At 38.3% G+C, this 113278-nt stretch overlaps 1 protein-coding gene across 3 annotated transcripts; it reads left to right on the top strand.

The window, feature by feature from the left end:
- The first annotated feature begins 828 nt into the window (after positions 1-828).
- On the top strand, positions 829-93513 carry LOC124777303 (succinate dehydrogenase cytochrome b560 subunit, mitochondrial). 3 transcript variants are annotated; one of them, XM_047252656.1, is made up of 6 exons: positions 846-889; positions 966-1022; positions 55950-56003; positions 68077-68273; positions 91526-91668; positions 93207-93513. In XM_047252656.1, exons 3-6 carry the CDS (start codon positions 55981-55983, stop codon positions 93309-93311), a joined length of 468 nt encoding a protein of 155 aa, XP_047108612.1. In that variant the 5' UTR covers positions 846-889; positions 966-1022; positions 55950-55980; the 3' UTR covers positions 93312-93513. The 3 variants fall into 3 exon arrangements, with proteins under 3 accessions (XP_047108610.1, XP_047108612.1, XP_047108613.1); XM_047252654.1 differs by lacking the exon at positions 55950-56003 and having other exon boundaries at positions 829-889; XM_047252657.1 differs by lacking the exons at positions 846-889; positions 966-1022 and adding an exon at positions 17465-17855.
- Positions 93514-113278: the final 19765 nt, after the last annotated feature.

Below are 113278 nucleotides of genomic sequence, written 5' to 3'. Positions count from 1 at the left end.
GTCAGGACTGCCCAACCTTTTCGATTGCTTGGATCTTATTGGAAGAAGACAAATGTTCTTGGGCCTCAACAATGTATTTCACGCTAAAAACAAAGAAAGATAGAGAGAGAGAGAGAAGAAATACGAGATGGACCAATGATGGAATAATATGTGGTGGGAATTTCATATCGAAGGTATTCAATTTATCATAACTTCACATTAACGGATTTTCCTTTTTCTGTTCGTGTAATAGTACACCCTTGTACTAGTGGTCTATGACTGTATAAACAAATAAAATAAATATGTGGCAAACGGAAGTTCCAGCATTTTGAACAACAGATCGGGCTGTTATGGTATATACGGCGGTATTACGACCTTGCTACGAGGCGCGGAATTCTGATTCAGTCTTTCGAGTTTTTGTGCCAGAAGTATCGTATCCTCATTTTTACCGTCCGTTAACTGTGCCAAAAGAGGTGGCATTGTGTTGAATTTGTCAGTTAGAACACACTTCGATCTTCCATTATCCCTGCTGCACGCCCGAATGGGATATACTACACAGTGGGAAAACAGACAAATTTCTATTTGAAAGTGACGCTACTTTCAGCTCTGTTCCGATGACATTAAGTGTGAACCACCGTCTGTCAATATTATGTCACATTTGAATTACATGTCTCGTAATGTTTCGCAGTTTTTATACATGAATTATGAAAGAGACGTGGTCAAGCTCAGTCACGGTTGTTCAGAATATTCTAATAACTTGAATTTTGGCGTACAATTGCTTAAACACGCCGAAGATCATTAGTAAAAAAAAAAATAAATAAATAAAATAAAAAAAAGACGCCAAACGTGTGTCACATCTTTGATAGCGCTCAAGACAAAAACACAACAGGGCTATGGCATTGTGTTACAGGTGAATATTGACTAACGCTTATATATATATCCAGGTTATGTAGTGTTCCATCTGATTTGATATATGTATGTCACAGATTACTGGGAGGCAAGCAATTGTGTCGGAGCCTGGTACGCAATTTATACTCGCAGCCGTAAGTATTTCCGTTGTAATGTTGACGCAACAATACTCACTTCTGAAAATACGCGACGGAGAGAGAGAGGGAGAGAGAGAGAGAGAGAGAGATATTTACATGTACTGTACTTTATAGTAAAAGGATTTGTTTACTGATTAAAAGTAGTGTTTGTCAGTAATGACAGAAGTTTATGTGTAAAGGGATTTTTATTCCACTGCTGTGAATAACTGGTAAGAAATATATAGTCCCCACCCTTCGCCACACATACACATAAACACACACACACCCACACACACACACACACACACACACATACTCTGGCTACGTAGGGAGACTATTGCAAAGTTTTGAAAGCCTTGTTTCATAAGCTTTCATATGGGAGCTTTTCCGCAGCTGGCCTCAACAATGTATTTTCAAGCTTAGGATTGTGTCACATTCCTGTGGAACTGTAGAAGAGTGGGTATTAAGGAACACAGAGACATTGAAGTATCTACTGCTCATACCACAGACAGCAGAAAATAATAATCTGTTCTGTACATCCGATTAAGAACAGGAACCTTGGGGCATGCAACAGGTTAACTAAAGAAATACAGGTCATAGAACCTTAATATATGTGCTTTATTAACCATATACTGCCAGGGTGCTATTCATATTCGCGACAGATAAATTTACTCAAGTAAATGGAAAGAAAGCTGCTACTTGGGAAACACTGGTTTCTTCTTAGTTGAAGATAGCTTCAGCAACAATACATATTGGGCATGTGTCTGTTCTAAAGCACCATAACTGGCCTCATTTAAACTCATCTGTTGGGAGAATAAATTTTGAGTTCGGAGACAGATTGAAAATAACTTTCACTTCGCTAAAACAGGCAGCCAGAAAGCAAATCTTAGTATACAGGTGCCAAGCAAACAGCCCCCAATTGAAACTGGAGGTGTTCTGAAATTTACAGAAAAATTGGGTGTATAAAGTTGTAATTCAGCCACTTCACAAAGTAGGTTATCCTTGTTGCATTAGAATTTCAGAGGACTTAGGTGTAAGCTTAACGATTTGCTTATTTGTGCTGATGAATTAGCGTTGAGCAAACCAGTTATATAATCTACCTCTCTGGACATGAAGTGACCACTGTTACAGGTATGTCAAATGTTACTGTATTTAAATTAGCACACACACACACACACACACACACACACACACACACACACACACACACACACACACACATCCATCTGCATATACACACACAGGTAGACATGTCTGCTTGTGTCTGTATATGTGCGGATTGATGTGTGTGTGTGCAAGTGTATACCTGTCCTTTTTTCCGCCTAAGGTAAGTCTTTCCGCTCCTGGGATTCGGATGACTCCTTACCCTCTCCCTTAAAACCCACATCCTTTCATCTTTCCCTCTCCTTCCCTCTTTCCTGATGAAGCAACCATAGGTTGCGAAAGCTTGAATATTTGTGTGTGTGTTTGTGTCTTTTTTTATTTTATTGTGTCTATCAACATACCAGCACTTTCTCATTTGGTAAGTTAAAGCATCTTTGTTTGTTGTATATACAATACTATATTATATTAGATTATATTATAGTATAGCTTATTACATTAACTTTTAGAAGCTATCCTGGTGTAATATGGTACACTGCCATGCTTAAAATGTATTCTATAATGTACTGACACTAGTTTATTTTATTATTGTATAATGATTTATGGTGAATAAAATTCTTGATTATTGACTATAATATTGCTGTCATCAGCAAAGATAATTTTTTCATCATAAGTAACACTACTGGGAAAGTCATTGAGGTATAGAAATAGTACTGGTCCTAATATGCTACCTTGCAGAACCCTTATAGTAATGTGTGTTGGTTCTGATAAGTGTTTTACTAAATGTTTGGATCTATTTGAAGTATGTGTTATCTCTACTCTTTGTACCCTATCTGCCAGGTATGATCGAAACCAGTCATTAGCTACCCATTTTATCTCTAATGCTTCTAATTTATTTAATAGAATCTTGTGGTTGACTGTATCAAAGGCCTTAGAAAGATCCAAAAATATGCCTGTGACAGACTCATCTTTATCAAGAGCATCAAGTACAACTTTGTGAATTCTACTATGGCTGACTCTGTATTTTTGCCATTTCGGAAACCAAACTGTGATCCACTTAAAAGTGTATTTATTCAGGTAATTCATTAATCTGTCTTTCACAATTGCTTCTATTATTTTCGAGAATTGTGACAGCAGGAACATGGGCCAGTAATTTTCTATGTCTTCTGCATTACCTTTCTTAAACAAAGGTACAACTCTTGCCTGTTTTAACTGCTCTGGAAATGTCCCTGATGTGAACAGTTTTATTGACTTCATTCACTGTGGTTGGAAGTAACATCATTGTATTTAGTGCAACATTATTTACAAGTGTTATATTTGTTTTGGGGAATTTTTGCTATAACTTCTCTGCAATACTTGAAAAATGCTCTTTTACATAGTTTGCTAAGTGTTGTGGATCATTTATTACCTTATCCCCCTCCCTTTGCAATATGTTATTCTGCATTTGTTTGCCTCTCCCCATTTCCTTTGTTATAACATCCCACACGGTTTTTCCGTTATTCTCTGCATTATATATTATTTTATCGTTAAATGACTTTTTCGCAGCAATCAGCACTTTCCTATAGATCTTTTTGTATCTGTGACAGAAATTTAAGAATTATGGATTGTTGCGCATCTTTTTCATGGGACTGAGGTGTTTAAGTGTTTGGGAGAACTTCTTAATACATGCTGTTATCCATCAGTTTTTGTGAGATGTTGATACAGACATGCATAATTTTGGAAATGCCTTTTCAAAGTTCAGTTTAAATAATGTGGAGAATTTAGAGAATTTCATATTCACATTTGTTTCCTTATACTTCATCCCAGCTTTGTTTTGCTAGTTCTTTTGAAAAATCTTTTATTTTGATTTCTGATAGATTTCGTTTGTAGGCTAGTAGTTTAGGGAATGATTTGGCGCCTGATTTTACTGTTGTTATTTGACAGAGATGGTCTGATAGTCCAAGATCTTTTACAGCTACATCACATTTTTCACTGTCCATATTTGTGGCCACATGGTCAATTACTGATGCAATCATTGTAGTAACCCTTGTTGCACTACTTACAAATAGGGACATGCCAAAACTTTGAAGGATACTTACGAAGGTGCTGCTGGATTCATTTATGATATTGGTGTTGATGTTAATGTCCCCATACAGAATTATGTTGACCTTTGTACTTGAGACTTTATCTAGAACTTCTGTTAATTTATTGAAAAAATTGTCCACACTGCCACTGGGAGATATCTACACACACAAAACGATTAATTTCTTCATGATATCAAGTTAATTCAATAGCTGATATTTCAAAGTGTTTGTCTTCACTTACTGTACTGAGGTCATGTCTTGATTTGAACTGTGTTCCTTTTCTGATATAAATGCATGATTCTCCACCCCTTGAATCAGTTCTGCAGTAAGTGTTTGCCCTTTCATACAATGATGATACTACATGTTGGATTTCTGTGTCTCTACAACAGTGTTCAGCAACACAAACTACTGTGCATTTCAAAGATTCGAGCTCAACTTTTGATAGTTGTATTTTTGTTTTTTATTGATTGCATGTTTTGATGGAGGATTGTTAGTCTGTGAAATGCCCAATGTTACTCTTTCCAATGGTTTGTTTTTCTTTGTGACATCTGGTATGTGTGATATTTGAAGTATTAACTGCTGGAGATACGCTTTAGCCAGGGGAACCTGTTGTCTGGACTTATCCTACCTATGACAACAGCTATTTGAATATGTGTGACCTGAGATCCACCCTCTATACTTTCATGAATCAGCTGTACCAACCTTCCCTTCCCATTTCTGTTTAGGTGTAGGCCATGCCCAGTGAAACCCCATCTGTTGATAATCCATACGGGCACCAGAGAAACATCAGCAAAGTTGGCTGTCCTAGGAGCCATCCCTAACCCCACATTGATTCGCATCACAGCTCCATCGAGGTGTTGTCAATCATGATGCCGATCATAGCTGATTGATTTGGGGGAGGGGACCAAACAGCGAGGTTGTTGGTCCCATGGGATTAGGGAAGGAAGTTGGCTGTGCCCTCTCAAAGGAACCATCCCAGCATTTGCCTGAAGTTATTTAAGAACATCACGGAAAACTTAATCAGGATGGCTGGATGCAGGTTTGAACCGTTGTCCTCCCTAATGCAGGCCCAATGTGCTAACCACTGCACCAACTTGCTCAGTTTGTAATGAAGCAAGCTGGGATAATTTTACTTCCCCTCGTGTTTTGCCATCTGCCTACTTAAAATCGTTTCCCTTTTTTTTTTTTTTTTTTTTTTTTTTTTTTTTTTTTTTTTTTTTTTTTTTTTTTTTTTTTTTTTAACTAATTGCCTTTAACATACGTGAAAATAATCTGCATTTTCATATAAGAGAAAGGTTGGCCCTCAGGTTTAAAGAATTTAACACCAGATCTAATTTTATGCTTAGTTTTATGTATGTAATTAATTATCTAATTTATTTTGACTATTCCTAGTTAATACTTTCATTATAGGGTGAAATCAGTAATTGTTTCGTAACTTAAATTCTATTGTTGATGCATAAACAAATATAAATTCTCTACTAATTATAAACATTTGGAAGATGAAATACTAGTAATCTTAAAGTATCTATTTGGCACTATTCGAAAACATGTTAGCAAAACCAGCCCATCGTTAATTCCAAAGTAATTAACAGTTTTGTCAAAAGTATTGTTTGCATAATGATATTTGTTAATTTCATGTTTTAAACAAATAATTTAGCCTAACTCTTGCAGTAGAAGAAACTGTTAAAAAGACGCAATTTTTCGAGGTATTCAGTTAATTTAATGAGATAAGTTTGAATTGTAATTTCTGTAAATTAAACAATGAACAATGTGTAGTTTCAGGGCCTATTGTTGTGATGATATATAAGGGCGTAATTTTTGGTCACGAGACAGTCAGTCCACGTCAGAGTTTCAGACAAGGAATCTGTGTTGATTAGAATGATAACAATGCATCAACTTAAATGTGGAATAAGTGTTACACAATTAGGCCATGTGTAAAAACAATGACAGTGTCTGCTCCATACGTGCCTGATTATTCTTCAAGAACTGTGAACTTTGTGGTTAGGGTTTACTGCTCGTAGATGTTCAACAGTAAACTATTGTAGCAGCATGTGGATGTTCGACTGCTACCTATTAATGAGGCTTATCAAAAGTTATACAAGCGTGCACTGCCCATATAACTGTGCATTATTAGGGGGTTGTGAACAGTGAAATTAAAGTACTTTGAAACGCAACTGTGCACGTGTTGACTACATTAATTACAGTAGTCAGTGTTGGAATCCACAACCCATTTTTCAGGCAGTGTAGCAACGCAGTACGTCAACACCGAGGATAACAAACGAAGAAAGAAACAAAGCAGGTGGAACCGCTACAAGTGTACTGAGGTGAGGTAGTGGTGTGGGATGATGTGGTGCGAGGGGCGGAGAGAGTCAGGAAGGGGGTTGGGGGGTAAGCGGCTCGTGGGAGAGTAGGGAGCCATCTGTGAGCTGGCTGAGGAGGGGGCAGGTGGCAGATACATGGACACGCGATTTCGTAGACTAGGGCATGAGGTAACAAACAGCATGCAACAGAATTTGTATGCCGCCTGCACCCTCTCACTGCAACCCTAGTAGGCCACAAATGGCTCGCCACTCTCCCAAGAGCTGCTAGATGCTTCCTCCCCTCCAATCCCCTCCCTGCCTCCCGCCTCTCTCCATCCCTCACCCTACTCCACACCCTCAAACTACCCCAGTACGCTCACTGTGGGCCAGGAAACAGCTGACAACTTTATTATGTAAATGCTCTGAGACTGCTGTTGATAATACCTTTGTAGACAAATCTAGAGAAAAAAGTCATATCACAAAACAAATAGTAAATGGGCTATCTGCTCATGATATGCACCATCTTATGTTAAATGTTGAAGCATGTCAGGATATAAAATATATTAAATCTGAGTACAGGAGGGTAATAAGTCAGTAAACAATTGAAAATTTTAGGAGACTGCTCAAAAACATGAACTTGATAGATGTTTACAATACTTCTGACTCAAATGGGAAATTCAGAGCATTCATTAGTAATTTTACTTTCTGATTTAAAATTCCCCTCCCTTCCCCCCCCCCCCCCTCTCCTCCCCCCCCCCTAATCCCCACCCTCAACACAAGCAGGTAACTCGAGTCAAACAGAAGTCTAAAAATATACCATGAATTATACAACTAATAAAGTATCATGTTGGACAAAAAGGAAGCTGTATTTACTATCTAAGAACAGCTCTGGTGTTAGCAGTGTAGTGCAATACAAAGAATAGTGCAGAATATTGAAGCAAGTAACCTAGAAATCTAAGCAGCTTCATTATGACAAAAAGATAATTACACTGGGCGATAAAATAAAAGCTATATGGGATATAGTGGAGACAGAGACATGTGGGGCCAGTAAAGAAGAGGAACCGATGGCTCTAAGAATGAATGAGACATTGGTGACAAGTGCACATAGTGTTGCAAACCTCTTATATAAGTATTTTGTTTCTGCTTCTTAAACCAGTACTTTGTTTCTGTTACTGGCAGCTTTTAGTTATCAGATGCAGTAAACAGTGCAGTGGAATGACACTTCTCCCAAAGAAGTAGAATTCGTCATAAAATCCTTAAAATCAAAATATTATTGTGATTATGGTAACATATCAATGAAGTTAATCAAAGAATGTTCAAGTGAGTTCAGTTCTATCTTAAGTTATTTGTGTAATCAATGTCTTATCAGTGGAGCATTTCCAGACTGGCTAAAATATGCTGAAGTTAAGCCTCTTTACAAGAAGGGGGGTAAAGAAACACCATCAAACTATCGATCAATTTCACTTTTGTGAGCTTTCTCAATAATATTTTAAAACGTTGTGTTCGAGCGTCTTCTTAAGCATCTGATTGCGAATAATATAGTGTCGAAGTCACAGTTTGTATTCCTTAAGGGTTCCAATAGAGAGAAGGCCATTTACACGTACAATGGGACTGTACTTAATTCATTGGATAGCAAATGAGAGGGTATTAGGATTTCCTGTGACCCGTCAAAAGCCTCTGATTGTATGAACCACAGTATTCTCTTAAGTGGGTCCTTCCAGATCAAAGGGACCAATATTAAAAAAGAGTCCCCACTCAACCACCTCAAAATGTAATGAAATTTAGTGTTGAAGGTTCTATATGGTCTTTCATAGTTATATAGTAAATTTCAGTCCAGTATCTTCAGTGGTTAAATTTTTAGGGTTTTTTTAAAGAGAGGTTACTAACCTTCACATCACATTCAAAGGTGCAAATGTGCCAAGTTTGCTAGGCTTTTTTAAAAGTTCTAGCACACATTTGGTCATTTGCTTAACCATACATAGACAACTTTTTGTGCTGAATCGCACCATGGCAAAAATTTGTGATTTTGCCTCACCTATGTATAGATACAAGCTTCTAAAGTGGTTGAAAAATTCATCTGCTATTCTGTGAGCCATGGTTTGACCAACCACTGCTACTTTTCATATGAACACTTCACACCAAAGCTTCAGAGAGTTATTCCTACCTGTGATGTCTATATATGGATCAAATTTAATGAACACTGGATGCCTGGAAGGAAAGATATGCATCTGCAAAGTGGGCCAAAATTTTTTATGTGCACAGATGGAAAGAGCATGCTTTACGCTTTCAAAGCTATATTATTTAACTTCTGGATCTTGCATATTGATGAGTAAGAATACCTATTCAAAAGTAGGGAAAATGGATTATTGATAAATACAAAAAATTAATACAATTTGAAATTGTAAATAAAAAATGTGTAATTGTAATGTCTTTAAATATAGGATTTGCCTGTGGTTTAGGGAATGTGAATAAGAAGTGTTTTCACATTATTTTACAGTATAGAATATAAAATAATAAAACCTGAGAAAATGCTCGTAAGATTGTAAAATCTAGAAGATCATACTGGAATGCTATGTTGCTTTGGAATGTTTTATCCCTACAAAGCATGGTGGTGCATATATGCCCTGTCATTTAGTTTCTATCAGCATTATAAAGCATCAATAGTTTTTAAGGCTCTATCCTTGCAGCAGTGATACATTGCTGAATCACCAATTTCACTTGTTGCTTTCATTATTGGCAGTTTTCATTGTGTCAGTCTTCTGTGTGGTGTAATCTTTGGCATTGACATTGTACAATCTTAGTGTTGATTATTGAGTGCTTGAATAATCAATCATCATTGTTGTTGCTGAAGGTAAGCACTAAAACAATATGTTTTGATAGCCCAAATTCTATATTTTGGCCCAGTTTCTAAATTTCATATACAAACAAGACTGAGTCTTCTATGCTTCAAACATGAATATTTATGAGCTTTATAAATTGCTTGTTATAGCTTAATAAACTATTGTATAAAATGAACCAAGAGACCCCTTCACCCAACTACTTTGGTGGATCAGATGGAACTGATTGATGTAAGTCATCAGCATTCTATTACAATGAAAGTCAACTACAATAAGTTAAGGAAATGTTACCAATGGACAAGGAGCTTCTGCGACTTAGGTCTGGGCTTGATTTAACTGAAGATGTCCAGATGTGTTAATATCAGAACGCCTTGTTGATGACAAAATTTTAGTGCCTGCAGAAGACTTGCCGCAACCCATTTGATAAAGAAAAACATGTAGCCGAGAAGGCTTTAACAGCAGTAACCATTTGCAATGTCTGATAGGTTGAAGTTACTGACTAATTTAGTTTTTGAACCTGGTCAGAAAATTTGTACCAAATGTAGAAATGAAGTGGCCCAAAAAGGATCATCCACCAGGGTAAGCAAGAATCACCATCCACTGAAGACATGGATGTTGTTGATGCTTGCTTCATTGCTAATACTTCATTATCATCACTTGGAGAGTCACCATTAAAGCTTCGTTGGATCAGCAAAAGGGATTCAATAGGATACATAAAGCACAAAGTTCTGAATGCCCAAGGCAGCATTACTAAGGTAATTGCCACAGCTGCTGCTGTGAGCCAAGCAGATATACAAGACAAATGGAAGACTGCCAGAAATATAAAGATATGGATATATTAATTGAAGAAGTTAAGCTTAAGCTTCAGGCTTCAAGAAATTGCAATAAAGTTCAAATTTTGACCCTGCCCCCAAATAGCTGGACTATTGAAAAAATGACTAAAGAATTTGCTGTTTTGACTAAAATGGAAAATAAGTGTAGGAAACTAAAGGTGGAAGATGGGATTTTAGCAACCCTCTCAAACCGAAAAGGGAAAAAGCTCAGTGGTGAACTAAACCAAAATGTCCTCACTTTTTTTAGAGATGATGAGTTTTCTTGTTTACACCCAGACTAAAAGGATTATGTTGCAGTGAGAGTAAAGGGGAAAAAGATTCACAAGCAGAAACAGCTGCTCCTTTGAAACCTGAAAGAAATGTTCAGCTCTTATTGTAAGCAGTATGGAAATCAACTGAGCTCCTCAAAATTTTGTGTGCTCAGGCCAAAAGGTTGCACTACATTGGTGCTTCTGGATCACATTTAATATGTATATGTGCAATTCATCAAAATGTCAAATCAATGTTGGCTTGAGAAACATCCCTCCAACATGATTACAGGGTTTTGAGGAAAAAAATTGATGCAGTTTGGAATCAAAAGATTGTATGCTGCAATGTTTTGAGGAATGTCCAGGAAAAATACAACTAGAGACTTTTCTTGAAGACACTTTTAAAGACTATGACCCTGAAGAAACAATGTAATATCAGTAATGGGTCCACATTGACAGACACACATTGGAGACATGTCAGAGAACTGCTGAAGATTTCATTGAGGCAGTGATTTTTGAAATTACTGGGTTAAGAAGCCATCACTTTGTGACAAAGCACTAAAATTTACACCTTAAGCAGCTAAAAAGAAATCTTGCAGAAAATGAATTAATTATGTTGATGGCTTTTGCTGACACTTACTCATTTGTTGTTCAAGATGCTGCACAAGAATTTCATTGGGTGAATAGTCAGGCCACATTACGTCCATTTGTTATCTATTTTGGTGAAAAAGAATGTCAAGAGTATTAGCATCTGTATGATGAGCAACTGTCTCCATCATGATACCATTGCTATCCATGCCTTTCAAATAAAGTAAATAGCATATTTAAAGACAAAGATTGAAATCATTGTGAACATTTATTACTGTAGTGATGGCTCAGTTGCTCAATATAACAATTTCCAAAATTTCACCACTTTATGTCTGCACAAAAAGGATATTGGCATCATTGCTGAAGGGAATTTTTTTGTGCAAGCCAAAGCAAATCACCTTGTTATGACATTGTGGGAACAGCAAAAAGACTAGCAGTCTGTGCTAGTTTGCAGAGGCCCTTGGATAACCAGATATTGACTCCACATGATTTATTCAAATTCTGTGATGATAGTATTCCAGGCATAAAGTTTTTTAATGTACCAAAAGAAGATGTTGAAAAAATTCAGCCTGATTAAGAAACAAGGTTTGTCACAGGACATACAATATCTGGAACAACAGAAAAACACCAGTTTAAGCCAATTAATTGTAATCAGCTCAGAGTACATGGAGTTTCAAATGATGCTACAGCATTCACAGTTAATGCCTCTGAAGCAGATGAAGAAATTGCAGCAACCTCAATTGCGAGTTTAAAACCAGAACACGATGTTGCATGTATGTACAACAATTTTTGGTGGGTTGGAAAAGTGTGTGAATTTTCACATGAACAACAAGATGTCCTTACCAGCTTTATGCACCCACATGGTTTTGCTCATTCCTTCCACTGGCCAACTGCTAAAGACACCTGTGGGATTCCTGAGCAATGTATTTTCATGACTTCAAAAGCACCACCACCACCACCACCATCATCAGGAAGACAATAGTTTCCCTCAATCTGTCCTTGTCAAAATTGTAGAAGTATTTAACCAAAAATGGAACTGACTCTTTAGTGTTTTTGTTTTGCAAGTTTGCTGTGTTGTGTATTACGCTTGTTTTATGGTATATGTTAAAATAATGTTTGAAACTGATTTACATACTAAAAAAATTAACTGTGGGTCATAATGAGCAAAATATTGCACCTTTCAATCTTCTTGAAGTGCTAAAATAATAACTTTTGAAATGTATTCTTACCCATCAATATGCGAGATCCAGAAATTAAACAATATAGCTTTGATAGCTTAAAGCATGCTCTTTCCAGCTGTGGCAAGAAAAAGAGGATTGAACAAGACACAGTTGAGATATTGCCCCCCCCCCCCCCCCCCCAAAAAAAGCCATAAAATTTGCACATAGAAAATTTTGGCCGACTTTGAATACACATATCTCTTCTTCTAGGTGTTCAATGTTAATTAAATTTGATCCATATATAGACATTATAGGTAGGAATAACCCTCTGAAGTTTTGTTGTGATTGGTTCATACGAAAAGCAGCAGTGGTCGGTCAAACCTCGGCTCACAGACTAGCACGACAAATTTTTTAACCACTTTAGAGGCTTGTATCTATATATAGTTGTGGCTGAATCACAAATTTTTGCCATAGTGTGATTCAGTATAAAAAGTTGTCTATGTATGGTAAAGCAAATGACCAAATGTTGCTAGAACTTTTAAAAAAACCTAGCAAACTTGGCACATTTGCACCTTTGTATGTGATGCAAAGATGAGTAGCCTCTCTTTAAAAGCCCCTATAAATTCAACCATTAAAGATACTGAATTGAAATTTGGTATATGACCATCAAAGATCATACAGAACCTTCACACCAAATTTCATTAGATTTTGAAATGGTCGAGTGGATGGAATAACCCAAGTATCAATAGTGTATTCTTAGTATATTATGATGTCTCTTCACTGACAGTGCTGCAAAATGGTTTGAGTCTTACCTAACTTACAGGAAACAAAGGGTGCCATTGTGAAATACCTGTGGAGTAAGCAGTCATCTTCTTCTGATTTGGTATTAATTATGCATGGTATTCCTCAAGATTTAATCTTGGGTCTGTTGCTTTTCTGGTGTACATTAATGACCTCTTGTCTAAGTTTGACTGCAGATGTTACAAACATTGAAATAAAAAGCAAGTCATGTAAAGATTTAGAAATGGCTGCTAATCAAATTTTCATTGACATTAATAAATAGTTTAAAGCTAAGTTGTTGCCATAAGACTTTGAAAGAGACCCACTATATGCAATTCAGAACCTGTAAGAGATTTCCTTCCAGCATGTGTGTAACACTTAAGACATGCAAGTGGAAGAGGTTGACAGTGCTAAATTTATGGGATTACAGCTTGATAATAAATTCAGGTGGGAAAGGCATACCACAGAATTGCTGAAGTACCTAAACATGTCTGTGTTTGCAATGTGAATGATGTCACATGTAGGAGATATAAATATGAAAAAACTTGCATACTTTGCTTACTTTTATTCAATTATGTCATACTGGTCCCCCCCCCCCCCCCATGAACCATGGACCTTACTGTAGGTGGGAAGGCTTGCGCGCCTCAGCGATACAGATAGCCATATCGTAGATGCAACCACAACGGAGGGGTATCTGTTGAGAGGCCAGACAAACGTGTGGTTCCTCAAGAGGGGCAGCAGCCTTTTCAGTAGTGTCAGGGGCAACAGTGTGCATGATTGGCTGATCTGGCCTTGTAACACTAACCAAAATGGCCTTGCTGTGCTGGTACTGCGAACGGCTGAAAGCAAGGTGAAACTACAGCTGTCACTTTTCCTGAGGGCATGCAACTTTACTGTATGGTTAAATGATGATGGCATCGTCTTGGGTAAAATATTCCAGAGGTAAAATAGTCCCTCATTTGGATCTCCGTGAGGGGACTACTCAAGAGGATGTCGTTATCAGGAGAAAGAAAACTGGCATTCTACGGATCGGAATGTGGAATGTCAGATCCCTTAATTGAGCAGGTAGGTTAGAAAATTTAAAAAGGGAAGTGAATAGGTTACAGTTAGATATAGTGGGAATTAGTGAAGTTTGGTGGCAGGAGGAATAAGACTTTTGGTCAGGCGAATACAGGGTTATAAATACAAAATCAAATAGTGGTAATGCAGGAGTAGGTTTAATAATGACTAAAGAAATAGGAGTGTGGGTAAGCTACTACAAACAGCATAGTGAACACATTATTGTGGCCAAGATAGACACGAAGCCCATGCCTACTACAGTAGTACAAGTTTATATGCCAATGAGCTCTGCATATGATGAAGAAATTGATGAAATGTATGATATAATAAAAGAAATTATTCAGATAGTGAACGGAGATGAAAATTTAATAGTCATGGATGACTGGAATTCAAGAGTAGGAAAAGGGAGAGAAGGAAACATAGTAGGTGAATATGGATTGGGGGTAAGAAATGAAAGAGGAAGCCCCTGGTAAAATTTTGCACAGAGCATAACTTAGTCATAGCTAACACTTGGTTCAAGAATCATAAAACAAGGTTGTATACATGGAAGAATCCTGGAGATACTAAAAGGTATCAGATAGATTATATAATGGTAAGACAGAGATTTAGGAACCAGATTTTAAATTGTAGGACATTTCCAGGGGCAGATGTGGACTCTGACCACAATCTATTGGTTATGAACTGTAGATTAAAACTGAAGAAACTGCAAAGAGGTGGGAATTTAAGGAGATGGGACCTGGATAAACTGACTAAACCTGAGGTTGTACAGAGTTTCAGGGAGAGCATAAGGGAACTATTGACAGGAATGGGGGAAATAAATACAGTAGAAGAAGAATGGGTAGCTTTGAGGGATGAAGTAGTGAAGGCAGCAGAGGATCAAGTAGGTAAAAAGACGAGGGCTAGTAGAAATCCTTGGGTAACAGAAGAAATATTGAATTTAATTGATGAAAGGAGAAAATATAAAAATACCGTAAATGAAGCAGGCAAAAAGGAATACAAACGTCTCAAAAATGAGATCGACAGGAACTACAAAATGGCTAAGCAGGGATGGCTAGAGGACAAATGTAAGGATGTAGAGGCTTATCTCACTAGGTGTAAGATAGATACTGCCTACAGGAAAATTAGAGATCTTTGGAGAAAAGAGAACCACTTGTATGAATATCAAGAGCTCAGATGGAAACCCAGTTCTAAGCAAAGAAGGGAAAGCAGAAAGGTGGAAGGAGTATGTAGAGGGCCTATACAAGGGCAATGTACTTGAGGACAATATTATGGAAATGGAAGAGATGTAGATGAAGATGAAATGGGAGATATGATACTGTGTGAAGAGTTTGACAGAGCACTGAAAGACCTAAGTCGAAACAAGGCCCCGGGAGTAGACAACATTCCATTAGAACTTCTGACAGCATTGGGAGAGCCGGTACTGACAAAATTATACCATTTGGTGAGCAAGATGTATGTGACAGGCGAAATACCCTCAGACTTCAAGAGAACATTTTGCCTTAGCAGCAGACTTCTGTTCAAAGATCAATGGTGTTATGCCATTCACTGTACAGAACTGTGTATAGGGCCTAATGTTTTTTCTTGAAATTTGGTGAGAGTCTATTTGTAGAGAACCAATTAATAATTTTCAGGAAGACATTATTTACAATTTCCTCAGCTGATTCCCATTTGTTGGGTGTGATTACTATACTTGTATCGTCAGCAAAAAGAACTAGCTTTGCATCTTCACGAATATAGAGTGGCAAGTCATTAATATATATTAAAAACAATAAGGGATCCAAGACTGAACCCTGTGGAACATCATTCTTGATACCTCACAAGTTATAGTCTTCTGCTGATTTTTGCAGACTATCTGTACTGTTAATTTCAACCTTCTTCATGCTTCCAGTTAAATATGAATTAAACCATTTGTGCACTGTCCTATTTGTACCACAATACTTAAGCTTATCTAGAAGACTTTTATGATTCACAGACACAAAAGCTTTGGAGTGATCACAAAATACCCCAATGGTTGTTGTTCAGTTATTCAAAGCATTTAATAGTTGATCAATCAAAGCATATATAACATTTCCTGTTGAAAAGCATTTCTGTATACCAAACTGACATTTTGTTAGTACTTCATTTTTACAAATATGTGATGCTACTCTTGAATACATTACTTTTTCAAGAATTTTGGATAAAGCTGTCAGAAGTGAAATTGGGCGGTAGTTGTTAGCATTTTATGCAATTATTTAACAAGAGTGTATTTCAGTCTGTCTGGAAAAATGCCCTATTTCAGTGAGCTACTACATATGTAGCTGAGAATCCTATGTATCTGTTAGGATCAAGCTTTTAGTACTCTGTTGGACATGGCATCAGTTCCATGTGAGCTCTTACTTTTGAGTGAATTAATTATTTTCCTAATTTCAACAGGAGAGGTGGGTTGAATTTCAATTTGATTGAACTGCATAGGTATTGCCTCTTCCATATATTGTCTGGCATTTTCTAATGAAAGCTGGATCCTATTTTCTCTACAACATTTAAAAATGATTATTAAAAATGTTTGCTGCTTCTGACTTCATTGAGTTTGATAGAAATACAGCCCTCCTGTGCCCTTGGTTGCCCTGTTTCCCTTTGAACAATGTTCCAAATTGTTTTAATTTTATGATCAGATGTGCTAATCTCAGACATAAAGCACGTACTTTTGGACTTTACTTAATACAGTGCAGTAGTTTTTATAATGTTTCATTGTTTCTGGATCATTGCTCCTTCTAGCTGTAAGATAGCTGCTGGCCGCTAGTGACAAGAATAAATCGTGTCTTAAGTGCAATAAATTAATAAAAACCACGGAAATATTCGTGATCTGTGGATTATGGTGTAGAAAACAGTTTCACAGTGATTGTGTTGGTCTAAGCAACAGTGAAATACGTCTCGTGAGAAATTCGAAAGAGCGAATTAAGTTTTGTTGTGAAGCATGCGAGTCTGCCTTACATGTTCAGCTGACGAAAGAGGTAGGAACTACAAAGGATTGGGAAGCTGTACAATAATTAAGGGAAAACGCGTCAAGTGCAGAAGTGAGTAATATTAACGAGACAAAAAGCTACAGCCACGTTGTAAAAAATAGTGTTTGTAATTATGGTAAAGGAGAAATCGAAAAGTTAAATGAACGATTAAAAAGTCTTCAGCTAGTTGCTGATATACTGAGACGAGATATCACTAAACTTGAGAACGAAAACCGTGAGTTAAAAACATTGGTTGCGAGCAGTAAACGCCAAAAGAGCATAAACAACTTAAACACGCATTCCAGTGAAAGTAATGGTCAAAATTGCGTAAATAGGCTGAACTCAACTGCCAGCGAAAGTAACGGTCAAAACTGCGTAAATAGGCCTAACTCAAATGCCCTTCAAAGTGAAAACAGTGGCCTAAAGTGTGTAAACAATTCAAAAACTATTTCTCGTGTAATGCCAAACAAAGTGACTAAAAAAGTGCCTTGCTCACAACGAAATACATGGAATAAACCTAATCTCGTGTGCACAAACAAGTTCAGTGTGTTATCAGAAAACAGCAGCAGCTCCATAAACATTGAAAGTGAACAAGCCACTTAACGTGAAGAGAAAAACGTTGTAAGGAGCTGCTAAAACATCGCCAACAGCCAGAAACGGCGAACAAAGAAACACAATGTGCTTTTTCTAGCGGACAGCCATGGAAGAAAGCGAGCAAATATTCTACAGGATGTGAATACGGATCTTCGTGCAACTGGCATCGTAAAACCTGGTGCGAGGACAGAAAATATTGTTGATGGCATATCAGAACACAAGAATACAACAAGGGACAGTGACTTTGTTGTTTGTGTGACTGGTGCAAATGATGTAGCACAAAATGAAGCCAAAAAGTGTATAACAGGTTTGAAATTTTTTTTATATGTAAGTAAGGTGAAAAACACTATTGTTGTGACGATACCTCATAGACATGACTTGAACTATAATTCATGTGTTAACAAAGAGATTCGTAAAACAAATATTAAAATCAAACTACTATGTTCCATTTATGCTAAATGCAATGTAGTGGATATTAGCAGACTTGAAAGAAATTTGCACACTGAACGTGGTGAGCATCTAAATTACCATGGGAAAACATTTTTGTGTCAGGAGATAAACCAAGTTGTAAATGAAATACGAGCACGCAGCAGCCTTGTCTTAAAAGACAGTCCCACAGAGCATGACTGTACACCTCCTTTTTTTTAGAGAAAACGACATTACAGACGAAGGAAAGTTAGAAACCACGTAAGTAGAAACTAGAGCAGTCTAATTCATTCAGATAATTGTGAAACCCTAGATCTTGTAGCGAAAGTAAATGAATACAGAAGATTCTGTGAAAGTAGAATACCATTATGTAGCAGTGACAGTTTCCTCCTCCTTCATATAAATGTACAATCTCTTAGGTGTAAAATCAATGAATTACAATATTGGCTCGATAAAATCAACTGCATTGTTCTATGCATCAATGAACACTGGATGAAAGACACTGAAATAGACTTGTGTGTTCCTCTTGGATATTCGTTAGTTACAAGCTACTGCAGAAAAAGTATTACACATGGTGGGGTCTCAATATATGTCAAAAGTGACCTTGAATTGCATTACTCAGTTATAGACCTTAGTAGAATATGCCTTGAAGCTACAATAGAAGTAGCCAGTGTGGTAATGCATGAACAGAAAACTGTAATTGTCTCAGTCTATCGAATCCCAGGCTCTGATGAGATAGTATTTATAGAAAAAATTAATACTTTAATATTGTTGTTGTCAAAATATAAACAGCATAGAATTGTAATTGTAGGTGATATTAACATAGATATAAGGGCAAAGAGAAAAAATGTAATTCATATGATTAACACTCTGAAGTCATTAAACTATTACTGTCTCAATGAAAAATCCACTAGACTGAACGCATGCCTTGATAACATAATTAGCAATGTACAAAGAGACTCCATACAATGTGATGTGATAGAATTAGGAATATCAGATCATGCAGGGCTACGGCTTCAAATAGAAAAGTCAGCCTTCAGTTCTACAGAGAGAGAAGTGACATATAGAATTCTAGGTGAATCCAATGTAAACAATATGATAAACCAGTTAAAAGAAATGGATTGGACTCATGTAATGGATAACAAGAAAATGATTAATAAATGTTTTTCCATTTTCCTGACAGAGATCAAGCATATAGTAGAAATGACATGCCCCTTGGTAACCAAAAGGTACCAGAGTAATATTACTCATCAGCAACAAAATACTAACAAGTGGTACACCCCACAACTAAACAAACTCAGAATACTGCTGATGATTATAAAAAGACAAATCTCATAACAGTGATAGGGACAAGGAAAATTACACTAAAATGAGAAACCTTTACAGATTAGAAATAAAAAATGCTAAGTGCTGTGCAAATGATGAATATATTTTAAATTCTAAAAGTAAATGTAAAGCTGCCTGGACTGTCATTAAAAGGGAAATAAATAATACCAATAAAGAAAGGAGTATCCCTATTGACTGCAATATTCTCAATGAATATTTTGTAAATTGCGTCACCACCCCACCCATCAATTCTGCCTCTGATGCAGAAGCATTGCTCACTTGTGCAAAACAGACAAGAAGTGAGAAGTTCACTTGGACCCGAATCACATTAAATGATATTCATAAGTCAATAAACAAATTAAGTAATTCCAAAACAGAAGATTATTATGGTCTCAGTAATCTCATCATTAAATGTATAGCAAAAGAAATTGAAATGCCACTTCTCTCACTATCAAACAGAGTACTTGATGAAGGAATATTCCCCGGCTGTCTTAAGCTCACAGTTACATTGCCTGTGTATAAAAAAGGTGAAAGAAACCTCCCAAATAACTACAGACCCATTTCAATAGTACCAATCATATCCAAGTTAGTAAAAAATTGTGTGCATAAGCAGATATACAGGTATTTTGAAACCAACAAAATTTTAAATGAACAACAGTTTGGCTTCAGGTCACACCTATCAACTGTAAAAGCAGTAGAAGCTTTGGTAAGCAATGTTTATGAAGGGTATGAAAAAAGGGTATTAATGTCTAGAACACTTATTGGCCTAAGTAAAGCTTTTGACTCGGTGTCACATGACATACTCATCAAAAAGTTAAAATACTATGGCATTGAAGATGACACACTCCGACTATTCAGATCTTATCTAAGCAATAGGTTACAACTTGTATATGCAAATAAGCAGAGGTCAGAAATGCTCCCTATAGAAAGAGGAATACCCCAAGGCTCTGTTCTTGGACCTTTTCTGTTCATTGTCTATGTTAATGACTTCTCGAATTACATACCGTGTAAGAACATACTATATGCTGACGATATGACATTAATAAGTACAGGAGATAACTTACAGAGTGTACTGGACAAAAATAGAGAAATGATGCAAATGGCTAATTACTGGTGTCAGGCTAACCAGCTGTGCATAAATCAAACAAAAACAGAAGAAATAATATTTAATCTCAAAGTAACTAAAAATGAAAACAAAACAGTGAGATTACTTGGACTAATCATAGACCAGAAGCTCTCATGGGAAGGACACACCAATTATATATGTAGTAAACTAGCACGAGTCTTTTCTTATTGTATAAATTAAGAAACAGTGTGAGCAAGCAATTGCTACTCCACTCATACTATGCTTTTTTTCATTCCCAACTGCAATATGGAATATTGCTTTGGGGTAACTCCCCAGGGGCTGAATGTATTTTCAGATAGCAGAAGAGAGCAATCAGGTCCATGGAGGGGTTAGCACCCAGAGAGTCCTGCAGAAATTATTTTAAATCTCTTGGCGTAATGACAGTGTCAAGCATGTACATATATAACTGTCTAATATATGCCAGAGAAAATCTGAAAAAATTGAACATCAGATGTGATGTGCATGCACACAGTACAAGAAACAGTCACCTGCTGGACTTGCCTTCCGCAAGACTTGCTGTAGTCCATAATAACTTTGAGTATTTAAGCATAAAATTTTTCAATAAGTTACCATGCTCAGCTCGTACAGTACCACTAAATAAATATAAGAATACATTGCAAACCTGGCTAAAAAACAACGAATTCTATACAACTGAATTCTTAGAAACTAATCATAAAAATATATGTTTTACCTAAATATAATAGAAGGAAACATTCCACGTGGGAAAAATTATATATAAAAACAAAGATGAGGTGACTTACCGAACGAAAGCGCTGGCAGGTCGATAGACACACAAACACACACAAACATACACACAAAATTCAAACTTTCGCAACAAACTGTTGCCTTATCAGGAAAGAGGGAAGGAGAGGGGAAGACGAAAGGAAGTGGGTTTTAAGGGAGAGGGTAAGGAGTCATTCCAATCCCGGGAGCGGAAAGACTTACCTTAGGGGGAAAAAAGGACAGGTATACACTCGCACACACGCACATATCCATCCACACATACAGACACAAGCTTGTGTTTGTTTGTGTGTCTATCGACCTGCCAGCGCTTTCGTTCGGTAAGTCACCTCATCTTTGTTTTTATATATTTGTTTTACCTAAGTTAGAAGAAAATGTTGTGATATTATATAAGCTAGTTATTTACTGTGATTCTTTTCTTATGTGTGTATTTAATTACTGTCTAAAACATTGTTTTACATAATGCTGAAGAAAAGGTCTTTAGTTCCTTTTCTCCCCTTTCTGTAACTATTTGAATGTCGTGCTGAAACTAAAACCCTCTGTAAACTTTGACGAAGTCAATTGTATGAAAAATACTGAAAGGCTAATAAAAATATCCTATTCTATTCTATACCTTTCCCTTTCTTGTTTACAAGATTTTTTATTCTTTTAGTAAGCCATGGCTGTTTAGACAGTTTCTTACAATTAAGTCCTCACCGGTTTACTGATGGACTTAAGTGAAATAAAATAGCTCTCGTGGACCAAACACTTCCTCTGCGGTTGACAACCGTAGTTGTAAATCGGAGCTTGCTCCAACCAAGATTGACAACCTTTGAAAATCAAAAAGGGAAAGGTCTTTTAGGAAAATAATTCCACCATCCTGCTCAAAAAGGCAGGAGAAGGCTACATCGGATTCGGTGGGTAGTCAACTAGAAAACAGCAATGAATCGGAGCGTTTGCCACCATCAAAATGCACACTAAAACGCAAAGATTAAACATGAGCAAATAAATTATATAGCAACACACAACATAAACTCACTACTTCAGACCGAAAAACTCAAGGAGCTCACAGATGAACTAAATAAGAAAAAAATTTTAATAACAGGGATCCAAGAAATGAGAAACACCACAGAGGACCCATTTGAATCACAAGGATACAGAATTTATAGTGGGAAACTAGGACTGAGGGCAATGAAACAATGTCCCCAGTTTGGAACAGGGTTTTTAGTAAACATAAAAATAATAGATTCAGTAATGGATTTCCAAGCGGTATCACCAGGAATTGTGACTCTAACCTTTAAAACAATGAATAAAACCTATACAATAATAAATGCTCATGCCCCCACAAATGAAAGAAATTGTCTAACAGAAACAAAGGAAGAGGTAGATAAATTTTGGGACCCTCTAAAACAAACTGTGAACAGTGTAAATAAAAAGAATGTAAAAATTTATTGGGAGATTTCAATGCTCAGTTGGGAAAAGAAAGGAAATATAAAGATATAATTGGAAAATGGAGTCCACATAAATTGATGAACAAAATCGCTCAAAGATTTGTAGAACTCTGCAGAGAACACAACCTTATATCTAAATCAACATACTTTAAGAGGAAGCCAAGTAAACTTAAAACATGGAAACATCCAGACTGGAGGAAGGGGGAATGGCAGCTAGACCATGTCTGTATGGACAAAAATTTTCATAAGGAGATCCACAATGTTAAAATACTGAGAGGAGTAGACACAGGCTCAGACCATTATATATTTAAAATTAAAATCAAATTCACTCCGTTAAAGAAGAAGATCGGAAAAACTAATAAAATAAAAAGGAGGTTTTACCCACATCAGCTAATTAAAAATAATAAATACCAACAAATAACATAAACCATCAAATTAACAGATGATATAGAACAACTAGTGCCTAATCTTAAAAAAGAAGCAGAGAATCTAGCTCCCTTGAACCCATGAAGGAAACATGCATGGTGGACATCAGAATGTGACAAATTCCATGAAGACAGACACCAAGTATGGTTAAAGTTTCAAACAAATAAAACTGAAGAAAATCCCATCAACCTAAAAAATGAAAGGAAAAAATTCACACAAAATATTAGAAGAATCAAGAGAGGATTCCATAAAGATATTATAAACTCTATAGAAGCTAATTATCATAAAACCAACTCCAGGAACTACTATAAAATCTTTGGGAAACAACTACAACAATATGAGGCCCCTACACTAATACTGAAAGATGAAGATGGAAGAATGACACACAGTAACAAGGAAAATGCAGAAATCATGGCAAAAGGATTTAACAAACTTCTGAATTGCGAGGAACCCAAAGAACCCTTACAAATCAACATAAATACCCCAATAAAAACCAAACCTAACAAACTAGATCCTCCAACTTTCCAAGAAATAGAAAAAATTCTTAAAGAACAAAAAAATTATAAGGCATGTGGAGAAGATCAGGTTTTTGTTGAAATATGGAAATATGCAAGTGACACAGTCAAGACCTCCTTACACATGGCTCTAACAAAAATTTGGGTAACAGAACGATTCCCCGAACATTGGATCACAGCTATCATCCACCCACTACACGAAAAGGGAGATAAGAGTAACTCATACAATTTCAGAGGAATCTCTCTCCTAGATTGCACATACAAAATTCTATCAAAGATCCTATATGAAAGAATCAAGGAGCAATTAGAACAGGAGTTAGGGGAATATCAGGGAGTTTTCAGACCATGGAGAAGCTGTGCAGAGCGGATAATTAGTTTAAAATTGATTATGGCATACTACAAGAAATGGAACAAACCTCTGGCAATAACATTTGTAGATTTTAAGAAGGCATATGACTGCCTCCACACCTTCAGTATTAAAAATTGTAAGAAATCAAGGTTCCTGTAGTCATGTCCTAGTTCATGAACCACGGCCAACGTATGGGTGACCAAGTAAGTGGTCCCGACAGTCGGGATACCAGTTACTTTGGAATAAGGCTGGGCATCTCGGACATATTCTGAGTCGTGGTCGCCTTTGTGCTCATACGGCAAAGATTACCAAATCCACCGGTTAGCCCTCAGCCGTTAGGGGTAAACCCCAATGGGACTCGGGGCAAGTAAGGCTAGCAACCTGCTTCCCTGGTACTTTAAATATGATGCTGGCAACATTCAGAGCAAAATGCCTCGGCCCTTTGGAGGTGATGGAGTCCCACCTCTAACTGCCAAACCAGGGACTCCTAAGATACGACTTGGCAAACAAATGGTAATGAGATGGGGAGCTATTAATATCAATGGGGGCTACTCTGGGAAGAAGGTAGAGCTGGCAGAGGCTGCAAGTAAGATGGGGCTGGACGTTTTAGCTGTTAGTGACATTCGGGTAAGGGGTGAGAAAGAAGAGGAAGTGGGAGAAAACAAGGTCTACCTGTCAGGAGTCAAAGCAGGAATAGCACAATGGGGTGTAGGGCTTTACATCAGGAAAGAAATGGAACCCAGCGTAGTTGCAATAAGGTATGTAAACGAATGACTGATGTGGATAGATTTGACAGTGTCTAGCAAGAAAATTAGGATTGTGTCAGTATATTCGCATTGTGAAGGGACAGATCAAGATAAGATGGATAGTTTTTATGAAGCACTCAGTGATGTAGTTGTTAGAGTAAAGGACAAGGACAGTGTTCTGCTCATGGGTGATTTTAACGCCAGGATTGGTAATCGAACAGAAGGGTATGAAAAGGTTATGGGTAAATTTGGAGAGGATATGGAGGCCAACAGGAATGGGAAACAACTCTTGGATTTCTGTGCCAGTATGGGCTTAGTAATCACAAAATCCTTTTTTAAACATAAGAACATTCACCGGTATACTTGGGAAGGCAGGGGAACCAGATCTGTCATTGACTATATAATAACAGATCAGGAATTCAGGAAGGCTGTAAGGGACACACGTGTATTCAGGGGATTCTTTGATGACACTGATCATTATTTAATCTGCAGTGAAATTGGGATTGTGAGGCCGAAAGTGCAGGAGGTCAGGTCCATATGTAGGAGGATAAGAGTGGAGAAACTTCAGGATAAGGAAACCAGGCACAAGTACATAACAGCGATCTCAGAAAGGTACCAGTTAGTTGAATGTAGTCAATTACAGTCATTGGAAAAGGAATGGACAAGGTACAGGGACACAGTACTAGAAGTGGCTAAAGAATGTCTTGGAACAGTAGTGTGTAAAAGTAGGATGAAGCAAACAGCTTGGTGGAATGATACAGTCAAGGCAGCCTGTAAAAGGAAAAAGAAGGCATATCAAAAATGGCTACGTACCAGAACCCAAGTAGACAGAGAAAGTTATGTTGAAGAAAGAAACAAAGCCAAACAGATAATTGCAGCATCCAAGAAGAAATCGTGGGAAGACTTTGGAAACAGGTTGGAGACTATGGGTCAAGCTGCTGGAAAACCATTCTGGAGTGTAATTAGCAGTCTTCGAAAGGGAGGTAAGAAGGAAATGACAAGTATTTTGGACAGGTCAGGAAAACTGCTGGTGAATCCTGTGGATGCCTTGGGCAGATGGAGGGAATATTTTGAAGAGTTGCTCAATGTAGGTGGAAATGCGATCAGTAATGTTTCAGATTTCGAGGTAGAATGGGATAGGAATGATGATGGAAATAGCATCACATTTGAGGAAGTGGAAAAAATGGTCAATAGATTGCAGTGCAATAAAGTGGCTGGGGTGGATGAAATTAAGTCGGAACTCATCAAATACAGTGGAATGTCAGGTCTTAAATGGCTACACAGGATAATTGAAATGGCCTGGGAGTCGGGACAGGTTCCATCAGACTGGACAAAAGCAGTAATCACACCAATCTTTAAACATGGTAAGAGAAAAGATTGTAACAACTACAGAGGTATCTCTTTAATCAGCGTTGTGGGTAAAATCTTGTCAGGTATTGTTGAAAGGAAAGTGTGAGTATTAGTTGAGGACCAATTGGATGAAAATCAGTGTGGGTTTAGGCCTCTTAGAGGTTGTCAGGACCAGATCTTTAGCTTACGGCAAATAATGGAGAAGTGTTATGAGTGGAACAGGGAATTGTATCTATGCTTTATAGATCTAGAAAAGGCATATGACCGGGTTCCTAGGAGGAAGTTATTGTCTGTTCTACAAAATTATGGAATAGGAGGCAAACTTTTGCAAGCAATTAAAGGTCTTTACATGGATAGTCAGGCAGCAGTTAGAGTTGACGGTAAATTGAGTTCATGGTTCAGAGTAGTTTCAGGGGTAAGACAAGGCTGCAACCTGTCTCCACTGTTGTTCATATTATTTATGGATCATATGTTGCAAACAATAGACTGGCTGGGTGAGATTAAGATATGTGAACACAAAATAAGCAGTCTTGCATATGCTGATGACTTAGTTGTGATGGCAGATTCGATTGAAAGTTTGCAAAGTAATATTTCAGAGCTAGATCAGAAATGTAAGGACTATGGCATGAAGATTAGCATCTCCAAAACGAAAGTAATGTCAGTGGGAAAGAAATATAAACTGATTGAGTGCCAAATAGGAGGAACAAAGTTAGAACAGGTGGACGGTTTCAAGTACTTAGGATGCATATTCTCACAGGATGGCAACATAGTGAAAGAACTGGAAGCGAGGTGTAGCAGACCTAATGCAGTGAGCGCTCAGCTACGATCTACTCTCTTCTGCAAGAAGGAAATCAGTACCAAGACTAAGTTATCTGTGCACCGTTCAATCTTTCGACCAACTTTGTTGTACGGGAGCGAAAGCTGGGTGGATTCAGGTTACCTTATCAACAAGGTTGAGGTTACGGATATGAAAGTAGCTAGGATGTGTGCAGGTACTAGTAGATGGGAACAATGGCAGGAGGGTGTCCACAATGAGGAAATCAAAGAAAAACTGGGAATGAACTCTATAGATGTAGCAGTCAGGGTGAACAGGCTTAGATGGTGGGGTCATGTTACACGCATGGGAGAAGCAAGGTTACCCAAGAGACTCATGGATTCAGCAGTAGAGTGTAGGAGGAGTCGGGGCAGACTGAGGAGAAGGTACCTGGATTCGGTTAAGAATGATTTTGAAGTAATCGGTTTAACATCAGAAGAGGCACCAATGTTAGCACTGAATAGGGGATCATGGAGGAACTGTATAAGGGGGGCTATGCTCCAGACTGAACGCTGAAAGGCATAATCAGTCTTAAATGATGATGATGATGATGATGATGATGAAGGACTCCATCCAAAACTAATTAAAATAATGCAACTCACTCTAACCAACACCAAATCAAAAGGGAAGTTTAGAGGAGAAATTGCGGAACAATTCCTCATAAAAACAGGCTTAAGACAAGGTGACTGCCTATCACCATTATTGTTCAACTGTGCACTGGAATACATAATGAGAGAATGGTACAAGGGCAATCCAAAGATGATAAGAATTGGAAGTGCAAAAGATGACATTAGCTTAGACTGCTTGGGATTCCCTGATGATCTTGCTCTCCTAGCCAAAACAGTTCAAGAAGCCAGGCAAGTGAAATCACTACAAGAAATAGCAGAGAAAGTAGGCCTTAGAATATCATTTGAAAAAACGGAGATAGTGCTAACTGATCCACCACTTACAAACAAAATTACAACAGGAGAACATGAAATCAAAATTGTTGATAAATTTAAATATTTAGGTGAAATAATAACATACAATCTAAATGAGAAACCATCATGGCAGAATAGAATAAAAAAAATTGAACTACGCAAATTACATTACCAAAACTACATACAACAAAAAAAGCCTATCTATAGATGCAAAATTAAAACACTATAAAACAGTTACACAACCAGAAATAACGTATGCAGCTGAAACTATCTTCAAAACAACTAATACAGCAGAAATTGACAGAATACTAAAAATAGAAAGAAGAATAATTAGAACATGTATAAATAAACAGTATAAAACTAAATGGACATTGGAGAATAGCATCAAATGAAACAGTACATAAGAAAATAGAACCAGTTATGAGCACGATCAGGAAGAAACGCATCTCATTCTTTGGACATCTGATGAGAACTCCAGAAAACAGAATTAGTAAAAAAATCATACCAAAATTGTGGAATAGCAAGAGCGACATTAAATGGATCACAAAAATTAAGGAAGATATAAAGAACTCCAAATTACAGTAGATGACCTAAAAAACAAGACAGAGAAAACCAGAATACTGCAAGACCTGCAAACCAGACTACAAATGAAAATCAATAAAAGGAGTACAGGAAGAGTGGTCTCAGATGAAGAAAGAAAGAAAATATCTGAAAGAATGAAGAAATATTGGGCAGACAGAAGAGCAAAACACCTTTCATATAAGAATAGACTCTAATAATTATATTACCTAAGTATCATATTAAGTTATTGTTGAGCCAAATTGTATCCCTGTATAACAACTTGTTTACAACTTTGTATTTTTGACTAGAGTGGCCCAATGAAGGCCATAAAATAAATAATAATAATAATCACTGTTTTCTGAGGAAATCTGTTTTCAAATATACTTACAAAGGTATCATGAAATAGATTAAATTTTAAATTAGCATCAGGTTCTCTGTAGACCCCATCCCAGCCTAACTGTTGCAAGCTTTCCCTAAAATTTTCAGTAGTTAAATCGTTAATTGAACGCACTACTTTGGAGTACTGTTTTTGCGTTACTGTATGGAACTATGTCATATACTGTAACTAGATGTGCATCATGATCAGACAGACCATTCTTAACAGGAAAAGTAGTTATTTGATTAAAGTTATCTTGGTTTTTAAAAATATTTTCTATCAGTGTGCTTCTTTCCTGTACCACTTGAGTAGGAAAATCAATAACTAATGTCAAATTGGGAGAATCAAGTAATACTGCAAGGTCAAGCTTTCTATCGGACTCTTTCAGAAAATCTACTTTGAAATCCCCACAAACAATAATTTGCTTCCGTCTGTCCGACAGATAGCACAACAAATAATACAAGTTTTTAAAAAATAGCTGAAAATTTCCCAATGGGGACCTGTTTATGCCTACCGTTATGAAAGTACCATTATTTAGTTTAAGCTCATATGCAGGTGCTTCTACATGTTGCTCTACACAACATTTTTTAGTTTCTAAATTTTTCACACTATGACAGATCTTAACGTATATGTAACTCTTCCTCTCTCCATAGTATCTCTACTTACATGTGCTGAAAGCTTATATCCACCTACATTTGCCTTTTCCATATCTGTGACCCTGTGATGTTCAGACAGGCATAGTACATCTATTTCACCCTCAGTTTCTAAATCTTCTAAACAAACAAGGTGCTCATTTGCTTTATTTTTTAATCCCGATATTCTGATGCAGTATACTAACATTATTTTTCACTGTGCTTTTATGAAAATCTTGTGATATACTAACATTGTACAGGGTGCAGCAGCATTCATAGTGTAATTGGACTTGCATAGTACAATGATGTACTGCAGGAATGCGCACCTGCTCATGCCTTATTCGTGTACTAATGAGCTGCCATTTCAAGTGTGACAGTGATATGGAGCGGTGGAGTGCACAGCATCGTGCCTTTGCTGTTGAAAGTTATTTCAAGAATAAAGACTCTGTTATTGCTACCCAACGTCTATTTTGGCAACATTTTAACTTGGGATGTCATGGGAAAGTTCCAGATGGATGGACAATTATGAGGTGGGTATGCGCATTTTGAACAGCAGGTACTGTTTGCAGTGGCAAACTGGGAAGAAGTGAAAGAACTGTGTGGACACCAGAAACCGTGGAAAATGTTCATGCTGCACTATTGCGTAGCCCAAAAGATCTGCTCGTCGTCGTGCCAAAACTGTGCATATGTCGATCGCTCATTCAGGAGAATATTGCATGAAAATCTCCATTTTCACCCATATAAGCTGCAGATTGTTCAGGAAATTAGGCCTCACAATTGGGTTTCACGTGATCTCCTTCGCCAAAATCCATAAAATGTTGCACATCATCTTGATGTCAGATGAAGCTCATTTCGAGTTATGTGGTTCAGTGAAAAACAGAATATGCCTTATTTGAGTGATGTAAACCCGCATGAACTTCACATCAAGCCCTTGCACAGTTCTCATGTCACAGTGTGGTGTGGAGTTGCTTCCTTTGGGATTATTGGCCCTTACTTCTTTGAGGATGACAGTGGTGTGGCTGTAACTGTCACCAGTGAACGCTGCCTAAAGATGCTGCAAGGCTTCGTTCTTCCCCAGTTAGGTATGGTTGATGTGGATGTGGAACAATTATGGTTTCAACAAGATGGAGCAACCTCACATATGGTCAGAATTTGCATGGATTTCTTGTGACAGACATTTCCCGATAGAGTAATTTCCAGATTTGGTGACATTTCCTGGCCGCCTCGCTCGCCTGACCTTTCATGTGCAGACTTTTGCCTTTGGGCTACCTGAAGCAAGAATTGTTCCGAACACATTGTGCCACCATTCCTGAGTTGATGGATCGCATCAGAAGTGCCGTTTGCAATGTCCCAAGGAATACATTGCGCTGAGTTATGGAAAGCTTCCAACACCGCCTAGATGAATGTGTTGTGCAGAGGGGGCATCATTTGACAGGAGTCATATTCAAAAAGTAATCCACGCAATGGACAATGACTTACACATTAGTAAATGGCATACCTTTAACTATTAATTGACATAAGAGGTTATAAATAAATTACAGTTGGTGGCTGATGGTGTTTTTTTTAAATATCCTACTATGAACGCTGCCACACTCTTCATTTCACTGTGCTTTTATAAGAATCTTGTGATATTTTAACATCTCTAGTACCTGCCTGTCTGAGCTTCTCATTAAGCTTAATTTCATTCTATGTTGAATCACTGGACACTGATCTTAGCCTTAAAAAAAGGTACTCCCATGTGTTTCAATGCCCTCCCCCTTAAAGATTTTGCTATCATCCCAGCCAAATTACCCTTCTCTTTCTTATTGACATACAGGCCATTTTTTGTGAAGTCCCACCTACCAACACCCTCAATAGGAACCAAACCTATGCTTGACAAAGTAGCGGACCGAAGCAGCTGATCTAGCTCCATATTGATCCTGTAATGTATTCACATATCTCAACAATCTCCTGACAAATGACCAGGGAAGCAAGTATTACATTCAAATTTTCTATGTTGTTTTTGAGAGGGATTTTTTTTTTGGAGGGGGGGGGGGGGGGGGGCTGTTGTATGTTATACTGTCTGATATGTTCCACGTCCGCCAGATTCATCTCATTTTTGGGTCTGTGGAATAAAATCTGAATCTAATCTAATCTGACAAAGTAGCTGCTGATTGTCTCACATTGGTAGCTTAATATTAATCTGATTACTTTAGTAGTATTTTCCAAGGGAAGTAGTCACTTACATCTTTAAATATTGAGCCCTATTTGCAGTACATTAGTGCTTGTCATACAGCTGTGAACACTGGTACTTCCCATAAAGCTAGAATCTAGGTGTTCATGTATTCAGATAATTTATGGAAAGAGTAGCTAATGAGGTGAGTCTTCAAATTTTTTTATTCAACTGGTTGCGATTCTCAGGTATATGCTGTATGTTAGGTGGGAGCTAGCCGAATAATGTTCCACCAGAGTACATATCCCCATTGTGACCCCCACAGAAGACAGTTCAACTAAAACTGAATTTTATTGTCAACTATTAAAACCAGTAAGGAGTAAATATATTGAGAAGTGAGTACAAAAAGATTGTTAACAACATTTCTACAAGATGTTATCTACTTTATACAACATTCTTGCTGCACACTCCTACTGTATAAAAGCTGTGTTTACTTTAGGTGCACTGCTCCAGGAGACAATTCCATAAGACAACAAGGAATAAAAATATGAAAAATAAGCAGTCACTGTTGTCTTTGGGTCAGCAGAGTGAGAGATGCTTCTGAGAGCAAAATACAAACTGAGTTTTTAATTGTTTTATCCTTGTTTACACTCCTCAATAAAATTGTAACTGAAGAATAGGGAACAGCACACCAAAATCAGACACTTGTGGGGATAAATATAGGGTGTTTCAAAAAGAATGTACAGGTTTTAAAGAATATGTAGCATTTATTACATTCAGCTTACAATTATAAACACATAATACATCCAATAATTATAAAAACATAATACATCCAATAAAAGAGCAACTCATAAATGGTTTTGTGTGATTTTGTTGTGTGCAAAGGGAAGAGTATGGAATGACCAAGAGTGGCTGAAGAAGCGTTGACAAGTGAGAGTATTTCACCTGTAGACTCAGGAAATCAGTTTGGAAGGCTAGTTGTGAATTAGCATTTCCAGTGACATCTATGTGGAGACTTTTTAAGGAGACACTTACAGCTACATCCTTATCGTTTCCAGTTGTTACAAGCTCTAAATCCTACAGATTATTACTGAAATGCCAATTTTCAGACAAAATGTTGCTGCATGATGATGATTTTCTGGATCGTGTTGCCTTTCAGTGCCCTTAATGTCCAGAAATGTAAAATTTTGCACTTCACAAAGGAAAAAGGCAGTATCCTATGACTGTTAATATCAATGAGTCATGTTGGAGACGCTAACCTGGGTGTACCGCTTTGTAGGAATATGCAATGGAACGATCACATAGGTTCAGTCGTGGCTAAAGCAGGTGATAGACTTCATTTTTTTGGTAGTGTACTCGGGAAGTGCACTCAGTCTATGAAAGAGATTGCTTACAAATGATCTGTGTGACCAGTTGTAGACCATTGCTCAAGTGCGTGGGACCTGTACCGGATAGGACTAACAGGGGATACTGAACATATACAGAGAAGGGCAGCATGAATGTTCACAGTTTTGTATAATCCAAGGGAGAGTGTCACAGATATTGAAGGAACTGAACTAGAGGACTCTTGAAGGCAGATGTCAATTATCTCGATAAAGTCTATTAACAAAGTTTTAAGAACTGACTTTAAATAATTACTCTAAGTATGTATTACAACCCCCTGCACATTGCTCATGTAGGAATCATGAGGATAAGTTAGAATAATTACTACACACACAGAGGCATTCAAACAACCATTCTTCCTGTGCTCCATGTATGAATGGAACAGGAAGCAATCCTGATATCTGATACAATAGGCCTTCCCTCTGCCATGCACCTCACAGTCATTTGCAGAATATAGATACAGATGTAGAGATAAATGTAGATGTAGACATAGACATAGCTGTAAATGTAGAATTGACATTTCATCTAAGTGTGTATGTTAATACACATAATGCTTACATCAGGGGGTCAGAAAATCACAGCAGATGGTACAGTTACAGCAAGACTCTTCTAAATTGAATGCTTTTTATGCCATATATCAGTGGAAAGTTTCTGGGCCTTTCTTTTTTGGTGAAGCAATGGCAGCTGGTGCTTCTTATCTTGATGCACTACAACTATGGCTTATTCCTCAGCTGGAAGAAGCTGGACCACAGATATTTATTTGGCAAGTTGTTGTGCTGCCTCAGTGGCATAACACAGTAGATGATTGGTTGAATGACGCTGAACCCAGCTGTTGGACTGGTTGCAAGGGCTGAATGAAAGAGCTTGTTTCTCATGGTCTGTACACATCTACATCAATACTCCACAATCTATCTTTACGGCATGTGGCAGAGGGTATCCCATACTACTACTAGTCATTTCCTTTGCTGTTCCACTCCCAAATAGAATGAGGGAAAAACAACTGCCCAAATGCCTCTGTAAGAGCCCTAATTTCTCATATCTTATCTTCGTGGTCCTTAAGTGCAATGTATGTTGGAGGCAACAGAATGGTTCTGCATTCAGATTCAAATGACGGTTCTCTTAAATTTTTTCAATAGTGTTCTGCAAAAAGAATGTGCCTTCCTGCAAGGGATTCCTATTTGAGTTTCTGAAGCATCTGTGTAACACTTGCATGTTGTTTTAACCTAGCAGCTTGCCTCTGAATTGCTTCGATGCCTTCCTTTAACCTGGCCTGGTATGGATCCCAAACATTCGAGCAGTACTCAAGAATGGATCACACTAGTGTCATATATATGGTCTCCTTTACTGATGAACCACACTTTCCTAGAATTCTCCCAATAAACCAAAGTCAACCATTTGCCTTTCCTACCACAATCCTCACATGCTCATCCCATTTCATATTGCTTTGCAACATTATGCTGTGTCAAGCAGGACACTACTAACACTGTATCCGAACATAACAGGTTTGTTTTCCCTACTCATCCACATTAACTTAAAATTTTCTAGATTTAGAGCCAGCTGCCATTTGTCTCACAACTAGAAATTTTGTCTAAATCACCTTGTATTGTTCTACAGTCACTGAACTTTGAGATCTTACTGTACACCACAGCATCATCAGCAAACAATTGCAGATTGCCGTCCACTCTTACCGCCAAATCATTTATTCATATAGAGAATAATAGTGGCCCTATCACAATAATCATTTTTTTTATGTGGAGAATAATAGTGGCCCTATCACATTTTTCTGGAGCACTCCTGACAATACCCTGGTCTCTGGTAAACACTCACCATCGAGGACAACATGCTGCATTCTATAACTCCACTCACTGCAATGAGAAACTATGTCAAATGCTTTCCAGAAATCTAGAAATATGGTGTTGCCTATTGCCCCTCATCCATAGTTCACAGCATATCATGTGAGAAAAGGCAAGCTGAGTTTTGTACGTGCAATGCTTTCTAAAACTGCGCTGATTTGTGGACACAAGCTTCTCGGTCTCAAGAAAATTTGTTATATTTGAACTGAGAATTTTGTTCAAGGATTCTGTAGCAAACTGATGTACGGGATATTAGTCTGTAATTTTGCTGGCCCTTTCTTTTGCCCTTCTTATACACAGGAGTCACCTGCACTTGGTTTCCACTCACTTGTGCTAGGTGAGAGATTCGTGATCAATGCAAGCTAAGTAAGGGGCTGGTGCCTTTGAGTACTCTTTGAAAAAACTGAATTGGGACTCCATCTGGGCCTGCTGACTTATTTATTTTCAACTGCTTCACTTGTTTCTCTAGGCCAGGGATGCTTATTACTTTATCATCCATACGGAAGTCTGTTCAATGGTCAAATGGTGGTATGTTTATACAATTCTCCTTCATGAACGATTTCTTGAACGTGAAATTTAAAACTTAGGCTTTCGTTGTGCTATCTTCAACTGCGCCAGACTGCATAGATGGAAGCCTTAGAGCCACTTAGTGATTTTACATACTACCAGAATTTTCTTGGATCTTCTGCAAGATATTTACAGATATTTTGCTAAAGTATGACGGTGGTAGTAGGTGTATACAGTCTGATGCCATGTGATTTTTGCCTTTGGGGGAGCATAAAGGATCATATGTATGTGTCTCCACTACCAGATGATCCATCTGGCTTCAGAAACAGCATTGTTACAACAATTTCTCTAGACACACTGGTCTAGGTTCGGGAAGAACTCGTCTGTCGAATTGTGTGACAAATGGTACACACGTTGAACACCTGTAAGAAAAACTGTTGGAGCTGCTCTTTCATTTGAGGTATTATTTATAACTGCAAGTTGAATGTAACAAATGGTACAAAGCCTTAGAACACATATATTCATTTTGAAACATCGTATATATTGGATTCCAAATCTGAGCTACAACTTGTCAAACATGATGGCTCCAAGTTCTGTACTCAGACTGACACTATTTATTCCCTACACTAATTTTTTTGCAGATGATATAAATGGCAAACTTACTATTTATGCTGATGACACAACAATTATCGGTGCAGTTCAGTTGGAGGAGAAACTTGAAAAGGAAGCAGTTGTGAATATTGTCTACTACAAAATAATCTTTTTAGATATCATAGTGGAAAATTTCTGACAGAATATGCAGTAAATACTTTAACAGTAAAGGAGACTACTCACTGGAAAGCGGACACTTCGAGTTGTCGACAGGCATGCATAAAAGTAAAAGAAAATTTCCTAGCGTTTGGAATAAATCCTTTTTTATCTGTACCTGTTGATGACTCAACTCTTCTGCTTTTTATAAATCAGTGGAAAATGATCTATGTAATGTTTCAAATCAGATGAAATGTATAACAAAATATTAAAATAAATAGAGAGGCACTTAAAGAAGTATGCATCACAAAATTTATAGATAAGCATTTGACACAGGGAGAGCACACAGATTCATTGTATGGAAATATAAGCACTCAATGACTGCCTCACTTCACTAGCCACCTGCCCCCTATCCATCCTACCCCAGGATTCAAACTTAACTTGTTCTGCACTCACACCATCTTCCCCACAGTCAACCTTCCCCCTATTCAATATCCCCCTCCCAATCCTCTCCTCCATATCATTGTGATTGTGCAATGCCGAACTCACCAGTTACCGTGTCCACACTGCATTGCTATACTTTCAGTTAGAAATTATCAGCTAGATTCCATGGGCAAAGAATAAATAAATAACTAAATGGAAAAACTTTTTTTCTTGTTTCACAGAGCTTTATTATTTTTGTACAATGTTGGTTTTGGATTGTAAGTGTATTTTAAATGACACAATTGATTCCAAAGATGACAACCAGGCAGAGGTAAACAATTGTAATTTCTTACTTTATCACTTCTCTACTTACATTATAATAGTTATCTCCTGTTGACTATTTCAACAGAGTTACAGATGTGTTGTACAATCTTACAAAACCCATTAGTATAACATTTATTGTATGACTAAACATACACTGGAATAAAGCTCTGTGCATGGGAATGGGTTTTTGTATGATTACTATTTATAAATGAAGGCATTAAGTTCCACTGCTATGTAGAAGCTGGCTGAAAGGGGTGAATAACTGAATTGAGTCTGCTTGCTCAGTAGTAAATATGGGGATACACCCCTCTGTTTTTTAATTTGTAATATTTCTAATTCAATGAGCTTTACATCCTTACTCTCTATTTGATGTCGATAGTTATTATAACGTAGAATGTTTCACCAAGACCTCAATAGTTGAATCAATTAAAATACATAAATTTTAACTTGTTGTCCCACTGAAACCCAAGGAATTTTACGTAGGATGTTTCATTTAGTGTATGACCATTTATGTCTACTTCCGGTGGTAGCAGATTACTTTTGCTCGTTTGAAATTGTGTATTATGAGTCTGTGAGTAAGATCTTCAAGTACCTCATTTGTGAAATCTGTTATGCCCCAGAATGGGATTTTCACTCTGCAGCGGAATGTGCGCTGATATGAAACTTCCTGGCAGATTAACACTGTGTGCCGATCGAGACTCGAACTCGGGACCTTTGCCTTTTGCGGGCAAGTGCTCCACCAACTGAGTTACCCAAACACAACTCACAACCTGTCCTCACAGCTTCAATTCTGCCAGTACCTCGTCTCCTACCTTCCAAACTTCACAGAAGCTCTTCTGTGAACCTTGCAGAACTAGCACTCCTGGCTGTGGCTAAGCCATGTCTCTGCAATGTCCTTTCTTCCAGGAGTGCTAGTTCTGCAAGGTTCGCAGAAGAGCTTCTGTGAAGTTTGGAAGGTAGGAGACGAGATACTGACAGAACTGAAGCTGTGAGGATGGGTCGTGAGTCATGCTTGGGTAGCTCAGTTGGTGGAGCATGTGCCCGGGAAAGGCAAAGGTCCCGAGTTCGAATCTCGGTCCAGCACACAGTTTAAATCTGCCAGGAAGTTTCTGTTATGGCAGTTATTCTGTTTTTCTCGCTTCAGAAACCAAACTGCACTTTGTTAAAACGGTTGTAGTTATTCATGTAAATATTAGTGTATCTGTCATGATTGATTCAATTCATTTTTGAGAATTTAGATGTAGTTTTCAATACTCCTCATGTTATTTACCTCTTTTTAGTAAAGGTGTAACTTGGGCTTGACTTAGCTACTGTGGAAAAATTTCTGAGGTTAAAGGTTCATAATGTCTGTTTAATGGGTCTCTATGTACATGTTCAGAACAGAGGATGGTACCTCATCTATACCTGCTGATTTATTGTTTTTTAATTTTTGCATTATTCTCCTTAACTTGAAGCTCTTTTGTAGGAAAGAACTTCATTGTTCTTGCTTTGTAGCTCATTGTTGGTGCTACATGTGTTTTTTAAGTAAGATTTTGCTGCAACTTCTCTGCAATAACAGAGAAATAGTCATTCACAAAATTGCCAGTTCCTAAGGATTTTGTATTATACTACCCCCATCTTTGATTTATGTGCTATTGTATTTGTGTCTGTTTTTTCCAGTTTCTGGTTTTGTATCATACAACACTACTATACTTCACCTTACTTTAAGCATTACATATGTTTTGTTTTTTCAGCAAGCAGTACCCTCATGTATATTTTTTTATACTTGTGTTAGTAATCTAGGAGCTGTGGATTAGAGTAGTGCTTTGATAAAGAACTGAGAAATTTGAGTGTCTGGAAGGACTTTCTAATGCCTGCAGTTATCTATTTTCCTTAAATGATACTTTTGGAATTGTCTCCTCAGAAAGTAATTTAAACGATGTGCAGAACTTAGAGAATTTAGCACCCACATTGTTTTCCATATTCACTTCATCCTAGGTTTGATTTACCACTGCCTTAGAAAAAACACGTATTACATTCTGAGAAGATCCTTTTGTAGTCCTGCAGTAATGCCAAGCCTGTCTTTAGCTTTATTATCTGACAGTGATGAGCAGAAGGGCCAATATCTCCGATAACTACTTCACAGTTTTACCCGTTGATATCTGTAGGTACAGGATCTAAGTCTGATGCTGAACTTTTGGTACCCAGATAGCAGTATTCACTATCTGAGCCATGCCAAAGGTACTCAACTTGTAGTCTTCAGGTTTACAATTGCGCATTTCTGTTCTAAAGTAAATTTTTTTGCAACAAACATTTAGGATGACAGGGTTGGATAATATACTTATGAGAAAGTGGGTTTACTGAGCCTTTGTAAATTTAAATTGTTTGCTGGAGCAGCAATTGAAATTTGACATTTGTGTTTCATGGGGCAGCTTGTATTTGTTGGCGATGTATACTTAAACAATTCAACAGCAAGGTGATAGATCCACATTTAAATATGTTCTGGTGGACAGTTTTAATCTGCCATGAAAGTTCATGCCAGTGAACATTTCTCGTCAAAATGTTTTTGAAAGTTTCACATTGAATTCTTTGTAGATGAATCAGTACCGTCTTGAGATACCAAAGTTGGCAGACTGTAAGAGCAAATTTAGATAGCGTTTCCTACCATTATGTGCTCTTGAACATATCCTCTCATCCTGGTACCCACCTGGAGTTTAACCACTGTTAACAAAGCTCACCTCTTTTACTATGTTGTAGAATTTCACTATTTACTAGGTTATTTACTTTTTTAGGCTGCGGTCATAGTGGCAGTGACGTGTATTCAGCTGATGAGTGACATCGGTTGAAAACAGCTGATTTTTTCAAAAGAGGTTGCCACTATGTGCACAGCCTCAGTGCAGTGGAATCTCAATGCCTGACTGTACAGACTTCAGATGACGGGCAATGGAATTCAGATCAGTTTGTTTTCTTTGGTTGAATTGGGCACTGTTCCGAAACACAGAACATGGATTTTGAGAAACTTATTAGTTTAAAACAAGAAAGAAGGTATTTGTGGCATCCTGAGGTTGAGAAATATGACAAGCAATGGAAAATCCAGGATGGAATGTAACAATATTCTGAGAAGGAAAGTTGCCACTCATTATATAGCTGAGAAGGAGAGTTGCCACTCATTATATATCGGAGAGGCTGAGTTGCAGATAGGCACAAAAAAAGATTTCGGACTTAAAGCTTTCAGCCAATGGTCTTTGTCAATAATAGACACACACACACACACACACACACACACACACACACACACACACACACACACAACTGCAGTCTCAGGCAACTGAAACCACACTGCGAGCAGCAGCACCAGTGCATGATGGCAGTGGCGACTGGTTAGGGGAAAGGAGGAGGCTGGGGCAGGGAGGGGGAGGGGGAGGGATAGTATGGTGAGGATGGCGAACAGTGAAGTGCTACAGGTTGGGCGGTGGGCAGGAGAGAGATGGGGAGGGGGGGGGGGAAGTAGCGGAAAAGGAGAGAAAAAGAGAGAAATAAATTTAAAGAATATAAAATAAAATAAAACCTGGGTGTGGTGGTGGAATGATGGCTGTGTAGTGCTGGAATGGGAGCAGGGAAGGGGACAGATGGGTGAGGACAGTGCCTAAGGAAGGTTGAGGCCAGGAGAGTTACGGGAACGTAGGATGTATTGCAGGGAAAGTTCCCACCTGTGCAATCCAAAAAAATGCTGGTGCTAGTGGGAAGGATCCATATGGTACAGGCTGGAATTAATACAAAAATGGTGCAAATATGCACTTGTAAATTAGCACCACAGTGAAACTTAATGGATGTTAAGGGTGGTTTATGAAATGTTATGGACTTAACATATGAACAAAAACCAAGGTATCTCAGAAAATGCCACAAGAGTATGAAGAGGAAATATTATCTTTCCATTTCTTCGTTATTCAGCATCAAAAGAAAACCAGTGTGTAAATAAGCCAAATAGCGAATATGCACAAAACTCCTCTGACATTTGATGTGCTGAGTAAAAGAGCTGTTCCTGTGAAATGTGCTGAAACTGAAACTATAAAAACAAGTGGACATGAAAAAATGCACTACACTGTTGTCCTTTCATGCTGTGCTGGTGGTACTAAACTTAATCCAGTGATCATTTTCAAGAGCAAAACAATGCCAAAATCTTCTGAAATACCACCAGGTGTTGTTTACATACATGACAAGGGTTGAATGGATGAGGCTGTTATGAAATTATGGATTGACAGGGTGTGGGAGAGAAGGAAAGGCACTTTATTGAAGAAGAGTTGCCTTCTTGTGCTAGGTCAGTTTAGAAGTCATTTGGAAAATTCTGTGAAAGAGAAATTGAGTCAGGGAAATATAGAGCTTGCTGTTTTTCTGGGAGGACTTACTTCACAATGGCAACATCTTGATGTCTCAATAAATAACCCATTTAAAGTGTATATGAGAGAGAAAAGGAACAAATGGATGATGGATGAAACCCAAAATGTACGCACAGCGAAGGGAGCTATAATATGCCTACAACGAAACAAGTGTGTCAGTGGATGAAAATTTGTGGTCTAGAGTCAGAGAAGAAGTGCGGCATAAGTAACACTCTCAGTGGCACTGAAGGACACCATATATGTGAAGAGGACAATGATGAAGAAAGTTCAGATGACAATTTTTAGGAATCTTAAAGGTCAGTTTGGTTTTATAAACTAAGTTTTTTTGCAGTCTAATAACAAAAATTGTAAAGATGTTTTTTTTTTTAATTGCTCAAAAATATTCGAGCATCTTATATTCCATAAAATATGATTAATGTAGTGATGATGAATGCAAATGAGTGACTGACTCACTAGGGAACTTACATTTCAATAGCTAACCATTAACTTACCTAAAGCAACTGTACATTTTAATAGCTAAACAAGGACTGACTCAATCATTGTCTTACACGACTACTAATAGATGCACATAATATAAAAAATCAATTTGGTATTTCATTTTAAATATAAGTTAGTAAAATTAGGGAGCACAAAATAATTTCAGCAAAAGACCAAATATATTTAAATATGAGCTGTATAAACCAGAATAAATGCCAAATTATAGGTACTTTTTTTTCTTCTCTCAAAACCTCTTCCAATCTTTTCTTTCCCACAGAGTATTGTTCAGCATTTCCCCTCACCCTACTGGTTTACATCATATTTCACGTGGTCTCTTTGTCTTCTTGTGGTCTTCCAATTGGTTTTCTCCCAGATTCAGTCCATTCCAGCCTACTTCACTCCTTAGTTTCTTTTAGGTGAATTGATGTGAAGTGTATTTTGTATTGTTTCATATCTTATCCTGTCCCTTCTCGCCTTACTCAGGAAACCTCATAGTAAGTGCATCTCTGTCACTTACAAGTGACAAGTTCTGTCCAGGTCCAACATTCTGATCCATAGGTAAAAATTGGTAGATAATACAGTTTGTACTTCATGATCTTTGCTTTCACAAGTATTTTCCAATTTCGGGGCCTGCTTTATGGGGTAGAGAATTGTGAGACTTCCATCAGTAGGTCAGAGATGCTCTATATGTAGTAAGGAGCTACTCGGGTAACAGAGTAAAAATTTTAACAGTTAGTTGCCGAAGTATTTGTAACAAAGTTCCCAAATTCACTGCCGTCCACTAAAGCTACAGTGCTCATCTTATTCCTGTAATCGAGTACTGTATGAAATCTGATGTAGAAAACTCTGTAATACTTAATGAGGCATGGAACCTTTATTGAAAATACAGATTAGACATTATAAGAAGATGAGTGTTCTTTGCAGTCAACAAAAATATTGTGCCTATCTAGATTGAAATTGAGTCTGGCTTTAAAGTTATCTGGACACGGGTAACTGTTGGATGTTTTTAGTGGCCACCTGACTCAACTGTAACAGTCGTAGAATCATTAAAAGAAAGTCTATGCTTAGTAATGCATAAGTACCTTCATCATATTGTTTGGAGATGAATTTACTCTACTGAGTATAAACAGGGACATCTTGTGAAGAAAATCTGAACATCTTTTCGAAAACTGTCTTGGACAGCTAGTTCGACAACTCACAGACATTCCAGTTACAAACAGCATGACCTTATTGAAGGTATCGGTATAGAGACAGGGATTAGTGATCGTAATGTCATCCTAGCAACTATGAATACAAAATTTCATAAATCGGTCAAGAAGGTTATAATAGTGTTTCTGCTAGAAAGAGCAGATAAGCAGTTCATAGCACTCCACTTAGACAATGAATTGACTTCATTAGTTATAGTTAGTATAATGTACATAGAGGAATTATGGTCAAAGTTTTAATATACTGCAAATTGTGTTCTGGAGAGGTAGGTGCCAAATAAGTGGATTAAGTTGGGAGAGACCCTTTGTGATCTAATAATAAAATTTGCAAAATATTGAGGAAGCAGAGACTATTGGACACTTGGTTCATAAAATAATGCACAAATGTCAGCAGGGAAAGATTAGAAATTTGTATGTGTGTAAGAAGATTGATGCATGAAACATACAACAACTGCCATTGTCATACCTTCGTGAAAGATCTTGCGAGAATCTGAGAAAATTTTGGTCCTATGTAAAATTACTGAGTGAGTCAAAGGCTTGAATCCAGTCACTTGTTGACGAGTCTGGTGTGGCAATAGAAGACAGCAAAAGGAGAGCTGAAGTTTTAAATTTTGCATTTAAGAAATCATTCATGGAGGAGGATCATACACACGTACCATTGTTTGACAGTTGCACAGACTCCTGTATCTAGGACATAATAATAGGCTTTTCTGGTGTAGAGAACCAACTGAAACAGTTGAAAACAAGTTGCCAGGTCTGGATGGGATACCAGCTCGGTTTTACAGAGACTCTGCTGTGGCATTGGCCCCTTTCTGAATCTCTCACCCAGTGCAAACTCCCAAGCAACTGGAAAAATGTGCAGGTGCTTCTATATGTATCCTTGGATTGATTGCAGTACTAGTGTCATCTGCAGAAAGAACTAATTCCGCTTCTTTCATATTAGACAGAAGATCATTTACTTATATGAGGACTAATAGTGGACCTAATGGCTCAAATGGCTCTGAGCACTATGGGACTTAACATCTGTGTTCATCAGTCCCCTAGAAATTAGAACTACTTAAACCTAACTAACCTAAGGACATCATGCACATCCATGCCCGAGGCAGGATTCGAACCTGCGACTGTAGCGGTCACGCGGTTCCAGACTGAAGTGCCTAGAACCGCACGGCCACAATAGTGGTCCTAGATTGAGCCTTAGGAACCTAGTACATGATTTTCCCCCACTCAGAATTACCTCTGCGGACTATATTGGTTGAATTAATAAATTCAGCTGTCTTCTTCAATCTCTGTGTTTAACCAACAGTGTGGGAAAAGATGGATTGCCGCTTACCTTAAGAAAGACGTGTTAAGTTGTACACAGGCACAATTAAATAACGCTTGCATAAAGCTTTCAGCCCCAGCCTTCATCAGAAAAAGAGAAATGCACACCATTCATACACACAATCAAGCACACCTGACACACACGTGACTGCCAATTTCAGTAGCTCTGGCCAGAATGTAACTATCATGTGAGGCGGAAGCAGCAGGCTGGAGGGTGCGGGGAAAGAGAAGGGATAGCAGTGTATAGGTAGGGGGGGGGGGGGGGGGTGAGAAGCGCTCTCTGGCAGAGTGAGCCGGGACTATAATGGGTGAGGGTGTTGGCAGAGGATGGCAAACAAAGAGGGTGGGAGATGAGAATGGGGAGGAAGTGGTGGAACAGAGAGGGTGGAAACTCTTGGGTGGAGGGTGTGGGGACAGTATGTTATCGTACATTGAGGGCGAATTGTTACGGGAGCAGAGAATTTGTTGTAAGGATAACTCCCATCTATACAGTTCAGAAAAGTTGGTGGTGGAGGGGAGAATCCAAATGGCACATGTAGTGAAGCATCCATTGAAATCGAGCGTATTTTTTGTAGTTGCATGTTGTGCCACAGGGTGGTCTACTTTACCCTCAGCTACAGTATGACAGTAGCCATTCATCCTGATGTACAGCTGGTTGGTAGTCATACCAGTATAAAAAGCTGTGCAATGATTGCAGCATAGCTGAATGACGTAGCTGCTTTTACAGGTGGCCCAGCTCCTGATAAATCACATCTCTGAAAGTGAATCCCTTGCTCTCCAGCACCTGGAGAGGCATTCTAGACACCACCCCAATAAGTTATCCACCCTGCTGATATCGTTCTGCTGCCTCGGGGCACCAGTATCCAATTCCCCAGGGATCCTACCCACAGTGTTCCTCCTCATCCACCCCTCATAGTACCTAATGCTACCTAGCACCTACGCTCTCTCTCAGATACCGATCAGATCCCTGCTCGCCAGACCACAACACTTGTCGAGAAAAATTGGAAAGAACCTAGGCAGACCTCCATGTCAGCACCCGGAACTTGCCACATCCCCAAAAAGTCCCCAACACCACTCCACGAAATCAGAACTGAAACTTTCCCGTAACATTATTTTTAACCTTTCCACCAAAACCTTCAGCTCCACAGAACTTTCAGTTCTATCCAAAGTCCTATAGTCCTAAACCCAAATTTAACCATGCTAGATTTTTCAAAGACATTCAAAGACGTTCCCAATCCTTGCAAGGGAAACACTTCTTTGCTGCCAGTCCCTTCAACTGTGCCGCTGCCATTCAGGTCCAGACACTGTCTCAAGTATACTTACGGTGTCCTCAACGAATATGGTGGAAAGAGTGTAAGAAAATCTTAACACCTATCTTTACTGATATTTTACTCCAGGCAAGAGAGTGAATAGAGCACTTATTTGGCGGAGTGGACACAAGAAAGAATAATGATATTATTGGGAACCGGAATCTGTTGTTGTTGTTGTGGTCTTCAGTCCTGAGACTGGTTTGATGCAGCTCTCCATGCTACTCTATCCTGTGCAAGCTTTTTCATCTCCCAGTACCTACTGCAACCTACATCCTTCTGAATCTGCTTAGTGTATTCATCTCTTGGTCTCCCTCTACGATTTTTACCCTCCACACTGCCCTCCAATACTAAATTGGTGATCCCTTGATGCCTCAGAACATGTCCTACCAACCGATCCCTTCTTCTGGTCAAGTTGTGCCACAAACTTCTCTTCTCCCCAATCCTATTCAATACTTCCTCATTAGTTATGTGATCTACCCATCTAATCTTCAGCAATCTTCTGTAGCACCACATTTCGAAAGCTTCTATTCTCTTCTTGTCCAAACTATTTATCGTCCATGTTTCACTTTCATACATGGCTACACTCCATACGAATACTTTCAGAAATGACTTCCTGACACTTAAATCTATACTCGATGTTAACAAATTTCTCTTCTTCAGAAACGCTTTCCTTGCCATTGCCAGCCTACATTTTATATCCTCTCTACTTCGACCATCATCAGTTATTTTGCTCCCCAAATAGCAAAACTCCTTTACTACTTTAAGTGCCTCATTTCCTAATCTAATTCCCTCAGCATCACCCGACTTGATTAGACTACATTCCATTATCCTTGTTTTGCTTTTGTTGATGTTCATCTTATATCCTCCTTTGAAGACACTGTCCATTCCATTCAACTGCTCTTCCAAGTCCTTTGCTGTCTCTGACAGAATTACAATGTCATCGGCAAACCTCAAAGTTTTTATTTCTTCTCCATGAATTTTAATACCTACTCCGAATTTTTCTTTTGTTTCCTTTACTGCTTGCTCAATATACAGATTGAACAACATCGGGGAGAGGCTACAACCCTGTCTTACTCCCTTCCCAACCACTGCTTCCCTTTCATGTCCCTCGACTCTTATAACTGCCATCTGGTTTCTGTACAAATTGTAAATAGCCTTTCGCTCCCTGTATTTTACCCCTGCCACCTTTAGAATTTGAAAGAGAGTATTCCAGTCAACATTGTCAAAAGCTTTCTCTAAGTCTACAAATGCTAGAAACGTAGGTTTGCCTTTCCTTAATCTTTCTTCTAAGATAAGTCGTAAGGTCAGTATTGCCTCACGTGTTCCAGTGTTTCTACGGAATCCAAACTGATCTTCCCCGAGGTTGGCTTCTACTAGTTTTTCCATTCGTCTGTAAAGAATTCGTGTTAGTATTTTGCAGCTGTGACTTATTAAGCTGATAGTTCGGTATTTTTCACATCTGTCAACACCTGCTTTCTTTGGGATTGGAATTATTATATTCTTCTTGAAGTCTGAGGGTATTTCGCCTGTTTCATACATCTTGCTCACCAGATGGTAGAGTTTTGTCAGGACTGGCTCTCCCACGGCCGTCAGTAGTTCCAATGGAATATTGTCTACTCCGGGGGCCTTGTTTCGACTCAGGTCTTTCAGTGCTCTGTCAAACTCTTCACGCAGTATCATATCTCCCATTTCATCTTCATCTACATCCTCTTCCATTTCCATAATATTGTCCTCAAGTACATCGCCCTTGTATAGACCCTCTATATACTCCTTCCACCTTTCTGCTTTCCCTTCTTTGCTTAGAACTGGGTTTCCATCTGAGCTCTTGATATTCATACAAGTCGTTCTCTTATCTTCAAAGGTCTCTTTAATTTTCCTGTAGGCAGTATCTATCTTACCCCTAGTGAGATAGGCCTCTACATCCTTACATTTGTCCTCTAGCCATCCCTGCTTAGCCATTTTGCGCTTCCTGTCGATCTCATTTTTGAGACGTTTGTATTCCTTTTTGCCTGTTTCACTTACTGCATTTTTATATTTTCTCCTTTCATCAATTAAATTCAATATTTCTTCTGTTACCCAAGGATTTCTACTAGCCCTAGTCTTTTTACCTACTTGATCCTCTGCTGCCTTCACTACTTCATCCCTCAAAGCTACCCATTCTTCTTCTACTGTATTTATTTCCCCCATTCCTGTCAATTGCTCCCTTATGCTCTCCCTGAATCTCTGTACAACCTCTGGTTCTTTTAGTTTATCGAGGTCCCATCTCCTTAAATTCCCACCTTTTTTGCAGTTTCTTCAGTTTTAATCTACAGGTCATAACCAATAGATTGTGGTCAGAGTCCACATCTGCCCCTGGAAATGTCTTACAATTTAAAACCTGGTTCCTAAATCTCTGTCTTACCATTATATAATCTGATACCTTTTAGTATCTCCAGGGTTCTTCCATGTATACAACCTTCTTTCATGATTCTTAAACCAAGTGTTAGTTATGATTATGTTGTGCTCTGTGCAAAATTCTACCAGGCGGCTTCCTCTTTCATTTCTGTCCCCCAATCCATATTCACCTACTATGTTTCCTTCTCTCCCTTTTCCTACACTCGATTTCCAGTCACCCATGACTATTAAATTTTCGTCTCCCTTCACAATCTGAATAATTTCTTTTATTTCATCATACATTTCTTCAATTTCTTCGTCATCTGCAGAGCTAGTTGGCATATAAACTTGTACTACTGTAGTAGGTGTGGGCTTCGTATCTATCTTGGCCACAATAATGCGTTCACTATGCTGTTTGTAGTAGCTTACCCGCATTCCTATTTTCCTATTCATTATTAAACCTACTCCTGCATTACCCCTATTTGATTTTGTGTTTATAACCCTGTAGTCACCTGACCAGAAGTCTTGTTCCTCCTGCCACCGAACTTCACTAATTCCCACTATATCTAACTTCAACCTATCCATTTCCCTTTTTAAATTTTCTAACCTACCTGCCCGATTAAGGGATCTGACATTCCACGCTCCGATCCGTAGAACGCCAGTTTTCTTTCTCCTGATAACGACATCCTCTTGAGTAGTCCCCGCCCGGAGATCCGAATGGGGGACTATTTTACCTCCGGAATATTTTACCCAAGAGGACGCCATCATCATGTAATCATACAGTAAAGCTGCATGCCCTCGGGAAAAATTACGGCTGTAGTTTCCCCTTGCTTTCAGCCGTTCGCAGTACCAGCACAGCAAGGCCGTTTTGGTTATTGTTACAAGGCCAGATCAGTCAATCATCCAGACTGTTGCCCTTGCAACTACTGAAAAGGCTGCTGCCCCTCTTCAGGATCCACACGTTTGTCTGGCCTCTCAACAGATACCCCTCCGTTGTGGTTGCACCTACGGTACGGCTATCTGTATCGCTGAGGCACGCAAGCCTCCCCACCAACGGCAAGGTCCATGGTTCATGGGGAGGGGGAACCGGAATCTATACTTTCGTAAAATAGTTCTCTGAGCTCCGATTATTTAACAGCATGCGATTCACTGCCTTGTTAATATAGGATTGCGTGAGGCGTTCTTAGAATCTGTTGCAAAATTGATGTCTCTGTGAAGCATTCATAGACACAAAAATGTAGACATATTCACAGGGATAATATTTCAGCATATCACATTAAAACATTGCTGCAGGATATCTTTACCATAGCTAAATTAATTAAAAGAAACCTGTGAATTAATGAAAGTATTTCCTCTTTAAACGAAATAATCTTTGTTTTGCTGAGAAGTGACCAATGTATGTACTGAACTAAAAGTTTTTAGTTTTCACTTTAATATGAAATGAATTAATTTATGCACTTTCTTTTCTTTACTAATTATGATTGCGAGTCTTTTAAAGTGGGGAAATTATAATGAAATTATTCCTACGCAAGATATCTGCCAAGAATGGTTGACTGTTCGGCCATTCTTGTCATTTATCCAGCATACTGAAAACCTTGCAAAATAAACCTTATTTTTACTTCTGCATGAAGGTCACTGTATACATGAAAGAAAAATGCACAATTAGCGTAAATTACAATATATCATTTAAAATTCATAACTTACAATCCCAAATGGCCACCATAGCATGCGTTCTCGTCAAGGCTAGAACAGAGAGTGTGTCTAATAATGCTGGTCTTTTTGGTTTGTTGCACAAGCAAGTAAAAGGTCAATTACATTGCTACATAGATTCTATACCATTATCTTATAGAGTCTTGTGCTTTATTATTATTTCATTTCATTACAAATTACCATTCTGACAGGTAATTACACATACATTTTTAGAGTTCCTGCCTAATGATTTCAATAATTTAAAGTTTTACAATTTCCATTTTACTTCGTTTTGTGTCCAACTTGTCATCATAGGATTTAATATTTTGTACCACGTATCGGTACATAACCTAATTCCAACACTGAGCCCTGCCTCTCCCAGATCATACCACCATCCAACCATGAAACTCCCCCCTTCCAACCACACACTGGTTGCCTTCCAGGAATTCCTTACCTCCAACTTAGTCTAACCATCCTTCACCAGGTCCCTTCCTCAGAACACAAACCTTTCAGCAGAAGAAAGAATAGCCATGCACAGCATCGAAACAAATCCTAAACTAACCATTCTACCTGCAGACAAGGATCCCACCACTGTTGTTATGAATCAGAAGGCCTCTGCCAATTATCTGACTCCTCCCCCTATAAATTCTGCCAAAGTGATCCCATCTCAGAAGTCCAACACAACCTCCAATCCCTGCTGAAAGCCAGAGGCCCTTCCCAGAACCTGCACCCTGAATCCATTTCCCTCCTCACCTCTATGACGCCCTTAACACCCACTTTCTACATGTTCCCCCAAAATTCACAAACTCAATAATCCCAGTTGCCCCATTGTGACTGGTTATTGTGCGCCCACTGAAAGAATTTCGGCTTCCATTGATCAACCCCTCCAACCAATTGCTTGTAATCTAACCTCAAACATCAAAGATACCAATCACTTCTTTCACTGACTCACCACCATCCCCCACCCCCCACCCCCGTTTACTTCCTGGATCCCTGCCTGTCACTATTGATGCCACCTCTCTATACACCAGTATCCATCATGACCATGGTTGAACTGTTATTGAACATAACCTTTCCCAGTGTCCTTCAGACTACAAACACTCCCTTATTCCTCATACACTGTACTGACTTTATCCTAACTGAAAACTACTTCTCCTTTCAAGGGAAGGTATACAAACAAACCTGTGGCAAAGCCATGGGCACCCATACGGTACCCTCTTGTGCTAACCTGTTTATTAGCCATCTAGAGGAGATGTTCCTAGCCTCTCAAAATGCCAAACCCTTAGCCTGGTTCAGCTTCATTGATGATATCTTCATGATCTGGACTCAGGGGCAAGACATCCTATGTTCATTCTTTCACAACTTCAACACTTTCTCTCCCATCTGCTTCACCTGGTCATCAAAACAGCATACCATCTTCCTAGGTGTTGACCTCCTCCTCTCTGATGGCTACATCCGCACGTCTGTCCATGTTAAAACCACCAACAGTACGTGCATTTCAATAGCTGTCATCCCTTTCACATCAAAAAATTGCTTCCATACAGCCTGGCCATCTGGGGGATAGTGTATCTACAGTGGCAAGAAACCCCTTGCCCAGTATGCTGAGGGTCTCACCAAGGCCTTCACAGATAAGCTCTATCCCACAGACCTAGTTCGCAAACAGATCTCTTGTGGCATTTCCCCTCACATTCTGAATCCTCCCACCACCCCTAAGAACCAGCCACAAAGGAGTGCCCCATTCATCACCAAATACTGCCCAGACTGGAACAACTGAACCACATCCTTCACCAGGCCTTTGGTTACCTCTCATCAAATGAGGTGAATCCTACCTGAAGTTCTTGCCATCCCTCCTAAAGTGGTGGTCCATTGCACACCCAATCTCCCTACATCCTGCTCCATCCCTATGCTACTCCCAATCCCTACTCCTTGCCACAACGATCACATCCCTGTGGAAGGCCCAGGTGCAAGATCTGTCCAATCCATTCACCCAGCACTTCCTATTCAAGCCCTGTCACATGTTTGTCCAATCCCACCAGGGGCTGGGCTGCCTGTGAAAGCAGCTGCAATTTACCATCTCTGCTGCAATCATTTCACAGCTTTTTATATTGGTATTATTACCAACAAGGACAAACGGCCACTGCCAAACTGGCCAATAGCAGAGTAGACCACCCTGTAGCACAACATAACAGCTGAACGTAACATTCTTGATTTCAATGGCTGCTTCACTACCTAAACCATCTGGATCCTCCCTGACACCACCAGCTTTTCTAAACTGCACAGATGGGAGTTATCCTTACAACACATTCTCCACTCCCGTAATTATCCTGTCCTCAGCCTATGGCAACATACTGTCCCCACATGCTCCACCCAACAGTTTCTACCCTCTCTGTCCTATCACCAGCTCCCCATTCTCATCTCTCACCCTATTTGTTTGCCACCCTCTAGTAACAAAGTCATCCGTATTTCCCAGCTACTCTTCATTTTTGCTTTGGTTTTCCCCCCTTCCCTGCCCCACAACCTCCTGATGCTGCTCCTGCTGGCATTCTAGTCCCAGCACATTCTGCCAGACAGTGCTCCTCTCTCCCTCAACCCATACACTGCTATCCCTTCCCCTTCCCCACTCCCTCCATGCTGCTGCTTCCATCCCACACTGTACTTGCATTCTGGCCCGATCTGCCGGAGTTGGCAGTCATGTGCGCCTGATTGTGTGTCTACATCAAAATCTATTCTCTGAAAACTGCCGTGAGGTGCGTGACAGAGGGAACGTCTCATTGTACCAGCTATTAGGGTTTCTTCCTGTTCCATTCACTTACAGAGTGCAGGAAGGATGATTGTTTGAGTGCCTCTGTGCATTCAGTAATTATTCTAAGCTTATCATCACAATCCCTATGCAAGCAATATATAGGGGCCTGTAGTATATCCATAGGGTTATCGTTTAAAGCCAGTTCTTGAAACTTCATTAATAGGCTTTCTTGGGATAGTTTATGTCCATCTTCAAGAGGCTACCAGTTCAGTTCCTTCGGTATCATTGTGACACTCTCCCATAGATTAAACAAACCTATGACCATTCGTGCTGCCCTTCTTTGTATATGTTCAATATACCCTGTTAGTCCTACTTGGTACAGGCCGTACACACCTGAGCAATATTCTAGGATTGGTCGCACGAGTGATTTATAAGCAATCTCTTTTGTAGACTGATTGCACCTCCGCAGTATTCTACCAATAAACTGCCTGTTTTACCCATTACTGAACCTATGTGATCATTCCATTTCATATCCCCATGAAGTGTTACACCCAGGTATTTGTACGAGTTGGTTGAATCCAACAATAATTCATTGCTATTATAGTCATAGGATGCTACATTTTTCATTTTGTGAAGAGCAAAATTTTACATTTCTGAACATTTAGAGCAAGTTGCCAATCTCTGAGCAAGTTGCCAATCTCTGCCACATTGAAATCTTATCAAGATCTGTCTGAGTATTTATGCAGCTTCTCTCAGATAGTACTTCATTATAGATAACTGCGCCATCTGCAAAAAGCCTGATTTTACTATTAAAATTGTCAGCAAGGTCACTGATATACAACATGAACAGCAAGGGTCCCAACACACGTCCCTGAGGCATACCTGAAGTTACTTCTACATCTGACAATGACTCTCCACCCAAGATAACTTGCTGTGTCCTCCCTACCAAAAACTCCTCAGTCCAGTCACAATTTCATTTGACACCCCATATGACCATACTTTTGACAATAAGCGAAGGTGTGGTACTGAGTCTGATTGTGACAGTGTTTGTCCTCTTTGTTTCTTCATTTGTTGTTTTCGGTGTCGACATACTGGCTTAAAAAATAGGGGGTGGAAATGTAGTACTGTCTATTGTAAATGATGTAGCCTACAGGTGCACATTTTCATTCCACAGTCGTTTACTTTCACTTTTCACAACTCCCCATATACACATTTAATATGGACAGTGCACTGTTGTTTAACTTTCGATAAGCCTCATTAATAGTTTTCAGGCAAACATCCTCATACTGCTACAGTAGTTTACTGTTGAATATCTACGAGCAGTAAAAACCAAACCACAAAGTTCACAGTTCTTGAAGGATAGAAAGGTACATATGGAGCAAACACTGTCATTATTTTTACACTCGGCCTAATTGTGTAACACTTATTCCACATTTAAGTTGAAGCATTGTTGTTGTTCTAACAAACACAGATTTCTCATCTGAAACTCAGCTGTGGACTAACTGTCTCGGGACCAAAAATCGGACCCTTATATATCCTCACTATAATAGGCGCTGAAACTACACATTGTTCAAAGATTAATTTACAGAAATTACAATTAAAACTAAATTCATTAAATTAACTGAATACATCGAAAAATTGGTTCTTTTTAACAGTTTCTTCTACTACAAGAGTTAGGCCAAATTGTTTGTTTAAAATGTGAAATTAACAAATATCATTATACAAACAATACTTTTGACAAAATTGTTAATTACTTTGGAATTAATTAATGTCTGGCTTTGCTAACATGTTTTTGAATAGAACCAAATAGAAAGATTACCAGCATTTCATCTTCCAAATGTTCACAGTTATTACAGAATTTTTATTTATTTATAAGTCAACAATAGACTTTTTAAGTTACAAAACAATTACTGATTTCACCCTGTAACAAAAGATACTAACTAGAAATAGTTGAAATAAATTAGAAAATCAATTACATACATAAAACTAAGCACAAAATTAGATCTGGTGTTATATTCTTTAAAACTGAGGGCCAACCTTTCTCTTTCCTGAAAATGCAGAATACGCTCACGTATGTTAATAGTAATTAGTTAAAAGTGAAAAAACAAATTGAAGGAGGCAGATGCCAAAACAAGAGGGGAAGAAAAATATCCCAGCTTGCTTCGTCACACAATGATTTTCAGAAATCAAGAAATGCTGCAGCTACAAGAGACTTTATTATGTTTGAGCTCATAATGTGTTCTAGGATTCTACAACAGATCGATGTCAAGGATATTGGATGGTAGTTTTCTGGATCATTTCTACTACCCTTCTTGCAGATGGGTGTGACCTGTGCCTTTTTGCGAGAACTGGGCTTGGTTTTCTTTTGTTCAAGGGATCTATGATAGATTGTAGTTAGAAGAGGGGCTAACTCAGCTGCAAATTCAGTATAAAATCTGACTTACATTCCATCGGGGCCTCGAGCTTTGTTCGTTTTTAATGATTCAGCTGTTTCTCAACACCACTGACACATACTTATTTCATTCATCTTTTCAGTGGTACAAGGATTAAATTGGGTTGATTCTCCTGGATTTTCCTTAGTTACAAAACATTTGACAATAGAGTTAAGCATTTTAGGTTTTACTTCAATTTCAATTCCTGTGTCATTCGCTAGGGATTTGACATGTAACTTTGGTACCACTAACAGCCTTTACAGACAACCAGAATTTCTTTGGATTTTGTGAAATGTCATTTGACAGTATCCTGCTACGGTAGCCACTGAATGTATCACACATTGGTGTCTTGACAGTGAAATTCATTTCATTCAGCATCCCTTCATCTATAGCCCTATGCTTTGTTTTACACCTTTTGTGCAGTCAACTCTGTGTCTTTAGACGCTCCTTTACAGTGACTGTATACCATAGAGATTCCCTCCCATTATGAACTGTTCTACTGGGTACGTATCTGTCCAGTGCAGTGTCAACTTTTTTTTAATTTACTGAATATACATATTTTTCTGCTTGGTTTAGTTGTCCTTTGTACTTCGGTAATCATTGTTGCCAGAACTGTTGTTGCCACAACCGTGTCATGGTCACTGATACCAGTCTTGATGTGGACATCCTCAAAGAGGATGCTGTGTGCACAATGACCATATATGTTAAATTAAAAGGAAGGTCAGCGTTGGCCATAATATTGATGTTTTTATTGATAGCAGAATCGATTTTCGATCACATGGTGATCATCTTCAGTGCTAAGATGATCACCATGTGATCGAAAATCGATTCTGCTATCAATAAAACATCAATATCAGGTCTATTTGTTGTCATTAGATCAAGTATATTTCCATCGTGATGGGGTTCCTATCTCTGTTCTAGGTAGTTTTCAGAGAAGGCATTTAGTAAAGTTTCACATGATGTCTTATGACACCCACTACCAGCAAAACTGTAATTTTCTTAATTATTGATGACAGTATGATTGGGGAACTTACTTACAAGTGATCTGAGGTGTTCTATAAAGTTTTCGGTTACATCAGGAAATGAGTCTGGTAAGTGACTGAAGGATCAAATTATCATTTTATGCCCACCCCTGATAATTAGTGTTGCCCAAACAATCTCACATGCAGCTTCAATTTCTCTCTCTGTGATTTGAGTTTCTTGTCTACTGCGACCAATACACCACCTCCATTTCCCATTTGCCTATCCTATTGATATACACTTAAATTTCCCCCAAAAATCACACTCCTATCAATTTCCCCTTGCAACAAGCTTTCTGTACCTAATATGATATGTTCACTGCTTTTCAGGAGCACTTCGAATGCTGGTGCTTTGCTGTGAATGCTTCGGCTGGTGTCCTACAGGTATCGTTATCTGGACTGAATGGAGAATTGCCTAATGTAAAAATCTTTGTGTGCACCCCACACATAGTTGGCCACCTGAATAACAGCCTGTGAAGTGTAGTGCTCATCTGACCCAATTAGGGGGACCCTACGGTTCTTAACTCAATGGTGAAAGTCCAGGAAGTCGCAGCTTAGCTTGTCACAGAAATTTTCAGTCCTTCCACTCAACTCAGAACCAATGGGCCACAATCATTTCTGGGGACAATGCTGCAAATTGTGAGCTTTGTTGAAACTCCACATGCAAGGCTGGTCTTATCAACCTTCTCTACCAGTCACTGGAATGACTCAAGAACGACCTTGGAGTCCAGGTGATAGGCATCATTTGTTCCAGCGTGTGTCACAATTTGCAGTTGGTTGCACCCTATTCTCTCAGTGGCTGCCAGAATAGCCTCTTCAACATGTTAAATGATGCCCCCAGGCATACACACTGAGTGCACCTCGTGTCCTTTCCTGTCCCTTGCTGCCATTTTCATAAGGGGCACCATCATTCACCACATGTTTGAACTGCTGACAATTAATAGAACCTACCCTTTTGCATTTGCTTTCTACTGAGACTGGACAACAGGTGAAGTGAGTCCCATTGGCTCAGTTTCAGTGAAAGACAGCACCTCAAGCTTGTTGGTTATGGTTATGAGGATCAGTGCAGCATGTTGAGTCTTCCCTGGTCCCCGCCCAACCCTGTACAGGATGCCTAGATCTACCATTGACACACAGTCAGATAGATGGGTAATGACAGAGGCTGTACTTTCTGCAGAGGAGACAGGATCCACAGGAGAGGATAGTACCTGAGGTACCTCTGGTACAAGTTTCACACGTCCAATGTACTGATTCACAGCAGTTGCCAGTTGTTTGACAGTAGTCTGGGTGATTTCCAGCTACTTATGAATGTCAGCCAGCTCATCCCTGTTTGAGAACAGCCTCCACAGTGGGGCTGCATTTTGGCTGGTGCATTGTGTTACCTGATTATCCTTTAGTCTCTTGAGCTAAAAAGTTGCTAATTCCCTATAAGAATATAAGCAGACACACAAAACGAAATTTCTGTTAAGGCAACTTAAAAACCTGTGGTAAAAATTACTGGTTTCCTAAAACATTTTGAAGTTAATTACAGTTGTTAACCAACTCAAAAACAGTTAGTTTACAATAAAGGCAGATAATATATAGTGCTATTCCTCTTTAAGTGAAAACTAGATGTAACACAATATGTTAGTTAAAAAATCAGCTATAGTAACTAAATCTCAATCATATGTTGGTGAATGAATGGTGTGTGTTTCTCCTTTTCTGACAAAGACTGTGACTGAAAGCTTATGTGTCAGTGTCTTTTAATTGAACCTGTCTGCAACTTAATGTGCCTTCTTTACGGTAGTTAGTTAGTTAGTTACATGTTCCATCGATCCATCTCACGGTAACTATTATGATGTGGAACATGTTAAGTGCATAACAAATGCACACTTAGTTCGAAGTATTTATTTATTTATTTATTTTAAGCTTAAAATTTTTATTACCTACCCCATTCCCTTACATGGCACAAAATTCATATATTATACCTATAGATTTATTTATTCCTATTCAAGAATTCATCTATGGTATAGAAGGAGAAGTCAAGCAGATATGATTTCAGTTTATTTTTGAAACTATTCCAGCTGTCTGTCACACATTTTATTTCATCTGGTAATTTATTGAAAAGTTTTACAGCAGCATATTTTACTACTTTCTCTGCCAAATATAGGTTAAGTAGATATAGTGTAAGTCTTTCTTTCTTCTGGTATTATAATCATGAATGTCACTGTTGTTTTTAAACTGGTCCATGTTGTTCAGAACAAATTTCATTACTGAGTAAAGGTACTGTGAAGCTGTTGTAATAATTCCTAATCTTTTAAACAGATGCCACTTTTGTCTGAGCTGTTGAGTTAGCTGAAATATTATTCTGTATGACACAGATAGTGAAAGTATGTTAGTTTGCTAATTTCAATATCCTTAATATTAGAAATTCTTCTGATTGCAAAAGCTGCTGAACCTATTCACTTTAGGATATCCAAAATATGAATTTTTGGATTAAGATTGTCATATATATGTACACCCAAAAACTCAGAATTCTCTACCCTGGCTACTGACTTCTATGGATGTGTTAAATTTATTGAAGGAACTGTACTCCTTGCAGTAGAAAATTGGATGTACTGTGTTTTTTCAAAGTTCAGAGCAAGCCCATTTGCAGAAAACCAATCAATAACTTTTCCAAAGACATTATTTCTATCATTTTCAATTGGAGTTTCTTTTACTGGATTAATGATCATGCTTGTATCATCAGCAAACAGTGTCAGTTTAGCTTTTGTTTCAGATAACAAGGGGGGTTATTCACATGTATCAAGAACAGAAGGGGACACATGATTCAACCCTGTGGAACACCTAATGTAATTTCAGTCCATTCAGTTGAAGTGGGAAACTTCCTTAAATCACTTAAACCATATAAAGAAACTTTTTGCTTCTTGTTGTATAGATATGACTTAAACCACTCATATGCTGTTCCGTTTATACTGTATATTGTAATTTCTGTAACATAATGTCATGGTTCACACAATCAAATGCTTCGGACAAGTCACAGAAAATTCCTATTGGTGACATTTTACTATTTAAAGACTGTATTATGTGGGCAGTGAAATTGTATATTGCTGTTTCAGTAGAACAGCATTTTTGAAACCCAAACTGTGATTTACTAATTATCCCATTACTGTTGAGATGGCTAACCACTCTTTGAGTACATTACTTTCTTGATGATTTTTGAAAATGCTGTAAGCAAGGATACTGGCTGGTAATTATTGACATCTGTGGTGTCCCCTTTTTTGTAGAGAGGCTTGGCAATGGCTTTTTTTAACCTGTCTGCGGAAATACCTTGAGTTAGTGTCGCGTTACAGATGTGACTCAGAACATCAGCTGTAACTGCTCCATATTGTTTTAATATTTTGTTAGAAATGTCGTCTATCCAACAGAATATTTATTTTTCAGATTTAATGAATTTCCTTATTTTCCAATTGGCAATTAGATGAAAATTAATTTGACAAGGATTTCTCAAAACTGACTCTTCTATGTATTGCTTAGCTTTTTGTATTGAACTATACTCGCCAGTTTTTTTTCCTACACTTAAAAAACGGTTGTTAAGTGCATTAGCTACTTGTGTACTGTTAGTTAAGATGGTCTCATTCTTTTTAATAGTAATACTACCTACCCCAGTGGTTACTTTTCCTGTCTCTCTTCTAACAACATTCCATATTGGTTTGGTTTTATTGCCTGAGTTGTTAATTTCACCCCTAATATACATATTTCTTGATTTTCTGACAACCTTCCTGAGTATGTTACAATAATTTTTATAGTGTAAAATTACTTCTGGGTCTTTACTAATTTTTGCTGTCTCATACAATTTTCTTTTTCTTTCTGAAGACACTTTAATACCTGTAGTGATCCAAGATTTCTATGAAAACTGGTTGGTGTCACATTTAGTAATTTTTTGGGGCAACAGTGTTCAAAAATGGATATAAATTTATCGAGAAATATGTTGCATTTATCTTTGGCATTTGGCTTATTATATACATCTCCCAATTAACATTTCTTAAATTTTCTCTGAAGTGCTCTATAGATACTGGGTTGACCAGCCTTACACTTTTACTTAATGGTTTCTGAACTGTACACGCTGCTAAGTTCTGTAAGTTAATCAGTTGTACATCATGGTCTGGTAACCCATTTATCACAGGGAAAGCATGTGTTAGTTTTACATCCTCTTGCTGTACAAATACGTTACCTATTAGAGTGCTGCTGTCTTGAGCTATACATGTAGGGAAGTTGATCACTGACTCTAAGTCATATGTCATTAATAACACTTCCAGTTCACTTTTACTATCAGAATTGCTTAGAAAGTTTACATTGCAATCACCACAGATTAATAACTTCTTCTTTTTGTGTGACAGACAGCATAATAGGGAATAGCTCCCAATCTCCTTATGGGGACCTGTACACTGTTGCTAATATCAACACTACAGTATCTAGCTGTAGTTCACATGCACGAACTTCAGAGTGCTGATCAACACAAAATTTGCTTACTTCTACAGTTTTGTACTTATATCCATGTTTTGCGTAAATGGCAACTCCTCCTTTATCCATGCTAGAGCAGCAAGTGTATGATGCTAAATTATACCTATTTATACTGGCACTTTCACTCACCAAAGTTACATGGTGTTCAGACAGACCAAGTATATCCATGCCATTCTAATTTTTGAGGTCATCTAAACATACTAACAGCTCATTGTCTTTATTTTTTACTCCTGTGATATTTTGATGAAGTAAATTGATACTTTATCCCTATTTAGTGACAATCTATCTTTTCCTGCATTGTTAACAAGTGATTCTAGTGAATATAGGCATTTGTGAATTCAGAAAAATCTGGGCTACAAGACTGTGGTACTGAATTTTGGAACCAATCACTATTCAAGATTTGAACTTTGTGGGATACGAATATTTTGAATATGCATAACTTTTTAACAGAAAATTTGTGGAAAAAGTAAAACTTTCTTGGAGAATCTCAGAAATCATGACATATTCAGAAAAAACGGTGAAATTTTTGTGACAGTGTAGGTTACAAAATTGAGTGATTTTCATCGTTACCATATTCCATCACTCAATTGGCTATGAACGATGATAACAAATTTCCAACAGCAGCATGCGGAAGGAGAGCCACAGTATAGCATAAGTGCACTTTATCTGTCTTTCTGAATTTGCCTGCCGTTATGTATCTGAGAGATTCCACAACACTTGTTTAGTATGTTTGTAACTAAAAAGTGTATGCTCTTGTTTAACAAGTGCCTTGAATTTATTATAGCAATAATAATAATGATGATAATAAAATTGCCAACTCTAAATCAGTTTTTTTAGCCATTAGTTAGTAACATTCTGTTCCCATATCCACTGAATTAATAAATATTATTTGTGCATAGCATTAGAACTGCACTCCTCAAAAGGTCTCAGACTATGTAGCCATGGAGAATAGTACATTGGTTTAAATAAATGGTACAAAGATGCATAAAAACATTCCTGCATTGTATACTGGAACTGACTGTCTGCAACCATAAGCAAAAGAATAACTAGGGGGTTTGATCAAGTGATAACATAGATATGCCCTTTTGTTCTTTGTACACAAAGTCCATCCGCACATCGTCTACCTGTTAAACCCTACCAATCCTTAACCTGTTCTGCAGTGATTCTTAAACTGAGCTCTCACTGGCGTGGCCTAGTAAATCTTTGCATGAACAACACAATTCAGGAAGAAATAAATATCGTGCTACTCTGGTGAAAAACACATTATGTTGTGAATGCGCTATTTCCTCCAATTAGTTTGGCATGTATTAGTAACAAGGAAAAATGCAAAGTTCCAGTTGCCAAACACAAGAATTCATGGAGCCTCAACTGTAAATGCTAATTCTGATGGACGAGAAACACTTTTAAATCAAACTCACTAGTGACTCCCATTTAATGTTACAGTACTACTACTACTTCAGCTGCTGCTGCTGCTGCTGTTGCTGCTGCTGCTATGCTGGACTTGGGAAACGAAATGCAAGGATAGTTCTGAATCTTCTTAGCAAAAAGATTTATGATAGTTTCAAATATGTTAGCACCAACTCACAGTCAAATGGTTCAAATGGCTCTCAGAGCACTATGTGACTTAACATCTGAGGTCATCAGTCCCATAGACTTAGAACTACTTAAACCTGACTAACCTAAGTACATCACACACATCCATGCCCGAGGCAGGATTTGAAGCTGCGACCATAGCAGCAGCGCAGTTCCAGACTGGAGCACCTAGAACTGCTCGACCACAGTGGCCTGCAACTCACAGTCAAGACCAGATCATGAACAATGATTTAATACATCACTGAGGAAGTTCACAACCAGATACTAAGCATTATCCAAATTGTCGACAGCAAGGTGAAAGTTGATGTAACAATTTGATGTAAGCTTTGTTCATTTATGCTACCAACATCGAAGTCTGCAGGTATTGTCACAATCAAAATTATAACTTCACAACACCAATCTAAGTCAATGCCCATGTGACTGTTCATATCCAGACTTGGTCAACATAAAATGAACAGTTACAAAGCGTACTTCTGCCACTGATGTGGAACTTCCATCAGAACAGGTCCTGCTTCAGCCATACAGGATGCTTTTTGCTTCCACAGTGGTCTGTGACCCCTACTTATAAATACTTCACAGACTATGAAATCAGGCAGGTCACTAAACCTGCCAAAGATGTAAACAATCATGCATGAGCAGCGCCTATTAGATGGAGGGGGTCTGACAGCCGATCAGTTCCAGTCATTCCACCAGGAAGGAGGTACATGGTTTTTGTTGTCTGTAGTTCAACCATGCCTAGACAGTCAATACCGCAGTTCGATCACATCTGCATTGTTACTTTGTGCCAGGTAGGGCTCTCAACAAAAGGAGTGAACCAAAGCAATGTTGTTCAGACATGGAAGAGATACAGAGAGACAGGAACTGTCGATGACATGTCTCACTCAGGCTGCCCAAGGGCCACTACTGCAGTGGATGACCGCTACCTACGGATTATGGCTCGAGGAACACTGACAGTAACGCCACCATGTTGAATAATGGTTTTCGTGCAGCCACAGGATGTCATGTTACAACTCATACTGTGCACAACAGGCTGCATGATGCACAACTTCACTACCAATGTTTATGGAGAGGTCCATCTTTGCAACCACGACACCATGCAGCGTGGTACAGATGGGCCCAACAATGTGCTGAATGGACTGCTCAAGATTGTCATCGCATTCTCTTCACCAATGAGTGCCGCATATGCTTTCAACCAAACGATCATCAGAGACATGTTTGGGGGCAACTCGGTCAGGCTGAATACCTTGGACACACTGTGCAGCAAGTGCAACAGGGAGGAGATACCCTGCTGTTTTGGGGTGGCATGATGGGGGAGTATCATATGCCACTGGTGGTCATGAAAGGCGCTGTAACGGCAGTACAATACGTGAATGCCATCCTCTGACTGATAGTGCAAACATATCGGCAGCATATTGGTGAGGCATTCGTCTCCATGGATGACAATTCGTGCCCCCATCATGCACATCTTGTGAATGTCTTCCTTCAGGATAACGACATTGCTTGACTAGAGGGGCCAGCATGTTCTCCAGACATGAACCCTATCGAACATGCCTGGGATAGATTGAAAAGGGTTGTTTATGGATGATGTGACCCACCAATCGCTCTGAGCGATCTATACCGAATTTCCAATAAGAGTGGGACAATCTGAACAAACAGTGCCTTGATGAACTTGTGGATAGTATGCCATGATGAATACAGTCATGCATCAATGCAAGACGACGTGCTACTGGATATTAGAGGTAGAGCAATCTGGACCACCACCTCTTAAGGTCTTGCTATATGGTGGTACAATATGCAATGTGTGGTTTTAATGAGCAATATAAAGGGCGGAAATGATGTTTATGTTGATCTCTATTCCAATTTGCTGTACAGGTTCCACATACAAGATGGCCACGAGTGTGGAAGTCACGAATTTTAACACGAGAAATAGTTATAGTTATGTAGTTAAAAAGAAAACCTGTGAAAATTGTAAAGCTGAAATTACAACCCTAAACGAACGAATTTCAAGCCTACAATTCATAGTCAATAATTTTAAAAGGGAAATAGCTGGATTGAAGAAAGAAATCGGCGAAGTACAAACAGTGGAAAATTCGTGTGAAGTGAAACAAGATACACGTGATAAATCATCCGAGTGGATAGCAGTGTCGCAAAAAGTTCGGTCTCAAATCACAAAAACTGTTAAAAGTGTTACTTTCTTAGATAAAAACAAATATGATGTCTTGTGTCATAACGAGTGTCCAACTGATTGTGACACTGGACACCGGACACCAACAGTAAACTTGGAAACAGTGGTAAGGGCAAACACGTATCACTAAGGAAAAAGTGTGGTATTCTCTTGCTTGCCGACAGCCACGGCAGAAAGCTATCAAGCATGCTCCAAGAGAAAAATCGAGAAATGGCAGTGACTAGCATAGTGAAACCTGGAGTGGGAACACAGGAACACACCATGTCGTAGACACTGATCTTCAGATGAACACAATACAGGATCATGACTATAAAGTCATGATCCTGTATTGTATGTATAGTGAGTTCGAATGACATAGCTAAAAATGAAGCCGATGCCTGCATTAAAACGCTACAGAACTTTCTAGAAGTGAATAAATCTAGGAACACAATAGTAGTCACTGTGCCTCATAGACACAGCCTAATTTACAGATCGTGTGTTAATAAAGAAATTAGGAAAACTAATATCAAAATTAAGAAATTGTGTGCAGAATACGCAAAGTGCGATGTACTGGACGTAAGTAAACTACATCGAAACCTACACACCAAACATGGAATGCACGTTAATTACACGTAAAAAGTGTTATGTGCGATCACATCAGTGAAATAATTAAAAAAAGACTATTACGAAATAGATCTGTCTATCAGCTTCCTGAAAGACTTACAGGCAAAAATGAGGAAAGCAAATTCGACAAGAACGAAGAAAGCAGGAAAGAGGAGACATCAGAAGATCCACAAAGGACTGCAGCAGCTACACCTGTAAGAGTTAATTTGAGATCAGGGCAGAATATACCCAAGAAGGAGGATTTTTTCTATCCCCCTCTGAGAAAAGAAAAAACTTAGCATCACCAAACAAGTTAAAGATAGCATGATCAAACAAGTTAAAGATACACCATAAAACTTGCAAAGGACTCCATCAGCAAATTGTAGTAAATAAGGTAAGTCTGAACCTCCTCACCAATGTGTAAAAAAATTAAACAAAAAAATTCTTGATCTAAAAGTATACATCCATAATTTACAAGGGCTCAAAACCAAACTTAATGAATTAGAAATTTTGTTATCAAGTGCAAGTGAACTGTCAGATACACAGATATTATGTATTAATGAACATTTCATGAGGTCTTTTGAAATAGAAAGTGTTGTGATACCAAATTTTAAACTCGTAGGTCACTTCTCAAGAACATCTTACAAAGGTGGAGGTAGTTGCATATTTGTAAAAGACAACATTACTGCTACACCTCTTGATATTTGTAATTCGTATAGTATTGAAAAAGATATAGAACTGTCAGGTGTAGAGCTTACAGATCTAAATGTTTATATAATAGCACTTTACAGGTCACCCTCTGGTAACATAGGCACTTTCTACAAAAATCTAGCACCAGTAATAGAAAATCTAAGTAAAAGAAAATCATATAGTGTTCTAATATGTGGTGACTATAATATAGATTTTCTCTCAGAAAACTCTAGCCATCTAAGCATTAAAAATTTTATGAACAGCTACAACCTAGACCTAATGGTTAACACTCCAACCAGGATAACAAATCACAGTACCACTTGTCTGGATCAAGTAGCAAGCAATATAAATTGTACTGTATCCTCCGTCAAACTAGGATTTTCAGACCACAATGCATTAATTATCCAGGTCTGGTTGCAAAATAACAGTCACGAACACAATAAAATCACTGTACAGAGGAGAAACTTCAATAAAACCCACATGCATACTTTCCTCTTTGATATGTTGTTGTTGTTATTGTGGTCTTCAGTCATGAGACTGGTCTGATGCAGCTCTCCATGCTACCCTATCCTGTGCAAGTTTCTTCATCTCCCAGTACCTACTGCAATCTACATCCTTCTGGATCTGCTTAGTGTATTCATCTCTTGGTCTCCCTCTACGATTTTTACCCTCCACGCTGCCCTCCAATTTTAAATTTGTGATCCCTTGATGCCTCAGAACATGTCCTACCAACCGGTCCCTTCTTCTCGTCAAGTTGTGCCACAAATTCCTCTTCTCCCCAATTCTATTCAATACCTCCTCATTAGTTATGTGATCTACCCATCTAATCTTCAGCATTCTTCTGTAGCACCACATTTCAAAAGCTTCTATTCTCTTCCTGTCCAAACTATTTATCGCCCATGTTTCACTTCCATACTTGGCTACACTCCATACAAATACTTTCAGAAACGACTTCCACTTAAATCTATACTCGATGTTAACAAATTTCTCTTCTTCAGAAATGCTTGCCATTGCCAGTCTACATTTTATATCTTCTCTACTTCGACCATCATCAGTTATTTTGCTCCTCAAATAGCAAAACTCCTTTACTACTTTAAGTGTCTCATTTCCTAATCTAATTCCCTCAGCATCACCCGATTTAATTCGACTACATTCCATTGTCCTCGTTTTGCGTTGTTGATGTTCATCTTATATCCTCCTTTCAAGACACTGTCCATTCTATTCAACTGCTCTTCCAAGTCCTTTGCTGTCTCTGTTCGGCTTCCAAAGTAAGAAAGCTACAACTGATGCAATACAAGAATTTCTAGATCATGCACTGGAGCTTGTGGACAAAAAACTCTCAGCCATAGGTATCTTCCTAGATCTAACAAAGGCATTCGACATAGTTAATCATAGGATACTTTTGCAAAAGATGCATTCCTATGGAATGAGAGGAAATGCCTATGACAGGTTTAAAAGCTATCTAGAAGATCAACAGCAGTATGTCGAATTAAATGAAACTAAGCTCTCAGGTACAGCTAGTACTGTACATTCCTCCATACATACCATAAAGCAAAGCTTTCCCCAAGGCTCTGTCCTGGGCCCCTTGCTGTTCTTACTTTACATAAATGACTTTCCTCACAGCCTACCAGACACAAAAACCCTTTTGTTTGCTGATGACACCTCTATACTCATATCTGCGCCCGAACAAATTCTCCAATCTAATATAGATAGGACCACAGATCAAATAAGTCGATGGCTTCAAAGTAACAGGCTGCTGCTTAATGCAAAAAAGACGATTGGAATAACCTTCCACACTGCCCAAAACAGAAATCCATTACTACGAACTATATCACTGGGAAAAAATAATGTTAAACTTGAAAATGAAATAAAGTTTTCGGGGGCCACTATCACTGATACGCTCACATGGAAAAGGCACATCGACGTTACCAGCCCAAAACTTAGTAAAGTATGCATCATGATTAGATCGATAAGGAACATCACTAACACAAGTACCCTAACCACAATGTACCATGCACTCTTTCACTCTGTACTTAACTACGGAATCATCTTCTGGGGCCAAAATTCTGAATCAATTAAGATATTCAAACTGCAAAAGAAGATAGTCAGAACAATTATGTTCAAAAAACAAAGAGACACTTGTAACCATTATTTAAGAAACTAAATATTTTGCCCCTCCCATGCCAATACATACTAGAATTATTATTCTTTACCAAAAAAAGTATCAACAAAATTAGCAAAAATATGGATTACCACGATTATGACACAAGATCAAAAACCTCTCTAAGAATACTTCCCCACTCAACAAAACTGTACAGTGATGGTGTCAAGTGCATGAGAATAAAATTATATAATCATCTTCCAACTTTTATACAAGAAATCCAAGAAATAAATAAATTCAAACAGACAGTGAAATCTCTTTTAATAAAAGACTGCTTTTATACCATCCAGGAATATTTGGAATCAAAATTGTCTTAGTGCATGATAATGTATCAAAGCTGAATGTTGTTAAGTCTATTTTGTCACATCATGTAACAATTCTCTGTAAAGCTGTAACTTTATGTAACATAATTTTGTAGGTAATGTAAAATAATCATTCTTCTGTGTTCTTGTTTACTGTTTTAGACTCCTGTAAACTGTATATTTATATTGACTTATCCCATATCAGTTGTACAAGCCATTGTACTGATTTGATCTACGGGACAAATAATAAATAAATAAATAAATCTCTCGGAATCGAGGTGATGCAAAACCTTTTTTGATGTGTGTAGATAAGTTTGTAATGGCATCCATACAGGACATTGAATGATCATGATTTTGTCTTTTGCGATTTAGCTTCTATTGTATATATTTAAGAAATCGGCACATATGCCATTTGCCAATTTGTGTATGTCTTTTTTGCAGGTGTCAATGCATTACACTAAAAGTAACAAAGGTTGAATCTCCTGTCAATGAAACCCACGATGAGAGAAATGCTAGGCTGGGTCGGCCACAGTCACCTCACCTTACCATTTACAAAATGCAACTAACATCAATGCTTTCAATCACACACCGAATGACAGGACTAGCTTTGAGTTTCTACATGACAATTTTGGGTCTAGGTAAATATTTGATGATAGTCAAGTTGACCATTTGTATTCTGGTTTACAGAAAGGTCCACACCAATTTACATATAAATTATATTATATTATTATGATATATTATATTATAAATTATATTATATTGCTTGGATTACATCTGCATGTATATTTGAACAATACAATATACAAATAATGTAACAGCTACAATCCTTAACAAAACAGGTAGTTGATAATAAGGTCCACAAAACAGCAACAGAGATCCAACAGTTTCAAAATATTGCAGAATTGATGTGCAGATCTCTCCTGCCAGTTTTAACACATGTTATGTTCTTGAGCTTCCATGACAGGCTAAAATCCACCACCATCATCATTATCGTCATCATCATCAATTAAACTTCTCTACTTGGCCAGGTATAGTATAAGAATACTTATCACCCTTTTCTATCGAGGTAGACTTTTTCCCTTTCAACATGGTGATGTTCCACTTCACATCCATCTAGATCCTGTTTCACTTGAGTGATCTACCATTTCCTGGGCCAGTCACTAGTCCCTTGCCTTCCTCGAGCCATTTTCTCACTTGTTTATTTCAAGTGGTGCTTCACTTGTTTCTTGACAGATCTCTTCATTCTGGATCTCTGATTTACTACTTTATGTGAACAATGATGCCAAGAACTTCACTTCCACAGTCTATAACCTACTGCTGTCTCTAGACTTGATGGTACAGGTTTTGAGGGTACGTATATTGGTAAAAAGTAGACTTGGTGAAGGGTTAGCATTGCTAATTAGTGAAATTGATTGTCTCGTAGGGTAGTTGTAATTTTTAGCAGTATTGAGTTCCTTTTTAAATTCTATTAATGATTCCTGTGGAAGACGAGTTAAGATACCACCAAAATCCTGACAATTGCCAAAATTTCTGTTTCACTCCATCCAGTTTGGATTGGTTGGAGTTCCCAATTTTTTGCTCTATGTTAGACATCAGCTTATTGAATATCTTACCAACAGAGTACATAACTCAGTATGAACTGTGGACAAGGAGGCAAAGTCTGCTTGAAAATTATTTTTATTTCTTGGTTATGACTATGTGTATAATAGCTCAGCTGAAACTGATTTTTATCAACAGCAACACAAACTACTAAGTGGTAAATGTACTGAGAAATGAGTGTAAGTATTCAAAGATCCTTAAAAAGTTTTCTTTAAGATGTGCAGTTGTCTGCTGTACATAGTATTCTTATTGATCACTTCTGCTGAATAATCACTTTATTTTTGTTAGGTACACTGCTCCAGAAGATTATTCCATATGACAACACTCTTGTCTTTAGGTCAGCATGATGAGAAATGTTTCTGCTGTAATTACCAATTCTGTGTGTGTGGCACTTCATAGTTTGTGTGTGAAGTGTGTGCTTGATTTGGCCACTAGAGGCCACCCGCCTGCTAATGCGACAGCAGTTGAATGTGCAGCATGCTGGCTGTGCCCCCTGTTGGAACTAATGAATATATAGGCCAGAATGCAAGGCTCCACTGGCCACTTGCAAATTGCTGATTGTATTGTGCCTTATCTTAAATGCGTGTATACTGTTTGAGCAATAAATTACAATGTCCTTCAGTTAGAACACTTCTTTGGTGACTAGTATGATATTCAACCCCATGTGTTTCACTTCAGTCATTAGTCCTTCAAGTTTAATTTGCATGGTGGCAGTGCTTAAATCTCTTCTCGAGCAAGAGCAGGTGCTGACAGCTGACTACATTGGCACAACCCGTGGCCCCACCACAACATATCCACTGCCATTCCCTGCATATGATAATGCAGCAAAGGCTAGGACACTTACAAAAAACTCCTGCGGCAACATTTCCAGGCATTTGGGGTAACAGATGTAATCTTGTGCAATGCTGTTTTTTTGTTGTGGATATCACCTCGCAGGGATCATTAGTTGTGTCAGCTTGCCCCCTTACAAGAACCTTCAAGTCTTTCTTTTGATCAGATGTGTGAGTTACTTTGTACCTGTCAGTAGAAAAGTACTCACGTTATTGCTGCTTGTGTGGAGTTTCACCACTACCAAAAGCTGCCAGAACAGTTGTACAGAGCATGGATCAGCAGAACTACATGAACTTATCTGTTGTATTTGCAGGTCAGTTAGCCTCTAGTGGCTGAATCAAGCACAAACCTTATGTGCAAATTATGAAGTGACGCACACACAAAATTGGTTGTTACAACAGTTGATAAGGCCATAACAAGCTGAACTGAGCTTCTTAATTAGTTAATCCATTTTTTACTCCATTTTAGATATAATGGTTCATTCAGTGTATGAACATTAATTCCTACTTCTGGCGCTAAAAGTTCATTATTGCTTGTTTGAAACTGTGTAAGTCTTCATGAGATTAAGACTCAAACTGTGAACCACTTGAAGGTCTGTTCACTTATCATCTGAACTGTGTCAGCTAAGTTTGTGTTTGGACCCTGGATTAGTATGTTTGTGTTTTGAGCAAACATTACATTGTTTGAGCACCCTTTAAAGTAATTGAATGGAAGATCATTTATATAGATTAGAAACAAGAGTGGGTGTAGTACTGATCCCTGCGGTATTCTACAAGTTATGTTCCCCCGTTATGAAGTTTCTTTCAGACCAGAGATGCAGTCTGTTAAAGAGACCCTCTACTTTCTGTTGTGGAGGTAAAATTCCATCAAGGCGAGAGGGATGCCATCAATGCAATAACACTTCAGTTTGATGAGTAGAATTTTTGTGATCCACAAGTCACAGAATATACCAACAGGATATTTTATCTTGTTTAGCTCTGTAACACTTCATTTTTAAGATCTTGTAATGCTTTTCGTGTGGAGAATCCTGTATGACAGCCAAACTGACAGGTAGTTAACAAGTTCTACTCAGTTAAGTGGGTCAGTATTCTATCATAGGCCTCTTTCTCAAATACTTTTGCAAAGACTGGAAGGAATGATATAGGTCTGTAATTAGAGGTGGTTTGCTTGTCTCCAGTTCCATGGATGGATGTTATTGTAGCATACTTAAGTCTTTCAGGAAATATACTGTGACTCATTGTCTGATTATAAAGATAGCTTATGGGTAATCCTATCAAGTCAACTTGAGATTTTTAATATTCTGCCAGAAACACTATCATAATCAGCTGAATTATTACGTTTTAGTGGCCTGATGTATTATGTAACCTCCTTAGCAGTTGTATTTTTGAAACCAACTTGTACTGATGGTGCATGCAGCACCTTCAGAAGTAAATCTAACACAGTTGTATTTGGTGCAGTATTATTGACTACTGTGAGGAAGTAATGAAATTAATGGCCAATGAGTTTTCATTTGGGTGACAAGTTTCGTTTGTTTGTTGTTTAATAATGTTCCAAATAGTTTTTGCTTTATTCTTGGAGTGTTTTATTTTTTGAGCTTAGTAAATGACTTTGCTTATTTAATCTTAGAGTGGAAGAGTCTCAACTACTGCTGTAAATTATGTGGAGCTCTCTGTTCCTAGTGTGAGATACTTCAATCTCATAATATTTGCTTATGTTCAACTTTGACCTTATTCAAGTGGAAAACAAGACTCACAGTGCTGCAGGAATATATTAACAAAATTGTATTTTCCATCAACGTTGCCTGACTTATAAAATTCTCCCCATTGTTCTTCCCATAATTTCTCTCTAAACATTGTGATACACGCCTGCTTTACAAATTTCTCCCCACAATTCTTACTGTAGTTTCTCTCTAAAGGTTGTGATCAGTTCATTTTTCCTGATTCTGTGATACAATACTTTTCTGCTATGACTTGTACCTAAAGGGTCAGTAAATTTCATTGTTAAAATTTGACAATCATGGTCAAATATAAACCATTGACAATTTGTTTTAGCCGGCCGGTGTGGCTGAGCGGTTCTAGGCGCTTCAGTCTGGAACCGCGTGACCGCTATGGTCGCAGGTTCGAATCCTGCCTGGGGCACGGTTGTGTTTAATGTCCTTAGGTTAGTTAGGTTTAAATAGTTCTAGGTTCTAGGCAACTGATGACCTCAGATGTTAAGTCCCATAGTGCTCAGAGCCATTTGAACAATTTGTTTTACACCTAAATCATTGCAAGTTGTTGGGCTTAAGAACAAATTGTCAATGACTGTTGCACTTCTCGAATGGAAATTTCACGTGGGAAATAATCCTAAGCTGGACGTCCAACAACTCCAGTTGCCCTCAGTCAGTACTGCATGACTGGAAAATCAACATTAAAGCCTCCAAAAACAATGATCTTCCAATTAAGTCTGCGTAACCACATTAAAACTGTTTCTAGCTCTTTTGTGAAGCTTAACATACTTTCTGCCAGTGGTCTGCAAGCTGTTAGTACTACAGGCTTGTGTTTCCTGATCCACTCCTGTAACACAGGATAAAGTAAGCTGTTCATCATAATTTTCATTAACCTGAAGGTCTGGGACTAAACTCCACTTTTTGCACTTCCCCTTTCATCTTATTTGGTGTATTGTAGTGTGGTATTAGGTTTTATCCTTCAAGATAATCTGTTCAATTTCTGTGATATCTACATGATGTAATATTCACAAAAGTTTGCTGTTGTTACAATCACATTTTCATTTTCCAATGGATATGAGAACTTTAACATTTTTATTTAACAAATTTATGATGTTTGATGGGAGACACTAAATGCATTTTCTGTAGTATACTTGGCTTTGTCCAAGCTGCAGTATTTTGTTGTACTAGTAGCTGTATCAACTATAACGATATCTATGACAATATGGTGAAAAGGTAGATTGCTGCTCACCATGTAGACGAGATGTAGAGTTGGGGTTAGGTACGACAAAATAGTGCTGTACATTCGTGCTTTCAGCCTAAAGGTCTTCTTCTAAAGCAGAAAACACACACACACAAGTGTACACATGACCACTGTCTAGCCTCTGAGGCTCAAATGAGTACAAAAAATGTGCGTGATGGAAAAATCAATCTGTGAGCAGTAGGGGGAAGGATGAGGCTGGGGCAGGGAGGGAGAGGGATAGCAGGGTAGGGGCGGGGGACGTGTTGTGCTGCTTGTGAGAGTGTGCGGGGACACAGTGGGGACAGGGTAGGGCTGTTAGGTGCAAACATGAGGTTTTTTTGCTGTCTGTGTGTGTGGGGGGGCGGGGGGGGGGGGGGCAGAAAAGGAGAGAAGTAGGGGAGGGGGAAAAAGATTATTGAGTGCATTGGTGGAATAGTGCTGGAGTGAGACCAGGGAAGAGGATAGGTACGTGAAGGACAAGGACTAGTGGAGGTTGAGGCTATTGAGGTTACGGGAACGTAGGATATATTGCAGGGAGAGTTTCTACCTGTGCAATTCAGAAAAGCCGGTGTTGGTGGGAAGGACCCAGATGGTGCAGGCTGTGAAGCAGTCATTGAAGTGAAGCATGTTGTGTTAGGATGTATGTTCAGCAATTGAGTGGTCCAGCTGTCTCTTGGCCATAGTTTGTCGCTGGCCATTCGTGTGGACAGACAGCTTGTTGGTTGTCATGCCCATGTAGAAAGTGGAAAATTGGTTGCAATTTAGTTTGTAGATCACACGACTGCTTTCACAGGTAGCTCTGTCTTTGATGGGATAGGAGATGACTGTGACTGGATTAGAGTAGTTGATGGCAGGAGGATGTGTGGGACCAGTCTTGTATCAAGGTTTATTGCTGGGATATGAGTCACGAGGCAGGAAGTTGGGGGCAGGTGTGTAAAAGGTATAGACAAGGATATTGCACAGGTTCATTGGACAGTGGAATACCACTGTGGGAGAGATAGGAAGGATATGGGTAGTATATTCCTTATTTCAGGACACAATGAGAGGTAGTCAAAACCCTGGCAGAGAAAGTGACTCAATTGCTTCAGGCCGTAGTGGATCTGCATTGGGAGGGGAGTTCTCCTTTGTGGCTGGATGCATGTGGAAGGTGGTAGGTGACAGGAGTGACAAGACCTGGGAGATCTGCTTCTGTACAAGGTTAGGAGCATAATTTCGGTCTCTGAAGCCCTCAGTGAGACCCTATGTATATTTGGAGAGTGACTGTTCATGATCACAGATGCAACTGCCTACTGGTCTATATGGTGAGTAGCAATCAATAATTTTCATAATAATGTCATTATTCCATTCTAGATATTTCCATCATTTGTAACTATATTTATTCTGCAGCTCTGTCTTTTTTATGAGTTTACCCTGAAAAGGTCTAGCGATTGCAATGGAAATCACTGGGATAGTGTGGATATTGCTTTGCTCGGACTGGATGCTTCTGGCACTCAGCCGTCCAAGTAGCCTCTTACTAGAAGGATTTGTTGCTAACCATGCCATGTACAATGTGACCCAGTTGAGGATGATGCATCAATTATGCTCATGTGTGATCTTATCTCTCGCTGAGTGATCGGTTTTTGTTCAGGTTTTGCATTAACACGCTCCACAGAATGCTTCATGCAGGGCTCATCACATCGCTCAAAGTGTGACACAGTTTTCTCGCTACTGTGAGGAGCATTGTCTGCAACATGTCTGATATAATGCTCAATTGTCTAATTCAGGTTATGGTCCAAACTGTTACCTGAACCCCCCTTCTATTATTGCTTGATCCTTCCCCAAAGAGCATAGATCACAGTCGACATTATTGAGCCCTGCAGTTGCCTTAAAACTGGTAATCACTTTCCAAAGAGCTGTGAATCAGTTCTGATATTCCCCTCTAAAAGTACTAGTTACCTAGTAATCAATTCCCAAAGAGTTGTGAACTGGTTCTGACATTCCCCTTGCATGTCTGCTACCTAATAAGAAAACCTTTTTGGTCTTCTTAAAACTTTTCTTCCAGCACCTCACCTGCAACTTTTTATCTGTACTTTCAGACTGCTTCAGAGCTTCTTGGGATGTCTGAATGCTTTTATTCTCTGTCTCCAAAGCACTGAAACTACTGGAGGCAGGTTGACTGAAGCAATCAGACCAGCAATGTCTCCTGGATATTTTCACTGATTTGGAAAGCTTGACTGTAATAAACCTTACAGTCTAGGCCTAACATTACTACTGCAAAACTGCTAAATGTTCTTGTGCCACTGCCAAATCAGCTCAGAGTTTCAAGATAGCCTGTTGTAAAAAGGCAGGAAGAAAGGAAGATTGGATTTAATATAGGAAGAAGGAAGGGAGATTAGGTTTAACGTCCTGTCGACATTGAGGTCATTAGAGACGGAGCACAGGCTCGGATTGTGTCAAGGATGAGGAAGGAAATCGGCCGTGCCCTTTCAAAGGAACCATACTGGCATATGCCTGGAGCAATTTAGGGAAACCTTGGTAAACCTAAATCTGGATGGCTAGACGCGGGTTTGAACCGTCATCTTCCCAAATGCAAGTCCATTGTGCTAGCCACTGTGCCACCTCCCTTGGTATAAGGTTTTCTCTTTCTGGTATAGTGTAGCATTAGCGAAAATCAGTTTATCTCCAGAAGTGACCAGCATCATTCTTCATGCAGATTGTATTACATCTTCCCACCCGAAAATACACTAACATTCCTCACACTGACATGTCTGATGATTCTGCAGCAGTTCGCACACTTTGTTGCGACAGTCATGCTTTATTCAAAGAAAGGTAACATCTAAGGTATTTCGGAAATGAATTATCTGATAACAATGAGAATTATTTAGTGACAATTATGTTGGATAAAGTAAATGTACTACATGTATTAAGCTTAAATATTTGGTGTAATGAAATTTACTTGTGAAAGAAAATGAAATTGATTTGTGAAAGATAACTTTATAAGAAAGAGCTAAAATAATTTATAAAATCTTATATTCACATGATTAATAAAAGCAAATTAACTGTTCTTAATTGTCATTAGATGAAGATTTTAGAATAGATGCAAATCTTTGCTGCTACAAAAAATGTAGGATAGCTTAGTTCACAGCTACACATCATTTCAATTCATTCCATAATAACTGTCACTTAGTTTCTATTAAACTAATAGTGTTGTGAAAGCATAGAAAGGAAACTTTTGTATATCAGTATTTTCAAATCTTTCTTAAATGTCCCTTGTATTGAAGGGGGTACCTGGATCTAGGAGAAAATCAATCAAAAAGTTCTGGATCGTGGGTCTAATTCCAGCCACTACTTGGACTTCAAATAAAAAAGATCATCAGCAGAGGCAGTTGAATACTTCAGGTATAAGAAGCTACCCTCATCCTTCCTATAGCCTTGTCAAAGAGGACAGATGTTCAGGTACCCTCTCACCCTTGGAATAAGAAACTGCCACTAAAGGCAGAAGAATAAGAAAACACCAGCAGTGTGAGGATGCAGAAGGCAATGGGACACAGAATGTCTGTCCACAGGAAATGTGGCCTGCAATTGAAAAGGTGTCTATATGATCTCTCCAATGGTAAAATATTGTGGAAGAGAACTGACAGAACGATGTTGCCTTGAGAAGAGATTGAAAAAAACTAATGAGGCGGTAAATTTCTACAAGTTGGGGTGTGGAATGTCCGTAGTCTAAATGTGGTAGGGAATCTAGAAATTCTGAAAGTGGAAATTTAAATACAGTAACAGTTATTGAAGTGAAATAGAAAGGTAAATGTAGGGTAATCCCATTACCACCAGAAAACAGTCAGAAAAATATTGAGTAACATCAATAGCATTAGAAAATGATATAACAGGTGTAGGATTCATTATAAACTGTGAGGTAACACAGAGAATGAGTTGCTGCAAACAAACAGCTCAGTGACAGGATTATTCTCAAAGCAATCAAAAGCAAACGAATTCCCACAAAAATAGTCCAGGTATACATGCTAATGTCACAAGCAGAACATTAAGAGATGAAGTATACAAAGGCATTGTCTGGGTAAGTCAGTGTGTAAAGGGAGATGATGATGATGATGAGCGTTTGGCGTCATTGGCCGGGAGGCCCCTCGCGGGGCAGGTCCGGCCACCATATTGCAGGTCTTATTACAGTCGGCGCCACATTGGGCGACCTGCACGCCGGATGGGGATGAAATGATGATGAACACAACACAACACCCAGTCCCTGAGCGGAGAAAATCTCCGACCCAGCCGGGAATCGAACCCGGGCCCAGAGGACGGCAATCCGTCACGCTGACCACTCAGCTACTGGGGCGGACAAGGGAGATGAAAATCTAATAATCATGGATGATTGGAATACTATTGTACAGGAAGAAATAGAAAGCAGAATTATGAGAGAATATCAGCTAGGAGGGATTGGAATGGGAGAAAGACTGATCAATTCTGCAATAAATTTCAACTAGTAATAGCAAATATGCTGTTCAAGAATTGCAAGAGGAGGAGGTGTATTTGAAAAAGGCCTGGAGAGAAGGAAGTCTGTAACATAGCAGTTACCTACTGTGACCTGATACATTATTTGAGAAGCACTCCCAATCATCTTGCACTACATTTCTCATTCACTCCTTACATGAACTCGTGATATGCGATGGGGCCTTAAAACACAATACACATCCGTATCTGTCCACCTTGAAAACTGATGACTGACTGCCTTAACAGTGGTGCTACCTCAGAGTGGGGGAGGCAGTGACACATATGAGATGTGCAGCCTTATATATCTAAATACCCCTACTGACTTTTGAAAAGGGGTAGGCTGCTATCCTCATGGCCAGTCTGCTTGTAGGTTGCTGGTTCCAGACTGGCAGCTGCTCTCTTCAGACTGCTGCTATCACTCTCTGATGGGATATGAACTCCACTGACTCATTGGGGTGTGGGGCGTGGATTGGTTTTGGAATCCACACGATTGGCTGTGGATACCGAGCGATAACACGTGTCCCAATTGGTTTTTCAGGCAGAGTGATGTCACCCCTTTGCATGTCTGATGCACATGACAGTGCAGCAAAATAGTTTGGTTGCTAATGGCAGCATCTGTGGAAGACCACCATGAGGCTGCTGGCTTCAGTTTGATCTAAGTCAAGTCTGCATGCCATCGTGATGAAAGGTCAGACTATCTGGCAGGGTTGATGGTGTGGGACACAGCATCGATCCCCCTCAAGAGACAGAAATGAAGCATCTTCTCCTTTGGCTGCAACTGAGCCTGGGCTTGTGTCCACATTGGTTCTGTGTTGCTGGGGTGTCAGCACTGGTAGGCTGCTGCTCTTCTGTGGCTCCCCCTACCCCTTCCATGGCAGAACCATTGATGTCATCTGGAACTGAAACAGAGCAATGATTCCAAGAAGGAAGAAATGTATCCATTCGTGGTAAGAGCTGATCTACATATTTGCGTTGGATATAACCATCTGATGTCAATACGACATATATTGTGTTGTCCAGCTGACAGACCTCTGTCCGAGGATACTACTCTTTCTTGCGATACCATACTTCAGAATGGGAGACTGTGGCACCGATTTCCAAGTGCTGTTTTTTATATTTATTTTTGCCGCTAGATTCAGTAGTGATGATGTATGATGTTTACCCATGACAAGGTGCCATGAGGGACAGAAGGATCCTCATCTTCCTATGGTGTAGCATCTCCACTCAGGATGTCTGAACGAAGCTTTCAACAACCCCTTTCGACTCTGTATGAAATGGTGCACTGTATACGTGCTGTATCCTATGGGCCATGCAGAAAGATTCAAATTCATAACTCTTGAATGGGGCACTGTAATCTGTAACAATAGCCGCAAGGAGATCCCCAACAGTGAAAATTTGTTTCAGAGTGTGGCGCATTTGGAGTGCCCCCATACTGTTCATAGTGATGTCATAAGGATAGCTTGTATGGCTGTCCACAAGAATTAGCCATTTAGCTTCCATAAAAGGTCCAGCAGCATCTGGGGAGAGCCGGCACCAGGGCTCCATTGCATACATCTAGAAAAAATAAGAAGTGGGTAGCGCACATTCCGCATTTTCATCTGTGTTCTGGATGTGTTTGACCAAATCCTGAATTGTGAATCTAAGCTGCTAAAAAAGATCCAGTCCCGTTATGTTGGCAGTTGTTTGCAAGTTTTTCACCAGCTTTGGTGGCTGTACATGTTTGTTTTTATGCCTGGCAGTCCCAATGCAATGATCTTTGATTTGGACTGACTGATCACTATAACTCATTAGCATGGCTTGAAATTTGGATGACTGTGGAGAACCAAATAAAGGTGTACATAGCACTGTTAATTATAGTTTTTGAGGAACCTGTATCAAGTTGAAATGTATGTTTTGTCTGTTGATCCCAACATCTGTTAAAACAGCTTTATAACCTTGAGAAAGAATACTGTAAACATTATTTTCAAAGTCGTCTTATGTGTACTGTAGATGACTGACTGCCTATGAATATTGACTTGTGTTTTTTTTTTGGTGGCATGTAACGCCCCCAGTATCTTGGCAGGTTTTACTGACATGTTTACTCTTGTGACAGAAAGATTTGTCACGATTATAAAAATCTGTCTTAAAATCCTCAGTTCCTCCAATATTGCAGCTCACCTTATTAGTTCAGAAACTTGAAGCACAAATAAATTTTCTTCCAACATAGGATTATTTAAGCGAATAAGATCATTTTACAATGCTGCATCTGTTGTATGAATGATAAGTGTGTCCCTGACAGCCATATTGGCATAAGATAGATTACAGTCCTGTTTTCACATTTGAATTTACGGTACTGAGTGAGATCTTGCATAATGACTGCTCATATGTTAAAAGATTGTCCACATTTCTTATACACCTTATAAAACTTATGGATGCCACCACCACTAGAATTGTACCTTTAAAACATTTAGTTAATGTGTCTTTCACTTCCATATAACCTAACACACATTGGTCCTTATCCAGATATAATTGCTGCACCAGCTAGTAGATATGAGCACCAACATTGGGTAATAAGGATGCACTTTTGGTAACATCACATGTTGTCCTGTGGGTTGTGAACTGTTACTCCAGGTGCGCTATGTACTTGGACCAAGATTCCTTTGCTGGGTCTAATGTGTGGTGTCCATCTGACATTCTCTTGCCATTGTTCCAGTTCATCTAACCTATGTAACAGCTTTTCTCAGGTACTACTAAGAGACTGCAGGAGGTTAAAGATTTGAATTGTAATACGAAGTTGCTGTGCCATCTAGAATGAACTAAAGACAGGTTATTGTTCCCTTGATAACATAATGAGATACAGCACAAAAGAAAGTTCTAACAAGAAAAATACTACAAGAAGTTACAGAGTTTGTGAATATGAAGATCTTGAGGCCCATTATGACCACTGACTATCTTGAAGTCAATATTCTCAGTCAGCAAAACATAGAATAAGACTCTGTATTGCAACTCTCATAAATTTGAAATATCTCTTTGGTACAATCTGTGTCAATTGGCACTGAAGTATGTTGCCTTCAATTGCTGTTATATGTACTTGTTGCCTGGACTGATTAGAGTTCAGGCAGCTAGTACACATGAAAGGAAAGCTCTCACACCTGAAGATGACAGCTGAGTTGATCTTTGAAATATTATACATGTAATGGAAACTACACAGCAGAACACTTTGGAAGCATACCAGTAATCAAACATGCCAAGAAAATGTGAGAGATAATATCCATTTTCTTGAAACGCAGGCTGTTGGTGTTCTAGCTGCTCTGCAATGGTGTCTCTTATCAGATATGACATGGGCCCAGTATTCCAGTGTATGAAGGACACCCACAGTTTGTGAAAGGTGGTGACAGCTAGATGCCTACTAATATAGGTCTGTATGTGTGGGCTTGTGGTAAACAGAAAGCCCCAGTGATCCATTCAATTTCCAGCTGACTAAAACATCTAGAAATGGAAGACAGCCATCTGCCTCCATTTCTATCATAAACTGTATATTCTCATGGACAGAATTTAGATGCTGTAAAAATCATGACAGCTCTGCCTCACCAGGGGCCCACACTACAAAAGTATCATTTACACATTACCAGAAAACTTTGGGTTTTAGTTCCACTGACTCAAGTGTCCTCTCCTCAGTCTTCCATAGGAAAGATTTTCCACCAGGGGGATAGAGGACTACCCACGGCAACACTGTCAATGTGTTCAAAATGTTGAATATTGAATAAAAAGTAAGTTCAGAGATGGGCATGATGGAACAGATTTTTATATCGAATTTGAACTTAAGTGCTGACGAGTGACAACAAACACATTAAGTGATCCTTGTGAAAAATTAAACAGTATCAAAACTTATTAATAAGTTTGATTTGTTGAGTTTTAGGTACTTAATTCTATTAATAAAGTCAGCAGAATTGCAAATATGATGTGCAAGTTTCTCACGGAAGGTCTTAACAGTAAAGTTAGATGTTTAGGTAAGTCATACGTCTGTGCTCTGATATTACTTACAGTTGGTTGTTGCTTGTGGATTTTTGGGAGACTGTAAAACTTGAGTGGAACGGAGTTGTGAGGTCTTAAATCTTTCTGCAACTTCTTGAGGAAGATGTGAAGAATTTGACAATGTGACATTTTCTTTTCTATCTCACCTGTAAGGTCTTTGTCAACCTACAGTATGTAACATGCTGTAAATCATCTGGTTACAGTGATTGACTGTTCTCAGTTTCCATAGTCATGTCACTATACCCACAGCTGTGATTCATTTCCATATACTTTTTACTTCAAATATATGTTAGCAGAAATTTCTTCTTTATCTCATAAATTACTTGCTTAAACTAAGGCTCATGTTGTGTAATGTAAAGTTCCCCACTAGGGTAGCCAATTGCTCACAAACAGCCATTGATAATATCTTTATAGAAAAGTTCAATGAACAAAATTATATTAGAAAACCAATAGTCAATGGCCTCTCAGACAATGACATGCAGTTGCTTCTGTTAAATATTAATACTGAACAGGATATAAAATCTGTTAAATCTGAGCTCAAGAGGGTAATCAATAAGCCAAAAATTGATTATTTTAGGACACTCCTCAGAGACATTCACTGGACTGATGTTTACAGTGTTCATGGCATGAATGAAAAATATAACACTTTTGCTAATAAAGTGATTACCTTATTCGAACACTGTTTTCCCCCAAAACTTATCAAGGTTAGAGCGAAGTCCACAAAGAAGCCATGGATCCCTCAAGGAATAGGGGTATCTTGTAAAACAAAAAGAAAACTGTATCTGTCAATCTGAAACAATTCTGATGTTGATGCTATAGCACATTACAAGAAATATTGCAAAATATTAAAGACTGTAATATGGACATCAAAGCAAATATATTACAAGGAATAGATAGTCATATCAGATAGCAAAATAAAGACAGTATGGGATATAGTGAAGGAGGAGACTGGTAGAACCAGACATGAAGAGGAACAAATAGCATTAAGAGTAAATGATACATTGGTGACAGATAGTGTTGCAGAACTTTTTAACAAATATTTTATAACTGTTACTGAAAAGATGGGGTTGTCAGGTTCAGTAGATGCTGCTATGGAATACCTCGGACCAGACATTTCAAGTAACTTCTATAATATGAATTTGACCCTCACTACCCCAGCAGAAATAATGTCCATCATAAAATCTTTAAAATCAAAAACATCTAGTGGGTATGATGAAATATCAACAAAGCTAATTAAAGAATGTGATTCTGAGCTAAGTAACATATTAAGCTATCTGTGTACCAGTCGTTTATCAGTGGAATATTTCCTGAATGGTTGACATATGCTGAAGTTAAGCCACTGTTTAAGAAGGGAGATACAGAAATAGCATCAAATTTCCGTCCAATTTCACTGTTGCCAGCATTCTCAAAAATATTAGAAAAAGTAGTGTACAATCGGCTTTATAACCATCTTATCTCAAATAACATACTGTCAAAGTCACAGTTTGGATTTCTAAAGGGTTCTGAAATTGAGAAGGCTATCTACACTTACAGTGAAAATGTGCTTAATTCATTAGACAAAAAATTGCAGGCAACTGGTATATTTTGTGATCTGTCAAAGGCATTTGACTGTGTAAATCACAATATCCTTTTAAGTAAATTAGAATATTATAGTGTAACAGGAAATGCTGCAAAATGGTTCAAATTTTATATCTCTGGCAGGAAACAAAGTGTGTTATTAGGAAAGAGACATGTATCAAGCTATCAGGCATCATCCAACTGGGAACGAATTACATGTGGGGTCCCACAAGGTTCCATCTTGGAGACCTTACCTTTTCTTGTGTATATCACTGACCTTTCATCAGTAACATTACCAGATGCCAAGTTCGTTTTGTTTGCCAATGATACAAACATTGCAAGAAATAGCAAATCAAGTGTAGTCTTAGAAAGATCAGCTAATAAAATATTTGTGGACATTAATCACTGGTTCCTAGCCAATTCTTTGTCACTAAGCTTTTAAAAAACACACTACATGCAGTTCAGAACTTGTAAGGGGTGTCCCACGAGTATAGGCCTAATGTACGATGACAAGCAGATAGAAGAAGTGGACAGTGTTAAATTCTTGGGATTACAGCTTGATAATAAATTCAATTGGGAGGAGCACACCACAGAATTGCTGAAGCTTCTTAACAAATCTCTATTTGCAATGCGTATTGTGTCAGACATAGGGGATATAAAAATGAAAAAGCTGGCATACTATGCTTACTTTCATTCCATAATGTCATATGGGATTATTTTTGGGGGTAATTCATCAAGCCAAGCTAAAGTTTTCTGGGCACAAAAATGTGCAGTAAGAGTTTATGCAGTGTGAACTCAAGAACATCCCTGCAGAAACCTGTTTAGGGAACTAGGGATACTAACCACTGTTTCCCAATATATTTATTCCTTAATGAAATTTGTCATTATAAATATATCACTTTTTCAAACCAACAGCTCAATTCATGGAATCAATACTAGAAATAAGAGTAATCTTCACAAGGATTTAAACTCACTTAGTCTTGTACAAAAAGGTGTGCATTATTCAGGAACACACATTTTCAATAACTTGCCAGCAGCCATAAAAAGCTTAACAACCAATGAAATTCAGTTTAAGAGAAGCCTAAAGGATTTATTGGTGGCCAACTACTTCTACTCCATTGATGAATTTCTCAGTAGAACTAACTGATTTGTGTGTGTGTTATTATAACTTCTGCACAATTTCTGTAAGGTAATGTGTTCATTGTAAATATGTGTGTGTGTGTGTGTGTGTGTGTGTGTGTGTGTGTGTGTGTGTGTGTGTGCAAATAAGTATTATAGCAGTTGTATTGCACGTTTATTACCTTATAAATAAATAAACTTTTTTATTTTAGATTCAGTGCATTAGTATTTGTAAAATGACTCTTTCATATAGTGTTCATTAAAAAATGACGATCATTCCACTTGGGACCTGTGGAATGGTATATTAGCTTATTTGTTTTAGTTGTAAATATTTGTCATGTATTGTTGTTTTTCTGACATTTTCTACATCCTGGAGGACCCCCTCACTAGGGATCAATTGGAATGAAAGTAAATCTAATCTAATCTAATGTAATAGTAGAGTTTTTTAGTGAGGAATGCCCTCTTTGCATGTTCCAGTCTGCTGTTTTGTCCTTGTTGCTTCATCTGTAATGCTTCATTTTGCCCCAGAATTACCAGGATTTTCCAGCTTTGTATACTATGTGGTCCCCAGTTTTGGTGCTCAGTTTATCGCTGATCTCATTTCCACTCATCATCATTGCTTTCGCCTTTCTTTGGTTTTTCTGTCAGTCCCTATTTTGTGCTCATTAGTCTGTTGATTCCATTCAGCATGTCCTGTAATTTTTTCTCACTCTGACTTAAAGATAGCAAAGTGATCATCAAATCTTGCCAATGATATCCTTTTGTCAAGAAATTTACACCCCTGAATCTTTCTTTTATTTCCGTCATTGTGTCTTTGTGTTACAGGTTGAACAGTAGAAGGGAAAGATTTACATCATTTTAATCTAAGGACTTATTTCTTTAATGTTCCAGTCTTTTGTTCCCTCTTGGTTCTTGTAAGTACTGTATATGTCTAAACTGCCTCTCTGGTGCCTTTAGCTTTCCCAAAGCCAAACTGCTCATCATCTAACAGAGCCTCAGCTTTCTTGTCCTCTTACCTATTTATTATTCTGGTGAGCAAAGCAAAAGTTGTTAAGTTGATTGAGTACTGGGTCTCATATTTATCTGCCTATTCTATCTGTGGGATAGTATCGATAGTATTCTGAGAGTTCAGTGGTGTGTCTGCACTCTCATAGATTCTTCATATTGAACTGGAGAATCATTTTATTGCTACTCCCCGACACCCCAATGAAACTTGAAATTTCAAAGGAGTGTTTGTCTGTCACTGCTACATTGTTTGATTGCAAGCCTTCCAAAGCTCTAACTACCACTTGATCCCCTATGTCATCCAAATCAACACTCATTTCTTCTTCTGTCACATCAGCAGACAATTTCTCCACCTTATAAATACCCTTGTTGTACTCTTTTTCATGTATACGCTCTCTCCTCAGTGTTAAACTGTGGATTGTCTTTTGTAGTAACTAACAACATTAGTTCAACTTTTCTGTGTGCCAAAACTTTTCTTTTGAAGACCATTTACTTTTTGGTTTCTTCATGTTTTTTCAGCTGTTTTGCTTTAGCTTCCCTGCACTTGCTACTGACATCATAGCTAAGAGACTTGTATGACTGTATTCCTTCCATTTGCAGAGCATTTTTGTATTCTCTTGTTTCCTAAATCAGTGAAGTATTTCTGCTGTTACCACAGGATTTTTGCAGTTGTTTTCCTAGGACCCATGTCCGTCAACTCACCTTCTGTGATTGCCCTTTTTAGGGACTCCCTTTCAACTGAAATACCTACTGTGGTATATATTATCGCAAATTTCAGGTTTTCGAGCTTCCCTGCCACATTTAGATTTCTTACATTCCATGCTCCTGTGTGCAGAATATTACCTTTTCATTGGTTTTTTCAATCTTGTTTTCAAGACCACTCCACCCTTGGCAGTACACTCCTAGAGACCTGAATCTGGGAGAGATAATCATGACATTTTTTCAGTTACATGCAACATTTCCTGTGGATGCACATTATGTGTGTCCAGTGCAGCAATTTCCATTGCATTCTGCATCCACAAGCCGTTGATAATTTCTATTTCTTCTGCTTGAAGGGCAGTTCTCCACCCCAAGAGCACAAGGGTACTCTGGAGCTGTATAAATTTGTCTTCTTTGATGAGTTCATTGGCAGAGAGAAGTCTTTGGCTGTCGCTGCTGATGATTTTTTAAATTGAAAAAGTAACCAATGGTTGGAACTGAACATGGGATCTTTCCACTAGTAGTTGAAGATGCTATCTCTAGACTTATGTTGTAATCTACGTAGTTAATATTCATAATGTTGGCAATGTCTGTTTTATCTGCAATGATTTTGATATTCACTTTCATATTTTTTATTTTGTCTGCTGTCTGTGTGTATTTTATGTTGTTTAGATTAGATTAGATTAGATTAATACTAGTTCCATGGATCATGAATATGATATTTCGTAATGATGTGGAACGAGTCAAATTTTCCAATACATGACATAATTAAGTTAATTTAACAACCTACTTAAGTTAATATAACAACTTTTTTATTTTTTGTGTTTTTTTATTTCTTTTATTTTTTTCTTTTTTTTCTTTTTTATTTTTTTTAATTTACATCTAAAAATTCCTCTATGGAGTAGGGAGTTGTCATTCAGAAATTCTTTTAATTTCTTCTTAAATACTTGTTGGTTATCTGTCAGACTTTTGATACTATTTGGTAAGTGACCAAAGACTTTAGTGCCAGTATAATTCACCCCTTTCTTTGCCAAAGTTAGATTTAATCTTGAATAGTGAAGATCATCTTTTCTCCTAGTATTGTAGTTATGCACACTGCTATTACTTTTGAATTGGGTTTGGTTGTTAATAACAAATTTCATAAGAGAGTATATATACTGAGAAGCTATTGTGAATATCCCTAGATCCTTAAATAAATGTCTGCAGGATGATCTTGGGTGGACTTCAGCTATTATTCTGATTACACGCTTTTGTGCAATAAATACTTTATTCCTTAGTGATGAATTACCGCAAAATATGATGCCATATGAAAGCAATGAGTGAAAATAGGCGTAGTAAGCTAATTTACTAAGATGTTTATCACCAAAATTTGCAATGACCCTTATTGCATAAGTAGCTGAACTCAAACGTTTCAGCAGATCATCAATGTGTTTCTTCCAATTTAATCCCTCATCAATGGACACACCTAAAAATTTGGAATATTCTGCCTTAGCTATATGCTTCTGATTAAGTTCTATGTTTATTAATGGCGTCATACCATTCACTGTACGGAACTGTATGTACTGTGTCTTATCAAAATTCAGTGAGAGTCCATTTACAAGGAACCACTTAGTAATTTTCTGAAAGACAGTATTGACAATTTCATCAGTTAATTCTTGTTTGTCTGGTGTGATTACTGTACTTGTATCATCAGCAAAGAGAACTAACTTTGCCTCTTCATGAATATAGAATGGCAAGTCATTAATATATATTAAGAACAACAAAGGACCCAAGAATGACCCTTGTGGAACCCCATTCTTGATAGTTCCCCAGTTTGAGGAATGTGCTGATCTTTGCATATTATGAGAACTACTTATTTCAACTTTCTGCACTCTTCCAGTTAGGTACGAATTAAACCATTTGTGCACTGTCCCACTCATGCCACAATACTTGAGCTTGTCTAGCAGAATTTCATGATTTACACAATCAAAAGCCTTTGAGAGATCACAAAAAATCCCAATGGGTGGTGTTCGGTTATTCAGATCATTCAAAATTTGATTGGTGAAAGCATATATGGCATTTTCTGTTGAAAAACCATTCTGGAAACCAAACTGACATTTTGTTAGTACTTTATTTTTACAGACATGTGAAGCTACTCTTGAATACATTACTTTCTCAAAAATTTTGGATAAAGCTGTTAGAAGGGAGATTGGACAGTAATTGTTGACATCAGATCTCTCCCCTTTTTTATGCAAAGGTATAACAATAGAATATTTCAGTCTATCAGGGAAAATGCCCTGTTCCAGAGAGCTATTACACAGGTGGCTGAGAATCTTACTTATCTGTTGAGAACAAGCTTTTAGTATTTTGCTGGAAATGCCATCAATTCCATGTGAGTTTTTGCTTTTAAGCAATTTATTATTTTCCTAATTTCAGAGGGAGAAGTGGGTGAGATTTCAATTGTATCAAATTGCATAGGTATGGCCTCTTCCATTAACTGCCTAGCATCTTCTAATGAACACCTGGATCCTACTATATCCACAACATTTAGAAAATGATTATTAAAAATATTTTCAACTTCTGACTTTTTGTTCGTAAAGTTTTCATTCAATTTGATGGTAATACTGTCTTCCTGTGCTCTTGGTTGACCTGTTTCTCTTTTAATAATATTCCAAATTGTTTTAATTTTATTATCAGAGTTGCTGATTTCAGACATGATACACATACTTCTGAATTTTTTAATAACTTTTCTTAATATAACACAGTAGTTTTTATAATGTTTGATAGTTTCTGGGTCACTACTCTTTTTTGCTGTCAGATACATTTCCCTTTTCTGGTTACAAGATATTTTTATACCCTTAGTAAGCCATGGTTTGTTACAAGGTTTCTTATGAGTATATTTAACTATTTTCTTGGGGAAGCAGTTTTCAAATGCATTTACAAAAATGTCATGAAATAAATTATATTTTAAATTGGCATCAGGTTCACGGAACACCTCATCCCAGTCTAACTGCTGTAGGCTTTCCCTGAAATTTGCAATTGTTAAATCGTTGACTGAACGTACTACTTTGGAGGACTGTTTAGTATTGCTGAATGGAGCTATGTCATATATTGTAACTAGCTGTGCACCATGATCAGAAAGACCATTCTCAACAGGCTGAGCATTTATCTGGTTAAACTTATCTTGGTCTATAAAGAAGTTATCTATCAGTGAGCTGCTATCCTTTACCATCCGAGTAGGAAAATCAATAACGGGTGTCAAATTGAAAGAACCGAGTAATACTTCAAGGTCATTTTTCCTATTACCCTCTTTCAGAGAATCTACATTAAAGTTCCTGGCTGTTTTTATTTTATATGTAACTAATTGTACCCAGCCATGCGTTGCTGTGGCCTAGTGCAGTAAAATGGAAAAGAAAAGAAAGAGAAAGCATACATTCCTGGTATGTTTAATTTCACAGTAATTTTTGCTGTTTTGTTGTCTATGCAGGAAAGAGATTATCTTCTTTGCTGACTCTAGAATATGCGATTGTTTGAGCGAGAAGTAATCTGTGTCTAGATCTAAACCAGACAATTCGAAAGATTGGTCATGAGTTTTGTTGATGGTGACTGCAAATGCCATTCAATTGTGGAATTGCAGTCTGCTAAATTGAAGTGGCATATCCATTGGAATCATGTGAAAGTGAGAAATGAGGACATCTTCACCTTTGAATAGTCTTGTTAAGAGTATTACTTCTATGATGTTTCTCATTAAATTTTTTACTGCAGCAATGTGCCATTGCAAAACTTTGGCTGGTTGATATTTTGCGATGTGACAGTTTTGAGTAACAGTACATGCAGTAGCATCCCTGGCAGGTCAAGTGAATTCAAAAATTCTATTGGATAGTTAATTGCTTCCAAAAAACTGTCGACAGACTTTTATGAGACTGCCTCACATTGAATGTTATACTGAACAATAGTTTTAAGTTCGTAGACATCTATGTTCTTGGTGCCAATAAAAGTGTGTTCACACAGCCAGTCAGGGTTCTTATGATTGGTTTGAATATTGAGAAATGACAGCTCAATTCCACTTCAGTGTCTCATGATATAATTAAATCAAAATGAAAATAAATCTAAGTCTATGAAAACTCAGTTTAACTATGCAATCGGAAACATGCAAATTGACAGCATCTGTCCAGAAGCATGCTGTCCGACACGAGCAATGTTTAGTGTTGTGTGTGTTGCAATTATGTTCATATATATATATACAGGGTGTTACAAAAAGTTACGGCCGAACTTTCAGGAAACATTCCTCACACACAAAGAAAGAAAATATGTTATGTGGACATGTGTCCGGAAACGCTTACTTCTCTTCAAATCAAATTAATCATGGAACATTTGCACTGAAATGAGGATTGACACATTGTTGGATGAACCATTCGCAGAAGTGTACTCGTGGAGGCCAATCAGCTGCTGATGGTGCCTGCACACGCTGTACGTGGTACGGAAACGAACCGGTTCTCCCGTAGCACTCTCCATACAGTGACGTGGTCAACATTACCTTGTACAGCAGCAACTTCTCTGACACTGACATTAGGGTTATCGTCAACTGCATGAAGAATTGCCTCGTCCATTGCAGGTGTCCTCGTCATTCTAGGTCTTCCCCAGTCATGAGTCATAGGCTGGAATGTTCCGTGCTCCCTAAGACGCCTATCAATTGCTTCGAACGTCTTCCTGTCAGGACACCTTCTTTCTGGAAATCTGTCTCGATACAAACGTACTGCACCATGGCTATTGCCCCGTGCTAATCCATACATCAAATGGGCATCTGCCAACTCCGCATTTGTAAACATTGCACTGACTGCAAAACCACTTTCATGATGAACACTAACCTGTTGATGCTACGTACTGATGTGCTTGATGCTAGTACTGTAGAGCAATGAGTCGCATGTCAACACAGGCACCGAAGTCAACATTACCTTCTTTCAATTGGGCCAGCTGGCGGTGAATCGAGGAAGTACAGTACATACTGACGAAACTAAAATGAGCTCTAACATGGAAATTACGCGTTTCCGGACACATGTCCACATAACATCTTTTCTTTATTTGTGTGTGAGGAATGCTACCAAACGAATGCGCTGGCAGGTTGATAGACACACAAACAAACACACAAAATTCAAGCTTTCGCAACCAATGGCTGCTTCGTCAGGAAAGAGGGAAGGAGAGGGAAAGACGAAAGGATGTGGGTTTTACGGGAGAGGGTAAGAGTCATTCCAATCCCGGGAGCGGAAAGACTTACCTTAGGGGGAAAAAAGGATGGGTATACACTTGCACACACACACATATCCATCCGCATGCGGCTTTTGCTTGTCTTTTCAACTGTCTGTGCTACTTACGTTGTACTTAGAAGGTTTTCAGTGCTTTTAGATTGTTTGTTATCTTAATGTGTCACTTTGTTCTCATATTTCCTTTTTGAACCTCTGCTTATTTTGGAAAATTTTGCATTTTCTATTAGTTTTTGGAACTGCTATACTGAAATAATATTGTAAATAAATACTTTGAAAAGTATTGTACTTTTCATTTGTTTCCTTGGTTTGAAATATATCTGCCCACTGTTCTTTTCTGTTTAAATACATTGATTATTTGTTGTTGGAAATAGATTAAATGGTTATAAATATTTTTAGGTACTCTTGTATCACCTTACCAGTTCACTGATTTCATCACTTGGATGCAAGAACTGCATTTGAATCCAGCAGTAATCACAGCCATGAAAGCAATGATGGCATTTCCTCTGGCATATCATATATCTAATGGTGCCCGTCACTTGGTAAGTAACTATATGTATTTATATCATAAAGTGATAAAACTTTACTATTGGTTTTGACATTATTGGTAGCATACATAAATCTGCATCTATTCATGAAATACACTATTTATTTTGGAGAAATGAGCCAGTTATGCAACAAAAGGTACAACTAAAGCAGTATAATAGTTGTTTGAGAGAAAATAAGCATCTGAGGAATAAGAATCAAATAATAACAGAAAGAAAACTAGATGACACATCCTCTGTCTGAAATCATATGAGTACACAAATATAAAATTAAATCGAGAGAACTGTATGGTGAGGTCACATGGTGGTTATTGTGAAAACAAGTCGTTATACCAGATATAGGGAACATTGTTCAGTGTGTACAATTTATTGATTCTGTTTCATCTGATTGTTTTACTCAAAATGAAATTTTATACAGTATGTTGCAAATTGTTCCTGCTAGAACACCCAGTAAGATTCTCTTCATTAATTTTCCAGGAGCTTAGCACACTGCTTGTAGTGCAAGTTTTTGTACTTTACACGGTTAAAAACCATGAATAAGACAATTATTAACTTGTGGGATACATGTAGTGGAGCAAAAAAAAAAAAAAATTTTCCCATGTGTTGTGGAACTACAACCCATGTTGTGTCACACAAGATACAGGGTGAGTCAGGAGGAAAGGTACATGCTTTGAGGGGTGATAGTATTAGATATTCTGAACAAAATACTTCATATGGATGTATCCCATATTCCGAATGGTTTTCCAGATAGAACACATTTAATATCACTTTTGTACATTTTTCTTGAATAACTCGAAAACTGCATCCTCCAGAGACAATGTGATGCAGTACAAAATTAAACTATATTAAATTTCCTACAAAAAAGGTCCTATTCATTTTTTTCTCTAGAGCTAACGGTTTGTGCAAAGAGAGCGTGAGAATGTTGAAAAACTTGCTCCACGTGCATGCGCTGTAGCTTATGTAGTTTTTGTAGGCCAATTGTTTGTCTCAACTTGCTACCTCAAATTGGCCCACAAAAACTATGTAAGCTACAGGGCACGCGCGTCGAGCGAGTTTTTCAACATTATTGTGCTCTCTTCGCACAAACCGTTGTTGTTGTTGTTGTGGTCTTCAGTCCTGAGACTGGTTTGATGCAGCTCTCCATGCTACTTTATCCTGTGCAAGCTGCTTCATCTCCCAGTACATACTGCAACCTACATCCTTCTGAATCTCTTCGCACAAACCGTTAGTAATAAAAATGAATAGTGCCTTTTTTTGTAGGAAATTTAATATAGTTTAATTTGTTACTGTGACACGTTTTCGTTAGAGGGTGCGATTTTCGAGTTATTCAAGAAAAATGTACAAAAGTGATATTAAATGTGTCCTATCTCAGAAAACATTCAGAATAGGGCATACGTCCATATGAAGTTTTTTGTTTAGAATCATTAATACTATCACCCCTCAAAGCATATACCTTTCCTCCTGACTCACCCTGTGTAATCAACTTTTCCCTTCACATATGATTAAATCATCTAAATTTTGTTTTTTCTTTTTAGGTTTGGGATTTAGGAAAGGCACTGACAATAAAGGAAGTGTATTACACAGGTTATACTATGTTAATTGCAGCAACAATTGTGACAGCATGGCTACTGTCACTGTAATATAAAAAGTCTTTCCTCATAACAATCACACTGGAAGTAGTGCTTGGTGTAGTGTGCTTAAAGAGTATGCAGCAGCATTTATTTATGAGGAGAATGTGTGTAAATCTGCAACACTTTTGTGTACATAACTGCTTTGCAGGTTCTAACTCCAATATTATTTTAAAATATTTGTGAATTCAAGAAACTGTAGTATATGATTATGTAATGGCAGGTATTGCTTAGGATAATAAATAATTCACTAATAAAATTTACAAGTCTTTCTCTGTTTCCATAACTAGGCCGAAAATTTGTTATTTCCAAACAGCCAGTACAAGTAAAATTGAACTTTATGCGGACAGCCAAGGGCGAAGCACAGTCACTGAATTTCAAAGTAAAAGCAGTCAGAATTTAATTTCATTACACCTATGGGCAAGCCAAGACTGACAGTAACATGCCAAGAACAAACACAGCACTGGAAGCCAGGTAGATGGGCAGCTGCATGTGATAACGAGCCAGAGAGCTATAAGATATCAACACACAAAAGGGGCCTTGTGTATTCTGACGATGGAGCCGTTGGCATGGACCACAATTAAAAATAACAGGAAGACAGCGCATCTGGTTAAAGAGAGAGCGTGGGACGAAATGGAGAAACAGAGATAGCCTTCTTGTGGGGCCAGCACTGGATCGTCTAAATCCAATGAAGGGCTTAGGTCACAATGTGTGACCATATTGAGAGGAGCAGTCTACTCCTGCACTCAGCCTGTCAGCCTGTGAAGAACTGCTGGACAATAGTGGAAAAATACAGCCAATAAGTTGGTGAAAGGGGGGGGGGGGGGGGTCGAAGGGGAAAATGTAACAAAGCTTGGGAGCAGGGTGTTCAAGGGTAACAAACAAGGCATTAGAGAGTTTATCGAGACTGAAGACACAGCATTTTAATTAGTTAAGCCAGAGGAATACGAAGTATCATTGAAATTTGTTAAAGATGAAATAGATTACTATGCATGCAAAATATTCTAAGCAAAGCAAGGAAAAGGTGAGTGATCTTGTTGTGGGCAAGCAGAATTGGTGAGATGCAAAGAGATTTCTGGGAAGCCGTAATTCAAGTTACAAGTCAGGAGAACATGACAGGTGCTGTAGTGTTGGTAGACTCGTTAAGATGAGCTTGTTTTATTCAAGGCCTAAGTAATGCTAGAATTCAGACAATAGTGTGAAGCCAAGGAGATGAAATTGGTTTGACAGCTGCAGTGAAGTTAGCACTGCAAGAGGAAAATACAATATTATCAATGAAAGAATGGGGACTGGTCCCGAGGGTAAAGTTTAACCGTGAAATAGAAACGGTAAAGGGCCCAAAAGAAATTAAGGATTTAAAATGTGTTACATGCGATTTGAGAGGGCATGTTGCAAGAAAATGTAGGAAGAATAAGACAGGGGGGAGAGTAAGGGTGATGACAGTTAGAGTTCACTAACTTTGTTACGGATGTGACAAGCAGGGTGACACCAAAGCAGAGGAAGTGCAGCAGAGCTCCGATGCCAACAAAACCGGCAAAAGCACAGGGAAAATAAAAGATGACAAAACTGTGCAGTCGGGCATTGTCGTAGTAAGCAAGCCCACAGTTACCCTCATAGACTGTTATTATAGTGTATAGAGTTAAGAAAGCACTTAAAGTTATTGATAGACACAGGAACACACTCATGTTTGTTAAACAGAATGAGTATTCCAGTTAAGCATAGAGTTAGAGTAAATGAAGCAGAAAGGTTTAGGCTGAAAGGTGTAACGAGTTAAGCAGTTAAGTACAGTAGAGGTATAGTGCAGATACGTTGAAGTGTGGAAGGTGCTGTCAGAAAACTCGGGGAGTAGCTTCATGTATGGCTCAGGACTAGACATTCCATATGATGGATTGATATGTAGAGACTTCCTAACAGAGCATAAGGTTAAGTTAGACTATGCGGAGAAAGTTGTAAGATGATAAGGGTGAGCTATACCCCTGATAGTAGAAGAGGAACTGAGAGGTTATGAGTCTGAGGTGAGTCAAGAATCTGACGAGGAAATAGGTCCTCAAGAAGAAAAAATAATGCTGTTGAGAGTGGAAGGCAAGGTGCCAGGAGAGAGTGAAAGGGAAATGATGAAATTACAGAAGCAACAAAGAGTAGAGCATTTAAATGCCGAGGAAAGGAGTGCATTATTGGAAGGGTGTACTGAGTATGGAGACATTTTACATCCAGACTGTTTATATTTTAGAATCAAATAAATATGTCTTAAAGATAGGTATGGAAAGATTAGAGAATTTATTTTTATTTGTACAGAGTACTTACACTACAGAGAGAGATTGCTGATAGGAAAGGAGAGTATGAAATATGAAAGGAGAGTATGAGGTTTGTTAAAAAATTCTGGAACATTCGTAATTTTGCACCAGTGGTGTGTTGGAGCGAAATGCGGTTGGCATCATTGCACACACCTGTTTTTAATGTGTAAATGCTGGAAGTTTCATTGTTGTATGTCCATTAGTTATTGTTCAGTACTGTATTGAGTAGAATGTTGTATCACACAGTTTGCAAATTTCGAGATGGCAGAGTTAGAGGAGCAAAGCATCTCCATTAAATTTTGCGTGAAACCCAAGAAAATCTTTACAGATACACACCAAATGATGCAGGAAGCCTACGATGATGAGTGCTTAAGCTGTACTCGGTGTTATGAATGGTTCACATGGTTAAAAAATGGCCAGACTTAAGTTAAAGATGGTCCTCATTCAGGATGCCTTTCGATGTCTACCAACAATGTTCACGTCAGGAATGTCAACAAAATTGTGTGTGCCATGTGAAGACTGACTGATCGAGAGATTGCAGGAAAATGTAACATTTCAGTTGGATCAGCAGAAAAATGTAACATTTCAGTTGGACCACTTCATGAAATCTTGACACAGCATCTCAGAACGCATTTTGTTGCTGCCAAGTTTGTCCCAGGGCTCATGAGTCAAGACCAGAAAGACCTTTGCCTCATAATCTGTGAAGAGCTTTTGGATCACGTGAATGAGAATGAGATGTTCCTTAAGAGAATCATAACTGATGATGAGATTGAATCTACCATTATGATGTTGAGACCAAGGTTACATCTTCATAATGGAATGGGAAAGGTTCTCCAAGACTAAAACAAGCTTGTCTGGTCAGGCCAAATGTCAGAGCCATGCTGACAGTTTTCTTTGAGTTTAAAGGATTATTTCATCATGAATTTGTGCCACAGGGACAAACAGTTAATCGATGGTACTATCGGGACGTGTTGCGACACCTGCAAGATAATGTGAAAAGGAAACGACGTGAAATGTGGCGAGACAATTCATGGCTTTTGCACCAAGATATCAGACCTGCACATTCATCCCTGTTGGTGGATAACTGTTGCACAAAAAAAGAAATCACTGTGTTGCCTCATCCTCCGTACTCTCCAGACCTGGCCCGTGCAGACTCTTTTCATTTCCATACTTGGAAACCCCATTGGAAAAATGAAGATATGCAACAATAGACGAGAAATGAAAATTTGCAGGTGGTGCTTCTCCAGCAAGAGGTGTACCAAGACTGCTTCTGGAAGTGGAAATGGCATATCATTTGCGGAGGAGAATATTTCAGAGGAGACCATTAACAATAAGTAAAAGACAAGCGTAGAAAAATTTTGTGGACAAAGTCCCAAAATTTTTTGAACAATCGTCGTATGTTTACATACAGCCAGAAAAAGAATTCTTGCTGATAGATGAGTCCAAAAAGCAATATCCAAAACTTTCAATGGAGTAGTTGAACTGCAAAGAATTAAGTAAGAAGTGGCAGCTGTGCATAAAGTTCTTTGCATTATTATCAACTGTTGATCATGAAGAATACAAAGCAAAACTGTTGCAACCAGTGAAAGACATTCCAGAACACTGCATGAGTAGAGTAGTTGCACTGAACCAAAGCATTTGGACAAAACCAGTATTGAATGGTTATACATAGAACCAAAAGCAGGATTAACAGTTTTATGTGAGAAAGAAACTCCTAAGGATCTACTAATGAAGGTTGTAGGTAAAATAAGATTTAATAGTAAATGTAAGGGTACAGAACAAGAATATTTGGAGAAACAGATAGTGATCGACAGTAGCATAACCAATAAAGATATAATACTATAAATAAATTTAGAATTTGATTGTTGTATTGTAAATGAGGAAAAGAAAACCATTTCAGAGTTAAACTTAGATTTGCTGTTAGAACATGTAGTAACTCAATCACTACAAATGTTAAGTGAGACATTAATCATACTATTTATAGTAATATGTGGTTGTAGACAGTGTAAATGTTGTAAAGAATGTTTTAAGATTATGTGGAAATATTTCTGATTGTTGTGGAAAGATATGTATACAAAAAGCTATTGTGAATCAGTGTGCTTAAACCAGTTTGGTCCAAAGATTGCTCAGTAGAGAGACTGAAGAAGTAGATATTTACGAAAAGTGTGCAAAGGATCAAGGCGAGTCAATCTTTTAGAAACAGACATTAATATGAAAAGAAATTGTAAAATATGTGAGTAAAATGTACGTGTTTCAAAGAAAAAATGTAAGTAACAGTAAAAGTCAATGAAACAAGTGAAATGAATGTACTTGTAAAATAAATAAATGTAACTCATGAAACGAAACGTCAATGTTTTAATGTCAATATATTAGGATCAATGTGTTAATGTCAAACGTCATTGTTTCAGTATCAGTGTTTTCATGAGTTGATGTAAAAGTATTAATGCCAGTGTACTAAGACACTGGATAAAGTGCAGTTCAATCAACATATGTAAAGAAAGCAAAACAAACGAAAAATCTGTAATGTAACTGTGTCAGATGTAGGCAAAAGAATCAGAACTGATGCTACTCTGAAGAGTAATGCCAATTTCCTTAGCAGGGAAGGTGTTGCAGCCATGAGCCAAGCCAAGTCTGCCAGTGAGATTTTAGGAACAAACTGGGGAAAATGTTAATAACGCGGGCAGCAGTGAAGGCGTAAAGGCTACAGTGCCAGAAGCCAGCCAGTCTTGTGCCAGGTAGATGGGTGCGTGATAATGAGCAAAGAGCTGTAAGGTAACAACACACAAGAGGGGGCCCCGTGTATTCTGACGATGGAGCCATTGATACAGACCGCAATTAAAAATAATAGGTTAGAGAGAGAGAGAGAGAGAGAGAGAGAGCACCTTCTGGTGGAGATAGCACTGCATCATCAAAAGCCAATGAAGAGCTTAGGCTGCAGTGTGTGACGGTATTGAGAGAAGCATCTCTACTCTTCCACTCAGCCTATGAAGAACTGATGAACAATTGTGCAGAAATACAGCCAATAAGGTGGAGAGTGACCTTAACACTACATCACACCAGGTGTAGGCAGCGTCAAAGGAGAAAATGTAACAAAACTCAGGAACAGGGCGCTCTGTGGGTGGATGTGTGAGAGGACAGGAGCTGCAGTAGCCATGGGACTCTTGAGTTTAGTTGTGTGGTTTGCATTTGTTAGAACAACTGGAAAGGTCTTTGTCAGTCACTGTCTCTGTATCGGACTTGGCCACAGTGGGAGCATCTCAGCTGGAGCAGTTAGGATTTAGTTGCTTTATTTCTGAATAAATCTCACATTTTTCAACAGTTTTGGAGATTTACTTTAGTTACCTCTCATCCTTTTACCTTTTACACCAGAGAATGTAACATCTTAGCCAGGTCAAAGTTTCCCTCTCATTACGGCCAACCAGCTAAGCCTTCTGTTACAAACTGTGTCGCTCAATCCCAGGAAAAACCCAAGTCTGTGCCTGACAACTTGCGTAGTAATGCCAGGTGTGAAATTCAGTGCAGCTACATCAGTAAGTCTGTTAGATTTCCTAATTAAGTAGTTAAAAGTTACCCATTTTCCTGGAAGGATCAAACAATGTTGCGAAGAATGAGGAAAAAATGATCTGACTTAAAAGAAGACTGTATGAGCTGAGAAGATGTGTCATTGTTTATTCAGTGCCACATTGACCTAACTTGTGAGAATGGTCCTTTGTATACATGTCAGAATGGTCCTGTGGATACAAAGAAGTAGATCATGGGATAACAGAAAGATGAAATACATGTAGGCAGTTTAAAAATGCAATATTTGTGGACATAAGCAAAATTGGGAAAAGATTCCACGTTACACATGGTTTTCACCTCAGTAGACTAGGGAAATGACAGCAGAGTGGAATCAGCTCCTTATCTATACCAGGAAATTCTAATCTCCCACCAGGCAACTGCAACCCAAGGAATGCCACAGACGGTGATACAACCAGCTTTAACTGTCGTGAACATACCAGTATAGAGCAGGGAAACATGTAAAGCCTGTGTGACAGCCTGATGAAAGTTAAGTTTACTGATATGACCCAGTAATTTAAAGATAATCCTCCAAAATGTTAAAAGTTACAAAACAAAATCCATGATCTGGACACCATAGCATGTATTAATAAACAAGATGTTTAGCTATTATTGAGCAGTGGTATTCTAAAGAAAAAATTTTCACTATGCACATGTTGACAGCCAATCTTTGCTCAGCTTTCAGTAGGGAGGTTGTGTGCATGTATGGAAAGTGGTTCAAGGATGGTAAAAATGGAAATGTCGTGTGGCTGAAAACACTAAGTACGTGAGAACATATTGGATGTTCATGCTTCATCACAGAACTTAGAGGTTGGAGAGTTGGCAGCTTTGTAAAGCATGGTAGGTAGTGATCTGTGGCAAATGCAGTGACACAATAAAATGCTGGTACAGGCACAAGTGTTATGGAGCACATCCAAAATGACCCATACACATTCCCATGTTGATCCAATAACATCGTCAGTTACAATTGCAGTGCGCAAAATATTATCGATCTTGAATCAAAGGAAGCATGTCACTTGGTTTGACGAATCGCATTTCCAGGTTGATGGCTGTGTTTGGGTATACTGACATCCAGCCAGAGGGTTACATGAAACATGCACTGCATCACGGATGTGCTATTATGCTATTGGTGGCATTCACCGGACTTGCATGGGACCAGAGGTAGTAATCAAAGGCACCATGACAGATGTGAATGTTATTGTTAGGGACTGGAAAATGTAGCATCTATTTATGGCAAAATTCGCATCTATTTGTGGCAAAATTCGTATGTATTTTTTGAATGATTAGATGCACTAATGTAAAAGGCTATCACACTACATTAGTGAAGACGCATAAAGCCTCAGTTCTTTGAAGTTTACTGTTGAAAAAAATTGCTGATTGGGAACTTTTTGACTGGATTGTTTGCTTCTGCAAAAAGTTCAGCACCTTTTTGTTCTTAAATGGGCTTTGTTTTCTGGGTTGGCAGTATTCAGGCTTTCATGAATGACTGTTCTGTTGAAGAGCAGCAGCATTTTCCCACCTGTGAACTGAATGCGTTGCCAAATTAAGGAGTTTCTGGACATTACTTGTCTTTTCCTGCCCAGTTCGATATTACAACATCTGTGGACTATTAATTTTGACCTTTCGTGGGCTGCAACCCATGCTTGACAATGCTACAAATTGAACTGACAAGGTATTTGGCATAGAAGTAGGATCAAATGTCGGTAATTCTCTTTTTATGTAAGGGGAAGGATTTCACCGCAGTTGAAAAAAGTTATAGATTTCATTTTCCAGTCACTGTAGTGCAGCGTGCCAGCATTATTCACTATGGTGTAAAGTGTAAACGAACTAGAATTTTGACTGTGTAACGAAACAGGCTGTATTGGGACATGTGGAGTATCCGATACAGCAGGTTTCGTAGTATGCAGTACATGCTAAAACAGATGTGTGTAGTGTAGGCACACTTAGTGAAGGACACTTAGTGAATTAGGCCAGTTAGTGCGACAGTGAAATAGTTTTGACGAAAATGTTAAACTGTGCCACAGACCAATTAATGTATGTTCTTAATCAGGTAAAGTAATGTACAGTTATGATAAGGCATGAATTTCGGGATATTTGGAAGAGAAAGAACAAGTTCTGGAATCAGTGTATAAAGGTTAGTAACCATTTTCATTCAGTTTTGTAATTATAATTCAATTACTAAAATTCATTGTTTACCATAATGCAAATTACCTGAGTAAACCATTAATTTTGGGAAAGCTTAACATTTATGTACCTTTGCAGGTCAGGACAACATATTCTTATGGAAATCACCAACTAAAAGTCTGTAATTAAAGTTGTAATTAATGTTTCTGGAACATGCTATAGAGAAATTCAGTGCGATGTCCACATACAATATAACCCCACTTTTACGTTCATGGAATTAACGTTTTCCCACTGTTTATGACATTATTTATCACTCGCTTCAAATTTCCTATGTTCACAATGTTAATTTGCACCCGTTTTTATGTTAACATATCCATAATTTTCCCATGATTTATGTTTTGTGAAACAATGTTCATGGAGGAAAAAAACTGGCGTGTTTGACATAAAATGACGCAGGCACAGCATTTGCCTTCTAGTAGTGTTTACATACGTTATATGTTGAACTTTCTTGACACCAGGGTGCTCCACTCAGCAAATCTTAAGTTGGAAAAAAAACGTGATTTGTATCCTGCCGCTGCCAACCACAACTCGGCGTGGTGGCTTATTGGAGTAAGTGTTTCGATAGAAGACGGAAGAATGTGCAACTTCTGAGGAACATTCATTTGTTTTGAGTCAATACCAATTTTATCTGTCAGTACTTTGTGCAACAATAAGTAATACCCTTACTTTATTGTATCTGCACCGTTTCTGCGTTTACTTCATCCTGTGATAATGATCACATACAGAGGATATCCATTTTCGAGTATTTGTAGCTTGCTAATATATGGTAGTTTCCATTATGGTTCGTATACTTTGCCAGAAGATGACGAGTATGTCACTCATCGAAACGTCGCAGTTTGAAGACACCGCCACCCAGCTGGAAGCCCGAGAACTCTTCGCCACGTTGTTCGCAATCTACGTTTGGCAACGCAACAAGCCTGTTCCTACAACTGAAGTGAGTCGATTTCGGTCAACACAGCTACTCTCGACAACTGCCGTGCGAAGAGTTTATGTTTGTTACTTTGTTTGTGTGTATCACATAGCTTGTTATAGCCTTTTGTGAAGTGATCAAAGTCTGTGGTTAGTTGTTTCTTTCACATTGTGGTTTTCTGTCGCAGTTTAGGACAGAAAATACTGGTACTGCCAAAACAGACAGGAAAACCCTTTCTATGGAAGAAAAAGTCAAAATTTTGGAAAGAGTTTATGTTCACTGTCGAACACGTGTTGCATTAGTGCAGAGTTTAGGAATACCAGTATCTACATTGAACACTATTGTGAAAAACAGAGAGACTATTTTGGAAAGTGTAAGGAACAATGGGCCAAATTCCAAAAAAATTAAATATGCCAGCTATTTGAAATACGCAGAACTGGAAGAAATTACAAAGAACTGTTTTCAGGCAGCACGTGCAAGGAATATTCCAATAAATGGTGTGATGTTGCATGAAAAGGCACTGAAAGTCGCCAACGTACTTAGGATTGAGGACTTCATAGCATCAAACAGGTGGATAGATAGATTCAAGAAGCGGTACAATGTAGTGGGGGGGGGGGGGGGGGGGGGGGGGAAATAACTGTATGTGGCGAAGAAAACAGTATGGACATAAAATCTGTTACAGAATAGCAGAGTGGTAGGTTACAAGAACTTTTGAAACAGTATAAACCAAAGGATATCTTGAGTATTGATGAAACAGGTATCTTTTACAGCTTATTGCCAAATAAAATGCTTGCTTTAAAGGCAAAAACTGCCATGGAGGTAAACACAGCAAAGTTTGCCTGACAGTAATGTTAGGCACGAACGCGTATGGTTCCGAAAAAATTAAACTGTTCGTGATTGGCAAATTTAAAAACATAAAAACACTACCAATGAACTACATTGCCAACAAAAGAGCATGGATGATGTCAGAATTATTCGAGAAACAATTATAATTGTCTTGATGCAAGAATGCGTACTCACAACAGAAAAATTCTCCTGTTAGTGGATGGTTGCCCTGCGCATCCCAGAAATATAAGCCTACGTAATGTGCAATTAGAGTTTCTGTCACTAAACTGCACAAGCAAATTACAGCCTTTGGATTTGGGTATCATATATGCCTCCAAAACACTCTATAGGAAGGCGATTGTCCAGAAGGCATTAACTTTGATGGAAGTTGGGAAAGACCCAGCCTCCTTTAAAGTGTCAATTTTCGATGCTCTGCATTATATCGCGAAGGCATGGACAGAAGTTGTGGCGGCCACCATCTCCATGTGCTTCTGAAAAGCGGGATTCATTGAAGCCAATGACTGAAATGGATCTGACACACCAGATTTGAGTGTTGGTGACTACGGTGAAAAACTGCTTACTTCATCATGGGAAAAGTTGCCACTTCAGCATTTGGTTCACGATTTCTTACACATTGATGATGATGTTGTCACTGTGGAAAGTGTTTCTGTTGACGAAGTTATCGACTTTCACACACAAGAAAACGCAGAAAGTGTCAGTGACAGTGATAGTGATAAAGTTCCCTCACTTGCAGTGGAAACAATTAAAAAATGTATTTCATCTGCAGATGTCAATGACAAAGTTTTCCATTGTGTTTATGAACTCAAAAACCACATTGAAAAAATTCATCAGACAAAATTAAAACAACCCACAATTTTGGATTTTTTTGCCAAAAAGTAGTAACTACTGTACTCATTTGTTAACGCTGCATTTATAGACCTGCCAGATTAAAGGTCAGTATAATAAATATAAATGGCATATTAATGTTTTGTAGATGTGTGCTTAGAATGCTTAAGTGTAGTACGGTTTCCTTCACTGTAATTTTGGCTGTGGATACAGACTGATCTCTATCACAACCCCAATGTCTACATTGATTTGAAAATGTCAGTTTGGCTGGGAGCTGACTAAGTCAGTGAGTGTGAAATAAAGGCTGCAGTGACAGATTGATCTGCAGTGTAGTGCCATATTTAACACACTTTACGATATTTCATGCACCTATATATACAAAATCAAAAACAGCAAGGTAAATGGCCGATTCTGTATACATCTGCTGACATCACTTTCGCAGCAAAGTTACACTATAAATGATGTAGTTTAGAGAGATCTTTAATGCAGTATACACTTGACGTGCACATTTCATAGGCATCAAATGTAAATACTAAAACTGCCGACTGCATCGCTTTAGCTTTGCAAACATGTAAATCAACTTGGCAGCCACATGGTTTGCATTATTTTTAATGCAATTTGTTGTGCTAAAGTGTTGGTGAATGTCATGTCATTTGCTAAACATAGCACTAAATTCGGATAACGTTTTATAAAAATAAACCTTCACTGATGAGTATTTTTTTGCTTATTATCTACATATATCACGGCTTGGGTAGCTCAGTTGGTAGAGCACTTGCCCGCAAAAGGCAAAGGTCCCGAGTTAGAGTCTCGGTCCGGCACACAGTTTTAATCTGCCAGGAAGTTTCATATCAGTGCACACTCCACTGTAGAGTGAAAACTCATTCTGGAAACATCCCCCAGGCTGTGACTAAGCCATGTCTCCGCAATATCCTTTCTTTCAGGAGTGCTAGTTCTGCAAGGTTTGCAGGAGAGCTTCTGTTAAGTTTGGAAGGTAGGAGACGAGGTACTGGCAGAAGTAAAGCTGTGAGGACGGGCCGTGAGTCGTGCTTGGGTAGCTCAGTTGGTAGAGCACTTGCCCGCGAAAGGCAAAGGTCCTGAGTTCGAGTCTCGGTCCGGCACACAGTTTTAATCTGCCAGGAAGTTTTAGAGAATATTCGTTTAAACTGGAAACATAACCTGATTCAGAAAGACAATTTGTATCATAAATAATGTTAGAAGAATGGTTCATTAAGTTTTTGGAACATGATTTAAAGATTTTGTGATGTATGTAATTATTCCGCATTTTAGGCTTCAAATGTTGTAAAAAGTCATTTTCAATGTTTGAATTGTAATTTTGATGTTATAGAAATATTACCAGCTCAAAATTGTTTCATAAAATCACATAATTAATTAAATTATGTAAAGATATTCGAGAATGTTCTGGACTGAATAATAAGAACTTAATTGTTAACTGTATGTATATTTCAGAATTTCACTTGTAAAAGATCGTTAATTTCACAAATATGAATTGTCATTGTACTCATTGTAATTTCTACGAAAGCTCTGTAATGTCAGTTTTTGCTTGATTAACTTATTGCAATTGTACCATTAAACATGAAATAACGTAATAATATCAAATAATGTAATTGTTAAAAGATTTATAAATACACCATGTCTAAAGGCCTTGGGACGGAATGTGGTTGGAGTACTATCTGGTATGTTCTGGTTCCTGGGAAGTTGTGACAGTCAGCTGTTGTATATATGTGTGTAAAAAAGAAGTGTTGTCAACAGATTAATTGGTGTACATCTGGTAGTGACCCAACACTTTCTGCAGTGAAGTTATCACCTCCAAAAACGTAAACTATGATATGATCAGCTGTACTTCATTAAACCTGAATTGATGGGATTGCTGCGTTAGATTTGGTGAATGGAGCTGGTATGAGAAGTTACGATAGATTTGACGTTGAAGCTGGGCTTCTGGACCTGATTACACTTTAACTGCTAAGCAGTAGGGGAGAGGTGCAGGGTAGCAGCCTACAGCAGGACTAACACATTGTAAGGGTGGTAATTGAAGTCCATGATAGACCAGGATCAGTCGCTTCACTTTTTCAAAATAAGAAAAGAAAAACCATGAGCAATGCACGACATAAGGCGTTCAGAGATGGCTACACACAATTGCTTGTTGTGATTAGCAGTTAACGACATAGTTCAGGTCTGACTTCTAGTGATATCCAATGTGACCGCAGTTCAAAACATGCACCACCTAGTTTGGCACATTAAAAGTTTCCCCATTATACCATCTTTTGAGCTTTTGTTAACAAACAAATGTATGTGTTTCTTTGTTGTAAAATGCTAGTTGCCACAGCTGAGTACTATTGCGTTGCATTACATGGCGTAGATCTTCAGTAGACCTTTCAACCGTCCACAATTGGCATTGCGCCAGATCATTGTGCACATTGATACATCGTTGCGTTCATACACTTTCTATTTTGCAAACAGGTTCTTACGCGCATTATCTTCCTAAACTGGGCTTCACTAGATTATGTACAATACCAGTAACTGAAAACTGGTTACATTTTTTATGTTTATATGCATAAAATAAAGCTATTTCAAACTGTCTGTGATAAAATAGCTCATATGGGTACAGTTCCTTGTGAAATAGTGTCTATTAAATAATTTCATGTTTTTGCATTTTGAGGCAGAATTCACATCTATTTCGCATTTATTGCAAAATGCAAATTTTTCCGGTCCCTAGTTATTGTGGACCTGATGCATCCCTTCCTACTTGATGTCTTCCTTGATGGTGGTGGCAACTTCCAGCAGGATAACTGTCCATGTCACAAGGCCAGAATCATGCTACAGTGGTCTTATGAACGTGATAGTGAACTCACCAAAAAAATTTGCCATATCTGAACCTGACTGAACAAATCTGGAACACTATCGGTCACTAGTGCTTGGCCTACACACCACCTTCTACAGCTACACTGATAGTTGGCAAACCACGGCGAAGTGCATACGTTATGAAATTGTGTGACGTTTGCATACACATCTTGTGCCATTTACCTCTGGGAACCTGCCAAGGACTCGTCAAATTCATGCCAAGCAGAATTAATGATGTGTTGGGTTTCAAAGGTGGGCCAACATGCTATTAGGAAGATGGCCACAATGTTGTTAATTTCATGTTCTGTGGATCATTTTGCATGATAAATCATAATTATGTGGAACAAGTCATTTGACATTAACTTTCTTTGAACTTATACAGGAAACATCATCTTAATTTCCTACCTCTTTGCAATTTATTCAGTTTTAATCTACAGTTCATAACCAATAAATTGTGGCCTAAGTGCACATCTGCCACTGGAAATGTCTTAAAATTTAAAATCTGGTTCTGAAATCTGTGTCTAACTATTATCTAATCAATCTTAAACCTTCTGGTGTCTCCAGGTCTCTTCCACATATACAGTAGAGGTGGGTGATCTGCTCCTGAACTGCTTCAGAGAGCAAGTTCCTTCTAAGGGGTTAGTGATGGGTGACTTGGAAAAAAGGAGCATTAGTTCCTCTGATCCAAAATGTCTCTCTGGAGACATTGGTGAGCAGAATGAATATTCTGTGGCAGGCTGCTGCAACAGTGCCCCACATAACATGCTGAAGGGAACATGTGTTCAAGTACAGATTTGCATACCTTATTAATGTGTGCAGTTTTCTCATCCAAGAAAAGAATAGAACAGAATATTGCATTAAAGCAGAAAACACTTTGCACCTTATACTGTGTGTAAATGATAAACTGTTTACAACATACCGCAGTGGTGTAGAGGAAGTCGAGAAGCAACAATTTGATATAGGACTCTTGTGGTCAAGTTGGGAAATGATCTCAAATTGGCAAAAATAAATAAATAAATAACCTATCTAAGGGGCAGCATGTGCATGTCACTCAGGATTTTTCAATATCCTCTCACTCTGATTCCAAAGGGACCACTCACTGCGGCTCGGTGCCAGATCCCGATCGCCAGCCAAACCCGTTAATTTCACATTGTATGCACTGTTTTTATTTATTTATTTAACCTGATCAGAGTAATGCTTTCAAGACAGCTCTTAGATCAAGCCAAGGTTTCAAAATTTTTTACATTACAGTTACTTGAAAAAACCGTAATATTTTTAATATGAGGTGTTATCTGCTGTTTGCGTGTAATAGGCATTTGCCTGTTACATCTTCTTGGTTGAAATTATTGACCTTTCCACCTTTTTCTCCATCTTCCTAAAGACCTTACATCCACTGGGTAATAATTTGGGTATTCTGTCATTTTCCATTCTTGTGGCGTAGCCCGTTCAGTTGTTCCTTTATTCCTTAAGCTGTTCATTTAAGTTTTTGTTCCCTGCTCTTCTCTGATGTCAGCATTCATTCTCCTGTTAATCTGTGTTCCCAGCTACACTTCTTGGGAGACGCGCCTCCAGTGCTTGTATTCTTTATTCATTTTTTCTTCAGTCCATATTCATTTCCAGATGTCATAGTAGGTTATGACATTGTTTTGTACAATTTGGATAGAGTTTCCTTTCTTTCTTTAGTTCAGAAGGTTCTACACAATTTCTGTTAATATAATTAAATCAATCTACTTTCCTTTGTATGTCCATTTCTGTCATAAATAAGATAATATTTTCTAATAGATTGAACGAATTTATGCTTTCTGGGAATTAGCTTCTTCCTTGAAGATACAAACAGATTATACTCCTTTGCAGTTGTGGATAAAATATTAACAGCTGTCTAGAATGTGTTCTCAGCTCCAAGGAAGTCATGTGCAGCAATTGTCAAACTATACAAATATTTATCTGAGGCATATTTGCCTAGAAACAGTAATTCCTTACACAGGTGAGAAACCAGATAATTGCTGTACCCAAAGCTGTACTAACTTTCTAAAAAATATTATGTATCCCAGCTATGTCAGTGCCCTGTGAGTGTATCTTTTCAAAAGCAGGACAGATATGCACCAAGGAAAGAAACTGTATCACTACAAGTAAAATTGATCAAATTTTATTTCTAAATTATAACATAATATAATTATAGTGTCATACTGATTGTAAATGAAGACCATAATACTTAAATTAATTACAATTATACTGTATTTTGTATCTAATAAAAGTGTGAAAACATAACAAGAATTGTCTTACTTTCGAAATTTTCCCTCTGCATAAAAAGTATTTAGGATACTGTTGTAATATTTTTAATTTTTGCAGCAGATGATTTAAATCTCAAAACTATTAGGGACAGTACAGAGTTATTACTTCTCTTTCTACGATCTTTCAAAACAGGACTAAATCAGATAAAACACAGATATAATGTTCTGAATTAAAACTTTTATTTACTTTTGTGAGTGAAGAGTGAGTGGTGAGTCATGAAGAAGAACTAGTTCATACCAGTGAATGAGCAGTTCTGATCTGATCTATTAAAAGAACGGTTTTGCCCATCTCTTGTATACAGTTTTCTTTCACGATTTTTAAACCAACTGTTAGTGATGATTAAATTATGCTCTGTACAGAATTGTACCAGGTGGCTTCCTCTTTCATCCCTTTCCCCTAGTCCATATTTATGTATTATTTTTCCTTCTCTTCCTTTTCTGTTACTGAATTCCAGCTGCCCCCCCCCCAATTAAATTTTCATCTCCCTTACCTATCTCATCATGCATTTCTTCGGGCTTCATGTCTATCTTGGCTATGATAATGCGTTCATTATGCTGTTCATAGTAACTTATCTACTTGCCTATTTTCTTATTCATTATTGCGTTACCCCTGTAAAATATCTTTCATTTATGCATGTGACGACAATCTCCGGAGTAGTCACTGCCTGGAGATCTGAATGGGAGACTAACATTACCTCTGGAATGTTTAACCCAAGAGGATGTCATCATCATTTAACTCTAAAGGCTGTAGTTTCTCCTCGCTTTCAGCAGTTTGCAGTACCAGCACAGCGAGGCTTTTTTTGGTTGATGTGACATTCAGTCACAACTGAATATTACCAGTAAGATCCACCGCTTACTTCAAAATGACAAAGTATATATTGCACAATTGGATAGATAAGAAAATCTACTCATCAAGCGGTGGCAGAACATTGATGCAATCACACGATGTCACTACAGCCACAACCTTTGCCATCCTGCAAAGATGACACATGATGCTTTTTGAGCTGCAGTATACTTTACTGCAAACTGTGGATGCATTCAAACACCATACGACTGAGAAGGAAGCCAAAACACACGCTTCCTTGCAGCAACTCTGTCGCTCCATGCACCCAAACATAAATAAAGCGTACGGGAAGCAGCATCTGTCTGTGTGTTGGTATCAAAGCCACTACAGAGTTCAGGTTAGGGAGTGTCATATATTGTATTTACTCAGAATATACAGGGTGACCCGCCAGCCACAGGAAAGCTTCATAGCAGCTTACTGGTCAGTGCCCGGGATGCTACCAGTGGTGACAACAAAAATAACATTAAAGCCACCACTGCACCATCTGTCACAACAAACCAGCAGTTCCCAATCCAGTAGTTCATGCGAAACCACAGTAAACATCAGCACTGTGAGTACTCGTGGCTAACCTAAGTGACTGCCACAGACCACGACATTAGAGCAAAGGTGACATCCCACATACCTGGGGGGACTGTGGTTTGGATGTGAATGCTGTACTGGCAACACAGCAACAGCAAAGCTAGATGAGCACATGATTCATATCCGCCAACAGATTGCCTATTTCCACATTTGGTGAGTGACTATGGTGAACTTGGATTTCTGTCAACATATTAGAGTGGTCCTGGGTTAGCTGATGTGTGAGAGCCAATGTTGGGTGTCAACTTCCTACATCATTATGAATTAGATATCAACTTATGCACAGCAAAACTTCAGATGGGGACTGAAATAATAGAAAGGTGGGTTTTCCAAAACCAACAACGTATCCCTCACTAAATAGCAGCAAACTTGTTTCAGCAAGAACGAAACAAACAGCATTGCCCCACCCAATATGTTGCGTACAAATGCAGAGGGAATGGACTCACTCAAGCTGGAATTTGATCATTTAGAATATATTCCTATCTTTCACAACTGAGGTTAACTGTCATATTTTTGCAATGTAAGCTAATGGTAATATGAAAAGAAAAAACAAATTTATGTGATTAAAACTAGGAATTGATAGCCAAGTGGTATTCTGTAAAATGCTGCTAAAATGGAACGTCATAGGTTAAAAAAGATCGAGAAGTGCAATCTAGAACACATTTACAAGTTCCGACACAACTCTGCAACGTCACGTACGGCATATGTCACACCACACCCAGGCCATACCTGTTTCCCAGAAACCTCGTCATTTAGCTCAAGACAAGTACTCCACAATGAAAAAAGGAATCTATGAATTGCTTCAGGCAGGAGTAATCTGCAGATCCAGTAGTTCCTGGGTTTCACCACTGCATCTTGTTAAGAAAAAAGATGGAACATGGGAGAGTGTATGATGATTATCTTGCACTACACAACCACACTATACCTGACTGCTATCCCATTCAGTACAGATTTCAAGAAAGCTTATTATCAAATTCTGGAAGTGCCTCAGGACATTCAGAAAGCAGCCATAACACAACATGTATTGTGTTGTTCAAATAGCCATGAATGCCTTTAGTGTTAAAGAATGCTGTGCAAACATGGCAAAGATTTGTGGATGCGGTATTATGTGGACTAATTTATTGTTTCAGCTACTTGGGCAATGTGCTAGTTAGTGTTTTCACAAACAGCAAGAGAACATAAAGAATATTTGCAAATTGTGTTCAGTAGATGGCAAACTTTGGTTTAATAGCGAAAAAAGATAAGTGCATGCTTCGTAAACAACAAGTGCCATTTTTTAGGCCACGCAGTTTCTGCAGCAGGCATCGTTCACTTCAAATGCAAGTGGAAGCAATACAAAACATTCCTCACCCCACTGACCTTGAACAGTTATATTTTTAGGGATGGTATTTATTTCTGTAAGCAGTATGTTCCTGGTTTGAAATCAAATGTTGGAGTTGCACCACAGAGCTTGTAGCGCAATTAAACTAGTCAAAGACAGATATGATTGACTGAGTATTAAAAAATACTGTCACTCATGGACTAGAGCATATGTGAAGAGCTGGCAAGTAAAAGTTATCTGCAATGTATGTAAGCCAATAAGTCAGTTTTCTGAAACCACATAGTGTTTTTCTTGTGTACGCACTGACTTAGTGGACCCACTGTACCCAGTCGAAAGATTCCGATATTTCTTTATGTCAGTTTACTGATACATCCATTGGTGGAAGCTACACCTATTACGGACATTTGCATGGAAATATTTCCATACTACATCAAGTGGTTCAGCTTCCTGGCACAGGTAGCAACGGACCAAGGTTGACAGTTTGTCTCATTGTTATTCTGGGAACTTGCCAAGTTGTCTGGTTTCCACCTCCACCACCAAACAACTATTTACCACCCCACTAGCAACCAGATGGTGGAGCACTATCACAGGATGCTAAAAGCAGTTCTTATGTGCAATGATACAACTGGGATGGTGGCATTGCCAGTTAGTGTTACCCGGCCCCGCACCACAGCCAAGCAGGATACACAGGGAGACACATCAGCCAAGGTAATCACTGGTGAAACACTACAGCTCCCGTCAGAATTTTTTGTGCTGCAGCAGTGCCCCTCCACACAGGAATTTATGTTTTAGTGTAGCAAGTGAAACATCTATCTCTAAGCTTTGCCCTACACTGGCATCACACCTCACAGAAGACAACATTTTTATTCATAAGGACTTACAGTGTTCACTCACGTAATGTTTAGGACAGACACATTGCTCCAATGCACTGGCCCTGGTCACATTACGCAGCCCTTTATCAACTTTGAATTGCAATGATCATTCTGCGAAAATTCTATACAATGATAAACCAGAAACAGTGTCACTTGAAGAGTAATACAGGCGTAACTTACTCACTGACACCCACCAACTCAGCACTACTCTCATTCATCATCACACACAATGAGTGATCTGCAGATAGCAATGACACCTACAGCACCATCGCTTAGCCAGGACACACAATTTCCACAACCCTCAATGTCTCTCCATACCAAGGTTGGTCATCAAGTTCTCCACAAATTTCCATACATTCTCAGTGCTCTACCCTATCATGAGAGAAAAGGGATGGGATGTGTGGGATTAGATGTGCTTCGAGTTTGATGTATAATCTTTGGCAAGCACATTACAATCTTTAGACTTGTAAAGCAACTTTCAGTTAATATTTAGATCATGTATGCAAACCAATTCTCTGTTGTGAGTGGATGAGGAACGTATATTTGCAAACATGAATAAATTTTGGTTCTCATTTAGCTTGCTTATATGTGTGGTGTTT

The sequence above is a fragment of the Schistocerca piceifrons genome, chromosome 2 (assembly GCF_021461385.2).
Source record: "Schistocerca piceifrons isolate TAMUIC-IGC-003096 chromosome 2, iqSchPice1.1, whole genome shotgun sequence".
In the NCBI taxonomy this organism is placed as follows: domain Eukaryota; kingdom Metazoa; phylum Arthropoda; class Insecta; order Orthoptera; family Acrididae; genus Schistocerca; species Schistocerca piceifrons.
The sequence above is the reverse complement of the archived record's forward strand: the minus strand, read 5'-3'. Positions and strand labels throughout refer to the sequence as shown.

Coding starts and splice junctions, on each gene's coding strand:
- LOC124777303 (XM_047252654.1), top strand. Junction 1,023..68,076: donor CGCAATTTATACTCGCAGCC/GTAAGTATTTCC, acceptor TCTTTTTTGCAG/GTGTCAATGCATTACACTAA. Junction 68,274..91,525: donor CATGACAATTTTGGGTCTAG/GTAAATATTTGA, acceptor AAATATTTTTAG/GTACTCTTGTATCACCTTAC.